The 112,176-nt window shown below is 43.6% G+C and overlaps 4 protein-coding genes and 1 long non-coding RNA gene across 8 annotated transcripts; 3 read left to right on the forward strand and 2 right to left on the reverse strand.

The window, feature by feature from the left end:
- The first annotated feature begins 4,038 nt into the window (after window positions 1–4,038).
- On the forward strand, window positions 4,039–33,237 carry Daglb (diacylglycerol lipase beta). Of its 2 annotated transcripts, XM_004840440.3 has the most exons (15): window positions 4,041–4,277; window positions 6,203–6,354; window positions 13,204–13,375; window positions 14,352–14,610; window positions 16,544–16,666; window positions 17,759–17,886; window positions 21,072–21,198; window positions 23,395–23,478; window positions 25,168–25,245; window positions 28,711–28,791; window positions 28,880–29,007; window positions 30,549–30,617; window positions 30,702–30,774; window positions 32,044–32,294; window positions 32,397–33,237. In XM_004840440.3, exons 1-15 carry the CDS (start codon window positions 4,183–4,185, stop codon window positions 32,593–32,595), a joined length of 2,019 nt encoding a protein of 672 aa, XP_004840497.2. In that variant the 5' UTR covers window positions 4,041–4,182; the 3' UTR covers window positions 32,596–33,237. The 2 variants fall into 2 exon arrangements, with proteins under 2 accessions (XP_012926083.2, XP_004840497.2); XM_013070629.3 differs by lacking the exon at window positions 16,544–16,666 and having other exon boundaries at window positions 4,039–4,277.
- Window positions 33,238–35,386: 2,149 nt separating this feature from the next.
- Window positions 35,387–57,840, reverse strand: Rac1 (Rac family small GTPase 1). 3 transcript variants are annotated; one of them, XM_021254729.2, is made up of 7 exons: window positions 57,508–57,778; window positions 48,804–48,875; window positions 44,722–44,839; window positions 39,848–39,904; window positions 38,375–38,437; window positions 37,315–37,474; window positions 35,387–37,034 (listed from the first exon to the last, which is right to left on the reverse strand). In XM_021254729.2, exons 1-7 carry the CDS (start codon window positions 57,540–57,542, stop codon window positions 36,904–36,906), a joined length of 636 nt encoding a protein of 211 aa, XP_021110388.1. In that variant the 5' UTR covers window positions 57,543–57,778; the 3' UTR covers window positions 35,387–36,903. The 3 variants fall into 3 exon arrangements, with proteins under 3 accessions (XP_021110388.1, XP_004840496.1, XP_021110389.1); XM_004840439.4 differs by lacking the exon at window positions 39,848–39,904 and having other exon boundaries at window positions 57,508–57,840; XM_021254730.2 differs by lacking the exon at window positions 39,848–39,904 and having other exon boundaries at window positions 35,387–37,038; window positions 57,508–57,787.
- Window positions 57,841–61,259: 3,419 nt separating this feature from the next.
- Window positions 61,260–92,206, reverse strand: LOC147822707 (uncharacterized). Its single transcript, XR_015445328.1, has 3 exons — window positions 92,129–92,206; window positions 85,216–85,354; window positions 61,260–61,402 (listed from the first exon to the last, which is right to left on the reverse strand). It is a non-coding gene; the product is annotated as an uncharacterized LOC147822707 (long non-coding RNA).
- Window positions 92,207–92,277: 71 nt separating this feature from the next.
- Smim10l3 (small integral membrane protein 10 like 3) lies at window positions 92,278–110,367 on the forward strand. The gene is made up of 2 exons (XM_004840572.4): window positions 92,278–92,654; window positions 108,448–110,367. The coding sequence occupies exons 1-2, from the start codon at window positions 92,328–92,330 to the stop codon at window positions 108,466–108,468; spliced, it is 348 nt and encodes a 115-aa protein (XP_004840629.3). The 5' UTR covers window positions 92,278–92,327; the 3' UTR covers window positions 108,469–110,367.
- On the forward strand, window positions 108,529–110,367 carry Fam220a (family with sequence similarity 220 member A). The gene has a single exon (XM_021254198.2). It carries the CDS (start codon window positions 108,529–108,531, stop codon window positions 109,288–109,290), a length of 762 nt encoding a protein of 253 aa, XP_021109857.1. The 3' UTR covers window positions 109,291–110,367.
- Window positions 110,368–112,176: the final 1,809 nt, after the last annotated feature.

Raw genomic sequence — 112,176 nt, forward strand, 5'->3', positions numbered from 1 at the left:
TGGCCCTTTGGTGCTTACAGACACTGACCCGTTCCTGTCCACTCCAGTCACAGTGTTTGAATCAAGTTTCCTACTGCCTCACTGGTCAAGAGGAGTAGACAGAAAAAGTTTTGATAGAAATCAGAGTGCTCTACGATAGGACCCAAAGAAAAGTGTGCAGGCTTTGGGCTCACAGTTGTGTTGTCTTGGTCGCTGCACTTGCAGCTGCCTGGCCTTGGATTTGATAGGAGCTTTGTGCCCCTCAGTGATACGAAGAAACTCCGTCTGCAGGTATTTATGAGCCTTAAATGAGCGCCTGTTAATGAAGCTCGACAACCGAGAGCTCAGCACACATTAATCACCCACATCCACTTTCCTGAGTGTGTGTGCACACTTGTGTGTACCACTGAGGCCTCCCTCCTGTTCTAGACAGCTGCCTGTAAAGCTGGCAGTGAATTGGTACTGACAGGAGCCTCTCCTCAGAGGTTTGATGAATGAATGGTGATGGTGGATTGGGGATCCTCTTGGGTTTTTACTGTGTGCTTTCTCCCTCTAGTGGCCAGCTGTGGAATTTTCATGGAACCCAAGCTCCCGGTAGGATGCAGTGTCTGGGTTTTAACCCTTGTGTGGAGTCTTGTGTATGTGTTTCTCCTCCAGGTCAGAAATAATTCCTGCTTTTTAATCTGCAGTTTAAAAGACAAGCTGCAGCATAACAGTGGTAGTCCTTTTAAACAATGACACCAAAATACTTCTTTACAATACTAAAGTATAACACTCCAAATCTCTGTCCTGCTTTCACCTAGAATACTTAAAAGGTGTGAGTCTTTGTCTAAAGACTCACACTACATTTTAAATCTACTGCCAAAATACAATGGAAATATAAAACCTATTTACTGTCAGACATTGTACCACATTCCTGTCATTTCAGCACTTAGGAGGCTGAGGCAGGAGGATTGTGAATTTGAGGTCACTCTGGACTACACAGTGAGACCTGTCTCAAAAAAAAAAAAAGAAAAGAAGAATCAAAACCGAAAAACAAAACAAAACCTTTTTTTATTCCTGTAATAACATTTCCATAACAGTGATGAGTCTGTAATAAGGAAACTGGTATGTCCTGAAATTTAAAAAGTGATTTATTTGCTTGAGGGTCAGAGAACAGCAGATCTCAGGATTTTAAAAAAATGCTTAGAAGGGCCAGGGATTTAGCTCTGGTTCTGCTGCCTGCCTCGAAAGCGCAAGGTCCTGAGTTTGATCCCCAGTACCAAAAAAAAAATTGCTTAGAAAAACTATCCAAATTTCTGATCAAGAGTCAGTGTGGTGGTACATTTGGGAGGCTGAGGCAGGAGGATTGTCATGTCAAGGCCAGCCTGAGCAGTCACCTGGCAAAAACTGCTCCTACTCAGCCAGTATAGGCAACAAAGGCAAATAATAAATCAAGGATATTAGTTTTATCTAGAGAATAAGATATTCACTCAGATCATAGAGAATCAAGTCCTAAATGGAAAAATAGAGGAAAGTATGAATTTAATTGTAAAAATGGAAGATTAATGATCAGCTTCTCAGTATGAAGATAGGATGAAATGCCAAGAAAGTCTGAAGAATACTTACTATAATTTTCAGGTAATGATGTTAACCTAAAAGAACAAGCAAAGGTTATCAAAGAGCTCATATTTTTCCAAAATTCATGATGAAGCAAATATGATAGGACATTATCTGTTGTCAAATCTGCATGGTGGGTCCTTAGGTGTCACCCAACTTCTCTATATGTGGGATATTTCCATCAGTTAACAAAAGTTATGATGGGTCATTTAGCTTCTCAAGAGCTATACATACTTGGACCTCAGTTCATTTTGGAAATCCTTTTTTTAAACATTCTAAAATAGCTAATTTAGAGTATTTTAATAACAAAACTCAAAGGATTGAATATGCTTAGTGTGTAATACCCACGTGATGGAAAATACACTGTTTTAAAATAAGCCTAATGCAATCAATGGGATAATGTTATGTGGAAATGGCAGAATATAGTGGTAGTGATTAGAACTACACAAAATACTTTTTAATTTTATTATTATTATTATTTTGGGTTTTTTGAGACAGGGTGGTGTGCAGGGATCTTCTTGTCTCAGCCTCCCAAGTACTGGGATTACAGGTGTGTACCACCGTGCCTGACTCTACCTTTAAGTCCCTTAATTTAATATCCGCTTGATAGATGAGGAAATAGGCTTAGTACAAAGTACCTTTCCAGAATCACACTGACTTTCAAAATCTTATTGGTATTTCAAGAACCAGCTTAAGTCTCACCCACAGCCAGATGTGTTAAGGTTAGTCCATCAGATGATTATCTGGCTTCTCAGCATCCAGCCCAAGCTTGGCAAACTTGGCAGAAGCCCAGTTGTGTGTATAAATACGTGTGCACGCTGTACTGGTGATTGAACCCAGGGAGTGCTAAGCTACATCCCCAGGCCTTTTTATTTATAGACAAGGTCTCAAGTTGCTCAGACTGGCCTCGAACTTTAGGTCCTCCTGCCTCAGCCTCCCAAGTAGCTGTAATTATAGGTGTATACCCATAATGGACCATGCCTGGCCAGAAGTCCAATTAATACTCGGTCTAATTCACAGACAATCAGAACATGTTGGAGGATCAGGACTGGCCAGAATGCTACATGGTAGCTCAATGATGACAGGACATTTGGAGGAGTTTATTGGTAGAAGGGCTCTGATTTTGAAAAGGAAGTGAAGGGCTGCTTGCCAAAGACCGGCTGAACTTGGGTGCAAGTGAAGTTTGGAAGAATGCACTTCTGTGTATGCAGAAAAACACCCAAGACACCCCACACCTGGGAGGTGTCCTCCATTTCCAGAATTTGCAACACCTAATGAGATACCCTCGCCTAAGAATACACAACAGACCTTGCAATCTTTACATTCATTTCGTGAGCTTCCCTGGGACTTAACCTCTTTTCTCCATCCCAACTCCTGCCATTACACTGCATAACTTCTATCCAACCCTTCGCCTCTCAGTCCCACCACCTACTTTTGATATTTGTTTAATAGTTATTCATTCATCAAGTGTTGAGCAAGTGCCTATAATATGCGGTATTACATGCACTGCAGCAAACAAGTGGACAGCTCATCTAACACATATATCTGGGCGGAGGATTTGCCCCAGTGGCGCCGACGCCTGCCTCACAAATGCAAGGTCCTGAGTTTGATCCCCGGTACCAATAATAATAATAATAACAACAACAACAACACATATAGTGATTAAGTGCAATACAGAAAACTAAAGCCATGTAAGGGACCGGACCTGGCTGTGCGTTTTCTGTAAGGCGGTGGGGAAAAGACTGAGGCAGGGATATGAACCAAGGCCTGAATGCAGAGACAGAAATACCTGAAGGGGTAATGTCCTTGGAAGAGGAGACAGTGTAAAAGTCCTGGGGTGGGAATGAGCTTGATGAAGGGGACAGGAGGCACTGGAGTGGAGGGAGAGTAGTGACTAACCCGGCGGGACAGATAAACACGCAAATACGAGCTTCTAACGTGTGACTGTCAGAGAAAGGCTTCTGAGAGGGGCTGGAAGATCAGCCCTGCAAGGTCCTAGGCAGGGAGGAGAACAGTTCAGGCAGGAAGTGAGAGCGGGTCAGATCAGGGCGGTTAAGGTGTGCAGAGAAGTGGTCGGACCCTATCCGGTCAAGGGTGGGGTGCAGTTTCAGACCCTTAACTTGAGGAGGATCCCAACGCGAGAATCCTACAGCCGAGACCACAGATGGCGGGAGGGAACGTGGGAATATTATCCCATGCTTGGAAGTCCCAGTAACCCAGGCATAAGTTCCAGACCCACCATTAGTAGCTGGGGTTCTCTGGGATAGCACTCCTTCTGGGCTTTTAGAATGAATTATTCTATAAAATATCCATAAAATAGAAATATTACTAGGGCCGAGTTTACAGAGCCACAAACAGGAAATAAAGCCAGCCAGCGGTTTCCGGGGAATCAGACTGTTTACGCAGGCGCACAGGGCGCTGGTGGCGGCGACCAGGGCGTCAATTAGGCAGGCCGCGGTTTTAGAATGCGCGTGCGCGCGGCTCCGCCGTCAGGCGCGCCTGCGCGGGGTCGCGGGTTCGTTTACGGGCGGAGTCCGGGGGCTTCAGGGTGTGGGTAGCAAGTGGCGAACGGGCTGCCTGAAGCCCCGCAGCGGGCCTTGCGCGATGCCGGGGATGGTGCTCTTCGGCCGGCGCTGGGCCATTGCCAGTGACGACTTAGTCTTCCCGGGGTTCTTCGAACTGTTCCTGAGAGTGCTTTGGTAAGGGGAGGGTCTGGACGGCGCCGAGGCGAGGCGGGGGTGAGGTGGGGTGGGGTGCTGTTGCTGCCCCCTGAGGCGCTGACAAAAGTTGCCAACCTCCGAGCGCCGCCGCAGTCCTGGCACTCGCTATACATTTCCGTGTTTAGTGCTCACCCCCGACCCAGGAGGTTGGGTGCTGTTCCTGTCTTCATTTTACAAATGGCAAACTGAGGCCTGAAGAGGGGAGGGAATGCCTGGGGTCACTCGGTGGCTGTGACGTCCGCAGTGCCTGGCACCGAGAGGCAAGGACCTCATTGCAGACCAAAAGCGGTCGCCTCGAGCTCGCCTTCCTCCGGCCGTGTTCAGCGTGGAAGAGCAAAGCACTTGCCTCAGCAAAAGTTGGGAAATGCCTATAATCCTTAGTACTGTGGGAGGCTGAGGCAGGAAGATTGGAAGTTCCAACCCTGCTGGGTAATTTAGCGCTAGACCCTCTTTCAGAAATAAATAGCTGGGTGTGTAGCTTAGTGCAAAGTCGCTGGGTTCAATACCTGCGCTGTTGTCTTTCAAAATGTGGAATTAGGGCCAGGGATTTAGCTCAGTGGTTTCGCCGCCTGCTGCGCAAGCGCAAGGACCCAAGTTCCATCCCCAGTACCAAAAAAAAAAAGTTGGAAAGCAGTACCCTTACTAACAATCGTGTTTGAAGCCAGTTCCCTGGGGGCTGGAGCAAGGGATAATATCCTTGTTATGCAAAAGTAGATTCTTGCTAGGAAAGGAATGTAAAGTTTTGAGCTGCTTCCTAGGAGTTTTCTTTGTCTTTAGGGCCACGATTTTAGAGATCATTTCCCTGTTATTTCTAGACTTAGAGTCCTGATATCACAAAATCGACAAAAATATTCACAAAAAATTTTTTCCTTTCCGGTGGTGTTAGGACTTGAGCCCTAGAGCCGCACACAAGTGCTCCACCACTGAGCTAAACTCCCCAGGACCCAGTGCCTCTGCTTAAGCTTCCGGGCTTGAATCCTTAATAAGGTGACCTTTCCATATCCAGCACTCTGTCCTCTGCTGAAATAAGGAAGAATCAGTCATTTTTGCTTTGTGTTGGACACTGTGCTTCATTGGTCTGCGCTGAATTGCAAAATGTAGTTTGAACGCCACAGGACTTCTTTCAACTTTATCTGCTCACCATGGAACATCTGTGTATCACTTCCCTCCCTCTTGGTTTTTAATTACAGACAGCAGATTACAGTGTGAGCTTATTAGTTTCTTTTAATCTACAGATGTAAAAATTTTCTAGTTAGTTGCATGTTTCTGAGTTGTACTGGGCTATTTTCCAGCAACTCACATTATATTTGCTTGTTTGCAGTTTTAGGTGGATTATAGCCAGCATAGAAAAAGAATGATAGAAGCATGGAAAGTATAAAACATTTAAAAAAAGAAAACCATACTCTTTACTTGACTTAGTATATCTTTTATTGAAAGAGTTATAAAAACATTTATATCAAATATAAGAATATAAAAATTACATTCATGCCAGGCATGGTGATGCATACTTGTAATCCCAACACTCTGGGAGGCTGAGGTCGGAGAGTTGCAGGTTCAAGCCCAGCCTGAGCAATCTAGCATGACAGCATCTCAAAATAAAAAATTTAAAAAAGGGCTGAGTGCTTAGCTTAGTGCCAAGGCCCTAGGTTCAATCCCTAGTAACATTAAGGAAGAACCATGTTTTTTTCCAGAATATATATATATTTACCTCATTTTGGAAGATATTAACTCTCTTTATGTCTTTATATCATGTTTTACAAAGCAGCACCTTGGATTTTTTTTTTTTTTTTTTAACGATGCTGGGGGTTGAACCCAGGGCTTCATGCATGCTAGGCAAGTGCTCTACCACTGTGCTGTACCCCAGCCCCTGGATTCCATTTCTGACCCTCCCTGTCTCTCCACAGGTGGATTGGCATTCTGACTTTGTATGTCATGCACAGAGGGAAGTTGGACTGTGCTGGTGGAGTCCTGCTCAGCAGTTACTTGATTGTTCTCATTGTACTCCTGGCAGTTGTTATATGTACTGTGTTAGCCATCGTGTGTGTCAGCATGAAAGGTAAACACTAACCTTTCTTTATTTGACATCTTTAAAAAATTTTTTTCAGAGCCTTATTGAGATATAATTTACATACCATACAATGCACCCATTTAAAGTGCACTATTCAGTGGTTTTTAGTATATCCAGAGTTGTGCACCTGTTACCGCAATCAGCTTTAGAACATTTTCATCACTGTTCTGGCTTAAATATGACATGTCTCCTAAAGATTCCTGTATTGATGGCTTAATTCCCAATGTAGTAGAGTTCAGCAGTAGGGCCAAGAATGATGAGTGGATTGTGAAGACACTAACCTCACTAATGGATTAATCTATTGTTTCTGAGCTGAATGGGCTATTAGAAAGTACAGCTAGTCAGGCATGGTGGCGCATGCCTGTAATCCCAGCACCCAGGAGGCTGAGGCAGGAGAATGACTACAAGTTCCAGGCTAGCCTTGACTACATAGTGAGTTCAAGGCCAGTCTGAACTACATAGCCAGACCCTGTCTCAAAAAAAAGGAAATAGAGCTGTTCCCTTCTCCATCTTGTTCTCTTGATCTCTCTCTGCTTCTTACCTGCCTTGAGCTGAACAGCTTTCCTCTGTCATTCCCTTCCACTATAAGGTTTCTGCGTTGGAGCCAACTAACCCTGGATTGAAACCTCTAAAATCGTGAGCTGATGTAAACCTCTCCTTCAAGTTGCAGGTGTCAAGTGCTTTGTTCCATCAGTGGAAAGCTGACCCCAAAAGAAATCCTATCTGCTCCCATTATGTGGCATTCCTCATTTTGCCCTGGTTTACACAGTTCTAGACATCCACTAGTCTGCTTTCTGTTTCTATAGATTTGTTTATTCTGAACATGATATAAGTGGTATTACCTGTTCTGTGGCATATTGGTCTGGCTTCTTACTTAAGCTTAGTGTAATATTTTCAAGGTTCATGTATGTTACATAGGTGTCAGTACTTTATTGGTTTCTTATGGCTAAACAGGATTGCAGTGGTTGGATATATTTTACATATTCATATATCATTTGGTGAACATTTGGGTTGTTTCTACTTTTTGGCTGTTACAGATCTGCTGCTATGAATATTTGCATTTGGTTTTGTGTAGACCTAGATCTTCATTTCTCTTGTGTGTTTACCTGGGAATGGAATTGCTAGGCCATATGTTCCTTTTGAGGAACTGTCAGACTTTTCCAAGAAGTTGTATCGATTTACTTTCTATCTCTTTTTTTTTTTTGATACTGGGGATTGAACTCAGGACCCTGCGCTTACAAGGCAGGCGGCAGAACCACTGAGCCAAACCACCAGCCCTTCGATTTACTTTCTTACCAGCAGTAAGAGATTATAAGGGTTCTAATCTCCCACTGTTCTCACCAACACAGTATTATCTGAGTTTTTGATTATAGTGTTCCTAGTGAGTATGATATGGTATCTTTTGGTTTTCATCTGCATTTCCTTGATAACTAGTGAGTCGACTATCTTTTCATGGCTTTTTAATGTCATTTTTGAAGAAAAATATCAGCTTCTCTGAAATTTTAAACTACATTATCCTTTTATCAGTGGTTTGTAAGAGTTACACCTGTCCTTTTTTTTTCTTTTTTTTAATGCAGTGTAGGCACTTGAACCCAGGGCTTTGTATGTGCTAGATAGCTCCCTACCACTGAGCTACACCACCAGGCCTACCCTATTCTTCTTTTTCTTTCTTTCTTTTCCTTTTTTTTTTCTTTTTGTGGTACTGGGGCTTGAACCCAGAGCATTCACACTGTACTACCTCCTCAGCCCTTTTTTATTTTGAGACAGGGATTGGTGAATTGCATAGGCTAGGCTCAAACTTGTTGTCCTGCTGCCTCAGCCTCCAGAGTGCTGGGATTACAGATGTGTGTCTCCATGTCCAGCTCCTACTCAGGTCCTTGGGCTTCCGAGGCAGGCGGCGGAACCACTGAGCTAAATCCCCAGCCTATACCTAGTCTTAATGATAATTTTTTCCCTACATGGTATGGTTTTCTGGAATCATTTCTCTGGAGATACTAGAAACCTTATTGCTCTGGTTTATAGAGTGAGCTAGCTGAGCACTCTGGTGACTGTAATTAAGAAATGCTTTGGGCCAGGAATGTAGCTGAGTGGCATAGTGCCTGCCTGGCAAGTTCAAGGCCCTGAGTTTGATTCCCAGTACCCGCCCCCCCAAAAAAGAAATGGTTAAAGACAGACTACACCCAGGGAATGAGAGCAAGTGAGCTGCCTCTGCTGAGTGGGGGTGGGGGAGGAGTGGGTGTGAACTTGGCAGTCCTCATGCCCAGTGGAATTGAAGACTCTATCACCCTCGCTGATTTTTCCCTGGTCTCTATGACCCCTGGGTCCCTCAGTGTTTCTACCCTGCCCCTCCCAGAGGTTCAGTGCTTCACGTTTAGTGTTAAGTACATGAATTGCATTTGGAACAGCAGATCTGAGCCCCAGCCCACTAACCCGGCTGCTCTATTGGTACAAAACCTGTGATGAAGTCCAGGAGTGTGGCCTCTTCTCTGTCATCAGAAAAAATGACCTGCCTGTCAGCCACGAAACCAGGAGCTCCGTCTCTGCCAAATGTTGCTGTTCGGCTCCAGGACCACAGGAGCCCAGGAGGCAGGCCACCTAGGTGCCGAAACCACAGAATCTAGTGACTCCCAGGCTCCAGAGAATCCTCACAAGCTGAGCGAATCCCAGCCAGAGCTGAGCTGGAACAACAGGCACTTGGAGCACTGTTTGCAGCATTTGGTTCAGTACCAGAGCAACCAGGGTCATAGTTGGACTACTAAAGGACCAGGAGATCACAGACATCGCTTCTCCATGCTCATGTGGATGGGCAGAACTCCGGGTTTGGAGCCACTCTGGAGCATCTCAGCATTGGAGTCAACAGAGCCACCCACTTCACTGGGGAAAAATAATTCAAAGAGAATACTTCATTATTTGCTTTGGAAGGTGTGCTGGACCATTGGCTCCATAAGATGGGTTGTTAACCTCATGTGCGTGTATTGGAGGCTGGAAAGGACAGTGTAGTGAATTCCCACCCTCAGGAACCTAGGAGGGCTGGGTGTGGCTATGCATGTGTGTAATCCCAGCACTTGGGAGGCTGAAGCAGGATCACCACAAGTTTGAAGCCAGCCTGGGCTATATAGTGAGTTCAAGACCAGCCTAAGCTACATAGCGAAACTTTGTCTCAACCCCCCAAAAAGACAGAAAAAGAAAAAAGCCAGGTGTTAGCATTATCTTAATTTATTTGCCTTTTTTTTATGTCGCATTCTGTTGGGACCACTGAGTTTGTAACTATTAAATTCAGATTTGTAACAATAAGTGTGAACTTTTCCCCCCTGAAATGGTTGCTTTTCTTCGTATGTTTTTGGTGGTGTCAGGGCACGTTCACATTCCTGTGAGGGATGCTCATATTCATCCCAGATACTCCCACCGTCCCTGCCCCAGCACATGCCCATGCTCAGAGCTAGGAGTCATCTACAGGTCATGGGCTGCCTGTCCCACAACTTTCTCCAAACAGAACCCCATCCCATACATACCAAGTATGTGTCAGAGGAGCTGACTAGAAGCTCTGGAATGATCCTCAGATCACTGGTTCAGGTGTGGATGTGGGACCTGATTTGGGCCAGGAGGGTTTTGCTGGAAGGTGCTGGGAAAGTACTTCCTTGCAGCTCTGAGAAAGTTTCAGAAGCCACATGTCACTTTCCTCCTGGATGATGCTGTATCTCCACTCAAAGCCCAAGATGAGCAGGCACAAAGGAGGTGACACTGTGAGAAGCCTCTATTCACCCATCCCTGAGTCAGTACAGGTCCGTCCTGCTTTTCAGCCAGTTGGTGTTGGATTTTATTTACTTGTGGTTAGAGGTATCTAGCTGAACTGAGAAAAGTATTCTATAGAAATATGGTAGGTCAATTGCCAATTTAAAGCCAGGCATGGTGACACATACCTATAATCCCAGCACTTGAGAGGCTGAGCCAGAAGGATGGCCACAAGTTTTCGGCCGGTCTGGGCTACATAATGAGTTCATGACCAGCCTGAACTACAGCAAGACCTTGTCTCAAAAAAACCCACAACAACAAAATTGCCAATTTAAAAAATAATTAGCATAAGATGCCTTATTAAAAAATATTTTAGGGCCAGAGATTTAGCTCAGTGTCACTTTGCCTGCCTTGTAAGTGCAAGGTCCTGAGTTTGATCCCCAGTACCAAAAAAAAAATTATTTTGGAACGGGGGATAATGGCATACTCCTGTAATCTCAGTACTCTGGAAGGCTGATGCAGGAGGGTCGAGAGTGAGAGCCCAGCTGGGTAATTGTTTTAATCATGAAGCATTTTTTATGTTGCTTAGATTAGTGTTTATCTTAGCTTTTTCCGAAAGGGAAATAAAGTGTTTTACACCAAGAATTAAAGCACCTAGGCTTCTACTGATACTTGGACTTGTTTTACAAATGCAGTAAAAATGTCATGGGGCACTGTACATGAGCGGGAGCCCAGCGAGTCTGTGAGAGGAGCCACTACTGCCACAGCTGTCATCCGTTTGCTGTGGAGCTGGGGAAGAAGTGGAGAGATCTGCAGGATGAAAATAAAATTGGAATATGTGGTGTCTAGCAATTCTGTGATGACCTGGCAGTTGATCCAGCCAGCATTAGTATTTGATTGTTGCATGGAAGAGAGCAGCAACGCTGAGTTCTCCAAGTAGGAATTCCTGCACAGCATGACAGAATTAGGATCTAGAAATGGCCATTGCCCACTGGAGCTTAGTGCTTAATGGAAGATTTAAATTCTTAGACCAGTGGAATAAATTTTTGTCAGAACATCATAAATGATCGGTACCAAAAGATACTTGGAGTCTTTTAGAATTCAGTACAGCAATTGCAAATGACGTATCTAATTATGGTGAAGAAGGAGCATGGCCTGTTCTCGTTGATGACTTTGTGGAATTTGTATGTACATCCTCAAATTGCTGGGACAAAAAAATACAACAGTGTAGCACTAAAGGAACATTCTAGAATGTACATAGTCTGTACAATAAATACAACAGAAAATCGCACAATTTCTGCTGGCCGGGCTGAAGTGAAGATCAAACTTCACTGTTCAAACAGGGTTGAGACAAAACTTTAAGGGTACATCTTTTACCGTATTACATTTCATTCTCCTGATGGTAGTCTGGACTTGTCTTCTAGTCTGGACTGCTCTAAACATTTATAATTCCAATGTTCTGGATTTCATCTTCATATCTGTGGACCATCCTACTTTATCCTCCCATGAGTCTTAAAAGCTTTCTGGTGATTATTCTGAGGTTTCCATTGCATAAAATACGATGCTGTCTTCACCAGAAAAGTTTGGTGTAAGAATTAAACATAATGAATATCACAAAAAATTTATAAAAACTTCTTAAATGCTTTGGGCTGGTTGCAAAGACTTTGTAACTGATAACCACTTCCAGTGAGAGTGATATATTTAAGTGTACCAAATCTATAATTGTGTTTTGGTTTGGGGGATTTCTTTTCCTGGCATATCACAGGTATTGTTGACTTAAGTGGAGTGTCTGATGAAAGAAATGTCAAAACAACCATTGTAAAAATTTTTTAGGGTAATTTGGTGCCTGTCTGAAAAATGTATTGAGTTTTAGACTCTCGGTTTCAAAAAGATTCCACAGAATTAATCTGCACTTCCCTTACCCTTGTTTATATGTAATGGTCCTACAGGGAGCTTTTATTTAGCAAACGTCTGCGTAATGTTAGAGTCTACTGTTGACTACATTATGCAGTACATAATTGGATTTCATTATGCTTTTGAAATGCTTATATGCCTATCACATATGTTAAACTTTAATTTGTTTAGGATGTCTTGAATTACTATATACTACAGTATTCTAAATTAAAAAAAAAAAAGTCTTGTGTATTAGTCTTCTTCAGGTGGTCTCGCCATCAGAATTGTTCATTTCCAGGCTTGGGGGTATAGCTCAGTGGTAGAATATGTGCTTAGGTACTAGGTTCAATCTCCAGCACCAAAATAAATAAATAAATAAATAAATAAATAAATAAATAAATAAATTCACTTCCCCAAAGTGTGAACCACTGGACAAAGAGCTTGAGTCATGCAGACTTGGGTTATATTTTAAAAAGTACCTATTGCGCTCTCTGAGCCCAGTTCCTCTTGTGTGGGCTTGTGTGTGCTCAGTACTTGTGTTTAAGCCCAGAACCTTCACACTGAGCTACATCCCCCCCAGCCCTTTTTTATTTTTGAGACAGGGTCTTGCTAAGTCACTAGTTGTTCAGGTTGGGCTTGAACTTGTGTGATTCTCTTGCTTGACCACCCAGTGTGCTGGGATTACAGGCGTTGTTTATCTGTTCACCAACACCCAGCCTCTGCCCCCGCCCCCCCATTCAGTTCGTTTATAAAATGGAATGGTGACTAACCCAGCATTCAGTGTTCAGGTACTTACTTGTTTGGGGTTTTTTTGGTGCTGGGGATCGAACTCGGGTCCTTGTGCTTGCGCAGCAGGCAGCGAAAACACTGAGCTAAATCCCCGGCCCTTCAGGTACTTATTAATATGCCTTCTTTGCTCTCAGAAGTGAGCCAGCCTGGACAGTGATTTTGTGGTCGTCTAGCCAGAACCCAGGAGTGGTGTTCATCCTTAGCAAGTCTCAGAAGTGCATCTGAGGCTTCTGTCCTATTTCCTTCCCATCCTTCACTTTGTCACTGGCTCTCACACTCGGGCGCTGGCCACCAAGTGCAAGCCAGCGGAGTCAGAGGGTGGGTGGATCATACAGAGCATGCGCTAGCACGTGTGTTTTGTGGGAAAGGGGCCTCTTCATCTCTGAGGAGGGGAGTAAGCCACTGATTATTTCTGTGTTTCAGGAACCATTTGTAACCCTGGACCTCGGAAGTCTATGTCTAAGCTGCTTTACCTCCGCCTAGCACTCTTTCTGCCAGAGATGGTCTGGGCATCCCTGGGGGCCGCCTGGGTAGCAGATGGTGTCACATGTGACAGAACAGTTGTGAATGGCATCATTGCAACTGTCATTGTCAGGTGAGGTCTTATCTTCTCTTTTAGTGTCTTCTCATTACAGTTGTATTTGAAATGTAGGTGAATGCATATCTCTGAGGAGTGTGACCAGAGAGCTTTCTTATTAGCTAGAATGAGACCTTACTGAATCACTTATGACAATTTACACACATTTGTTTAGGCCTGATATCCATTATCCATTTGTTGATGTTTTTTCTTTCTTCCTGGGTTCTCAGTTTCTTGAATTCCCTTTCTTATAAGAAGGAAAAAAACCAAAGACTAAAGCAAGGTCAAAAGCTAAAGATAAGATGAAAAGAAATGGAGTGTCAAAGAGCCCAGGATTTAGCTCAGTGGTGCTGCCACCTGCCTCGCAAGCGCAAGGTCCCGACTTCAATCCTTGGAACCCCCAAAAAAAGAAATGTAGTGTCAAGTATCATGACAGGCAATAGTGCTCTGATAAGCCTTATAATAAGGTTTTTGCATCTTCTGGAATAAAAATCTTAGAGATAATCTAGTTGCCTCTCTTAGAGTTATGAATAAGGAAACAGGCTCATGCTATTGCCAGCTTTCCTGAGCCACCTGGTAAGAGAGCAGCAGAACTGCCTCATGGAAGTGTCTTCCCACAGGACTTGTACATGTGGGCAAATCTGGGAATACTTAAGAGATATGAATAAAAGGCCTATCAGAGTATCCCACAATCTGGGCATTCTTTTAGTTTTACCAGAAGAACCCTGAGGCACTGAACTGAGGAGGAAGGGCCTAAGTCAGGCCACCACACAGCTCCATGTTTCCTTTGTGGCCCTTATTTTTTATAGGGCCTGGGTTGACTATGAAGAACTTTCTAGAAGGAACAGTTTGGTCACCTCAGCCAGACTCTGGGAGATCTTTCTTCCTGGGTCCCAAGCACTTCAGTAGAGACACAGAACTGAACATGAAGCAGGTGTGTCAGGCTCTGGATGGAGGCCCCTAGTCACCAAGCTCTTTCCCCTCTCTCTTGCAGTTGGATCATCATCGCTGCCACTGTTTTCACCATTATCATTGTCTTTGACCCACTGGGCGGGGAAATGGCTCCCTATACCTCTGCTGGTCCTGATCACCTGGATAGTCACGAATCAAGCCAGTTACTTAATGGCCTCAAGACAGCAGCTACAAGCGTGTGGGAAACGAGAATCAAGTTGTTGTGCTGTTGCGTGGGGAAAGATGATCACACTCGAATTGCTTTTTCGAGTACGGCAGAGCTTTTCTCAACCTACTTTTCAGTAAGCTGAAGGGATCTGATTTGGTCTCTTTCTGTTTCCATGAATCCCTCTTATGTGAAATTGAGCACTCTGGCTGCGCTTTGAGCTAATCTCCCTTTTCACATGAGTGGCTTTTGAGAATCTGGAACCTCTGGGTGTGGGGTTGGGGACGGACTGTGTCTGGGATGAGCGCCTTGGGGCAGTTAACTTCAAGGGCAATTCTTTTTCAGACCCTGTCTTGACTCTTAGGTGCATCTTCATTGACACCTGTTCATTACACATCCTTTTTTTTTGGTACTGGGGATCGAACTAAGGACCTTTCGCTTGCCAGGCAGGCACTGTGCCACTGAGCTACATCCCTGGCCCACTCCCTTTTTAAAGGAACTAGTGGAACCTCTACAGTTGGGGACTACCACACACAGCTGCACACACGCACGTGCGCGCACACGCACACACACACACAGACTTTATATTCTCTGTCAAGTTGATGCAGCAGATACATGTGAGCAGTGTTGTACATCCAGAGTAGTCTCAGATAGTGGTTTCTTAGCACTTATGTGGTAGAAATGATAGCTTTTTCAGCCAGGAGTGGTGATGCACTCCCAGCAACTCTGGGAGGCTGCCGCAGGAAGATCACAGTTTGACCCCAGCTTGTGTGAGTCAGTCCCTGTCTCAAAATTTAAAAGTTTTAAAAAGGAAGTAAGTGCATGCGAAGGGTTCAGTCCTCAGTTTGAGGGAAGGAAATCCTACTTATTGGAGTGTAAAAATGTGTTATCATTCTAAAGCAGTTTCCCAAGCGATTTGGGAATATTCGTTTTCTTTCATGTTCACTGTGTGATTTTTGTCTTTTCATGATAAACTGATAAACTGGTGTCATTTTCCATATTGAGGCCAGGTAAGGGGGACTGGTTCTGACAGTCTGCAACCCTTCCTGTCAGTTTCTTGCTTCTCTGTGGTGTCTGACTCTGTAGTGTTCTGGGCCAGCCCTACAGCTTGACACCAGGCTACAGAACCAGCTTCCACATAGGGATTAGAGAAATGTGTCCCCTAAACTGGAAAAGACTGCTTCAGCCTGGGCTGAGGAAAACAAGAAGCTGGCTATTCTCCGAATTCATTTCTCATTTCTTTTTTTTTTTTTTTTTTTTTGAGACAGGGTTTTAACAGGCTGTCCTTGAACTCACTATGTAGCCCAGGCTGGCATGAGACTATTGGTGTCCTGCCTCAGCCTCCCAACTGCTGGGATTACAGGCGTGTGCCACCACGCCCAGCTGAGAGGATTTCTTAATCTAGTCATAGGTCCAGTGGTTGGTACATAGTCTTTTCTGGTGAGCCGAAGTACCAGGGATCAAACTCAGGACTTTGCACTTGTGAGTCATGCCTTGTGAGTCATGCAGCGGAACCACTGAGCTAAACCCCTGGGCCCGCCTTTTGGTACTTCTGTCTGTTCCCTATTTCTGAAGGAAAAGGGTAAGGTCAGCTCCAGAACACTAAATGCTGCTTTGCCATCTTGAGGTTTGGAGCATGTGCTGTACCCAGGAACATATTCAGCCTCATACATCCCGGGTGTAGTCTGTTTTAATAAAACCGTTACAGCATTTTGAGAATCAAGAGTATAAACTTGAGCTGAAATTGTACATTACTAAAAATATGGATGATTTAGTCATTTGTTTTCCACATTTACAAAAGATTTGAAGTATATTAGAAATAGTTAACTCGAAGTGGAATTTTGAAATAGGGACCCATCTAAGTAGATTTGACTGAGGATAAGACCTGAGAAAATACTAAGCTCAAATATAGGAGGAGACCTGTAAAGAATGCCTTTAAAACTGCCTTTGTACATGTAAATGTTCCCAGTGTAACTGCATTGCGCCTGTAAACTGTGAAACTGAATCGTGAAGCATTCAGGGCAGCTCCTGCTAAGTTTCATGCCAGGCCATCACACTTCCCCACACAGGACACAGATCTGGTGCCCAGTGACATTGCAGTAGGCCTGGCCCTTCTCCATCAGCAGCAGGACAACATCAGCAGCAGCCAGGAGCCACAGGAGGTGATCAGCCACTCCCCAGGGCACCCCCAGGTAATCCCAGATTTCTCTTGGATGGTATAGTCTTGATGCTTACACTGGTGTAGATCTTCAAAACTAGACCACTCACCAAGAGCAATTTGGGTCACAGTTGGGCTGGAATCGGTTTGTCCTCTGTGACACACCTGTCTGGCAAGGCAGATCCTCAATGCTTGGGGCCCTGGTAGCAGAAGCCCATTCCCAGCAAGTGCATCATATTTTCAGACCTTTCTCCTTTGGGAAATTTCCTGCTGGGTTCTACACACCAGGAAAATTCCTTCTAAGTTGGGACCTCAAGCCCCCTGAGTGTGTTTCTTTTTTCTCTTCTCTCCATCTGGGAAGCGGGAAGCTTCACTGGATGATAAGTTTCCTCCTGTAGATTTTTGTGTTTTGTTTTGTTTTGGTTTTGGTTTTTTGAGACAGGGTCTCACTATGCAGTTCAGGCTGACCTTGAACTTGCCATGTAGTCCAGGTTGGCCTTGAACTTGTGATCCTGCTGCCTCAGCCTCCCAAGTGCTTGGATTACAGGCATGCACCACCTGGCAATTTTTATGTTTTTGAAAGAGAAAATTCCACACAGGATACATAGTTTTTTTATCTCTTGCAAAAGCACTGAGTTCTTGGCGGCATCTGTGTTACAGTGTGGAAATGTGCTAATGCTTCTGTTTCAGACACATGTTAGCAGGAGTCAGGAATCATTACAGAAGCAGGGAGTGGTGGCAGATGCCTATGATTCCAGCACTCTGAGGGGCTGAGGCAGGAGGATTATAAGTTGGAGCCTATCCTGGGCAATTTAGTGAGACCCTGTCTCAAAATGAAAAATACAAAAGGGCTGGAGATGTAGCTCTGTGCAGAGGCTCTGGGTTCAATCCTCAGTGCTGCAGAAGCAAAGAAAAAGAATCACTAGGGTCTTGTTGCTATTAATTTCCTTCTCACTGCATTCCTGGAGTCCACTTGAGTTTGTGTTTAAGGGCCAGTTTTCTAAGAATTCTGGTCAGTGAGAAAAGAGAGAGAATCAGGAGTTGGAGTTCAGGTTTAAGATCTTAGCATGTTCATCCTCCCCATAATGAGTTCCCTTAAATAAAAAACTTTTTTTTTCTCTTCCAGGAAGCTGAATTGGATGCAGAATTAGAAAATTGCCGTCATTATATGCAGTTTGCAGCAGCTGCCTATGGGTGGCCTCTCTATATTTATAGAAACCCATTTACCGGGCTGTGCAAGATTGGTGGTGACTGGTAGGTGTGCACCATGTGAGGCTTCCATGCCCACATGTCTCTCTCTTTTTTTTTTTTTTTGGTACTGAGGATCGAACACAGGACCTTGCGCTTGCAAGGCAGGCACAGTGCCACTGAGCTAAATCACCGATCCTCTACATTTCTCTTTTTAAAAATTCTATTTTAAAATATTTCAGAAGCTTGCAGGAACAGAACAGAGATGTCTAACCCATATCTTTTATCTGGAGTCCTCTTAATCTAGATTCCTTTATCTAGAGTCTGACTCATTTTGTCATGTGTGCAGTATCATATACTCTAGACAGATTTTCCCCCTGAAGGATTTGAGTTTAGTTGTAGACTCCTTGCTTCTTTGTTTCTAATTACTTTAGCCTAAATTTCTGAAGCATGATGTTCTTTTACGTAACTCCAGTAAAAATGTCAAACTCAGGAACTTTATCATTAATCTTTAATTTGCTTCTATTTTTGGTGGTGTAGAGCATGAACCCAGGGGCACCCTACCACTGAGCTACATCCCCAGCCCCTTTTTTTTGTTTTGGTACCGGGGATCAAACTTGGAACCTTGCGCTTACGTGGCAGGTGCCGAAACCACTGAGGTAAATCCCTGGCCCCCCTTTCATTTTTTGACACAGGGCCTCACTAAGTTGCCCAGGCAAGACTTGGATTTGTGATCCTTCTTCCTCAGCCTCCCAAATTGCTGGGATTACAGGTGTGCACCACTGGGCCTGGCATCTTTAACTAATTTGTAACTTATATTCTGATTCTTCCAATGCCCCAGTAAAGTCCTTTTTAGCAATTTTTCCTTGACCCAGGGCTACACTTTGCATTTGGTTGCCCTAGCTCCTTAATATCCTTCAATTTGGAGTCCTTTAGCAACCCCTCTGTCTTTCACAGTGTTAACATTTTGAGGAGGTCAGCGCAGGTATTTTGTAGACAGGTCTTCCATTTTCATCACCTGGAGGTTTCCTTGTGGCTGGATCCAGGTGTTGGGTTTTTGGCAGGAGGTGCTCTGTGAGGAGCTGTGTCCTTCCTGGTATGTCCGTCCCATCAGGAGCGTGAGAGAATGCTAGGTTGTTCCACTCTTGGCACTGTTAACATGATCGCTTGGCTGAGGTGACAGTAGCAGGTTCTGCACAGAGGTAGTCCCTTCCTTCTCCTTATAATGAGGTCCTCCAAGACCACCTAAACATTTGGTCCTCTCCAAACTCGCCCAGTCCTTTTGGTGTGCATGGATTGTCATGTGAATCAGTTATTAGGATGGTTACAAAATTATGATTTTTCTAAATTCACTATTTCTTCTGTATTAGTTGTCATTCTGCCTTAAAGCAGAGTTTCCCTTCCCTACTATTTATTTATTTTTGCTGCTGGGATTTGAATTCAGGGCCTCTTGCTTGCCAGGCAGGCACTGTGCCTCTGAGCTACATCCCCAGCCCTGCTAATTATCAATATGGATATATAGGTTCTGACCTTATTCAATGGGTTATAATGTATTACTGTTCTTTTGTTGTTGTTTTGTTTAGTGGGGGCTGCTCACTACATACCCCAAGCTATACTCCAGCTGGTGCTGATCCTCCTGCCTCCTCCTGGGGTTATATTACTGTTCATTTTATAATGAGTGTAGTATTTGGTGTTCAGAGTGTCTCAGATGAGGCATTGCAGCTGGCTCCTGGGGACCTTTTGCTATGTATTATTACTTTCTGAGCATGTCCTGAGGTTTTTTTTTTTTTCCCTTTTGTTTTTGGAGACAGGGTCTTGCTACATAGTTGGGGCTGCCTTGAACTCACTGCCATCCTCCTGCCTCCGCCTCCTGAGTCCTGGGATTACAGAAGTCACTACCATGCCCAGCCCATTTCCTGAGTTTCTGAGTTAAGAGTTTTTTTAGAGGGGGTGGAGGTGAGACACTGTCTGGCTATGTGGTTCAGGTTGGCCTTGAACTCACTGTGTAGCCTAGGCTGGCCTGAAACTTGCAGCAATTCTCCTGCCTCAGCCTCTCAAAGTACAGGGATTACAGGTGTAGATCACCACACCTAGCCTGACCTTAGATTCTACAGCCTCGTCTTGTCCTTTCCTAGACTTAATTTGCAGGGCTTCCGCTCCTTTTGGTGTGGCCATTGGTAATTAGAAAGCAAGAACTAGGGTCCAGGTGTGGGTATTATTCCCAGGGTGTTATTGGCCTTTTCAGAGGACAGGGTTGGGGGGAAAATAGCAATTCCGTGTGATTCAGCCCAATATATATTTATTTTAAAAATTGTAAGTTTGGTTGGGCACAATGGTGCACTCCTGTACAACTTGCTACGGGGAAACTCAGGGTGGGAGAAGAGTGAGGTTGAGCCCAACCTGGGCAATGTAGTGAGACCCCCATCTCGAAAAAAATGACAGTGAGAAGATGGTGGTGGCACAGGCCTGTAATCTCAGCACTCAGGAGGCTGAGGCAGAAAGATCACTGCTAGTTTGAGGCTAGCCTGGGCTACATGGTGAATTCAAAACCAGCCTGAACTGAATAATGAGACCTTGTCTCTAAATAAATAAATACAGTAAAAATCATGAGTGAAAGGGCTAGAGATGTAGCTTGGCAGTAGAACACTTGCCTAGCATATCCAAGACTGTGGGTTAGGTCCCCAGCACTACCAAAAAAAAATAGGGTTTATATTGATGCCTTTTGATTCTTCTTCAAAGCCACAAGTTTTCCTTCTTCCATATCCTGTTTATGTCCATTTTCACCCTTAGAGAGAACCCTGGCATCCGAAACATCAGTACCAAGTTGCTCACGCTTGGGCCCCTGTACTCCCAAAGTAGCTTGAGCATGGTCAGACTCGGCACTGCTGCCAAAAAGAAATGTCCAGAGTATAGTTTGTAGTGTTCAGAGTTTTTTGTTTTTAGATTTAGAGTACTATATTTGCAAGTTACTTAGATTAGTCCTTTTATTGTTGTTTCTTCAGAACACTGGTTGACCCCCTTCAGTAAGCATGTAGTTTCAGTTTCTCTCCACCCTTGTTGATTTAATTTATTTTTTAATATGTAAAGCACTGGCGCAATGCTGGAAGGCAAAGCCCTGGTAAGAGGTATATACACAGAGAAGTTTTTGTCTTCCCCTTCCTGGTACTTGCCATTGCTTGCCGGGAAAACACGGAGGTGTGGATTGATGTTCCTGGTGAGGGCTGTGCGCTGACACCTTCCCTCTTCTGCAGTTGTAGAAGCAGGACCACAGAATATGAGTTGGTGGGAGGTAATCAGCTCAACTGCCATTTCGGCTCCATCCTGCATACGACAGGCCTGCAGTACAGGGACTTCATTCACATAAGCTTTCACGACAAGGTATAGTATCAGACAGCAGCTCTTAAATAATCTTGGGTCCTGGGGTCCTTTGCAGTTCTGAGGGGAGTTCTAAATTATTCTTCATATAATTCAGAGATACACATATTTAACCCCAAATCTTTAGCACAGTTTCCGGGAATTTACAGACTCCCTTGAAGTCCACACCCATGGATCCAGTTAAAAATCCAGGTTTTGAGCCATGCATGGGGGCATGCACCTGTAATCTCTCTCAGCATTCAGGACCCCGAGGCAGGATTGTGATTTCAAGGCTTGCTTGGACTGTGTAGCAAGACTCTGTCTCACAATCTTACATAACCAAAAAAAAAAGAAGAAAAACAACTTGGGTTTCACATAAGATGGAGCAACAAGGTTTTCTTGGGGACACCACGCTGTTTCTTACACAATCCAATCTTTGCCAAGGTATAATGAACTGTGTCAGAATCATCCCCATGCAGGCTTCTGTTTTGGGTCTTGGGCTCTGTTAGCAGTGAGGTTTTGAATGGGTCTCATGTTCTGGAAGTACTGCAGTCCTCTGGAAATATGATGAGGCTGCAAAAGCCAGCTTTGCCTCAGCTTCCACGCCTATGCCCAGTGTTAGGCAGTAGCCCTCTAAGGCTGTTCTTGGCCCCAGGACCCAAGAGCCAGTGGTTTGGAGAAGTGATTCTCAGCTTCTGCTGCCTGATGGGATCTCCTGGGGAGCTCATAAGATAACCTGAAGACCACCTCTGGATCAGTTCTGTCAGTCTTGGAAAGTGGGACCCTGCTTTAAAAGCCCCCCACTGTAGCTGGGCATGGTGGCACATATCTGTAATCCCATCACTCTGGGAGCCTGAGACAGGAGGATCACAAGTTCAAGCCCAGCCTAGGCAACTTAGAGTCACTTAGGGAGACCCTGTCTCAAAAAGGGATGGGGATTTAGCTCAGTGGTTTCGCCGCCTGCTGTGCAAGTGCAAGGACCCGAGTTCGATCCCCGGTACCAAAAAAAAAAAAAAAGGATGGGGATGTAGCTCAGGACAAATCCCTGGATTCAGGCTCCAGTACTACAAAAAAAAAGTGAACCCTGGCGTTGGTTGTTTATAATCTCAGCCCTCTGGGAACCTGAGGCAGAAGGACTGTAAGTTTGAGTTCATCTGGGCAACCTAATGACTTGATGAGACTTTGTCTCAAAATAAAAGAAGGGCTGGGTGTAGAGCTGAGTTTATATAGCCTATAGCTAGGTTTAATTCCTAGAACTACCAAAAAAAAAAATGAGAAAGAGACTGAGAGAACTGGAACCACTTGCATGGGAGCACACAGCAGGAAGGTGTTGAGCTGAGTTTCTGCCAGACCTCAACCCTTTCTGTGTCTCTCAGGACCCTGGTTCTTAAAGCTGGAGCCCGAAATTGTGGCTTTAGCTTTGCTTGCTTCGAAATCAGAGTGCATGCTTACGAGACCCAAAGCCTTTTGCTCCTGCTCAGAGTCCCTTAAAGCAGAGGATGCTGGTCTTGTGTTGACTGCTGCGGGAGGCTGCTGAGCTAGGCCTGCCCCAACCCCAGTAGATGACAGTAGTGTGGTCCCTGAGTCTGGCAAACAGCGCCTGTTATGCTGGCGTCCCAGAGGGACCGCAGGTTGTCAGCAGAACTGCGTGTGTCCACTGAGCAGGCGCGGGTGCTCAGGCCTAGCTGTAGAGGTAGTGAGTGAGATTATATGTTGTGCAGCGGGATGTGAGATCTGACTTGGGGAGGCCAGAGAGGCTGGGAGGGATGACAGAGTTGTTTGTGTTCAGTAGCATGGCTTTTTGTTTGGGTGGTTTTCTTCTCTGTGGTGCTGGGGATTGACCCTGGGCCTTCTCACTAAGCTACATTCCCAGCCCTTTTTCAGTTTTTATTTTGAGACAAGTTCTCCCTAAGTTGCCCAGGCTGGGTTCAAACTTGTGATCCTCCTGTCTCTGATCCTCCTGTCTCGGCCTCCCAGAGCTCTGGGATTACAGGTGTGTGCCACCATGCCCAGCTCACAGTAGCACGTTATATGGAAGATTTTTGTGTATGGTGTCACAGTTGTCCCCTGGCTGGTGAAGATGAGTGGAAGGTCAAGCAGTGGATAGCCCCATCTCCAGGTCGTGGGAATCAGAGTTTCTTGGGAGTGACCATCTGCTCTCTCGCCGGTGACCCTAAGTGGCGTCTCCTGTACTCAGGCCTCATGCTTCCTCTCCTTCAGGTATACGAGCTGCCCTTCTTAGTGGCTCTGGATCACAGGAAGGAATCTGTGGTGGTTGCCGTGAGAGGGACAATGTCTCTGCAGGTAACTTGGGAGCTGGGGAGGGAGCAGGGAACAGGGATGAGTGGGCCTCGGCTTGGAGAAGGGAAGATGTTCACAGCCTGCAGCTTGGAACATGGAGGGAAACACAGAGTAGGGAGGCAGAAGTGAGCCCAAGGTTTGGAAATGTGCCCTCTGCAAAATCGGGGAAACTTGTTCCCTGTTCACTGACCAGTGTCAGGGGCTCAGAGGCCAGCAGGTCCTACCTCTTGGCCAGATCCCAGGGTCCCTTCCTGCCGACTCCCCGGGTCAGGTGACCCTCCCCAGAGCCGGGTGGAGCAGCACATTCAGCCTGGCTATGGAAAGTCATGGCTGTTGGCTGAGTTCCTGTCCTGGGTCCTGGCCACCCCACCCTTCTGCTGGTCTGCAAGGAGCAGTGGACCCCTTTGTTTCTCTGCAGCTGGTGAACACCCCCTTTACCTTCCCCATCCCTGACTTCTCAGCCTCCCGGAGACCCCAGATGATGCTGTGCCTCCTTTGCCTCTGTGTAGTGGGTCCTTCCTGGCTGCTTGCTCACTTCCTCACACTTCTCTGCTGACCCAGAACATGTCATTGGGCCCAGGCTTTTGTGGCCTAGGCCTTCTGCTTCAGACCAGTTCTGGGGTGGCCTCCACCTCAAGATCCTGTAGCTGCATCTTCCACAGCCTTCCAGGCCTCCCTCCCAGGTCTGTTCCTCCCTGTGGCCTCCTGTTCCTGTTCATTCCACCAGCCTTCCCCAGGTGCCTGCTCAAGGGACAGTGACACTGTCCTTGCTTTCTGTGTTCGATCACACCCTGTCAGGTGTGATCACACCAGGTCAGGGACCTACGCTCTCTGGCCACCTGCTCAGTGCCCAGCGCCATGGCCTAACTGCTGTCCAGGCCTCTTCCTGTGCCAGGCTCTCATCCTCCTGGCTGTGCCTTGACTGTCTTAGGGGTCAGCTCTTCCTTCTCAGACTCTCCAGTACTTTTCATTTTTCTTTTTTGGTAGTACTGGCATTTGAACCAAGAGTCTTTGCACTAAGCTACATCCCCAGCCCTTTTTCCATTTTTTATTTTGAGGCTGGCTAAGTTGCCCAGGCTGGGCTCAAACTTGGAATCCTCCTGCCTCAGCCACCAGAGTAGCTGGGATCACAGGCTTGCACCACCACATCCAGCTGAAATCTATGTTTCTCACTGCAGCCTAGTGGGCCCTATCACATGACCTTTTGCCTTTCCAGGCCCCACTCTGCACACAGTGCCCTCCACGCCCATCCCCTGGGGGTTTCTAAATAGTATGGGTTTGGAACCCACCCCCAGCCTGGGGCCTCCTGAGACCCAGGGCTGCCCTGGTGCTTAGCTTGCTGCCTCCTCAGTCAGCCTTTTCTGCAGGCCGTGCACAGCACCTCTCTCAGAAGGCCGCCACCCTGCTGGCCTTGTCCCACAGGTCCCCTCTGCCTAGGGCCGTGGGCTCTGAGGATGCCCCATGTGGGTCCTCCACAGTGGGCAGGTAGAGCTGTGTTGCAGTGGCCCCTGCCACATGGTTGCCCAGCCCCAAGCTCATAACACCTTCTTCATAGCCCTCAGAGCTCCCTGCCTGGCCTCATTTCTTGTCAGGCATCACAGGGTCATCAGGTGTCACTGCTGCCCACAAAGCAGGCCTGGGAGCAGTGCTTCTGCCCTGACTCATGCCACTTGTCCCTTGGTCCCTTTGTAGGACATCCTCACTGACCTGTCTGCCGAGAGCGAGAGCCTCCACCTGGACACCGACCTGCAGGACTGTTTGGCACATAAGGTACTCTGGGCGGTGGGGCTGCTGTCGCTGTGCCCGAGCTGCCCAGCTGTGAGGATGGTGGTTGTCCTTGCCATGTGGCTTCTCACAGCAGTCTTGAGGTGTGGGTTTGAGAGTCACCCATCTGAGGCCACCTGGTGACTGAGTAACTTAAGCTTGGGCGTTGGAGCCAGGCTGTGGCTTTTCTTCCCTCTTTGTTAAATAAAATTAACTTCACTACAAGCCAGGGATTGTGACACACACATGTAATCCCAGCACTCTGTGAGGCTGACAGGAAGACCAAAAGTTTGGGCCCAGTCTGGGTAATTTAGTGACTTCATGAGACCCTGTCTCAAAAAGTGTAAAGGGCTGGGGATGTGGCTCAGTGCGAAGGTCCAGGGTTCACTGCCCAGTAGCCGAAAAGAAAAGCTTTAGTGTAATACAGCTCAATGTAGCAGCAGCTCCACTCCTACTGGGGTGTAGGGTGGAGCCTGTGAACTCCTCCTGCCCTGGCACAGCTGGAGTGTTTTAAAGGTTTATTAAGATGGTGATAAACAATGTCATTTGACTGTAAACAGTGTCCAGTTCAGGGCTGTTAAACACTGTGTGCCCATCACCTCCCTCTGCATCCAGGATTTTTATCACTGCCAGCATGAGCTCTGTCCCTAATAAATACCTCCCCCTCTCCAACCCCAGGATTTGGCTTTTCCAGGGACGTCACGGAAGCAGTCTGTCTGTGACTGGTGTGGTGTTTTCAGGGTCCAGTGTGTTGAATCAGTTTCCTTCCTGCTGGAGGGTGACCAGTATGGCACTGGGTGGCTTCACTGCCCCTGCCGCTCATCCCCCGCTTGGCACTGGGGTTGTGTCCACCTCTGGTGCTCTAGGCCGCTGTGAGCATGGGTGTGCAGATGTCCATTCCAGTTCCGCCTTTTGCTTCTTTGGGTTGTGGACCTCGGAGTAGAGCTGCTGACTCACACGGCAATTCTGTGTTTAGCTTGAGGAACCACCGGACTGATTTCCATTGTGGCCACGCCATTGCCCCACTTCCACATACCTGCCAGCAGCGCCTGAGAGTTCCAGTTTGCCCACATCCTTCTCAACACTTGGTGATTTCCATTCTTGCCATTGCTGGGGTGCCTCATTCTCTGTGGCTTTGACCTACACTTTCCTGGGGACCAGGATGTTGCCGAGCAGTTTTTGAACAGTGAGGGAGTCTGGAGTGATTGCCTCCTGGAGGTTCCAGAGGCTGCCCCAGGGAGGAGGCCTTGGGCACTTGGAGTGGAGGGCAGTGGCTTGCCTTGGCTGTTGTATGCCTTATGTGTTTTTGTTTTGTTTTGTTTTGTTGAGACAGGGTCTCACTGTATGGTTCAGGCTGGCCTTGAACTCACTATATACCCAGGCTAGCCTCAAACTCACGGCAATCCTCTTGCCTCTGCCTCCCCAGTGCTGGGATTACAGTTATGTGGCACCATGCCCAGCTTGCCTCCTGTGTTTTCATGACCAAAAGAAGTGCTACTTCTGTAATAGTCTTTTATTTTTTATTTTTGTGGTGCTGGGGGTTGAACCCAGGCCCTGGAGCATGCTAGGGAGGTAGGCTCTTTGCCTCTGAGCTACACCTTAGCCCTTTTTATTTTTTATTTTGAGACAGAGTCATTAAGTTGATCAGGCTGGGCTCAAACTTGGGTTCTTCCAGAGTAGTTGTGATAATAGGAATGTGCCATTGCACTGGCCCAACATGTTTATTTTCATTTTTTAAAAAGTGTTACAGTAAGAGACTCTCGGGGTAACTGAAATGGAGTGAGGGCTTCTGCTGTCACCAGTTAGAAGCTTGACAGTGCTAGGAATGATCCCCTGCCCCATGTTGGGACCAGACCTGGGCCTTGAGTGTGCTAGCCAACCGCTCTGCTTAAGCTACTCCCCCAGCAGGATTTTTTTTTTTTCCTCTTGGTACCAGGGATCGAACTCAGGACCTTGCACTGGCAAGGCAGGCACGGCACCACTGAGCTAAGGATTTCTTTTTCTTTAACCTTTAGCTGCCTTTTTGTTCAGTTCACAGACGACCCCAGTTCAACTGTGTGTGTGTGTCTATCTGTTTGTCTGTGTGTGTCTGTGTGTGTGAGAGAGACAGGGACAGAGACAGAGAGAGCGACCTTCTAACCAGTTCTGATAGGAAAGGGCTTTCTGTGGCCAGGAGCTGTGGCCTCCCTTGAGCCCAGTGCCTGTGCTCCCAGTTTGACTGCTCGTCCCTCGGGCTGGGAAGGCAGCTGCTCAAAGCTTATTCTCAGCTCTTGGCTCCAATGCTGTCTGAGTAGCCAGGAGCCCCCTCAGCATTCCCCAGTGAGTGCAAGTGCTGGGGTGGCTCTCAGCAGCAGGGGCAGGTTCTGCCTGACTCTGAGTGTGCATCACTGGCCACGTAACAGGTGCCTAAGAAATGTGACTGTTGCAGTTGCAGGACAGTGAAAGGAAGTTAGGTGTTTGTCAGGAAGTGCTGTGCAGACGGGCACAGAATGACAGCCCTTCCTTTGGTATTCTGTCTCATGGTGCCAGGTTCAGTATTCTGGTGCAGGATAATCAAAATAATGAATCTTAGATTTTGCTTGTTTTTGTAGTACTGGGGATTGAACCTAGGGACACTCTACCACTAAGCTACATCCCCATCCCTAGTTGCCCTGGCTGGCCTTGAAATTGGGATCTTCCTGCCTCAGTTTCTTGAGTAGCTGGGATTATCGGCATGCACCATTGTGCCCAGCTGCACTGTTTGAGAGATAATTAAGAACAGTCTCTTGTGTTATACCGAATCTCCTCTACCTCTTCTCTCTGAATATAAGCCCGAAGGGGATGGGATCAGGCCTGGGAAGTGGCTGCCGAGCTGTCATGAGGAGTTGTTCCAGGAGGAGCTTCAATCAACAGGGTTGACTTGCCTCTGTTGGAACTGCTTGCTTTTCAAGGAGCCCATGACTGAGGACAGCTGTATTCATTTATGTAGAAGTTTTAAATTTTATTTTTTGAAATCAGACTAAAACCTGGCCTCCCTAAAATTCACTTTTTTTTTTTTCTGGTACCGAGTATTGTACTCAGTAAAATTCACTTCTGATAGACTCATTTTGCTTTTTGGGGTCCATAGTTGACGCCTGGTCAGTGTCTTTGATTTAGGACTGCACGCTCTCACATTGTTTAGAAAGGTTGGTCTTGTATGCTCTGAGTTTTTGCAGTCACCCATCTGTGCATGTACCGTGAGGAAAGATGCAGAAAGGGACCTGCCGATGGGGGTGGGGATGTCCCTGTTGTCACCCACTCATTCATGAATGTCGTGAACACCTGCCTTGTGCCAGTGTCGGGGCCAGGAACAAGAAAGCAGCTGTGCAGCAGGGCCACTGACCCAGGTGGTGCCCTGTCTAGGAGTGGGTTGGAGTCCCACAGAAGCATGTGTGTGCCTGTTCTTATCTGCTGAGCTGTGCTGAGCCTCATGCCTGCCTACCTGTCTTTTAGGGGATTTCTCAGGCCTCAAGATACGTTTACCGACAACTGGTCGATGATGGGATTCTGAGCCAAGCGTTCAGCATCGCTCCCGTGAGATTGCCTTTCATTTTATTTCCTTGTCCTGTTACTGGCCATCGTTATTTTTAGCTTGGAGCTCACTCTGCTCTCTGTCCCCCAGGAGTACCGGCTGGTTGTGGTGGGGCACAGCCTGGGAGCGGGGGTTGCCGCCCTGCTGGCCATCATGCTGCGGAGCTCCTACCCACAGGTCCGAGCCTACACCTTCTCCCCGCCCCGGGGGCTCTTAAGGTAAAGCCTGTCATTCCTGCATGGAACCGGGGACTGCTCACAAGCTATGTGGCCCACTGGTCTTTCATTTGTAATTTAATTACAATATATCATTTTCAGGAGAAGTTCACACTTTGAAGCACTGTTTAGTTGAAGAAAGACTATGTATAGCCTTCCATACATTGCTCTGACCATAGCTTTAATTTCCTAAATGATTACTGCTAAGGTTTTTGTTTTGCAGTACTAGGGATTGAATCCAGGGCCGTCACACTAAGCTACAGCTTCAGCCCTTCGTTTTTTATTTTGAGACAGGGTCTAAGTTTCTCAGTAAGACTCACATGTGGGATTCTCCTGCCTCAGCCTCTCACAGTGCTGGGATTACAGATGTGCACCACCACACCCAGCCTAAGATTCATTTTTTAAATAAATTTTACTTTTTAAGTTCAGAGCAGAATTCAGCTGAAGATAGAGAGAATTCCCATATGCTACTTGCCCTACATACCCACTGCTACCACCCATGGCAGAACTGAACCTGCATTGACACGTGGGTATCACTCAGTAGTCAGAGCTTACACCAGAGTTCACTTTTGGTGGGTTTGGACAAATGTGTAATGGCTTTTTTGAAAAGTATGGATGTTGTTGATTCAACATACTGTTCTATGTGACCTTTTGCCCTGATTATAAAAAATTGTACCACAGTACAAAAAAAATGAAGTAAATTAAGAATCAAAAAATAAGAGGAGCTGGGGATGGTGACACGTGCTTGTTTTCCTAGCACTTGGAAGACTGAGGCAGGAGGGTTACAAGTTTGGGGCCAGCAATTTAGTGAGACCTTGTCTCTAAAACAAAATAAAAAAGGGATGGGGATGTAACTCCGTGGTAGAGCACTTGGCAGTCATGTGCAAGGCCCTGGGTTTAATCCCCAGCACACTCCAAAAAGAAAAAAAACCCTTTTCTCCCTGGAAATAGCCATTTGTGGTGATCTTTTTTACTTACCTTTTTATTGGTTTCATATACGTATATAAATAGGTGTGTATGTGTCTGTATTCTCTTGGATGAGAGGCAGTGTATCACACCGACTCTTCTGCCTCTTCCTGCTGTTACTTTTGCTTTTGTAACGCTGTTGCTTTTACTTTTATAACGGTGCACTCTGGAAGAGTACAGAGAATCCTCACTCTGTCTTCAGCTTCACTGGCCAGTTACAGACTGAACCCTAGATGCCGGGGTGTGTCCAGCCTGTGCTCACACGCTGCAAATGGCCTTTGCCTCTGCCCGAGCGTGCTTTTGCATCCCAGGCAGATTCTGCCAGCGGGGCTGCTGGGCCAGCGGGTAAATGTGCATGCATGGTTTGAGTCTGGTTCAGTTGGTGTGTTAGCTGTGGAGTCTTCTGAGTGTCTTTGTTGCAGCTTCATAAAATCTGAACAATGAGTTGCTCTGGCTGAAATCTCTGCCATTTCTTCTCCCCAGAAAGGGTATGGAACAGTGATGCCAATGTCCCACAGACCTGGCAGTGCTGCTCGATTCCCTGCAGACAACTTAGTTTCTCCTGTTTGAAATTTCAGCAAATCTCTACATGAGTACTCCAAGGGCTTCATCGTGTCGCTTGTCCTAGGAAAGGATGTGATTCCCAGGTCAGTCTGTTGGGTGGTAGTTGTGGGGGTTGGGGCCAGTGAACATACTAAGTACTGAGCGCAGTCTGATTTGCTGCTGAACAGGTTAAGTGTGACCAGCTTGGAAGATCTGAAGAAAAGAATATTGCGAGTGATCGCCCAGTGTAATAAGCCGAAGGTAATCTGGGTGCCTGTGTTCAGAGCATCTGCAGGAAGAGACTGTGTGGAGCGTTGAGCTTGTGAATGCAGCCTCGGAACAGGTTTCTAAGACTCCTGTATGATGCGCGGAGAGCAAGAGGCCAAAGCCATGAAGTGCCACGATTAGGGTAGACTGCCAGCATTCCCATTCAGTTACATGGTCTGCCTCCGCTGGACCTTAGTCCTGTCTTGTGACTGACAGTATTCTGATGCCCTTGGTTATACTTTCCCCAAGCTTAGAAAATAAGGCCGCCAAATACAGATTGTAAGAGGTACTAGTATATCCACACCGTATCTAATGGTTGTTAACAGAGGCCAGTGGCCTGGACTATATAGCTCAATGTAGAGCGCTTGCCTAGCGTGCCTAAGGACCTGGTTCTCTCCCTGGGCTACTTAGCAAGACCCTGTCTCAAAACCCTTAGTAACAGTTTTAAAAGATAGGAGGAGATACAGCTCCATGGTAGAGTGATTGCCTAGCGTGTGTGAGGCCCTGAGTTTGATCCTTGGTGCCACAAAAAAAATAAGTAGGTTTAAAAATGGTTCTTGAAAATATGAGCCCAGGCAGGAGGGAGGGAGAAAGAGATACAGGTATGTATGGATATACAGTGAGTCTTGACAAAAAGTCTGAAAACATGTGTATCAGAGTGTAGTTTTATTTGGATAATGGGATGACCAGTGACTTTTACTTCTTTAACCTGTTATCTGAGTTGATTGTTTTTGTTGCTAATCAGGAAAAAAATTAAAACTGTTTTGTCAGCCATCCTCTGGAACTCCTTAGAAAGTGGTGTCTGGTGGCTGGGGATGTAGCTTAGTGGCAGAGCACGTGCTTGATTCCCCTGTACCTCCTTCCCCCCAAAAAGAAAGAAAAAGACAGTACTTAGTTTCTAATGTCCTTAATGACAGATAAAACTGATTTGCAAAATTGCCTAAAAAGAAGGGTAATTTGGGCTGGGGATGTAGCTCAGTGGTAGTGTTTGCCTAGCATGTGCAAGGTCTTGGATTCCATCTCTAGCACCACAATACACAATAATTAAGGGCAGTTTTTCATCAGACTGCATATTTGGTTTTTAAGTATGGCTGCAAGTATAATGGCTTCATCTCCAAGAGGCACCCCTCACTTGTGATCCACTGTTTGTGGTGGGAGGATGACCAAAGTCCTGAGGGTTGCTGCCACCTAGCACAGTCCCACCCAAGGTCCTGTGGTCACTTGCCGAAGACCAACATCCCGTTGTCTTGGTCTCACCTTCAGTACAAGATCTTGCTGCAAGGCTGCTGGTATGAACTGTTTGGAGGGAGCCCTGATAACTTTCCCACTGAACTGGATGGAGACGACCAGGGACACCTGACACAGCCTCTTCTGGGGGAGCAGAGTTTGCTGACACATTGGTCCCCAGCATACAGCTTCTCCAGTGACTCCCCACTGGACTCTCCCACCAAGTACCCTCCTTTGTACCCCCCCGGCAGGATCATCCACCTAGAGGAAGAAGGAGCTTCTGGGAGGTGAGTGCAAGGGTGTGTGGGCTCCTGGGCCTCCACTGGCCACCAGGGAAAAGCTGAGCTCCTGCCGAGCTTCACTAGGTGCTGTTCTCTTTTCTGTTGAAGGTTTGGGTGCTGTTCTGCTGCTCAGTATAGGGCGAGGTGGGCACATGAAGCGGAATTCAGCAGAATTCTCATAGGCCCAAAGATGCTGACTGACCACATGCCGGACATCCTAATGAGAGCCCTGGACAGCGTGGTGGCCAACAGAGCAGCCTGTCTCTCCTGTCCAGGGCAAGGTATCTCTAACGTGGATGTGGCATGACCAGACCTACTGGAAACTGCCCCAGAACAATGCACACACATTTGCTCTTGAACTGACTGAGTGACTTCCATGAGGCCAGTACCTGGATGTCTGTGGACAGGAATCTGATTGGCCTTCAATTCAATAGGCTGTGGAATGACTGCAATAAATGGGAGCTACCTTTTTTTATTTTTTATTTTTGGTACCGAGGATTGAACTCGGGACCTTGCACTTGCAAGGCAGGCGGGAGAACCACTGAGCTAAATCCCTGGGCCAGTGGGAGCTACTTTTGATCACAGTATTAGTGGGATCAGGAGCGAAGAGCGCCAAGACATGGGATTCCTGTACAGTGTGGAGGAACCCCTCCCCACAATGGCCACTTGAGAGCTGCCTCAGAGAGAATGAAGAGTGTCTGGAGACCCTAACTGACCTGTATCCTCTCTTGTCAGGGTCTTGTCCTACCACAGCTTAGAAGTCTGAACTTGGATGGCAGGTGTGTGGTTTACTTGGAAGACTATACCCTGCTCCCTACGGCTCCCCAGTTACTGTCTAGGTGTTTCAAACCACAAGAGTTGAATACTAATTCTTGTGTGTCATTCTGCCTCTGGGGCCTGCCAGTGGGTTCAGAGTGAGTTAAAAAAATAAAGCATATTCATAACTTAAGAGTGTCTACACAGTAACGTTTCAGGTAGGTCCCTTTACTGAGTGGTTTCACAGCCATCATGTGGTGTTTTCTTTGTACTGAACAACAAAAATGAAGTCTGGTGTTCTGGCTAATGACTTAAGATGGCACAAGCATCAGAATTACCCACCAGGAGCCTAATAAAAGGAGTTGAGGATTCCTGTCCAAACGGTGGCTTGAGAATGAATCCCAAGGGGGAAGGAAAGCCAGGAGCTCCCAAGATCACCACAGGACTGGGAGGCCTACTGGGAAGGGTCTGTTGGGGAGCTGGGAGAAACCAGGTCCTCTGCTCTGGAGGGTGGGGACTGGACACCAGCACTGGAGGAAAGGGAATGACCTTCCTCAGACCCCCACTCCTGCAACCTTCAGGGAGAAGTCTCCAGAGAAATCTGACCTCAGGAAGCCTTGCTTGGAGCCCTCAGCTGCAGCAGCTACACCTCAGAGCTTTGGAAAACCTGCAAAGGGCCGTTTTTAAAAACTTCAGTTGCAGTATCATGGTACAGCCCAGACCTGCCTCTCCCTAGACGCAGAAAGATAAGGCTAAGGCGACTTGCACTAGAGGTGCCACCCAGTCTGCTCCATTTACCACCAACCTAAAGCATAAGCCAAAGAGCACCAAGATAGGACAAAGGGACAGGAGACCAAAAGTAACAGTGCAGGCAGCTGCTCCAAACAACTCCAGCTGCAGCTGGGGACAGAGAAAGTGCTGGAACCACCAAACTGACCCAGGAGGCTTAAAAGTAGGTATTCAGAAGGTGAGCAAGAACACTGGAAAACAAAGTGGAAATGAAAGGAAGCATTCTAGAAGGTAATAGTTCTAGAAGAGTAGAAAACCAAAACAGGTGTTTCCAAATGGATAAAGCTCATCAAGCACAGGGGACAATAACCATAGGACAAAGAAGACAAAGGAATTCTCACAATATCCATATAACAGTATATCCCAGTGTAATGGAAATGGAAAAAAAAAAAGTGTAAGAGCTTAGTAGCACTGCGCCTGCCTTGCAAGTGCAAGGTTGTGAGTTTGATCCCAGGTTCCACAAAAACCCCCAAAACTAGCTATCACTAACCTAGAATTGTAGATGTGGCCCAAAGTACAGTATCAGTGGAATGGCCATTTTTCAAAGATGCCAGGACTCAATAATACATATTTCCTCAGGAAGCTCTTGGAGAAGCTTTTCATTAGGATGAAGAAGTAAAAGGTGGAGCTGACATGGACAAGAGGTGGTCAGATGACTGAGACTTAGGAAAAATATAATACATCTTGAGCAATTAAACAGATGCAAGCTCACAGTTGAATTACTGAGCACAGAAAACTAAGCACTAATTAGGAAAGGCAAAGTTCAGCTGTTACTAATGATAAGGCTATAAGCAGCTTATGAGGTAATAATCACACAATAAATCATGCAATAAGTCATGGTACTGAGAATAGGATAGCTGTTGGAGGGTAAAGCAGGCCTTTAGCTTTCCGTGACAGGAATGTCAACAGCAAGGGCTAAATCTGAGGTTCAGTTAGCAGGAAAAGCAGGTAATTTAGACATACGGAGTAAATATCAAAAACTACAGCTTAGTATTGCCTCTGGCAAGGGTACAAAGGGGTAAGACTGCTTTTGCAACAAGACTTGAGTGTTTTGTTTTTATGGTGTTAGGCACCATACTGGTGAGCTACACATTCCCCAGATCCTGCAAGTTTTAGAACTAAGAGTTTATGCTTTTAAACTCCTTATTTAGCTCTGGTTAAAAAAGAAAAGCTTTCAGTAAAAACTGATTATAAACCTTGTGGTCTAAGTTCAGGCTCTGGCAAAGATCCCGTTTGTGTAGTCCACCCAGCATCCAGGATAAGCTTTGCCTGACTCACCATGGGGAATCTCAGCCTTCAGCTCTGGCCCATGGTATGTGCACATAAGCCTGCCCGCCTGCCCCACATGGGTCTTTCCACAGCACGATCTAGCAAATCCCACCTGCCACCCCCGCTGCGTTCTTCAGCTGTGGACTTGCTCACCTCTTCCCCTGGAGGTGGCACTCCCTGCGTCCCTCCAGTGTGAAATGAACACATCCAGCAACCCTGGATCTTAAAGACACACACCGAAAGCTTGTTCATCAAGTTCTCAAAAATTCAAGTATTACCAGTCATATGATTCAAGGATTTATTAAGTCATACATGCAAAATATACTGCTAATTGCATTAGCAAAAGATCAATGTAAAAACACTCCACAATTCCGCAACCGTCAATTAAAAAATTCTGTTCTAGTGGTTGAAAGGTCTGACATTGTGTCGCCAGTGAGTTAAGTTGTACAGAACATCGTTAGCACTAGCAGTTTACAGAACCTCACAAACCCAAAGGAGCATCATTAGGCAAAGCCACAACAGGAAGTGTGTGTCCGTGTGGGTGAGGTAAAGAGGGTCCAGTCAGTGTTAGTCACGTGACAGTGTTGGTAATCTGGCAAGACAGTGATGTTAAGAAGGTTCAGGTTCAAGAATATCTAAAATATTTTAAAAATTGTAAAGCAGCAACACATGATTTTTACACCTAGTTACTAGAAGACTAAAGCAAGCACTTAATTAGCTTTGAATAAAGTAACATGAAAACAGGAATGCACTTTTATTAATCTACAAAAAAACTTCTAATGCATTATCAGAAAGATTTTATAGTACAAATAGGTATATTGCTCATTAAGAAGGGGTTCTATTAGAAAAGCACTTACTAAGTTAGCAACTATGGGAATGACCAGTTCAAAGATGAATTAAACACCCAATTCTGGGAAGGATGGCAAGTGTAGGAAAAAGAAAAAGCTTAAGACACGCTGTAATACCAACCTTTCTTCATCTACTGCACTTGACAGAAATTAACCTTAAAATCTTCACCTGTGACACTTTCTATTCAGTTGAGTTATTCCATGTACAATGTAGTGTAAATTAATCTCCACTTCATATTTTGTCAAAATACTGTCTTCATCCTTTGATCTCGTCGTGTTTCACACACTCCACCCATCACACCCATGACTAGGAACAGAATACTTCATTAGAGCAAACACAGGAATGAGAGTTCTGTTCCAAGTCTCAGCAAAATCTAGTAAACTGATTTAAAAAGAAAAACCTCACTATGAAACCAAAAAGATTGATCCAAAGAGTGAGATGTTACACCCATCCCATTATGACATACAGTACAGAGGTACAGAATGAACATGGGCTGAGAAGTTACTGACGCATTACACAGCAACATGTCATTAAGGAGGCTGTTCTGCTTCACTCGATCTGAAAGCTACTTGGACAGTATCTGCGCCTCCTGATTTCAGAAGCTGCAGTCTTCTTACAAGGTCTTTCAAGTTTAGTGCTTAGGGTTCTTAGCACAACACCACAACTTAGTTCAGAAGGTATTTTGGCAACTTTTAATCTGAGCAAGGATAGGGGCTTTTGAAAAATAAGGCTTTAAGAAGGCTTGTCATTTTAGGGCTAAATTTTAATATGACGTGAGTTTGAACTCTTACATTTAAAACAAAACCTTAAAATTACTGATTGGTTCAAAATGGTTTTATGGTAAAATTAATCTGTAACAAAAACTTGGCATTGAGTGCGAAGGCTCCACCGTTTTTTTGAGCAAAGCGTACAAAGGTTCCAAGGGACAGGACCAAGAACTAGACTCGGACATTTACAACAGCAGGCATTTTCTCTTCCTCTTCTTGACAGGAGGTGGGCAGAGAACTGCTCGGATAGCTTCGTCAAACACTGTCTTGAGGCCCCGTTGGGTGAGAGCTGAGCACTCCAGGTATTTTACAGCACCTGCAAGAAACACGGCCAGATGGTACTGTACCACAGGACACGACTTCTGAGCAGCCCAGCAGTGAGGCAGCTCACCTGGGGCCAGGCTTGGCATAGTGTGGCAGGACCAACCACTACCCCTATATTGCCCCCCAGTACCCCAAGGACCAGATGGCCTTGTTTAGCTGTTTCCCCAAAAGTAAACCAGACCCTGAGAAGGAGAAACACTCTCTGCTTTCCCAAACTGGAGTCTCATCTATCAACAGACAAAAGCAGGGACAAAAAAGGCAGGATTTCATACCTATCTCCTTAGCCATGGCCAAGCCCTGCGGATAGGTGATGGGAGTCAGCTTCTTCTCCTTCAGTTTCTCAATTGTGTCTTTATCATCCCTAAGATCAAGTTTTGTTCCCACTAAGATGATGGGAGTGTTGGGACAATGGTGTCGCACTTCCGGGTACCACTGTATGGGAAGAAAGAACAAAAGCTGTACTACTGTCCTCCTTTACAGATGACCTTCACCAAGACCACATTCAACAGATGCCCAACTGGGCCAAGCATCCCAGCTCAGCCACCACTGCTCCAGTCTCCTTGTACTTCACAGCTTCCCCACAGTCCCTAAAGAGCGCAAAGGAAGATCCAGCCAGGACGCCCCAGATTTAGGATCTGGAGAACAGGCACTGCCTGTCAAGGGACTGAAGGAAGAAAAGGGAATAGCAGAAAGGAGAGAAAGGAAGGTACCCTAAAAGGAAAGCACTCTGTTTTGGGGGAAACAAGTCAATTCTTAGAGCCATCTCAAAAAAAAAAAAAAGAATCATCATCTCTTCAGAGAAAACACAAACTACCCAGGGGAGTGTGCATCTCTGCTCCACTGTCTTCACTGAAAAATACTCCTGACTGCTGTAACAAAAGCATCTTTCACTTGGTAAAAGATGTCTGAGTAGAAAGAAATGGTGTTAGCACAACTCCAAAGTTCTTTGTTACTTTATTGAGGGACTCCTACCTTCTGAATAATACCTAAAGCTTTAAGAAAGCTGTATCCTAAAGCCATATGCTTCAAAACTGATGATGTACCTAAGAACTAATCTAAATAATGAGAATTCCTAACAGTAAATGACATTTTACTTTTTTTTCTTTTTGGTACCGGTGATCGAACTCGGGTCCTTGTGCTTGCGCAGCAGGGTGGCGAAACCACTGAGCTAAATCCCCGGCCCTGACATTTTACTTTTAAATACTATTCTTCTCGAAAGTGATATTTGTAATTTTAAAAATTTTTGTGGTGCTGGGGCTCAAGCCCAGGGCCACTACCACTGAGCTACATCCCCATCCTTCTAAAAATTTATTTTAAAAAACCCCCACTTACCTTTGCACGGACATTTTCAAATGATGCAGGACTCACAAGAGAAAAGCAAATTAAGAACACATCCTATAAAAAGGAAACACAGGTAAACTTTCAGAAAACAATCTTAAAATGATGATTGCACTTTGCTTTCAAAATGCTGCTGAACTAACTGATCATGGGACATGGTGCATGCCTACTGGTACCAGCAGCTAAGGTCAGACACCCGCTCCCCGTGCACCCCTGTAATGTCAGCTCCAAGACCAGAACCAGCACCTCAAGCAACCAATGACCTGGGAGAAAGGGAGAAGAAGTAAAGGTAGAAATATGCCAGCCAAGCCAGACCCATGGGAGGCCTCTTCTACCACTCCCAACTCTTGATTGGGCATCTAATTATCTGTTATAAATAGACAAAAAAATTGGGATGGAACTATACCAAATGTGATTTGTTTCCCAAAAGCAGAGTCAATATAAAAGAAAATTATTTACAAAAGTATGTGTTCATTAAGCTCTCCATTTGCATGTGAAGTACAAACATTTTTAGATCATCACTAGCTCCAATTAACCGCTTGTCACAGTCCCTGGGACAGCTGCTGCCTGGGCCCTTCCCTCCCTGGGGAAGAGTTTCAGAAGTGACATCCTCCCTGCTGACAGCCACCCTCACATGTCACAGCTTCTGAGGCTCAACCTGGGGCTCAGGAGAACTGGCCCCCAGGGAGCTGTGACTAAAATAGAGATGGAAAGGAAAAGCAGTGTGGAATACATGCTTGGACAGTGTTTCTAGATAAATATGAAATACTGAGTTTTTCTTCCCACTGGGTATTCTACATAAAGTAAAATTCAAATATTTACCTTTATAAAAAATGCTTAAGAGTTTGTAAAATGCTAGGCTTATAAAACATCCCTAGAAAAAGGCAATTACGCTACTTTGTGAAATGATACAATTCCCAAGCTGGCACTTTAAACCATCCCAGCTGGTTATCTTGTACCTGAAAAGGAAAGAAACATCCCACAACAGCTTTTTATAAATTACATTGTGTAAATGCTGGCACATGCACAAGCTTGCCCCAGAATCACCACGGCCTCCAAGATGATTGCAAACCATCTCAAAGCATGGGCAGGTTAGCTCACCAGCGCCGCTCAGCTGCCCAGACAGCCCACCAAACAGGACAACACAGTAGAAAAGGCCCTGGCAGCAAGGTTAGTCCTGCTCTGGGTCAGCGCTCAGCCACCCTCTTGAGCGCCCAGGTGGGTTGTCCCAGCTAGAGAGGCCCCCTCCCTAAGCCCTCCTCCATCTGGGAGGAGGGAAGCAAGCAGCTCACACACTGCTTCAATCCAGCTCCAATCCAGCTTATTTCATCAAGCAAACCCCACCTTGAGTGAATTAAATATAAAACACTCAAGGAACTTGAGGCTCAGTAAGAATTCCTAGGAAAACTAAGTGAAATGAGAGAACAGATAAGCTTGAGACTGAAGTCGATTGAAAGTCTTACATACGGCAATCGGCTTGTCTTTGCCCCTGGAGGTTATATCCTTACCATACGTGTCTCCAACCTAGTAATGCACGAGAACTTGGTTTGAGTTCAGGAAAAGTGAGGAAAATAAAAATCAATATAACCTTTTGTCTTTATCAGAATTTTGTATCAATGTTCCCAAGGGATCTAAAAGCATATGATGACCTAACACATCTTTAATGGCAAACCCCACCAAATCCCTCCATGAAACCTGGCAAAGATGGTATGTCCCACATGCAGCGACAGTGGGGAAGTCGGGAAACACTGGGGTTGCAGAAAAGGTGCTCCTTCTATCTGCAGCAGCTCACGGCAGAATGTGTCACATTCCCATGAAGCTGGAAATGTGAAAAAGGTCCCTCAGCATAAAGCCTTTGTCTGTTGCTGGCATCCACTAGCAACAGGTGCTCCGTGCAAGTTCTCAAGATCCAAGCCCCGCTAAAGCCTCCGAAAACAGGAAAGGACTGGCCTGTGAGCCAGACCAAGGGCTCTCCCAGGACAGGCTGTGGGAGCTGACAGCCTGATGCTGTCTGAACGTCAAGGCTCCCGTACAGAACCTGTGTACCTGTCTCCTTCTTCTGAGCAAGGTTTGGATTTATGGACTTGTGTTACTGAAATGAATGGTGTTGCTCAAACCAAGACCTTCAATTCCAGAAGCCTTTGCAGAAGTTTTAGAAATGTATCATCTTGTGGTTTGCGTTTGTTTGATACAGGGTCTGGCTATATAGATGTGGCTGTCCTTGAACTCACTATGTAGCCCAGGCTGGCCTTGAGCTCTAGGCGATCCCCCCACCTCAGCCTCCCACTGCTGGATTACAGCCACAGCCATGCACCACCATGCCCAGCTTGTCTTTATCACAATGCTTTCAAATTCATTTCTTTGTTCCAATAAAACTCAACAGACAACGCTTTCAACACAGAACCTTGGAACTCTACTAAGAAAAGAGCACACAAGAGAACTGTTTTAATTTCATCTCACTAAGCCTTGATTTATAATTCAAACAGAATACTTCTGTAACTATTCCACTTTAATCTGTGGGCTATTTTTGAAGATCCCCCCTGCAAGGACTTTGCATGATACCAAATCTTTACCGTGACAGACTCATGAGAATCAGTCACAGAAACAGAAGTTCCAAAATATCCTCTAACTGCACTTGTGCCCTTTTCAATTTTTATTTATTTATTTTTTTGCCCTTTTCAATTGTTAAGAACACATTTTTCAATGAAGAAGAGACATGCAGAACAGGAGCCTAGCAGTTCCACTTCCCACCCATGTGAACGTCGGCGCCATCTGCCTGTTCCTCCCTTGTTCCTTCTTCCCTCCACCTAAATATAGCTTTTAGAAAACCCATCTGCTGCTTCTGATACTGACTTTCTACCACTGGTTCCTTCCAACTGGGGTTTCTTGCTGCTGCAACACAGAAATTATGCTAACTGACCTTGGCCGCGTCTCTTCTTCCCTGTCCCGGTCACACTCACGGAGCAGCCTCAGGAGCACCTCTTGCTTTCAGTCTCTCCCTGTGCTTCCTCACAGGTGACTTCTGTCACAGTGACACTAGTCACTGGCCTACCTTCCTGTGCACTTGAAAGCTGCTTTCCTCAAATCACCAGAACACTTCTGACTATGCCACATGCATAGTCAGTGGTTTCATTACTTCCTTCTCCCTCACAGGTCAAAAACTACCTTGGCCCCTCTGCCACAGAGCTGCAATCCCCCCAAGACAGGCTAGCTCAGCTCATGGCAGTAGGAAACTGGGGCGAATATTTGGATGAGCTGAAATCTCACTAAGCCAAAAGCAGTATCATTTCCTTCATTTTAGTTTCTTGCAAATACTTTCCACCTGGACTTTGCTTTTAGGCATGGAATTTTTCTTTTTTAAAGACAGGGTCTTGCTATGTAGCCTAAGCTGGCACTGAACTTGCTATGTAGCTGGCCTTGCGCTCTTGATCCTCCTGCCTCAGCCTCCCAAGTGCTGGGATTACAGGCATGTGTATCACACCAGACTAAATTAGTTTGTTTTAAATATAGGCACTTTTATGCACACAAAAAAGGACCCGGATATATACACATGGCAGAGAAATGGCAGAACTAAAAAAAAGGTGGACATGTGTCATCAGTGAGGATTTTCTAAAAAAAAAAAAACCAGCTCAGAAAAAGAACAGCAGCCCGACACACGGGAAGCAGCCTGGCCCCACAGCTTCACCACAGCCAAGGTACCCTCCAGAACACCCACTGCAGAAGTGACTGTGGTGAGATGACACCCAAACTAACCAGAACCCAAAAGACCACTCATAACCTTGACTAAGGGCAGACAGACCCACAGCCACTGGGTAAACTACAGAGCCATGCCACCCTGAGGATCGATCTACTTTACCAATCACAGCTTTAGCCTTGCTTTATTCCCCACCTTCTAAAGATTTATTAAAATACATGACCTGAATTACTCTGCAACTGACAGCTTTCAGCCAGAGCAAATGCCTCCTTTCTGAAGCCCTGCTCCCCTTGGTCACACAACCCAGATCCAGATCCAGACTCCACCCCACAGCCCCTAAGTGTGGCCCCTGGGGCAAACAGTAAGAAATCCCATTCCATGTGTTCCTAATGACCTTTGGCTGGAGGACTTGGACACCTGTAACAGCCAACTTAACAAAAGCTTTGAAAATCAGGCCTTTGAAAATCAAAACTGCCCAGCCAGTGTGGTTTTTCTTTTTAATCAACATTACAGCAGTTGAGCCCAGCACTAAAAAGCCTTCCTCAAAGCAGAGCACACAAAGAAACTGCAAACACCCCACTGAAGGAACAGAGTCCCAGCATCTCAGCAAACAGGCCACATGCCTGAGTGAGACACCCACAGGGAACAGCCCTGTGACACTGACACACCCTCCTGTTCCCACTCACATCACTAAATTCTGGTGCATGTAGGGAAACATATATGACTGACACCATATGAGATGTGGAGATTCTAGCATACCAACTGAAGATGAGCATGCTGAATTGACAAAAGAGTTAAGAGAAAGTAAAGCTAACTTACTGAAGAATAGAAAAGCTGTAGGGATTGCTTAATTTGGAAAAATAAAAACTGGAAGGGAATTTCACCTGAAAATGATACTGCCTGTTCTCAATATCTTTTGGAGAACAAATCAGAAACTAGTAGTTTAAAGAGATTTAACTTAGTTACACAGGACTGCCCAACATAAGCAACACTAAATGACCACAGGAAGCATAAATCTCTTCTCAAGACTCCCTTAAGTAAGAAATCTTCCACCTGATCCTTCAGCAGTGAATCTGAGCAGCCTGCGGTGAGCCACAAAGGACTGCAGCCCAAAGAGCCAAAACTGGACACCAGATTCATTCATCACAAAGGTTAGAGGTTCCCCTTTATCAACGAGAGACTGAGGTGCCAGCCTGTAGCTCCCAAGCCTTCCCCTCAGAAAGACAAAGTGGCCTGAGAAATGAGCCCTGCCAGGCACCAGTGTGTGAGCATCCCAGGCCTGCTCCTAGTGGTCAAGACTGTCTCCTCGTCTCCAAGGAGCCCAGGGAGACAGGTGCATTCTCCAAGGAGCCCGTGGGTGGGGTGCATTCTGCCCCTTAAGCACCCCACTCACCACCAGCCATGCTTCCAGGTGGTGGGTTATGTAGCAATTAGTTTACTTTCTACACTACTGGAGAGAAAGAATGGCTTACTTCCTTTTGCTGCTCAAGTATTTAATAGGGAAACCATATACCTCTATACAAAGATGGGACATAGTTTAAATCTTAGCCCCAAAAGGACGACACCCACTTTGATTTCAGCCCTCACAAACTACAGCTTTATTCAGCCTGAGAAGAGTCCACTTTCCTTATCTGGGTTCCTCAAGGCAGAGTGGGACTCTTGCCAAGTGTCCTTTGACTGGCTAGAAGTAATTCCCGTAGAAGAAAAGGCCTCGCCCTATCATCTACCATACCTCTTGAGTCACAGAGGGTTGGTTCTCATTTCTCCAAAGTGATGCCACACCCTTCCAGATATATCCAGGGGGTAGAGACTCCTACTCTACCACTCATTGAGTTTTTAAGCACACTTAAAAATCTGGACTTTTCAGGGCCCGGATTTAGCCCAGCAGCATAGCGCCTGCCTGGCAAGCATGAGGTCCTGAGTTCGATCCCCAGTACCAAAAAAACCCAACCCCCCCCCAAAAAAACCCCAAATTCTGGACTTTTCAAATTCAAAGCCCACTGAATATAAAATAATTTCCCAAGACACTGAAGAATTTGACTCATTTGATGATTATGAGCTGATTTTTAATCCTTAACCATAGTTAAGTATCTTTCTATAGATTTTTGTGAGAAACCATCCAATTCAAAACTTCTACATTCTATTACTGGTCTTTATGTAGCACTATTAACTAAAATTCAGCTAAAGGACAATTAAATCTACAAAAATCTACAGCTCAAGTAAGACTATATTTGGCAATACTTCCAGGAGGAAACAAAATGTACAAGATGACTGGAGGGGAAAACCTGTATATAAAAGTTCAGAACTGACGGGCCTGGTAGCACATGCCTGGAACCCTAGCTAATAAGAGGCTGACACCGGATTCAAGCCCAGTGAAACCCTGTTCAAAATTTTAAAAGGACTGGACAAATCACTTGCCAAGCATAAGCAACACTCTGGGTTCACTTCTCAGTACTACAATCAATTGATCAATACTTAAAAATCTGGCTGGGGGACATTTATTACTGAACTAATTTACTTGCTATTACTCAATGTATCCAAATCATGGCAACGTAAGTAAATATGTACACAGGTGATATGTATTAATTAAATACTGAAGTGTTACATACTCTACGGGACGCATTAAAAAATCAGTTGTGATTCTTACTGTTTGCGGATAGGAGAGGGGACGTAATCTGTCATAATCTTCTTGTCCAGCTGTATCCCATAAGCCCAGATTCACTGGTTTTCCATCTACCATAACATTGGCAGAATAGTTGTCAAAGCTGTAGAATGGATAAAAACTGTTAGTCACAGACAGTGGATCCCAGTCACAGTCCTAGCAGCAACCCAGAGATGTGCTGACAAGCAGGGAACGGACTTCAGTCTGCCAAGCAGAAAATGCCCCTGAGGCATGAGAAGGCAGAGCCTGGAGGGCAGGGGGCAGGAAGGTCCTAGGAATCAACCACACACACTGAGAAAAAAATGCCTGAAAAACAAAGGACCACCTACTAAATTTAAGTGAGAAAACTGTCCCAATTAAAGAAAACCCCAGGCATAGTTGTACACATTGTAATCATAGGCACTCAGGAGGCCAACACAGGAAGGTTTTAATTTCAAATCAGAGGCCTGCCGGGGCAACTTAGCAAGACCCTGTCTCAAAAAATAAAAATAAAAAGGGGCAAGCGTGGTGGTGCATGCCTGTAATCCCAGAGTTCTGGAGGCTGAGGCAGCAGGACTGCAGCAAGTCTGAGGCCAGCCTAGGCTACACAGTGAGTTCAAGGCCAGCCTGAACTACATAGTAAGCCCGTGTCTCAAAAAACAAAAAAAAAGAGCTGAGGATATAGGTCAGGGCTCCCTGGGTTCAATCCCTAGAACTAACAAAACAAAGAAAAAAACCTGCCTTTTTATTATTATTTTTTTTGGAACCGGGGATCGAACTCAGTTCCTTCCACTTGTGAGGCAGGCGGCGGAACCACTGAGCTAAATCCCTGGCCCAAAACCTGCCTTTTTAATAGAAAGTGAAGATTTTTCTCCCCAGGGAAAAATAAAGTGTAGAATCAGTCAACTCTTTGAAATCCCACCTGATGAGTTTTTCATGTACATATTTTTCTCATTTTTCAACAAGCATTTCCAAAGTGTATGCATGAGTGTAAGGTGGTAGCTGGTAGTCTTGGTCATCTGTGCCAGAGTGAAATGGTAACCCAAAACATAGCTCAATTTACAACCCATCCAAAACGTTTTCAAAGTGAGTGGACCTGATCACATAAATGTTTAAATTAGCTTAAAGTTGTTATGCACAGTTAACTATAAGAGGCAACCCAGAAGTCATTAATTAGATACAGGCTGTCAAGAGAGAAATAAGACTGATTTAAAAAGTGCTGCTGGAGGGCTGGGGGTTTAACTCAGTGGTTCCAGCGCCTGCCTCGCAAGTGCAAGGTCCCGAGTTCAATCCCCGGTACCAAAAAAAAAGTGCTAGAATAAAGAGGGAAACATTTTAAAAACAGGTATTTTAATTTAAACCAAGGTAAGTACCTTACACATCAACTTTAAAAGACAAGGCTTTATCTTTATGTACTAATACCAAAATTGTATGGTTCCAACATAATGCAAGATCAGAGTCAAAGTCTAAAAGGTTTCAATGTGATTTACAGAATTTAATTACACCACTATCTTTCTTTTTCTATTTTTTAAAAATTAATTTTACTGGTATATTTTAGGTATACAATACAATGACATTCATCATTGGAAATCTGCATCAACTAGCTTTCATAAAAAAGTTTGAGGAATGTGGTAACTCTGCTTCCACAAGAAAAATTATTCAATAAATGGTCCTATTGTATTTTCCAACAAACCAAAAAATGCCACCAAAACCAAAACCAAACTACTCAGATGCTTAAGCCAGGTGTGGTGGCACACAGCTATAATCCCACCACTCAGGAGGCTGAGGCAGGAGGGTCACTGTGAGTTCAAGGCCGGCCTAAACTACACAGGAAGACCCTATCTCAAAAACACAAAACAACAAAAAAAGCAGATGCTTACCTTGTATTATACAAAAAATGAAATCTGAATGAACTAAAGACAAAAACTTTAGTCACAAAAATCCTAAAAATAGTAGACAGTATTCACACATCACTGAAATAGGAATGGCCTTCCTAAGCATGAGGTAACACTTTATGAAATGGTAGAGATACCATTATTTACATAAAATTTTAAATATCTAGATAGCAGAAAAAAAACATAATGAAGTTCAGAGACAAATGACTGACAGTATTTATAAGATGTTCTATCAGTAAGAAAAAATTTCACTGGAAAATTAGCGAAAGATTTCAATAGACAATTCTTCAACTACAAATAGACTGGGAATACTCTCAAGATTTTAATTTCACTAATGATCAGATATGCAAATGATGAGATAATTTTCTTTCAACCCGTATTAGTCAGAGTATGTATGACAAGGCCATTTTCAGTCACATCAAGCAATGACAAGCCTTTTGGACAGCCATTTAGGAAGAAAAGCTGAGTATTCCTTATCTAAAATGATTTGGACCAGAAACATTTAAAATTTTGGATTTTTAGCCAGGCACAATGGCACATGCCTGTAATCCTAGGACTAAGGAGGCTGAGGCAGAAGAATGACTGCAAGTTCGAGGCCAGCCTGGGCTACATAGGGAGTTTAAGCCCAGCCTGAACTACACAGTGAGAGCCAGCCTCAAAAAATATAAATAAATAAAATTAAATTTTGGGTATTTAGATTTTGAAATCTCTGTTATCTTGGGGATGGGATCTAATACAGAATTCATTTGTTTCACATACACCTTAGACACATAGTCTGGGAAGTAGTTTTATATAATATTTTTAATAATTTTGTACATGAAACAAAGTTTCATGATACAGAATTTTCCCCTTGTGGTATCATGTCAGTACTCAATAAATTTTGGATTTGGGGGCATTTTGGATTCCAAATTTTCACATTAGGGATACTTAACCTCTATCAACATTTAAAATACCAATTCCCCTTTGAGGTGACAATTCTACTTCTAATAATCTGACAGATGTGTACAAAGATAGATGCAATGACATTTAACACAGTACTGTCTGTAATGCTAAAAGAAGGGGGGGACACGCAGGGGGGCAGGGATTTAGCTCAGTGGTGTCACTGCCCGCTGCGCAAGCGCAAGGTCCTGAGTTCGATCCCTGGTACCAAAAAAAAAAAGACCCAGGGAGCAGTGGTATAATCACAGCACATAATTGTTAAGGAAGCTCTACCTACACAAGTGGAGAAGGAAAATGCCCACCATAAATTTGGGACAATCAAAACACAAGGTTTCCACTCCTATTTTTAAAATGTACACAACACTACCCATGGCCCCCAAGTAGTGTGTTGTACTTGGGGAGGGCAGATGTGAGACTTCTCCCCCACTGTGCCTGCTTAACCAGGAGGCAAAGGACAGGGACATGCAGCTCACTGCAGCCACAGGGCGGTGCACTCTGAGGCCTGGCTACTTGAGGTCTCTGGCAGCCCATCATCAGAAAAGCACTTTTCCTTCTCCACCCAATTCTGCAGCCCATGGGGGATAAGCAGCCCAACAGCCAACTGCATCCTCCTTTATCCCCACCCTGGATTCAATTCTACAGCCCTGTAACTGACAGTGACATGGAACCAATGGGTCAATTGCCAGAAAAGGCTAATTAAAACCTAACAGAATACTTTGTATTCCAGTTCCCACCGAGCCAAATTTATCTGACATTCTTAAACTCACAAGAACTGTCTCTAACCAAACTTTGGTCAGATTTTCTTGGTGTGTGTGTGTGTGTGTGTGTGTGTGTGTGTGTGTGTGTGTGTGTGTGTTTAAACAGGGTTTCACTCTGTAGTTCATGCTGGCCTCCAACTCTTAAAAGAGATCCTCCTGCCTCAGTCTCCCAAGTGCTGAAATTAGAGCTACCACACCCAACATGATTTTCTTTACCAAACTTATCCAGTCTCCATAACATCATACTCAGCTTAACTTTGTTTCTGAGTATCTAAAAACCAATTGGGAAAGCTGTGTTCGTTCTATAATATGAGAAAACTATAAATTGACTAAGTATTTTTTAAAGCCCAAAATATGATTAGATTCTACTCAAGGTATGAGAGGAAAACAAGTATCAGATAATATAAAGGTTAAGAAAGACTTTATAGCAAAACAAATGGCCAAAGGAACTGGATAAACAGACAAGTAAATTCCCAATTTAACTGAAGATACTTACACAGTGGGGATATATTCTCCGGGAAATGCATTGGTTGTATAACTGATCAGTAGGCAAGTTTTACCTACAGCTCTAAAGAGAGAGAAAAAAAAGCTTAGTCAACATCAGTGTGATTCCCAGCTTTTATTATTATTATTCTGTTAAAATAATTTCTAGAAAAATCAAGGAGTTTACATACCACATTCTTAGCATTAAACGATCAGTTTCTATAACCTTTACTTTAACACTATGCAGACATTTTTATCCTGAAACTCAAAGTAAACAACCTAGAATTTTTCAGCAAGGTAGATCTGGGAGCCATCTGGTTCTATTAAGGTATGTGACATTAACACCAGTAGTCAAGAAATAGTTGTTAAATAAGAACAAGATTCAAGAGGAGCAACAGTTTAAAGTCTAAAATCTCTTCTGTGAACATCTGTAGAAGGCCAAGCATTTTAAGTTCTATCCCCAGAGTATGCAGATTAACACTAACATGTAAACACAGCTTGCCTGTGCAATACATACATTTTGTTCCTTGTATGCATACTAACTTATTTTGCTGTCTCTAAGTGGCACAGCTCAAACTCCTGTCACTTTCCAAAAGCCTTTCCCTTGACAACCAGTTGAGTGTTCTCTTAATAAGAGTGCTTAGATAACAAACCACCACACACAACTGTTCTTGCATTGATTCATCTGTATGCATTGCCACAAGCTTCCTTCACCAAAGCTTTTTTTTGGTACCGGGGATCAAACGCAGGACCGTGCACCTGCAAGGCAGGCGGTGGAACCACTGAGCCAAACCCCTGGCCCTCACCAAAGCTTTTAAAGCAGGGGCTAACACAACATGTCCCAGACACATGAGTTAATGGCTCTAGGAAGAGGGAGTAACTTACCAAACAGCTGCAAAGAGAAACTACAAGAGAAGGATGCAGAAATACTCCGGTCAGAAGCAATGCCTGCACAACTACGAAGGGGTACACACTATATCAGTATTACCGGTGTGCCATCAGGCACAAGTCAGGGTAGTGGATCAAAGTCCCCAACTACCTCAACTTTTTTTTTCAAGAAAATATTCCTAAAAATTAAGATCACTGGACCATTTGCAAAACAATTTTAAAAATTTAAAACTTTTAAATCCAGGGCTGGGGATTTAGCTCAGTGGTTCTGCTGCCTGCCTCACAAGCACAAGGTCCTGAGTTAGATCCCCGGTACCAAAAAAAAAAAAAATTTTGAATCCACATACAACATTCACAGGTAAACTAGAGGGGCTTCAAGTCCCAGGCATTCCAAGGGCTCATTTCACTAAATGCTGTTCACAATGAGCCCAGTTCCCTGCTATTGTTGGTTTGCCAAGGTCAAGATAACACAATGGTATTAAGATTTTTTTTTTCCTTTTTCTTTCTTTTTTGTCTCATGGTCTCATTATGTAGTTCAGGCTGGTCTTGAACTCACTATGAAGCCCAGGCTGGCTTCAAACTTACAGTGATCCTTTTGCCTCAGCCTCTTGAGTACTGAGATCACAGGTGTGAGCCACCACACCTGGCAGTGTTAAGATTTTGTTGTTCAACTTCAACTACTATAAATCAGGATTCACCATAAAGAAGGTACGTGCTTTTCTATTTTCCCCTCACACTCCAGCTTAAAGGAAAAAATGCCTCAACAAGGGCAGATTATATTAATGGCCCATTCAGTCTTGCCAATACTTGTTTTACTCCTAACACTATTAAGTGCTTAACAAAACTTAGAACTTCCCACCCCAAAGACCTCACAAACATTACTTCATCAGGAGGTAACCTCCAACTCTTATTAGTCTTTCTAAACAGAAATGACTCATTGGATACACATTCTGTAAAAGGATTAGAATGTCAAAATAAACCTAAAGAGCAAAAGCCTAAGATGGAGAGTCAAAAGCCTGGATATGACATAGAGCCAACTCTACCACTTAGTAGCTGTCATTTTTTGACAAGTTCCAACTTCCTCATATGCCTCAGTTTTCTTGCCCATAAAATGGATGCAAAACTACCAATCCTTCACCAAACTATTGTGAGCTTTAATTCAGTTTCAATTTAGACTAAGTATGTGCTTTGCCAGGAAGTATACTAAGTGTTAAAGATAATGCAATGGAGACTTCTTGCAGTATATGCAGTTATTAAATAAAAACTAAGAATAAAAACTAAAAGTATGAGAGTGTTATTAAAGATGCTCTGGAAGTATATAGCCAAAGATCTAACCTAGTCCTGGGGAAAGCAGAGAAGACTGTGATATACATTAAGTCTACCATGAATGGGAATTCGAAGGTAGAACAAAAGCAACAGCCTATGAGGAGGCCCAGAGCTAAAAGAAGCCTAGTATAATAGAAGAACAAAGAAATACGGGGGAAGGGATAGAGGAAAATTTGAAGAGGTTGTCATTTCTTGTGGAGGATGTGGGATTGAGCCTACTTGGGAAGGCACAGGAGGGTCTGAGGTTGCCAAGAACACATTAGATTTTAGAAGAAACCTCTCAGTGCACCATGGAAAGGGGCCTGAAGAAGCTAGGACTGGAGGCAGGAAATAAGGAAGCAGGTGCTGTGTTCCACTCCCCGACCCACTCCACCCCTCTGCAGTGGTCTGGACCAAGCAGGGGACTGAAGGTGGAGATGAGCAGTTTCAGGAGCTCCTCAGTTTCGAGGCAGTGCACTGGATGTGGTAGTTGAGGAAGCAAGTAGATGGCAAGGCCATGACAAGTGAACCCTTTTTCAAAATGATAAATGTTGTATAGAAAACATTAACAACCTTTGCCACTTTTAATGTCAAAGATAAGCACTTCTTTTTTTTTTTTGGTACCGGGGTTTGAACTTGGGACCTTGCACTTGTGAGGCAGGCGGTGGAACCACTAAGCTAAATTCCCAGCCCTAGCACTTCTTTTAAGATCCAATTCTGGGTCAGGGATTTAGCTCAGTGGTTCTGCCGCCTGCCTCGTAAGTGCAAGGTCCTGAGTTCAATGCCCGGTGCCAAAAAACAAAAAAAAAACCCAAAACCAATCCTGAGTCTTTTTTATGTATATGAAGATAAAAGCTATTACTGTAGATATGTTGTTTTTGTTTTGTTTTTTGGTGACCTTGCACCAAAAGGCAAGGCAGGCGGTGTATTACTATAGATATGATCAACCGTGTCATTTTAGAATGATCTAAAATTTCCTTTCTTGAAATTTATCTTCAACTGAGGGATCATCTTTTGCAAGGCTTAACCGTGGAGAAATTCAAGGTATTGACATAATATGATATTGGCTGAAAATTTATTACAAGTCATTACTTGCTATAATTCTATGTTCTAAGAACATGACTAAATTATAGAATTGACTTTTAAAGTAAGTACATGCTCTATCTTTAATTTTTACTTGATTCTTAGAAATTGATAACAAAAATAAATGGTTATTTCCCTTTTGTTACTGCATTTATTCATCTCTTGTTAAACACATAGCATGAATCAATTCTAGAGGCCAAAACCAACATCTGCACTAGGCAAAGTAACAGGAAGCATGTATACACACAAAGAATGAAAGCTGTATCGGTCACATCCCTGACATGCTGCTGAAGAACTTCTGGAAGTTACTACGGGGGGAGGTCCTCAATTTCACGTATTTAAGAGTCTAGAAAGGCCCTGGGTCCAATCCTCAGTAGGGGTGGGTGTTGGGGTGTGGTTCAACCTCTTTTTAATCTTGAATCTACTGGAAGAAAGTTCACGTCAGTTCTATATTGGACTTTCCCCTAGCGCATGACATTTCTTTTTTTGTTACCCTATCCTATCTGTTTCGCCTGGTGTCCTGTAGAAATAATATGAAAGCCAGTGACTTATGCTCTATTATGTTTTTCATTTGGCAATTAAAAGAATTTTTTCTTTACTTTAAGATAATTTGCTTTTAGGACAGAAAAACCACACTGTTCCAATGACAAATGTAAATACAGAGCATGTAATGTTGCCTCAAAGTATAAGGATTTAAGGATTAAGAGGGTAGTAGAAACATGAATTATAAAGTACCAAATATACACTCATACTCATCGAATAAATGAAAGACCTTGAATGAAGGACTTCAATTTACCCTGACAAATAAGGTATGGAGATTCTGTAACAGTAAGCCTTCCACCAATGTATACCTATGAAGAGATTCTGTTCAGAAAAATACGTGAACTAGTAAGAGTAGTTCAGTGATACAAAACAAACAAAAAGCCCTGAAATACTGAGGCTATACAACCAACATACAAAGACCTAGCTATTATCATTACAGGCTTCAAAACATTAAGGATCTGCATAAAGCTAGAACATTCAAGGCTGAAGATGCTACATGTAACAGCTGAAGTCTGAAGCAGGCCTTATTCTAGACCACCTGTCTACAATCAAGTCCAACTGTGGTGCAGTGAACAGGACTCAGCTGAAGTTAAGAGTTCAAAAGAATTTAGCTGGGTGTGCGGGGGGTTCACACTTGTGATCCCCGCACTCTGAGAGGCTGAGTTTAAGCCCAGCCAAGGCAATTTAAGAGACTGAGACCAAGTCTCAACACAGAAAAAAAAAAAAGCCTGAAGGTGTAGCTCAATGAAAAGATCTGTGTTCAATCCCCAGGACAGAAAAAATTTGTAATTGCACACCACCTTGTTCTTCAACATCCACTCCCCTATTAAGTCCTCTGATAATGGGAGGTCATGTGATAAAGCAAATAGAACAAAATGCTGGTCATGGATTCTAGGTAGTGGGTATACAGGTACTGACTACACAGTTCTTTAGCTTCTCCATATTTGAAATTTTTCATATGAAGATGTTGGTGGAGCCAGTTGTGGTGTGCACCTGTCATCCCTGTATTCTGGGAGGCTAAGACAAAAGGATTGCAAGTTCAAGCCCAGCCTGGGCAACTTAAGAGAGATCCTGCCTCAAAATAAAAAAATATAAAAAGGGCTGGGGATGTAGCTCAATGTGAAGTCCCTGGGTTCAATCCCTAGTACTGAAAAAGGAAAAAAAAAAGTTGGTGGAAAACAATTTCTTTTGATGACAGGTAGTAACTGCACTAGTAGCAAAATTCCTGATAAAACATTTCCTTTCTAGGAAAACTGCAATTAGAAGATAGAGCTAAAAAAAAAAAAGAAGAAGAAGAAGAAGAAGAAGGTAGAGCTGCCTGATGATATAGAGGTGAAAAAGTAGGAAGTACTATTAGGCCACTAGGTTATATAAAAGAACCTTGTACAGGGTGGACTAAAGGTTTCAAGATTGGCATTCTAATACTCTTCCATGTAACTCAATCCCAAACTTTTACTAGTATTATCGTTTTAATTTTATTTATTTATGAATGGTGCTGGGGATCTAATCCAGGACTTTGCACGTTAGGCCAGTGTTCTACCACTGAGCTAGATTTCTCGGGCTTATCATTTAAAATTTTAAGAGCATTGTGTATAATTTTACCAACCAAGATCAGAGTTATACATTAAATTTGGAAGCCAGCTCAGAATTCAAATGCCTTTATAACATGTTAGAAATAAACACAGGTTCTGGCCAGGGATGCAGCTCAGTGGTGCCTCACCTGCCTGCCAAGAGTAAGGTCCTGAGTTTGATGGGGGGGGGGGGGACACAGGCAAGCATGCTGGTGCACACTTATAATTCCTGCACACTGGAGGCTGAGTCAAGAAGATGGAGACATTGAAGTCCAGCCTGGACAACTAAGTGACCCTATCTCAAAAAAAAAAAGAAAAAAGGAGGCTGAGGCAGGAGAAATGCAAATTCGAGACTAAATGGGGCAACTCAGTGAATTAGCAAGACCTTGTCTCAAAATAACTGTTTGGTTTTTTTTTTTTTTTTAAAGGGCCAGGCCCATAGCTCAGTGTGAAGGCCCTGGTTCCAATTCCCAGTACCAGGAAAAAGAAAAAATTGTTGGCTGGGGATAAAGCACAATGATAAAAGCATACGCCATTCTCAGCACCAATAATAATATATAAAAAGTTGTTTATAAATATTTGAATGGGAGACACTGTGCTAAGTAAAGAGACCATCTCAAAGCAGAGCTTCCTGGAAAAGTTACAGGCCCTGTGGTTCAGTCCCATAGTTTCTGAATAAAACAGTATTCCAACTATAGCTTCAGGAATATAGTTTACTGAATTAAAAGCAGAAAAATATTTTTGGTATGAAAAATTATATATACAGATTTTCACTACAGTACTGTTCGCTGTCATCCCTTTAAAAGACAGTTTAAATTTTCTGTAAAGGTATATTGCACTTAACGCTCACTCCTCGTCAACATCAATGTCAAATACAGTACTAAAAACCAGACTGAAAACTCAAGGCCAGGAACTGCGTTTCTATGTCTAGTACTCCTTCACCGAGCCTCACAGTAGTAGAAATGGTGACAGAGAACTTGCCTAACGTGTGTGATGCTGAGTTTGACCTCCAGCAATGCAAAAAAAAAAAAAAAAGAAACCAATAAGAATTCTAAGGCACTTTCTAAGCTCTCAGCAAAAGGCCAGCCACTTATAAAAGTCCAGCATGTTGTTTAATCTTGATTAACTTCCCCTTGAGGCACCTCACTTGGGGAATGAGTGAGATGGCCAGGGTTACCCTAAAGTAAGTGGTGCAGAGGGAATGTGAAAGGAGGGTCCAGGTGCCATGCAGGCATTCAACTAGTGTTTGACCAGGTACAAACACCAATCCAAGGCTAAGGACACACTCCCTGTGTGAGGCCCTGGATTGGATCCCCAGCTCTGCAAGAAAAAAGGAGAGGGTGCAAAACTAAATCTATCTCTTGTGTTTGCACATTTTAGTCTTAAAAATTTTCAAATGACATTACATACTGCAGTTGGATACTGAATTAGCGATTTAACTTAAAAAACAAAACAAAACAAAACACGAGTGCCAGGTGTGGTGGCCCATGCCAGTGATACCAGCACTTGGGAGGGGAGGCTGAGGCAGGAGGACTGCCGAGAGTTTGAGGCCAACCTGGGCTACACAGTGAGTCCAAGGCCAACCTGGACGGCATAGCAAGACCCTGTCTCAAAAATAAATAAAAATTAAAAAGTGAATATGTAGTACTTCACATCCCAAGTATTGCTGATTCCAAATATTTAACTTTCAGAGGAAACTCAGATAACTTTAAATGTTTTTAAAATTAGTGCTTAGCTAATTTAGTACACAAAAAGATCAAAACTTTATTTAAACCAATTTACTGACTGACTACCGAACCAAATAACCATTTTCTCCAAGTGATAGTTTGCCTTTACAAGGTTAAAGTAGTAGTATACATACATATTCCTAAGTGAAACAATTTTTAGTTATGTAGAGCCACAAAGTTATTAATTTTTCACATTTGAGAAACGTGAAATGCTAACAAATGAGCATTTTACAAAAACCAGTTGTCTGTCTATATCTTTCTTGTATTTATGTTCACTACAGAAACTTTTTTTTCCCTTTTTTTCCTTTTTGTGGTACTGGGGACTGAAACCATGGAATTTTTATTTTGAGACAAGAGTCTCCCTAAATTGTCCACAGTGCTCAAACTGGCAATCCTTCTGCCTCGGCCTCCCAGCGTTTCCCAGATGTTTCCCAAAGAATTATCTAAATAAACTGAAAATCTATAAATGCATTTATAAGCATAAAAGCAAAATCTGTACTAATGACAAGTTTAAAAAAAATTAACCACAAATTAAGCTGTGCCAGAACTAACTCTTCCTTCAACTCTACTGAACTTGAAAATGTACCAGTTGCATTCTGAGTTTGCTAAAACTGATAATTCTCCCAGCTTCCCTGTTAACACTAACCTACACAAGCAATGGTAAAACGCTTAATTTTGCTCGGATTACAGTGAGATTCTTGTTTCTACGGGAGAAAAAAACTACATAAAACCAGTCTTGTCTTCCTCAAGGGCCTGTAACCATCATGGACAGGAATGAAAAGTCTTGAGTCACAAGGAGCCAGTTCGCCTACATTCATACCTAATGCGTTAAGCGAAGACGAATTTTGGGTTTTTGTTGTTTTTTAAATAACCACACCAAAGTAAAGAACAGCCACCGTCACACCGGGATCTTCACAGTTAGCATATCAAAAAGCTTCTCCACGCAAAGAGAAAATAATCACTTTTTAAAAACCTCAAAATCGCCGGGTGTGGTGGCGAAAACCTGAAATTCCAGCACTCTGGGAGGCTGAGGCAGGATCACAAATTCAACCCTAGGCCGGGCAACTTAACTTTGCGAGATTCTGCCTCAAAAAATAAAAAACTAGGGATGTTGGGTCAGTGCGAAGGTCGTGGGTTCAATCCCAGTACTACGGAGGGGGTGGGGTGAGGCCAAAGGGGCGAAGTGTAAGTCGAAGTAGCCTGGTCCTCCCATAAGTTTCGGGTCACCGAAGTGTCCCGTCCCAAACCCGCGTCCAATAGGATGGACTGGCCGCCCTGACCCTTGCAGCTCTCGGCGTGGGGCACTCAAGAGGCTTACTGCAGAAATTAAGAAGGGCCCCTTGTTCAAAATAACGGCAAAAACACCGGACACCCGCCTCCAGGACGTGCCAGCCAGCGCAGGGAGGCGGGCGGCGTCCGTCCAGGGAAGAAAGCGGGAGGGTGGAGTTCACTTTTCCCTCCGGCCGCGAGCGCCGAGCCTCCCCCACCCGAAGGCCAGAGCCAGCCCGCGCCGGCCCGAAGCGGGGAGCCCGGGCCCCCGAGGAGGAGGCCGGCGCGGGGCCTACGAGCCCGGGTCCCGCCCGCCCGGGCCCGCACTTACCCGTCTCCCACCACCACACACTTGATGGCCTGCATCTCGGCCGCTCGCTACGCCGCGGGCGGCCGGGCGCTGGGGTGAAAGTGGCGGGCTCGGGAAGCGGCGGGCGGGCGGGGCGCGGGGTGCCGGGACCGCTGTCCACGCCGCCTGGCCCTCCGCGGACTAGAAACCGAAGCCGGGCAGCGGCCACCACCCAAAGCTGGGGAAAACTGCAGAGAAACAGGAAATGGCCGCTCCACTCACATCCGGCCTCCCCCCCTCCCCAACCCGCGCGCCGGCGCTGCGTCTCCCAGGCTCCGGGCGGGGCAGCTCCCGCCCTCCAGGTTTCCCGAGGTTCCGCTGGGTTTCCGGAGCGCTCGGGAGCACTCGGCTCGAGCCGCGGGGCGGGGCGGGGCGGCCGCCATCTTGGCGCGCTAAAGCGGCCTGGGCGTGGCCGGGCTCCGAGGTCCCCAGTCTCGGGGTCGGGGTTTGGCCATGGAGGAGAGCGAGGGTTTCTGGCAGTCCAATCCTTTTATCAGACTCACCGGGCTCGGCTGGAATTTGCAGTATTCCTGCTTCAGCCTTCCGGAGTGCTGAGATTATGCCTCGCTACCATCTTTTTTAAAAAATAATTTTTATGTAATAACTGTAGTTCATGCTATGACGTAAAATGCTCTTAGAAAATTCGAATTATAAAACTATAAGGAAGAAAAATGCCCATACAGCATAAATAAATGAAAATAGGCCGGCTGTGGTGCCCCACCGCCTGTAATCCCAGCACCTGGGAAGCTCAGGCAGGGGGATGACAAATTGAAGCCCAGCCTGGGCAATTTAGTAATTTAGAGAGATCTGTCTCAAAATTTAAAAATACTTTAAAAGGACTGGGGGTGTGAAGACTTTGGATTCTAGCCTCCGTACCAAAAGAAAAAAAAAAAGAAGGAAACGTGTCCAACCATCCTAATGATAACCATATAATAGAAGAGGAAAACATCCATGAAAATGTGCAAAGAAAATTTCCTAAACCTGAAGGACAGTTTACGGATGGAAAGTGCTTGCCCAGTGAATGGAACTAGAACCCAGGACAATGCAAACAGGTAAGATCCTACCAGCTTCTAAGGAGAAAACGCAAATCTTCAGGAAACAGGAAGTACAAACATCCCCGCTCTGGGCTCTGCTTACACTGGTAGGCAGTACCTTTAATGTTCTGAAGGAAAGTGATGTTCAGGCTAGAATGCTACACATAGCCAAACCGTTCATCAAGTAGGCGGGTAAAATAAGAACATTTTCAGACAAACAAGTTCTCAAAAGTTTTACCTCCCACATACCATATCCCAGAAAGCTTTTGGGACATATGTTCCTCCCGCAAGAGGAAATAAACCCAAAGAAGCTAGGAGAGGCGAAAACTGGAGATCCTGCAGAACACAAGAGAGAAAGAGGCCCCACTCATGGTGACTGTTGGGTGGGACCACACTGCAGGAGGGCAGCTTGGCAGCCTCAGCCACACAGGCCACTTCCTTCAAGATGGACAGCTGCGAATGAGGAAAGACGTACCAGCACTTTGACCCGTTCTGCTCTGGTGACCCGAGGTGAGAGAAAATAAGGATGAGACTGGTAAAGGCTTGTGTTCAGGATGTGACTGCTTATAGCAATGTCTCACCTTTCTTTTCCCCTCCATCTCCCCAGCATTTTATTATAAAAACCTTTGAAGTGGGATGTGGTACACACCTGTAATCCCAGCTACTCAGGAGAATGGCAGGTTCCAGGCCATCCTCAGCAATTTAGTGAGATGGTATTGCAAATTTTTTTTTAATGTTTAAAAAGGGGCTGGAGGCCTTGGGTTTAATTTGCAGTACAAAAAAAGGGAGCAGGGCTGGGAATGTAGCTTAGTGCAAGGTCCTGGGTTCCATCTCTAAAATGAAATAAACACAATTTTTGAATACACAGAAAAGTTGAAAGAAATATACAATAAATACCCAATATATCCGCCTGAATTCTGCAATGAACATTTTACTACTCTTTATCACAAACCTGTCCATGTATCCATTCAACAATTCATCTCATTTTTTGATCCTTTTCCAAAATTCAGGAAACCTGTACATTTCATCCTTAAATACTTCAGCATGCATATCATTCATTGTACTTCAGTTTTTACAGTTTCTTGTGCTTTTTTAAAGGTAAAAATAGACGATGAAATGTACAAATCTGAAGTTTACCATTCATTGAGTTTTCACAAATCTGCAATGCAAAACCCCTGGAGAGGTAAAGACATGACCTTCCCTCAGCTTGTCCCTTCTCAATCTCTGACCCAGCCCTGGGGGAAACTGTTGTTGTGATCTTTCTCATAAGTTAGCTTGTCCTGTTCTAGAACTAAATATAAATGGGATTGTATAGACTCTTCAGTGTCTGACTTTGTCCTCTCAGCAGAGGGTCCTGCTAAATTGCTCAGCCTGGCCTTGAACTCATGATCCTCCTGCCTCAACCTCCAGAGTAGCTGGGATACAGGCATGTGTCACCATCCCTAACACATAAAGCTTTTGAGATTCATTCGTGTTGGGTGTATTCCTTTTTTTAATCAATGAGAAATAATCCATTGTAACAGATAGATCATGGTTTATTGATCTCTTGGTGACACCTATAGAATTTTTCAAACTTCTGCTATGATAAAAGTAAAACTCAAGAACAAATCTTTTTTTAGACAAATGAGTTCTTTTTTTTTTAGTACCAGGGATCGAACTCGGGTCCTTGCGCTTGCGAAGCAGGTGTCGAAACCACTGAGCTAAATCCCCGGCCCTGACAAATGAGTTCATGTATCTATTGGGTAGGACCCTAGGAATGGAATGCCAGGTCATACAGTAGGTATGTAAAACTTTTTTCTCAAATGTCTATCCAGCTATAATCCCAACATTCCAGGAGGCTGAGGCAGGAGGATCGCAAATTCAACCAGTCTGGGAAATGTAACACAAATTTTTTTAAATATTTAAAAAATTTCAAAATTAAAAAAAAAAAGGCCAAGAATGTAGCTCAGTGGCGCTGCACCTGCCTGCCAAGCACACGGTCCTGAGTTCAATCCCCAGTACCAAAAGAAAAATAATAATAAATAATAAAAGACTGAGATTGTAGCTCAGTGTCAAGGTCCTGGGTTCAATCATCAGTACCACCAAAAAAAAAAAAAAAAAAAAAAGAGGAAGAGGAAGAAGAAGAAAGCTCTTGCTGGCCCAAGGAAACTGACTACCTTCTCTTAATCACATGGGCCTTGTTGGTATTTGATACTGGAGACACAGCACAATGGATGGGGAACTGGAAAAGACCTGCTGCTACCAGCTGGCCCCAGCTCTCCACCATTGCTCTCTATAGCTTTGCTAAGTCACTAAGTCTTTTTGCTCATCTGTGCAGCAAAGAGAATGAACTTTGTGCTGTCAACTCTGTGGGTTCACAAGTCTAGCAAAGGCTATAAAGATGGTGAGGAAGCTGGATCTAGTGGCACATGCCTGTAATCCCAGCACTCTGATAAGCTGAGGGTTGCAAATTTGAGCCCAGCCTGGGCAGCTTAGTGATTTAGTGAGACCCTATCTCAAAATAAAAAATTAAAAAATGATTTATGGATGTAGCTCAGTTGAAGGCCTTGGGTTCAATCCCCACAACTGGGGGTAGGGGGGGAGATAAACCACTCTCAATGACTTATTACTTTGTTTTTTGACTTTTGAATTAAGGTCCTACATACAGATTGTTAAAATATTAGCCAATAGAACAGAGCTTATAGAGAGACTTCAACCCCCTGCCCAGCCTCTCATTGAGTCTCCCTATCTCTAGGTCCTCCCTCAAGGGGCAACCACTTTTCAAACAGTGGTGAGGGACTGGTGTAGCTTAGTGGTAAAGCACTTACTTAGTAAATGGGAATCCCTGGGTTTCATCTCCAGCACTGAAAAATAAACATAATTTCAATTGTGAAATGTAACCAAAATAAAGGAGTATAAACAAAATGTACAGTTTAGGGGCAACCACTTTTGGGTTGAAGTTTGTTTTGTTTTGTTTTTGAGACGGGGGTCTCACAGTGTAGTTCAGGCTGGCCTTGGACTCACTATGTAGACCAGGCTGGCCTCAAACTCAAGGCGATCCTCCTGCCCCAGCCTCCAGAGTGCTGGGATTACAGGTGTGCGCCACAACGCCCGACTCGGGGGCAACCACTTTTCAACATGTCAGTTTTCTTATAGTGGTCTATCTTTATGCCTCCAAATAACAATCTTATACCATGATTTCTTTTACCCCCACCCCCACCCCCAGTAATGGGGATTGAATCCAGGGCCTTCACACTGAGCTACATCCTCAGCCTTTTATTTTGTTTTTTTGAAACAGGTCTCAGTAAATCACTAAATTTCCCAGGCTGGGCTTTAACTTGTGATTCTCCTGCTTGAACTCATGATCCTTCTGGCTCAGTCTCCTGAGTGCTAGGATTACAGGCATGTGCCACCATGCCTGGCTAATATGCCCCTATTTTTTCCTTGAGCAACTAGAAACTACCTCTTGGCTTTCTGTTGCAATAAAGGAAAATTTAAGTCACTGATACCACCATTCTTTTCTATTTGTTGTTTTGTTTTATTTTGAGACAATCTCTCAATAGTTCAGGCTGGCTTTGAACTCACTATGTAGTCTGGGCTGGCTTTGAACTCATGGTGATCCTCCTGCTTCAGCCTCCCAACTGCCGGGAGAACAGGCATGCACCACCATGCCTAGCAACCATTCTTTTTTATAGATCTCATTATTTGAGTTCTCAGTTACCGTTGAAACTTAAATAACATAATATTCCTCTCTTTAGCCACTGTCTCCCAAGTGAGATGAGGATAACTGCACAGGTTCAGCCAGGCTGAACTCCCCCTATGAACCAGTTCAGAAGACTTCTGAACCACATGTACATGCTTAGTACAGTCACAGCAGTGAACCTACTCCTGGTACAAATTTTCTGTCTTATCCACTTTCCCATTTCTAAATATTGACACCCACAAATTAAAGGAAGAGAAGTTATGTGCCTTCTTAGCACAGGTAGCAGTACATCAGCCTCATAAAGGAAGAGAAGTTTATGGCTGGGGGTTTAGCTCAGTGGAGAAGTTTATTTGGTTCATGGTTTCCCATGGGTTTAGGCCATGGTTGGCTGACTGCAAGGCAGAAATGGCACGGCAGATAACAGCTGCTTGCTGCATGGTAGCTGGGAAGTAGAGAAGGGAGAAACTGCGAATGGGAATACACCCTTCTAAGTCATGCCCCTAGTGTCCTGCCTCTTCCAATCAGGCCCCACCTCCAAATGGGAGACTTGTAGGGGACGTTAATTCTTTTTTTTTTTTTTTTTTTTTGTACCAGGGATCGAACTCACGACCTCATGGTTGCAAGGCAGGTGTGGTGCCGCTGAACTAAATCCCTGGCCCATGGGACATTAATTCTAAACCATCACTCTCCCCAAGGTTCCTGAGTATGCTGTCTCAAACCAGCTTCTTTCTTTAGGAATGATTAGTAGAAATAAAGTACAAGTCACACACATGAGTGTTCTAGGATACACATTAAAAAAGTAAGAGGAAGCTGGATATTGTTGAGGACTAGCCATGATACGTATAAATTGGTGGGGCTGGCCAGGCTGCAGGCTCCACAGTCCAGAGGCTGGTGTGACTTGCTTTAGGAATAGGGAAATACGCAGAAGGCTGCATGTTTCCTGGCAATGTGGGGAAAGTTTGTAATCACACCACTCCTAAGGCAAGGTAACATCTGCTGAGGACTACATGAAAAATGCAGGAATCCAGGTATGGGGACAGACTTAATCCTCATTAACCTCTTTCCTTTGAGGCTTAACTAGTTCTTTTTTTTTTGAGGTTAAGAGTAGGAAAATTTGCACCGGGGATTTAGCTCAGTGGTTCCGGCACCTGCCTCGCAAGTGCAAGGACCTAAGTTCGATCCCCAGTACCCTCCCCCCCAAAAAAGATAAGAGTAGGAAAATTCATTGGGGAATAGGAAAGGGTGATAAGAATAGCTCCTGAGAGATAGGAGGGGTCCCAAATGGGTTGCCAATGAGCCCACTTCTCAAGGTAGTTTTAGAGAGCTAAGCCAGAAGGGGTGGGTACAAAATGAGTAAAAAACTATAATGAATAAGATTACAAGTATAGTTGCTTAGGTAATATTGACCCAATAGTAACAAGGGTATACAGATGACATCACTAACTTTGGTTGATAATCTGTAGTCTTAGTCTTCTTAGTCTTAGTAGTCTTAGTCATAGTGGTCTTAGTCTTAGTGGATGGAAGAGGATGGCGCACCCCCAGTGATATAATGGTCTATCTATACAGGAAAGCCCAAGAGGGTAGTACCAATAATCTCAAGCTTCTGTTCATCTCTTAGGGAAGTATGCATATCTGGCCATTGTGACTTTAACCTTCTGCAGATGCACCTCCAGCCACAGCTTCGATGTGTTCTCATCCTCTGCTCTGACTTTGTGGGCCCAGCCTTGTCTGACTGCCTATAATAATTTCTACCTTAGCTGTCTATATCATTCCTCTCTCTGAAGAAGCATCCCTAACTGTGGTTAGGGGAGAAGGGTCATAGTTTCCTTCTAACTGCTCCAAGCTGAGAAGGGCTGATGTAGGGTAGACTGCAGTCAGGGCCCCTCTCCAGAGAGCTAATCTAATGGGCCTCAGATAGAAGTCATGTTGTAGGTTAGCTGTTATAAACTTTCTTTCCAAGGTCAAGCTGGTGGGTCCTGGTAAAGGAGTCTAGCACATTTGTCATTGATTCCATCATCTGCATGATCACTTGGAGTTTGGCAGCTTTTCCATCAAATGATCTCCGTGAAACCTCCGAAATGATATAGAGGAATAGATGTAACTCCCAACCTGCTAGATGTCAGATATACTGAGTTAATGTTCCCCGAAATTGAAGAATGCTAAGGAACAATGCAGGTTAACAGTAGGAAAATTTATTGGGGAATAAGAATAGCTACTGAGAGACAAGAGGGGTCCTGAATGGGTTGCCTGTTCCTCATTTTTTTTTTGGTACCATAGGTCAAACTCGGGACCTTGCGCGTGCAAGGCAGGTGGTGGTACCACTGAGCTAAATCCCTGGCCATCCTCATTTTTTATTGTCCAATTCTTACTGCAGTCACTGTTCTGGGAAAAGTACACTGCATTCATTTTATTTTGTTTTATTTAACCCAGTTTAGCTGAAATATCTTTTTAACATGTAATCAATATGAAAATCATTGAGATGTTTTAACATTCTTTTTAAAATACTGTCTTTTTTTGAGACAAGGCCTTTCCTTGTAGCCCAGGTGGCCTTGAACTTTCAATGATCCTCCTGCCTTAGCCTCCCAAATGCTTGGATCACAGATGTGCATGCCATGCCCAGCTCAAGGAATTCCTTAATCAGATAGGCAGAATTGATGGCCTGTGTGTATAGCAGGCTACACCATTTAGGATTGTCTGAGTACATTCCATTTCTGTGACAAATTTGCCTACAGGTGTGGTGAAGCACACTTGTAATCCTAGCACTTGGGAGACTGAGGCAGGAAGATCACCATGAGTTCAAGATCAGCCTGGACTACATTCAGAGACCTTGTCTCAAAAAGAAAAGATTGCCTAACATTTTTCATAATGAATCCCTATCATTAAGTGATCCATGATCAGAACTGAATTGAGTATTGGATCATAAATTTAAATGAAGTTAAATTTAAAATGAGTCTGTGTTTCCTTACTTCCTCTTTCCCTCCCTCCCTCCCTTCCTTCCATCTTTTCTTTCTCCAAGATGGGAGGTCTTGCTCTGTTCCCTGGAGTGGGCTCAAGTGATCGTCTTGGCTCAGCCTCCTGAATACCTGAGACTGTAGTACACACTACCAAACATGGCTAAAGTTCAGTTGTTTAGTTGTAATTGCCACACTGTATTGAACAAAGCAGGTGTAGTGATGCTGGTGCTGGTGCTACACAGAAGCCCTGCTTGTGCAGATGTTAGAAATGTCTATGAAAGGGGAGAGAGGCGGAAGGGGATGAAAAAGGAATTAAGATATGTTATGTGCATGTACCAACTCTGCACAGGGACTGTAAACAGCATATATTCCAAACATACTGATAAAAATTTTTAAAAATTAATAAAAGAGGAAGTTCCGGGCCAGGGATTTAGCTCAGTGGTTCCAGCGCCTGCCTCGCAAGCACAAGGCCCCGAGTTCGATCCCCAGTACCAAACAAAAAAGAAGTTCCTTCTATTTGTTTTTCTCTCCATTGGGGAATGTTATGACCACCTTACCCGCTACTCACCTTCGTTAGGATTTTCTTTTAGGTCTAGGCAAAACTGAAAGCTCTATTTCTGAAATATGTATTATGTATTGTACTGTGTGTGTTGTGTGTGTGTGTGCGCGTTTAGGTACACTGATAAATACTGTGAAGAATAATCTTGCAAGCAAAGAGCAGCCCTCAGCATACACCAGTTTTACCCACGCCTTGATCTTGGACTTCCCAGCCTCCAAGGTGAGCAATAAATTTCTGTTATGTATAAACTAGCCTGCAGTATGTTGTTTCTGGGACCCTCAAGGATTTTGTGGGATTCTGAGGCAGAATTAAGAGTTTGAGACCAGTCTAGGCTACAAGCAAATTCAAGGCTAGCCTGGACCACGTAGTAACACCCTATGGGGAAAAAAAAAAAAAAAAGGAGAGGAAGGAAGGGAAAAAAGAGAAGAGGAAAACAAGGCTAGGCATAGTGACACACACCTGTAGTCCTAGCACACTGGGAGGCCAAGGCAGGAGGATTTAAGTTTGAGCACAGTTTGGGAAACTCAATGACTTAGCAAGACTCTGTCTCAAAATAAAAAAGGGCCGGGGATGTAGCTCAGTGCAAAAGCCCTGGGTTCAATTCCCAGTACTTAAAAAAATCTTATTTTGCTAGCACATACATCACAGTAACTTAGACCCATCTGCCTGGTGTTCCTGTGCCCCTCACCCAGGATTCCATCCTGTTGAGAGGGAGAGGGAAGTCTGGTCTGGTCACCTGCCCAGCCGCTGGGGAAAAAAGAGGCTCAGTGACTCACAGAACCACAAGGAAATGGATAGAGGAAGTCTCTCAGGAATGGGAAGTTGGGCGGGACAGGCCAAAACAAAAGAGAGCATGAGTGTTAGGTTCAGTGCCATTGACAGAGACCCAAAGCAACAATGGCTTAAACAAGGTCAAAGTTTACTCCTCTCCCGTGTAAAATTCTAGTGGTAATTGAAGCTGGTATATGGCTCCTCTGATGCAGTCACAGGACCCAGCCCAGCATATCTACATTACAAGCAGAGAATGAAGAAATGGGGAGGAAGGGGAGAGTGTGGCGAGCATCTCTTGAGGATGGTTCTGGGAAGCCCACACTACCTCCTACGTCCCACTGGCCAGACCGTACGTAGTCACATTGCCACGCCAGTCTGCAGAGCAGGACGGAAAATTTAGGCCCTACTAAAATTCCTTTGGTCCTAATGAAAACAAGAATGGATCTTAGAGGACAATGACATTATTTGCCACTTAGCTGCCCACTATTCATACGCATATGGTTTTCCACACTTTTTTTTCTTTTCCTTTTTTTTTTTTGGTGTGGTACTGAGGATTGAACCCAGGGACTTTATTCTGAGCTACATCCCCAGCCCTTTAAAAAAAAATTTTGAGGGGGCTGGGGATGTAGCTCAGTGGTCACGGCGCCTGCCTTGCAAGCACAAGGTCCCGAGTTTGATTCACAGTACCCCAAAAAAAAAATTTTTTTTTAAATTTTCTTTATTGAGAGAGGGTCTTGCTATGTAGTTCAAGCTGGCCTTAAACTCACTATGGACCCCAGGCTGGCTTGTGGTGATCCTCCAGCCTCAGGCGTGCGCCACCATGCAGGCTACTCTACTTTTTATCTTGAGACAGGGTCTCACTAAGTCATTAAATTGCTCAGGCTGGGCTCATATTTTCAGTCCTCCTGCCTCTGCCTCTGAGGATGCTGGGATACAGGTGTGCACCACTATGCCTGGCTCGTGTTTAATATTTTTAAATTCTCCTTCCCATCTCAATGTGACATCACAGTCTCACCTTCACACTCCCTCCCTTCTCAAAAGCAACAACACAGAGAACCAGAGTCAGGCACAGGTACCAGAACAGCTGCAAGTCCAGGACTTCTGGGAAATGTCTTCTTCCTTTTATCCTATATCAACATTGTGCAACTAGGCTGGGCATGGTGGCCATGCCTGTAATTCTAGCTCTTGGAAAGCAGAAGCAGGATGGCTGTGAGTTCAAGGCCAGCCTAGACTACATAGCCAAACCTTGGCTCAAAAAAGAAAACAAAAGAAAAAAAAACATTGTGCAACCAAATACAGAAGTCCACCAAACAAGTTTAACCAGCATCAGCCTACCCTGTATAGAATAATGAGCAAAACAAAGTGGAAAAAACGGGAACTGTTTTTAGTACCATGGATGGAACCCAGGGCCATCGCACTGAGCTGCAGTCCCCAGCCATTTTTTTTTTTTTTTTTTTCTTGGGTGCCGGGGATCAAACTCAGATCCTTCTGCTTGCACAGCAGGTGGCAAAACCACTGAGCCAAATTCCAGGGCCTATTTGTTTTATTTTTTACTTCAAGACAAGCTTTATTTTTAATTTTTAAAATTTTTTATATATTTTATTTTATCTCATTTTTTGTTTTTATAAACAAATTTTATTTTACCTCATTTCACTTCCCCTTGAGCCCCCTCCCCTTCCTATATACAAAAGCTTTGTTTCCATTTTTTCCTTCTACTTTCACTTTTTGTTTTTGGTTTTTTAACTTTAACTATTAACTTTATTCACTTTGAAGCTAATCTTTTTTATCCCATTCCCCCCTCAAGCCCCCTCTCCTCCCCATTTACAAAAGATTTGTTTCCATTTTTTCCTTCTGTTTTCACTTTTTTTCTTGTCCCTTCCTTCCTCCCTCCTCCCTTTTTCCCCTTCCCATTTGAACATTCTCTTCCCATCTCCCAATCTCTATTATATATTTTAGTCCTTATTTCCACTTCTGGTTTCTCACAGCAGAGAAACAATGCAGTATTTAAACATGTATGTCCGATTTATACCACTTAACAGTATGGTCCCAAGGTCCATCCATTTAGCTATAAATGTCTGAAGCTCATCCTTTGTGGCAAAGTGGTACTCCATTGTATAAAAAACCCCAAATCTGTATTTACTCATTGGTTGATGGGCATTGGGGCTGTTTCCAAGATTTAGCTATTGCAAACTGTGTTGCTGTAAACATGGGTGTGCATCTATCGTATGATGCTTTTAATTCTTTTTTTTTTTTTTTTTTTTTGGTACCAGGGATCGAACTCGGGTCCTTGCGCTTGCGAGGCAGGTGGCGGAACCACTGAGCTAAATCCCTGGCCCTGATGCTTTTAATTCTTTTGGGAAGAAAAAGGACTAGCTGGGTCAAATGGAACTTCTAATTTTAGTACCCCCTCCCACTCCATACTGGGGATAGAACTCAGGACCTTGCACTTCCCAAGCAGGCGTGGCACCAGTGAGCTACATCCCTGGCCCTTATTCCTAGTTTTTTGAGAAATCTCCACAGTGATTTCCACAGTGGTTGCACCAGTCTACACTCCCACCAACAGTGGGGAACGGTTCTTTTTTCCCCACAGCCCCTCCAGCATTTGTTATTGATTTCTTGATAGGAGCCATTCTTCCTGGGCTGAGATGGAATCTCAGCATTATTTTCTTTCTTTCTTTTTTCTTTTGGTACAAGGGCTTAAACTCAGGACCTTGGTCTTGCCAGGCAGGCGTGGTGCCACTGAGCTATATCCCCAGGCCCTTTAACATTATTTTAATTTGCACCTCTGGAATGACCAGTGGTGTTGAACATTTTTCATGTATTTATTTGCTGTTTCTTTTTTTATTTGCTTCATCTGAGAAGTGTCTTTTCATTTCAGATGCCCATTTTTAGACTGGGTCTTTAAACTTGAGGGGTCTGATTTTTTAGTTCTTTATATATTCTAGATAATAGTCCTTTATCTGATGAATAGCTGGTAAAAATTTTTTCCTATGCTATGGGTTGACTCTTCATTCTGTTGGTAGTTGCTTCTTTTTTTTTAATTTTTTTAATTTTTAGTTTTTTGGTAGTTGCTTCTTGCTGTGCAAAGGCTTTTTAATAAGATGAGGTTCCAGTTGTGGATTCTTTGTAGTATTTCCTGTGCAAACTGGGTTCTGTTCATGAAGTCTTTGCCTACTCTATGTCCTCAGGTGTTCTACCTGTTCGCTCTTCCAGCAGATTTAGTGTTTCCATTTTAATATTTAGATCTTTGATCCATTTGGATTTGAGTTTAGCGCATGGTGAAAGATATGGGTCTAGTTTCAATCTTTGGCATGTGGAAAGTCAATTTTTTCAGTACCATTTATTAGAGAGTCTTTCTTCCAGTGAAGGTGTTTGGCTCCTTTGTCAAAGACTGTGTGGCTGAGTATGTCTTGAGTTGTTTCTGCATCTTCTAATCTGTTCCATTGATCCTCAGATCTGTTCTTTTGCCAGTACCATGCTGTTTTTATCACAATAGTTTTGTAGTATAATTTCAGTAAATCTTTTTTTTTTTTTTTTTTGTACCAGGGATTGAACTTGGGACCTTGCAGTTGTGAGGCAGGCAGTGGCACCTCTGAGCTAAATCCCTGGCCCTTTGTAATATAATTTAAAGTCAGGATTGTGATTCCCCCTACCTTGCCTTTGTTGCCCAGAATTGATTTTGGTATTCTAGGTCTCTTCTGGTTCCAAATGAATTTCAGGACTGTTTTTCTTTTTTTTAATTCTGTGGGATATGCTGTTGGAATTTTGATTGGGATTGCATTAAATCTTTATAACAATTTTGGAAGTATGTTCATTTTCACTAAATTGGTTCTTTCTATCCAATAACAAGGGATATCTTTCCATTTTCTGATATCCTCTTTGATCTCCTTTTCCAGAGTACTGTAGTCATTTATTTCCTTCGTTAGATTGATTCCTAGGTATTTCATTTTTTTGGATGCTATAGCAAAAGAGATTGTTTCTCTAATTCCTCTCTCCATGAGTCTGTTATTTGTGTACAGGAAAGCTAGTGATTGTTGAGTGTTGACTTTGTATCCAGCTATGCCACTAAATTTGGTTATCAAACCTAGAAGTCTAGAGTTTTTGGGATCTTCTATGTAGAGTATCATGTCATCTGCAAATAATGGTAATTTAAATTCTTCCTTTCCTGTCCTTATTTCTTTTATTTCTTTCTCTTGTCTCATTGCTTTGCCTAGTGTTTCCAGAGCTATATTGAACAAGAATGGTGACAGTGGATAGATATCCTTGTCTTGTTCCTGATTTTAGAGTGAAAGCTTTCAGTTTTTGTCTTTAGTATGATGTTGGCTGTTGGTTTGTCATAGATGGCTTTTATCATATTGAGATAGAGACCATCTATTCCAATTTTTCTGTAGGATTTTTATTACGAATGGGTGTTGGACTTTGTCAGATGTTTTTCTGCATCTATTGAGAGGATCGTATCATTTTTGTCCTTGACTCTGTTAATATGGTGTATTACATTTATTGATGTGGATATGCTGAACCATTTCTGCATCCCTTGGATGAATCTTACTTGGTCATGGTGTATAATCTTCTTGATGATTTGCTGTATTCTGTTTTCCAGTCTCTTATTGATGATTTTTGCATCTATGACCATTAGGGAGATTGGCCTTTAGTTCTCTTTTTTGGGTGAATTCTTCTCTGGTTTGGGTATCAAAGTAATGCTTGCTTCCAGGAATGAATTTGGGAGTATTGCTTCCCTTTCAGTTTTATTAAAGAGTTTGAGAAGTAGCAGGATTAGGCCTTCTCTAAATTTCTTATAGAACTCAGCACTGACTCTGTCAGGGCCTGGGCTTTTCTTTGCTGGCAAGTTTTTACATCTTCAATTACATCTGTAATTTCACTGGCTGATAATTGTTTTATTTAGAATTTCTATATCTTCTTGATTCAGTTTTGGTAATTCATGTGTATCTAGGAATCTGTCAATCTCTTCTGTATTTTTCATCTTATTAGAATACAGGTTCTCGAAGTAGGTATTGATGATCTTCTGGATTTCTTAAATATCTGCTGTGATTTCACCTTTTTCATTCCTAATTACATGAATTTGAGTCTTTTTATACCTTTTTTTTAAAGTTGGCTAAGGATTTGTCAATTTTATTTAATCTTTCAAAGAAGCAAATCTTTGATTCATTGATTCTTTGTATTTTTTTTTTAGTCTCCATTGTATTAATTTCTGGTCTGATTTTTTTTTTTTTTTTTTTTTTTTTTTTGGTACTGGGGATTGAACTCGGGACCTTGTGCTTGCAAGGCAGGCGGCAGAACCACTGAGCTAAATCCCCAGCTCTCTGCTCTGATTTTTATAGTTTGTTCCCTTGTATGAGCTTTGGGCTTGACTTGCTCTTCTTTTTTCTAGAAGCTTGAGGTTTAACTTTAGGTTAATTGTGCCCACTCTGTTTTCCTGATACTGAGATTCATCACTATAAATTTCCCTCATAGGACTGCTTTCATTGCATCCCATAAGTTCCAGTATGTTGTACTGGCATTGTTATTTAATTGTACAGACTGTCTGATTTCTTTAATTTTATCTGTGACCCACTGGTTGTTCAGGAGGGTGTTATTTAATTTCCCTGTGTTTATGAAGTTCTGGGTCTTTTGGCCATTGATTTCCAATTTCATTGCACCACGGTCTGATAATATGCATGGGATAATTTCAGTTCCTTTGCATTTACTTAAGCATGTTCTATGAGCTAGTATGTGATCTGTTTTGGAGAACATCCCATGTGCAGTTAAGAAGAATGTGTATTCTGATGTGGGGTGGAACACTCTGTAGATATCCACTAAGTCTATTTGTTCAAAAGTTTGGTTCAGTTCTGAAATTTCTTTGTTGATTTTTTTGTCTAGTTGATCTGTCTATTTGTGACAGTGGGATATTGAGGTTCCCCATTACAATTATATTAGTACTGGGCCTGGGATTTAGCTCAGTGGTTCTGCCACCTGCCTCCCAAGCACAAGGTCCCAAGTTCAATCCCTGGTACCAAAAAAACCAAAAAAAAAATTATATTAGTGCTTATATGATTTTTCACATCTGTTAATATTTGTTTTATATAGTTGAATGAACTGCTGTTTGGTACATATGTATTTATGATTGTTATCTCTTCCTCTTGAATTGTTCCCTTTAAAAGGATGTAGTGACCTTCTTTGTCTCTCTCAATCAGTCTTGACTTGAAATACACTTTGTATGCAAATAGAATAGCCACCCCTGCTTTTTTCCAGGTTTCTATAGCATGGAATATTGTTTTCCATCCCTTGACTTCCAGTCTGTGAATTTCTTTTTGAATTAAATGTGTTTCTTGTATGCAGCATATTGTTGGATCTTGCTTCTTGATTTATTCTTCCTGTCTTTTTCTTTTGATTGGTGAATAGAGACCATTAACATTGATAGTTATAACTGATGTGTATTGTTTTATCTTTGTCATGTTATTATCCTGTTGTTGGCTACTTTTTTTTTGTTTAATTTCTTGCCTTGACTGGTGGATTCATTCTGTTGGGGTTCGTGGAGTTGTAATTCTTGTTGTCTCTTTCTAGAATATCCTTCAGAACACTTTGGAGTGCTGGTTTAGCGGTCATGAATTTCTTCAGGTGTTCTTTGTCATGGAAGTATCTTCTTCATTAATATTGAAAGATAATATTGCAGGGTACATCAATCTGGGTTGGAGGTTGTTTTCCTATAGGGCTTGAAATACTTCATTTCAAGCTCTCCTTGAGAGTTTGTATTGAGAAGTCTGATGTGATTCTGATGGGCTTTCCTTTATAGGTGATTTGTTTCTTTTCTCTAACAGCTTTTAATATTCTGTCCTTGTGTTGAATTTCTGGAATCTTAACTATAATATGCCTTGGGGAAAACTTTTTTTTGATCATGGCTGATAGGAGTCCTACAGGTCTCACTTATCTGTATGTCAAATTCTTTTTCCCTGTTTGGGAATTTTTCTGCCACTACTTCTGAGAACAGATTTTTGATAGGTCTCCCACCACCTCAGCAGCTATTATGTATAGTGGCGGCCCTCTTCCTATGGTGCCTTGCCCCCTCCCCTGTGTGACATCATGCCAAGATGGTTGCTCCCACCAAAGAATAAACCCTTCTTCCCAGTATGCCCCTGTTCCCGCGTAGAGAGTAACCTAATACTCACTCACCTCCTACCACCTAGTGACATCACCGGCTCCTCCATTCCCTAGTCACAACCTCACTCAACCCCACCTCAGCCCCTACAAACCCCACCCCAGTCTCTATAAAAGAATCTCCCTGCCCCAGCCATATTGCTTTTGTCTCTCCTTTGTTCAGAGACAGCCCAGCAGATCTATTTCCCTAATAAAGGCTTGTTGTGGCCTGGTCTGGTCTTGGTCTTCGGCCCTTTTACCTGACAATTTTTTATGTCATTTATGGTATCTCCTGCTTTTTTATGGACTTTGATCAATCTCATGTTATTCTTCTTTGCATCATCTAGCAGCTGCTGGATTGATTTCTCATGGTCCCTTTCTATTTTTAAGAAATCTCCCTTTTCATGATTGCTAACTGCAATCCTGTCTTCTATATCTGATATTCTACCCTCACATTGGCTCATTCTGCTGTGTATACGTTCCTTTTTTTTTTTTTTTTTTTTTCTGGTATGGGCATCGAACTCAGTACCTTGTGTTTACAAGGCAGGCTCAGTGCTACTGAGCTAAATCCCTGGCTCCCTGCTGTGTATACTTTCAATGGAGTTTTTTTTTTTGTACTGGGATGGACCTTTCACTTGAGAAGCAGGCAGCAGAACCACTTAGCTAAATCTCTGGCCCTCAATGGAGTTTTTGTTTTGCTTTGTTTTGTTTTTGGTATCGCGTCCTTGAGCTTGCAAGGCAGGCAGTGGAACCACTGAGCTAAATCCCCAGCCCCAAGGGCATTCCTCAATGGAGTTTTTAATCTCCTGGATATCAGAATCTGCTTCATGGAGTCCATTTCTTTCCTATACTGGGTGTTCATGGTTTCCATCATGCTTCTGAGCGCCTCTCTATTTTTTTTTTTTTTTTACCTGTATCTGCTCTAGAGTCACTAAGCAAGATTTTCATTCTGATCATTATCTCTGTAGTTATCTGAGAAATTATTTCTGCTTTTAATTTTGGTAGAGCCCCATTCAACTGCTTTGTTACTTCTGCTGTTACCACTTCAGAGAGTCCAGGTGGGTGGCTTTTGGATTGTACCATGTCATTGCCCCCAGGGTTTGGCTTTGGTAAGCTGAAAGTCTGATGGCAGGGTTACATCTTGTTTAAGTGTCTTCTCATTTTCTATTTTTTAAAAGTGTGATTCCTGAGTTGATGCTTGTAAATTCCTTATGGCAAGTAGCTTTATTGCCAATATTCAGAACCCTTAGGAAATGAGTACTTCTCAGAAGCGTCTTCCAGGTTTATCTTGCTTTTGGGTTTTGAGTCTGTTGCAGGATCCTACTTTTTCAATTTACTGGGTATGAGAAGTTCCTGCCTACTTGACCCAACTGCCAGTTCTTTGGTACTGGCCTATAGGTTTTGCTTTGTTTTGTTTTGTTTTTAAGACCCTTAGGCAATCTCAGTCTTGGTATACCAGGAGAAACAACTCATCAGAACAATTATGTCACCTTGGCTAAAGTACTACAATCAACAATAACAATAACATCAAATACAGCCTAAAAAAACGACAAATTGTGATAACTATTAATTTGCTACCTTTAACCTATGAACTAGATTTGTGGTTATATAACAAAATCTAGAACACACCTAAAAATTGTATGCAATAAATACGGCCTTATATGACAATTTTACCCTTAGGGCAGAAGATTTAAAAGGGGCTGGGGGTAAAAAAACAAGAAGAGGAAGAGATCAGAAGCAAGGTTGGAGAACAAACTTTAGGAGACTGGTGAAGATGACAGATGGGAAAGAAAAAAGGAAAAAATAAAAACAAAAACAGAACAGAACAACAACAAACTGGAAACCATGTTCAAGCAATCAGGAAAAAACAAAACAAAACAAGAACCAGAAAGGAAAAAAGAAAAGGGCAAAGAAAACAAAAGAACACCCCCCCCCAAAAAAAAACCCCATCAAATTCAAGGAGTGTCTCTGCTGTCACTGGTAGGCAATTCAGGCAAACAGAGTCCAGAGCCAAATTGATTATTCCCAGCAAGCCAGCCACAGCTTCACGGTGGGATAGTGGGTAATCCCAGGCAGCCTGGCCCTTAAATTCCTCTGAAGTTCAGGTTGGTTTCAGGATATGAGGCTGGAACCAGATTCCTTGAGCCCACAACAGTCTATGTGTCTCCTGCTGGCTTGAACTCAACACCTGCACTGAGGCACCTGGAGCCATGAGATGGAGTCAGCCTCAGCTGCTCTTGAGTTCTGAGCTCTGCAAGATGGCTACCAGCCAGTCGCCCTCTCCAAAGTGAGATCTGAACCCCAGCTGCTGCAGTCCAGTGTGTCTACTGCTCCATTATACTGGTGCATTTCTCTGTGCAGGCCACCAGGGTTGCCAGTAGTCACCATGTGTCAGCACCACCATTCCTTCACCGAGTATTGGGCCAGCACTGCTGTATGGAGTGACATGAAAGCTTCTGGTGAATGTATCGGCAGAGGAAGGGAGCTTAGGGTCCATAGGTCAACGCATGGAAACCCAACCTCACCTTCCATTCCCACAAGGCCTTGCTTGAGACAGGCTCTTACTAAATTGCTAAATTGCTCAGGCTGGGCTCAAACTTGTGATCCACCTGCCTCAGCCTCCCAGAGTACTGGATCATAGGCATGCTCCACCATCTCTGGCTCTCCCCTACTTCACCTGCCAGTTCCCAGCCCCAGGTTTCAACTTGTGCTTCTGACCAGTTGACTATAAATTGAGATTCCTATAACCCTCATTAGGTTCACCACCTTCCTAAACCTCAATTCGGCAATTGTTCTAAATTTCCCTCGCCATGTCCTTGGGGTCTGGATGGAGACTTCAAGGCATGGGCATGAGTCCAACCCAGACCAGTCCAGTAGAAATGGATTAGACACAAAGAACATGGTCCATTGTAGGAGTCCAGGTAGAGCCCTAGGTACAGGGCAGGATCCCTCTGCAAAGAGGGTGTTATGACCTGTGATTGGGCAAGGGTAGGTCAAGAAATTTCTTTATGATCAGTTTAAGAAAAAGGCGGGGAGGAGTCAGAATTAATATCTTTTTTCTTTTTTACTTTTCTTTCTTTTTTTAAAGAATTCTTTTATTGGTACATATTAGGTATACAATACGTTTACATTTATCATTGGGTACCCCCATTACCTGTGCGCCCTTCCCTATTTACATAGATTTTGTTTCCATTTTCTTTTTTCTTTTCTCATGACTTTTCCTTTCCCTTCTTTCTTTTCCCCTTCCCCTTGACCACCCCTACACCTTTGGACCTTTACCTATTTCAAATTATCAATTATTCATTTTAATCATTATTTACACTTTCAGTTTCTCACACTAGAGAAACTATTTGGTATTTACACATGTGTGTCCTATTAATTTCACTTGAGAGGATGGCCTCAATGTGCATCCATTTAGCTATAAATGTCTCTAGTTTCTTGTTCTTTATGGCTGAGTAGTACTCCATTTTATTAAAAAAAAAACCACATCTTTATCCATTTTCCAGTTGATGGGCACTTGGGCTGTTTCCAACATTTAGCTATTACAAACTGTGCCACTAAAAACATGGGTACACATATATCACTGTGGTATGATTCTTTTAATTCTTTGGGGAAGATACCCAGCAGGGGAATGGCTGGGTCAAATGGGACCTCTAGTCCTAGTTCTTTGAGGTGTCTGCATACTGATTTCCACAGTAGTTGCACCAGCCTGCACTCCCACCAACAATGGAGAAGGGTTCCTTTCTCCCCACACCCTCGCCAGCATTTGTAATTGGTTGATTTCTTGAGAGCAGTCATTCTTTCTGGGGTGAGGTGGAATCTCAGTGTTGTTTTCATCTGCATCTCTCCAATGACTAGTCATGTTGAATATTTTTTCATATATTTATTTGCTGCTTTTACTTCTTTGTCTGAGAAATGCCTGTTCATTTCAGATGCGCATTTTTGAATTGGGTCTTTGAATTTGGGGGGTCTGATTTTTTTCAATTCTTTATATATTCTAGGTAGTAGACCTTTGTCTGAGGTACAGTTGCTAAAATTTTTTTCCCACATTGTAGGTTGTCTCTTAGCTCTGTTGGTGGTTTCTCTTGCAGTGCAGAAGCTTTTTAATAAGATGAGATCCCAGTTGTTGATTCTTTGTGCTAGTTTCCATGCTACTGAGGTTTTGTTCATAAAGTCTTTTCCTATGCCAGTGTCTTCAAGAGTTCTACCTAACTTATCTTCCAGCAAGTTTAGTGTTTCTGTCTTTTTTTTTTTTTGGTACTGGGGATCAAACTCGGGACCTTGCACTTGTGAGGCAGGGGGTGGAACCACTGAGCTAAATCCCCGGTCCTGTTTCTGTCTTAATATTTAGATCTTTAATCCACTATGATCTTAGTTTAGTGCATGGTGAAGATATGGATCTAGTTTTAATCTTTGGCAGGTTGAAATCCAGTTTTTCCAACACCATTTATTAAATAGGCTATCTTTCCTCCAATGAGGGTGGTTGGCTCCTTTGTCAAAGAAGAGGTGGCTGAGTATGTCTGGAGTTGTTTCTGCATCTTCTGATCTCTTCCACTGATCCTCAGGTCTGTTTCTATGCCAGTACCATGCTGTTTTTATCACAGTAGCTTTGTAGTATAGTTTCAAGTTGGGGATTGTGATACCCCCTGCCATGTCTCTGTTGGCTAGAATTGCTTTTGCTATTCTAGGTCTCTTCTTGTTCCAAATGAATTTTTGGATTGTTTTCTATAGTTCTGTGAAGTATATTGGAATTTCAATCAGCATTGCATTAAATCTATATAGCAGTTTTGGAAGTATGGCCATTTTCACTATATTGCTTCTTCCTACCCAGGAACAAGGGATGTCTTTCCATTTTCTTATATCCTCCTCGATCTCCTTTTTCAGAGTGCTGTAGTTTTCAGTGTAGAGGTCTTTTGCTTCCTTTGTTGGGTTGATTCCTAGATATTTCATTTTTTTGGATACTATTGTAAAAGGAATTGTTTCCCAAATTTCTCTCTCAATGAGTTTGCTATTTGTGTGTAAGAAGGCTATTGTGTTTTGAGTGTTCACCTTATATCCAGTTACTCTACTGAGTCTGTCAATTAGGTCTAGAAGACTTTTGACCGTGTTTTTTGGGGTCTTCTATGTAAAGTATCATATCATCAGCAAATAATGAGAGTTTAACTTCTTCCTTTCCTATCTTTATTCCTTTTATTTCTTTCTCTTTTCTAATTGCTGTGGCTGATGTTTCCAGAACTATATTGAACAGGAGTGGTGATAGTGGACGTTCTTGTCTTGTTCCTGATTTTAGCATGAGAGTTTTCAGTTTTTGACCATTTAGCATGATGTTGGCTGTTGGTTTTTCATAAATAGCCTTAATCAGGTTGAGATAAAGACCTTCTATTCCAATTTTCTGTAGGGTTTTTATCACGAATGGGTGTTGGATTTTTGTTGAATCCTTTTTTTGCATCTATTGAGATGATCATATGGTTTTTGTCCTTGACTCTGTTAATATAGTGTATTACATTTATTTATTTATGAATGTTGAACCATCCTTGCATCCCTGGGATAAATCTGACTTGGTCAGGGTGTATGATCTTCTTGTGACCCTCTGTATTCTGTTTGCTAGTATCTTGTTGAGGATTTTTGCATCTATGTTCATTAGGGAGATTGGTCTGTAGTTCTTTTTTTGGGTTGGGTCTTTCCCTGGTTTTGGAATCAAAGTAACACTTGCTTCCAGGAATGAATTTGGAAGCCTTGCTTCCTTTTCAATTTCCTTGATGAGTTTAAAGAGTAATGGTGATGGTTCTTCTTTAAATGTCTTGTAGAATTCAGCAGTGAGGCCATCAGGACCTGGGCTTTTCTTTGTTTGTAAATTTTTTATTACATTTTCAATTTCACTCATTGTAATAGGGATGTTTAGAATTTCTATATTTTCTTCATTTAACTTTGGCAATTTGTATTTATCTAGGAATCTGTCCATTTCTTCTGTGTTTTCCATTTTATTAGAGTACAGTTTCTTGAAGTAAGTATTGATGATCCTCTGGATTTCTTCTGGGTCTGTTGTGTCTTCACCTTTTTTGTTCTTAATTGCATGGATTTGAGCCTTTTCTTTCCTTTTTTTGATAAAGTTGGCTAAAGGTTTATCAATTTTATTTATTCTTTCAAAAAACCAACTCTTTGATTCATTAATTTTTTGTATTGTTCTCTTAGTCTCCATTGCATTGATTTCTGCTCTTATCTTTATAATTTCCTTTCTTGTGCGAGCTTTTGGTTTGTGATGCTCTTCTTTTTGTAGGAGCTTGAGGTCCTGCATTAGGTTATTTAACTGAGTTCTCTCTGTTTTCCTAATATGAGCATTGACTGCTATGAATTTCCCCTGTAGAACTGCTTTCATTGTGTCCCATAGATTCCTGTATGGTGTACTGGCATTATCATTTACTTGTAGAAACTGTCTAATTTCTTCTTTAATTTCCTCTGTCACCCATTGGTTGTTCAGGAGGGTGTTATTCAGTTGCCATGTGTTTGTGGTGGCCTCCAATTTTGCTGCACTATGGTCTGATAATATACAGGGGGTAACTTCAGTTCTTTTACATTTACTTAGACATGTCCTATGAGCTACCATGTGGTCTATTTTGGAGAATGACCATGTGCAGCTGAAAAGAATGTGTATTCTGACTTTGTGGGGTAGAACACTCTAACCCTAAGTCCATTTGTTCAATAGCTTGGTTGAGTTCTAGAATTCCATTGTTAATTTTTTGTCTAGATGATCTGTCTATTTGTGATAGTGGGATATTGAGGTCCCCCACTACAATTGTTATTAGTGCTTATTTGGTTTTTCATGTCCATTAATATTTGTTTTGTATAGTTGGGGACATTCGTATTTGGTGCATAAATATTTAGGATTGTCATCTCTTCCTCTTGGATTGTTCCCTTCACAAGGATGTAGTGACCATCTTTGTCTCTCTTAATTAGTTTTGGTTTGAAACCTACTTTGTCTGTAAATAAGATTGCTAACCCTGCTTTTTTCTGGGTTCCTGTCGCATGGAGAACTGTTTTTTATCTTTTTTTTTTTTTTTTTGGTACCGGGGATTGAACTCAGGTCCTTGAGCTTGTGAGGCAGGTGGCAGAACTACTGAGCTAAATCCCCAGCCCTGTTTTCCATCCTTTTACTTTCAGTCTATGAATTTCCTTTTGAGTTTGGTGTGTTTCTTGTATACAGCATATTGCTGGATTTTGCTTCTTAATCCATTCTGTCAGTCTATTTCTTTTGATTGGTGAATTGAGGCCATTAACATTGAGGGTTATAATTGATAGATATTGACTCATCCTTGTCATGCTCTTTTACTGTTGTTGGCTCTTTTATTTCTTATTTTTTCCCCCTTTCCCTTAAATGCCTTACCTTGCCTGGTGGCTTCCCTCTGTTGGGCCTCATGGAGTTGTGCCCTTCATTGACTTTTTCTAGGATATTGCTTAGAATTGTTTGGAGTGTTGGTTGGTGTTCATGAAATTTCTCAGGTGTTCTTTGTCATGGAAGTATCTAATTTCCCCATTGATTTTGAAAGATAATTTTGCAGGATACAACAGTCTAGGTTGGAAGTTATTTTCTTTTAGGGCTTGAAATACTTCACTCCAGGCTCTCCTTGATTTGAGGGTTTGTGTTGAGAAGTCTGCTGTGATTCTGATGGGCTTTCCTTTGTAGGTGATTTGTTTCTTTTCTGTAACTTCCTGTAGGATTTTGTTCTTCTGTTGGGTTTCTGGGATCTTGACTATTATATGTCTAAGTGTAAATTTTTTTTTTATCATGGCTAGTTGGAGTTCTATATGCCTCACTTATCTGTATGTCCAATTCTCGACCTCTGTCTGGGAAGTTTTCTGCTATTACTTCTGTGAACAGTTTTTTTTATGTCAACTGTACTTTCTCCTGTTTTTTCATGGACTCCTATCAGTCTTATGTTATTCTTCTTTGCATCATCTAGCAGCTGCTGGATTGATTTCTGGTGGTCCCTTACTATTTTTAAGAAATCTGTTTTCATGGTCCTTAACCGCAATCCTGTCTTCTATATCTGATATTCTATCTTCAGATTCCCTTAGTCTGCTGTGCATGCTTTCAATGGAGTTTTTAATCTCCTGAATATCTGTTTGAATCTGTTTCATGGATTTCATTTCTTTCTTATGTTGTGCGATCATGGTTTCCATTTCTTTCTTATGCTGGGCATTCATGGCTTCCAGCATATTTCTGAGCTCATCTATTTTTTTTTTCTATCTGTTTCTGTTCTAGAGCCTCTAATCTTGTCTTTCACTCTGCTCACCATCTCTGTAGTTATCTAGGAGATTATTTTTGTTTTGAATTTTTCTAGAGCCTCATTCATCTGTTTTGTTACTTCCTGTGCTATCAGTTCAGGGTGTCCAGGTGGTTGATTATAAGACTTTTCCACCTTGTTTCCCTCAGAATTTACCCTTGGTGGGGTGGAAGTCTGAGTTTCTGCCTTGCTTAAATGTCTTCTCATTTTTGTTTTTGGTACTGTCCTTGGTTTAATTCCTGGGTTGATACTTTGAAATTGCTTACTGTAAGTATCTTTGTTGATGTATTTAGAACCCTTATGGAATGATTGCTTCTCAGAGGTGTCTTCCAGGTATAGCTGGTCTTTAGGTTTTGAGTCTCTAATGGTTCTGAGGCTGTCTCATTTTCATTATACCAGGAAGGACAACTGATTAGATCAATCACAACACCTTACCCCAAGTGATACAATCAGCAACACAGTAGCATCAAGTACCTCTTAGAAAATGACAATTTGTGGTAGTTATTCATCTATCACCTTTAACTGTGTGAATTAAATCAAAATCAAGGACCAACCCAACATATGTTTATAGTGAATAAACTTCAATATAGCAACTTTACCCTTTGAGATGGGGAGTTAGAAGGTGCTGGGGAGGGAGGGATAGGTAGGTAGAAGGATAGGGGAAGGTTAGCAGTGAGGCCAGAGGACACAGTTGAGAGAAGGAAAGAGAAGAAAAGAAAAATAAGATAGGCCAGGGATTTAGCCCAGTGGTTCCATCCCCTTCCTTGCAGCTACAAGGTCCTGAGTTCAATCCCCAGTACCAAAAAAGAAAGAAAGAAAGAAAGAAAGAAAGAAGAAATATGAATTGGGGCCAGAACAGGAACACAAAGGGAGATGAAGAACAATGTGGGACAGCAAGGGAGCGAGGGGGAGAGAGAGAGAGAAAGAAAAGAGAAAAGAAAGAAAAAGAAAAAAATAAAAATTTAAAAAGAGGAAAAAAATTAAAAATAAGAGCAAAAACAATAGTGGTAATTTTGAAAATAACAAATAAAAGATAAAAATGAAGGGCCTCCTTCAGGGTTTCTCTCTGCTGTTACAATAGACACCGTGGGCAGCATTGTGCAGTTATAAGTCAATGAGTCTCAGTAAGCCAGTCCCAGACTCGTGAGATTTAGGCAGATTTCTGGCTGCAAGTCCCAAGTTGAGCTCCCTGTCCTCCTGCAGGGTTGAAAAAGTATGGTGGTTTGGTGTGCCTTTATTTCAGAGAATCTCTTCACTTTTGCAGTGGGCTTCACTTATCAGGGAGCCTGAGAGAGGCCCTCTCTCTCTTGTTCACTTCTGCAGCTCAGGACAATGGCCTTTATGTCCCCCTGTGCCTCTGTAGTGTGGAACCAGGCAGCTGCACAGCCAAGAGGCCAGAGGCAGTGTGTGTGGGGGGCTCTGTTGTTGCAGGTGCCCACACGGCTCCAAGGGCAGCTGTTGGATGTGCCTCGGGGTCCTTAGCAGCTCCTGGTCGTAAGGAGGTGTAGCCAGACAGACAGAGCTGGGCTCAGTCAGTCCTGGGGGTTCTGCCCACATGGCTCCATGGGTGGCTGGTGGGCATGCCTGGGGCCGGGGGGGGCTGTCCTTCTTTTTTTCTTTTTTTTTTTGAGACAAAGTCTTGTTATGTAGCCCAGGCTGGCCTCAAACTCATGGCAATCCTCTTCCCTCAGCCTCCCAAATGGTGGGATTACAGGCTGTGCTGGCTGGGATGGTGGTGGAAGACTAGAATTTCTACAACCCACTTTGGAGAAGAGAAATGTTAGTTTCTATGACTGCCATGGAAAGGGATTTTATGAGCCCCGAACTGTGGATGAAAACTATTCTATATATATCATCATTTCAATTTTTTTGGTGGTTCTGGGAACTGAGCCCAGAGCCTTTGCACTGAGCTACATCTTCAAGCCTTTTTTCATTTTTTATTTTGAGGCAAGATCTCCCCATGTCATTAAATTGTCCAGAGTTGGCTTGACTTGTGATCCTCCTGCTTCAGCCTCACAGAGAACTGGGATTAAAAGTATGTGCCTCCACATTCAACTATAATTTCAATTTTTTATGGTTGACTTTTTTATTATTCAGTGTTTTGCTATGTTGGCTAGGTTGGTCTTGAACGCTGGGCTCAAATGTTCCTCCTGCCTCAGCCTCCCAACTAGCTCAGACTATGGGTACATGTCACTAAGCCTGGCTCACATAACTTTTATTTTACTTTTTGTTGGTTTCGGGTTTTTTTGTCATGTAACTTTTAAAAGACCACACACTAGATTTGATAGAGAAATCTCTCATGTGTTGTCTGTTTCTTTTCTTTTCTTTTTTTTTTTTTTTTTTTGGTACCGGGGATAGAACTCGGGTCCTTGTGCTTGCACAGCAGGCGGGAAAACCACTGACCTAAATCCCCAGCCCTGATTCTTTTCTTAAACTCAAGTCTCATAGTTTTGGGGTTCCCTTCCACCTTTTCTCTTTCTTTTTTAAGAGTCCCTCCCACCCTAGTTCTAAAGGTTGAAACTTGAGCCTTTGCACTGAGCTATATCCCCAGCCCTTTTGCATTTTTTTTATTTTGAGACAACTCTAAGTTACTCAGGCTAGACTCAAACTTGTGATCCTCCTGGCTCAGCCTCCCAGAATCCTGGGATTAGAGATGTATATTACCACACCTGGTTTAAATACTGCTTTTAAATGCTGTACTCTTGATTTTGCTGACTTCTTCATTATAATAATAATAATAAGATGTATAAATTTGATAGATTTGGGTTCAGTTGTTGTTTTATTTCCAGCACAGGGAATCAAACTTAGGACCTTGCACTTGCCAGGCAGGCACAGTGCCACTGAGCTAAATCCCCCGCCCTTGGGTTCAGTTGTTTTTCCTAATAGTATTTCACTGAGATTCCTCACTAGACTAGGAGGATCACAAGTTTAAGTCTGGCTTGGGGAATTTAGTGAGAACTTGTCTCAGAAAAAAAATAAAAATGGTCTAGGGATGTAGCTCGGTGTGAAGGTTGATTGGAGGCAGACTCTTAACTAGGTTGCTAAATTGCCCAGGCTGAGCTAGAATTGGGAATCCTCCTACCTCTGCCTCCTAGAGTGCTGGGATTACAGGCATGTACCACCACACTGGGCTCCATAAGGAATATTGTATTTATGGAGCCACTAAACTGGCATTCCAAGACTCCAGAGCTCTGAGCATGAAAATGCCTACCACCTTCTGGGTGGCCTCTATCTGTCTGGAGCTGTGCCCAGTGCTACATTTACTTGTTACAAATACCTGGAGAATTGGTGCCCTCTTCCTCAGTTTACAGAACCAGGTCACAGGAACTGAAAGATATTGCTGAATCTGGAACTGGTTTCTCTGGTTTTCTTGTCAGGTCATCATTTGAGACACATCTCCGCTAGCAAGAGGGATGCTGAAGGCAAAACAGAAGGGCTTGTTGCTCATAAAATTATTTTCCTATCACTCTCTTCTCATAGTGCTTGTGGCTTTTTGAAAGTATTTTTTCACCAGGCTTGGTGGCACATGCCTATAAGCCCAGCACTTGGGAGGCTGAGGCAGAAGGATAGCTGTGAATTTGAAGCCAGCCCGAACTACATAGTAAGACCCTGTCTCAAAAAAAAAAAAAAAAGTTTTACACTTCTGTCTCATTTCTCTAACTATAGGCAACAGTGTCTTCCTAGAGATGGCCCATGAACTAGGACTGAGTTGAATGTTGTCGTGAGCCTAGACTAAATTTTTGTTTGTTTTGGCAGTAGTGGGGATTGACCCCAAGGCCTTTGCACTGAGCTACATCCCCAGCCCTTTTTATTTTGAGACAGTCTCACCAAGTTACCCAGGCTGGGCTCCAAATTGGGATCCTCCTGCTTCAGCCACCCAAAGTGCTGGGATTACAGGTACAAGCCACAGTGCCTGGCTTAGCCTAGACTAATTTATCAGCTACACTGTAGCTTTGACCTAGTTAAATACTTCTTCTTTCTTCTTCTTCTTCTTCTTCTTCTTCTTCTTCTTCTTCTTCTTCTTATTATTATTATTATTATTATTATTATTATTATTTTGCAGTACTGGGGATTGAACTCAGGACCTTGCACTTTCAAGGCAGCCACAGTGCCACTGAGCTAAATCCCCAGTCCAACTCTATTATCTTTTTTCCCCCTTGTAGTGAGGATGGGCTAGCGCCTCACACATGTAAAGTGTAAATTTTGTGTGTAGTCGTGTGACTGGCTTGTTAAAATGCCTTATGGCCTCAACAGCACTTATAGACAAAGGAAGGAGTAGCTGAGGAGGAAATATGGGTACATGCCTGTCTCTCAGTGCCACAACCCTTCTGGTCTTATAGGAGTACAAATACACAGGTCTGCCAATTTCCCACCAGTAAGAAATCTTTACAAGCCTGAGAATAAATTCAGCTGATCTCAGTGGACCCTGTTAACTCATTGCCAAGTTGATTCTGCATCTTCTGGAAAATTTTTCACTGAAGACTCTGGCCTTTAAAATCTTTAAGTTATTTTCCCAAATACACCATAAAGACTCTTCCATTTTGCTGCTTTTAAGGGGATAGCTTGAGGGCCAGAGATTTAGCTCAGTGGTTCAGCCACCTGCCTCACAAGCGCAAGGTCCTGAGTTCAATCCCCTGTACCAAAAAAAAAAAAGATTACATTAAGGGGATAGCTTGAAAAACAATGATAATTCAGCAGCCTGTGTTCTGCAGTGCTCAAGGATGGCATCCCATATACACTGAAAGGAAAAAATAGCTTACAAAAACAGAAAGTGAGCTTTTTAATGTCAACCATAAATGTAGCAAAAATAAAGGAAACTAAAGGCTTGTGAGAATTCTATGAAAAATATCACTTTAATAATAATAAAGCTAGCCAAAAGTTAAAACCCTGAAATACCTATTAAATATGATCTTGTCCTGAAACACAATGGGTAGTAAATATATTACTAAACACCAAAAGGAATGGTTATTTTTATAGAGTAGACATTTAAAGAAAATTATGAAATTAAGTCATCATTATGATAGTAGAAACATCTGTGATTAATTGAATAAAGATTTTTTATGAAGGATTTCAAAATGATTTTTTATTTTATTTTGTAGTACTAAGAATTTGGGGGTGGGGGGCAGTTCTGAGGATTGAATCCAGAGCCTTTGTACCAAGCGGTGTCCCCAGCATTTTATTTTTTATTTTGAGACAAGTCCTCGCTAAGTCACTTCGTTGTCTAGGCCATCCTGCCCCAGACTTCCACAATGCTGGGATTACAGGCATGCACTACCATGTCAGGCTTCAAAAAATGATTTTTAAAAAAATGATTATTACTGTAAATCCATTTGGGGGTCAAAGATTTCACCATTTTTTATATCCTTGCTTTCTGCTGTCAATTTCTTAGGGGACAATTATCAATGAAATTCTATCACCTGTACCAAATTCCTAGACCTTCTCATTGATAGGCCGAAGTAATAAGACATGAAATATTTTGTCTGAAACTAGAAGGAAGTGAGGTATCTCCATATCATGGCAAATCTTTAATAGAAACGTAGATCCAAGTAGCAATGTAAAAACTATTAAAAAAAAAAAAGCTGGGTCTGGTGGTGCACATTCATACATCCCAGCATCCTGGGAGGCTGAGGCAGGAGGATTGCAGATTCAAGCCCAGCTGGGCCAATTCAGCAACTTAGGAAGACCCTGTCTCAAATTTTAAAAGGCTGGGATGTACATCAATGTGAAAGCCCTCGGTTCAATCTCCTGTACTACAAATGTCAAAGAACTAAATATTAAGCCAGAAACATTTAACCTGCTGGAAGACAAGATAGATAAAACTTTTGAAATCATAGGCATAGGAAAAGACTTTTTGAACAGAACCCCAGTTGCACAGGAAATAGTTCTGAGAATGAAGAAATGGGATCATGCCCAAAGCAGAGAAAGACCCAACTGAAAAAGAGAACTATAGGCCAATCTCACAATGAACATAGATGCAAAAATCCTTAATAAGATAATGGCAAATAGAATGCAGAAGATCATCAAGAAGATCATACACCCTGATCAAGTGGGATTCATCCCAGGGATGCAGGGATGGTTCAATATACGCAAATCAATCAATGTAATACACTATATCAATAGAGCCAGGGACAAAAACCATATGATTATCTCCATAGACGCAGAAAAAGCATTTGACAAAATCCAACATGCATTTATGATAAAAACCCTACAAAAAATTGGAATAGATGGTCTCTACGTCAAACTGATAGAAGCCATCTATGAAAAACCAACAGCCAATATCATACTAAATGGTCAAAAACTGAAATCCTTCACACTCAAATCAGGAACAAGACAAGGATGTCCACTATCACCACTCTTGTTCAATATAGTTCTGGAAACATTAGCCACAGCAATTAGACAAGAGAAAGAAATAAAAGGAATAAAGATAGGAAATGAAGAAGTCAAATTGTCATTATTTGCAGATGACATGATACTCTGTATAGAAGACCCCAAGAACTCCACCAAAAGTCTCCTAGACTTAATAACCAAATTCAGTCAAGTAGCTGGTTAAAGGTCAACACACAAAAATCAATAGCTTTCTTCTACACAAATGACAGACTCACTGAGAGAGAAATAGCGCAAATAATTCCTTTCACAGTAGCATCCAAAAAACTGAAATACCTAGGAATCATCCTAACGAAAGAAATCAAAGACCTCTTCTCTGAAAACTATGGCACTCTGAAAAGAGAGATTGAAGATGATATCAGAAAATGGACAGACATCCCCTGCTCCTGGGTAGGAAGGATTAATATAGTCAAAATGGCCATACTTCCAAAACTGCTATATAGATTTAATGCAATTCCAATTGAGATCCCAGCAGCATACTTCATTTACCTTGAGAAACCAATCCAAAAATTCATTTGGAACAAGAAGAGACCCAGAATAGCAAAAGCAACTCTAGGTAACACAGACATGGCAGGGGGTATCACAATCCCCAACCTGCAACTCTACTACAAAGCTACTGTGATAAAAACAGCATGGTACTGGCAAAGAAACAGACCTGAGGACCAGTGGAACAGATTAGAAGATGCAGAAACAATGCCAGACACACTCAGCCATCTCATCTTCAACAAAGGAGCCAAACACCCTCACTGGAGGAAAGATAGCCTCTTTAATAAATGGTACTGGAAAAATTGGGCTTCAACTTGCCAAAGATTAAAACTAGACCTGTATCTCTCACCATGCACTAAACTAAAATCAAAATGGATTAAGGATCTAAATATTAAAATAGAAACTCTGAACCAGTTGGAACAGAGGTTAGGTAGAACCCTTGAAGACATCGGTGTAGGAAAAGATTTTATGAACAAAACCTCAGTTGCCCATGAACTAGCACAAACAATCAACAAGTGGGATCTCTTCTTATTAAAAGGCTTCTACACAGCAAGAGAAACCACCAGCAGTGTGAAGAGACAACCTACAATGTGGGAAAAAATCTTCACCTGCTCTTCCTCAGACAAAGGTCTACTATCTCGAATCTATGAAGAACTTAAAAAGATCAGACCTCCCAAATTTAAAGACCCAGCCAAAAAATGGGCATCTGAAATGAACAGACATTTCTCAGACAAAAAGTAGAAATAGCAAATAAATACATGAAAAAATGTTCAACATCACTGGTCATTCGAGAGATGCAAATGAAAACAACGCTGAGATTCCACTTCACTCCAGAAAGAATGGCTGCTATCGTGAAATCAACCAATAACCAATGCTGGCGGGGCTGTGGGGAAAGAGGAACCCTGCTCCACTGCTGGTGGGAGTGTATACTGGTGCAACCACTGTGGAAATCAGTATGGAGATACCTCAAAGAGCTAGGACTGGAAGTCCCATTTGACCCCGCTATTCCCCTTCTGGGGATCTTCCCCAAAGAATTAAAAGACTCATACCACAGTGATATATGTGCGCCCATGTTCATAGCAGCACAGTTTGTAATAGCTAAAACTTGGAAACAGCCCAAATGCCCATCAACTGGAGACTGGATAAAGAAAATGTGGGGTTTTTTTATAAAATGGAGTACTACTCAGCCATAAAAAATGAGAAATTAGAGACATTTATAGCTAAGTGGATGCACACTGAGACGATACTCTTAAGTGGAATAAATAGGACACAGATGTGTAAATACCGAATAGTTTCTCTGGTGTGAGAAACTGAAAGTGTAAATAAGGACTAAATGTATAATAGGTCATGTGAAATAGGAAGAAAAGGGGCAAAGGGGAAGGAAGTGGGAGGGCTAGGGGAAAGGAGAGAAGGGAATGGGATTAATATGAGAAAATGGAAAAATAGGAACAAAATCTTTGTAAATAGGAATGGAGGGGTTGAAGGGAGGGCTGGGCAAGGGTGAAAAATAAGAACCAAGGGAGACTATGTAAAGGTGCAAATTTCCAATGATGAATGTCATTATATTGTATACCTAAAATATACCAATGATTAGAATGAATAATCGATAATGTAAAACAGGAAGAAAAGGTCCAAAGGGGTAGGGGTAGTGGGAGGGGCAGGGGAAAGGAAAGAAGGGAAAGGAAAAATGATGAGAAATGGAAAAAATGGAAATAAAGTCTTTGTAAATAGGGAAGGGTGGAGGGCATGAAAGGAGGGCTAGGAATGGGGAAAAAATAAGAACCCAGATGCATTATGTAAAGGTACAATTCCCAATGAGAAATGCAATTGTGTTGTATACCTACAATGTCCCAATAAAAGAATTTAATACAAAAAAAAAAAAAAGGAAATGGGATCATAGGCTGGGAGTTTAGCTCAGTGGTTCCACCTCCTGCATCGCAAGTGCAAGGTCCTGAGTTCTATCCCTGGTACCAAAAGAAAAAAGAAATGGGATCATATTACATTAAAAAGCTTCTTCATAGCAAAAGAAATGACCCACAGAATAAAGAGATAACCTAAAGAATGGGAAAATTTTTTCCCAGCTATTCCCCAGAGGAGTCATATCTAAAATATATAAAGAACTAAAACCCCCCTCCAACTAAAAGACCCAGTCAAAAAATGGGCAACTGAAATAGACACCACAGAAGAAGTACAAATGGCCAATAAATACATGATAAAATGTTCAACATCACTGACTATTTGAGAGATGCAAATTAAAACAATGCTGATGGGCCGGGATTTAGCTCAGTGGCACTGCGCCTGCTTTGCAAGGGCAAGGTCCTGAGTTGGATCCCTGGTACCAAAACAAAACAGCCCTGAGATTCCATTTTACCCCAGAAAGAATAGCCACTATCAAGAAATGAAATAAAACAATAAATCAAATAATAACAAATCCTGGAGAGGCTGTGGGCGAGAGGGGGAAGGAAAACTTTTACACTGTTGGTGGGAATGTAAACTACTATAACCATTACAGAAATCAGTATGGAGATTCCTTAAAAACTAGAAATTCCATTTGATCCAGCGATTCCTCTTATAGGTATCTTTCCAAAAGATTTAAATGCATCATAATTACAGTGACACATGCACACCCATGTTTATAGCAACTTGGAAGTGGCCTATATGTGCATCAACAGATGAATGGACAAAGAAAATGTGGTATTTACACACAGTGGAGAGCTACTTTGCCATAAAGATAAACTCGAGTCATTTGTAGGAAAATGGATGCACCTTGAGAGCAGAATCAAAGATAGATAATAGGAAGTAGGGAGATAAATCTTCCTCAAATAAGGGGATCAAGAGATGGAGGGAGGAGAAGGGAAGGAACGGAAAGGGGATGAAAAAAGGAATCAAGATGTGTTATGTGCATGTATCAACTCCACACAAGGAGTGCAAGCATTATGTATGTGCTACACACATGTACTAATAAACTAAACTTTAAAAAAAGTTTTTAAAAAACCCCTATACCAGAACACCAGAAGTTTGTGAAATGTAATTACTTTTAAATGAAGGGTTTTAGTTAATATAATTATTAAAAGATTAAACTATGTATAATGACACTGAACAAGAACTCCTTGGACCCCAAGCAATCCACGTGGGGAGAATGGATTACCCATTGTCTCCAAAAGCCTCCTTTCGTTTTTTGAAATTGTAGTAAAATACACTATAAAGTTTACCACTGTAACCATTTTAAGCTTACAATTCAGTGGCACAAAGCACATTCACATTGTCCTGCGGCCGCGCTTCTGATCCCCTCCTTCCTTTGTTCCTATTTTCAGGCTCACCAGTAGGGGGCATCCAGAGATAGTGCACCAGTCTCTTTCCCACGCCTTCTCTGCGCGTCCTCGCGTACTTTCCCTGCGGGAATGCAGAGGGGGCGGGGCTTAGGGCCCGCGCAGGCGCGGGGCGGGCTTTTGTGACGTCAGGGCGCGCGCCCGAGCTGAGGAGCGGGCCGCGGCTCGAGGAGGACCTTCCTCGAATCTGATGCGCAGACTCGGCTTCCCCGCCCGCCCGCCGGCCTCGCCGCCGCCTCCCTCGCTCCCTGAGCTCGCAGAGCGCGGGCCAGCGGCCGGGGGCGGAGGCCCGGGGCGACGCGGAGAGGGCGGGCACGGAGATCGTCTCTATATGGCGGCAGTTCTGTCGGGCCTGGCTGTCCGGCTCTCGCGCTCAGCCGCCGCCCGCTCTTATGGGGTCTTCTGCAAGGGGCTGACCCGCACGCTGCTCATCTTCTTCGACCTGGCCTGGCGGCTGCGCATCAACTTCCCGTACCTCTATATCGTGGCTTCCATGATGCTCAACGTGCGCCTCCAGGTGGGTGAACGGGGACCCCGAACCCCTCGTCCCTCATCCCCCCCTCACTGCCCGAAGGGCAGGGCGGCCCTGGCCACCTCGCCGAGCGGGGTGCAGATGCCTGCGGTGGCTGCCACTGGTCGGAGGCCGAGTGTGTGCCAGGGACTGTGTGTGTATTTGCGCATGCAGCTCCTCTCAGGAGAACTCACTGAGGTGTTACCCGCTTTCTGCAAAGGAGCCTTGGGGAACAGGTTCCACACCTGGTGTGGAAAAGATGGAAAGGTCCCGAAGATGACACTGTGTTGAGTGCTGGTAATCGATTTATGGGTGAATTTTCTGGTTCCTGAACTTTGCAGATTCCTTGCATCTTATCGTTGAAGCGTAAAATAGATTGGAAGTTAATGGTGTTTTGATCAGTGTATCTCTCCAGTGAGGTGGGGATGAAAATGGGGTGAGAGAAAATGAGGGTGGAGGAAGTAGAGACGGAAGAGGTTTCCGAGACCCTGAACAGTGCAGATGTGAAATAGTAGCTCACATAATACTGGCACCCTAGAGACCCCCTTTGGTGTAAATGACAGACATTTCTACTTCTCTTGAATTCCTTATACCTCTAGTGGAAGGGAATTGGTCAGGTTAAGAATTCTTACAGATGGCCAGCTACTGAGCTGCTGTTGGATTCTGTTTACATGTCTTGGAATGTCACAGGGACAGTATGTGTCCTTGGGGAGTTTACAGTCTGACAGTACTTACCTTGCTCCCTGGTGTGCACAATGAGCCAATCTGAGCGGTGGAACCAGATTTTTCTCTGGTTTGGTGGTACCTGAGTGTAGTTGTCCCAGTGCATTTATCTTCAGGTTTTGGGTCCCTGGCACAGGATGGTAAACCACATGAACCCTAAAGCCATCTGTTGATCAAAATTGTGTTAAAGTGAGTTGAGTTGAACCTGTCTGCTTTAAGGTTCAAATTGAGATGCTTTTATGTGAGTAAGGGTTTGTGACATCCTTAAAGAGAACCAGGCTAGAGGACTGGGCAACTCAAATATATTTGCAGCAGGTGGTACAAATGAGTAAAAGGTGCTGGGTGTGGGGGTTGCGGTAAACTAGAAAGCCTATGCTCTAATTAATCACTTACACCCTGTGGAGGCAAGAGCCAGTGTTTGCCAGATCTAGTGATCTCCAAGAGAAATGAGACATCCTGCTTTTTAGGTATCGAATTAACTCAAAATTTCAAAAGAGAACGTTAGCAGCCAAAATTTAAAAAGTGTCTGGAGACTATGTTTGACCCCCAAGGTTCCACTTTGGAATCTTGTGTCTAGAATTACATATAATTTGTAGTCATTTATAAAATCACAAGAAGACCTGGGCGTGGCGACACATGCCTGTATTCTCAGCACTTAGGAGGCTGAGGCAGGAGGATTGCTGAAGTTTGAGGTTAGCCTGGGCTACGTAGTGAGACCCTGTCTCAAAAACAAAACTACACCTTCCTCATTATTTCCATTTGTGGCCGCCTCTCTAGTCTAAGCTGCTCTAATCATTCACTTGAATGCTTTGCAGTACCCTCCATCTGTTCTCTGAGCAGTTAGAAAAGTCCTTTAAAGCACACAAATCAGGTCACGTTATTCCTGTAACAAAACAAAATGGCTCCTCTGGCACACACAGTGTAGTTGACATTTTCTGCCCTGCAGATCTGGGTTCCACACCTCTCTCAACTCTCACCTGGCTCACATCTTGCTTACTGCACTTGATCAGGGTTTCTTATCTACTCCGTGTGCACCAAGCCCCTTCCTGCCCCTGGACATTGACACAGGCTGTTATTTCCACCTGAATGCTCTCCCCTAGCTCTTTGGATGCCACCTTTTTGTGATCAGCATATATCTCTGTGATCTTGCACCTGCTTTCTCCATTGCCAGGAGTGCTGAAGGCTCATTTATTTTATAAGCAATAAACAGTAAATAACTCCATTTCCAGTGTGATGCTTCACGTTTCCAAATTGCTCATTTGTTTGTAGGACAGTGAGATCATCCCTGGAAAGATTATTCAGATCCAAATCTCATAACAAGGAGTGTGCTGCAGTGATTGAAAGCAACTGCATTTTGGAGGAGGGAAGCTGGATCTATAATAAGAGAGGTGTGGGCAGTTAGTGAGTGCAGATGCATCAGTACCAAAAGCCCACAATGGGTGACATGGTGGGCTTGATATCAGGTGATAGTCCACACAGCTTCTGAGGATCTGGGGAGCTGAATGGGCTTTTAGTTCAGGGGCAAGTGGGTGCAGGTGGAGGATGGTGCATTCATAAGGTAGTCACCAGGTACCTCAGGGAAGGGCTTCCTAAGAACTGCCTGAGGGTTTCAGGCTTAATCTTGGGCTCCAGCAAGTGTAACAAGCAGCCTTGAACATCCCAGGGGTAAGGCAGCACTGTGTCTTATCTTAGCTGCAGTACTTTATCTGCTACCTTAAGCTCCCCTGAAGATTTTAGAGTTTTTTGTTCATTTGTGAAAAACCGCAAACTTACCTGGTTTTTTTTTTTTTGGTACTGGGGATCGAACTCAGGACCTTGTGCTTGTGAGGCAGGTGCAGTGCCACTGAGCTAAATCCCTGGCCTGACTTACCTGGTTTTGAGGTTTATTGTTCTGCCCCTCTGGTAAAGGGAAGTGCAATGGGAAATAGAATAGGAGTAAGGGGAACAGCCCCAGCTCATGACCTTTTCTCAAACATGCTGCTTCTTTCATTGCAGGAAATCTGTTTACAAAGTTATAAATCCTTTTTTTTTTTTTTTTTTGGTTTTGTTTTGTTTTAGAGACAGGGTTTCACTGTGTAGTACAGGGTGGCCTTGGCCTGTGTAGTCCGGCTGGCCTCAAACTTGTGGCCATCCTCCTGCCTCAGCCTCTCCAGTGCTGGGACTACAGGTGTGTGCCACCACACCCGGTGCAAAATAGTAAATCTTAAAGGATTCCATATTCCATGTCTACTTACATCCTCAACTCTCTTGTAGGGCAGTGAGGTTTTTTGTTTTTTTGAATACAGTACTGGAGTTTGAACACGGGAAGCATAGAGCCCTTAAATTTTTATTTTGAGATGGAGTTTCCATTAGTTACTCAGGCTGGCCTTGAATTTGCAACCTCCTGCCTCACCCTCTGGTGTGGTTGAGATATCAGGTGTGCGCCACTGTGCTGAGTTTTATCCAGATGGTCTTTTTTTTGTTGGTATTGGGGAACCTAGGGCCTTGAGCATGCTAGGTTACCAATCCAGTCCCGAGCTGCAGCGCAGCACCAGTGAAGCACTGTAAGGTTAATACCTTTTTAGTATGAAAGATTGTTGAAGGGTTATGATTCAAAAGTGTTGTTTGCAAGCTGGGGACAGTGGCATGTGCCTGTAATAGCTATCCTGGAGGATGAGGGAGGAGGATTGCAATTTGGCAGGCAGCCTGGGCAGCGTAGTGAGATCAGGTCTAAAAAAAACAAAAAACCACAAAACTAGTGTTTGCAAATAAGCCTTTATCTCCTGGAGTTGTTAACGTCATACTTATTTATGCAGAATCTGAAATACAAGGCAATAAGACAGCGAGGAAACAGACCAAGTGCCCAATGTAGGAAAGGCAAGATTTAAAATTAGTACCCTGCACCTGCTATAATTTAACAAGTCATTCCTAAAACTTTTCGTTATTGCCTATGGGAAGGATCAAGTACCTTTCTCCCCGTCACCTAGACTCTTATAGTCACCAAAAGAGAAAGCCTGTAAAAAGAACAGAGAAAAGAAGACATTGTGAAGGTTGATGATAGCTGTCAAACCAGGGAATGTTCTTGTTTCACCTGCAGCCTCTGTCGTGCTGCTTTGTGCTCACTGGGCCTGTGAACTGTTCTTTGGCTGCAGACTCTCTTGGTTCTGTAGTCCCAGCTACTCCCCCACCTCCCCCTGCTTTGGTATTGGGGATTGAACTGAGGATTTTTGCGCTGAGCTGCATCCCCAGCCATTTACAATTTTTTTTGTTGTTTCTTTGTTGAGATGGGGTCTCACTTTGCAGTTTAGGCTGGGCTTGAGCTCACTGTGTATCCAGGCTGGCCTTGAATTTATGGTGATCCTCCTGCCTCAGCCTCCCAAGTGCTGGGATGTGGTGGTATGCACCATATCCTCAAACATGTTTGGGCAGTTTTTAAATTTTGAGACAGGGTCTTGCTAAATCACTAAATTGTCCAGGTTGGGCTAGAATTTGCAGTCTTCTTGCCTCAGCTGCTGAAGGTGCTGGGATTACAGGCATGTTCCCTAACTGCTCTTTCTTAATCTTCTGCTGAATAATTTTCTAAATCCATAGCTCCACAGGTTTCAGTCACCATCTGTTACCTGAAAGTCTTTCTTGCGTCCCAAGCAGGGGAGGTTGGAGAACTGGTTGGATTTTCAGTAGAGCAGACAGAGGGGCCCTCATTGGCTAGGTGAGGGTGTTCACCCTGGAGATGTCTGGGTTGAGGAGGGCTGAGGTCGGCAAAGGAACAGCTGTGGCCGGTGCCCCACCCCTGAGGTAAGGCCAACAGGGAGGGCTGAAGGGAGACTGGTGGAGCTAAAGCAGTCAGGAAGAAGGTGGTCCGGATGGGTAAGATGGAGAGCATTGAAGGACTTCGTCTAAAGATCTCCAGTGCCCCTCCCAGGGTTGATTGCAGCTAGATCAGGCTCCTCAAAGAAAATTGGGGGAAATTCCAGCCTCCCAGGAAACCCCATAAAAGCTCGTTCATGTCTATGGAAGCCTAGTAGGCCAGGTGAAGAGCATGAGCCCAGTTAAGATTAGGGGTTTGTCCTGGCTTCTAAGATACAGAACAGCTGTGTACTTGAGATGGTAAGTACTTCAAGTGAATGCTTTAATCGTATATATTTGTGGGTGGGTGGTGGTGGTGGTTACTGGGGATTGAACTCAGGGCCTTCTGGCTGAGCTACGTCTACAACCTTAACCCGTTATTTTGGAGACAGGGTCTTGCTAAATTGCCAAGGCTGTGCTCAAACTTGAGATTCTCTTGGCTCAGCTTCTCCGAGTGCTGGGATTACAGGTGTGCACCATCACATCTGGCTCAAACTTTAACTTTTGTTTTGAAAGCAAAATTTGAAAGAATAGTATAGTAGATACCTGTACCTTTTTTCTCATTTTCAAAGAGTCCCACAGATAATTGTCTAATGGTTCAAGCAGATATTAAAGTATATGGAATCAATCTCTATGTACTAAATGTTAAAAGATATCTACTGTATGTAAAGTGAAGAAAAAAAAATCGTTAACCATTTATGAAGCTGGGCATGGTGGTGCATGCCTGTAGTCCTAGCACTTGGGAGGCTGAGACAGGATTGCCCCGAGTTTGAGGCCAGCCTAGGCTACATAAAGAGATCAAGGCCACCCTGAACTACATAGCAAGACCCTGTCTCAAAAAAAAACCCCCCAGGGGGTGGAGATTTAGCTCAGTGGTTCTGTCGCCTGCCTTGTAAGCGAAAGGACCCAAGTTCGATCCCTGGTACAAAAAAAAAAAAACCCCCAAAACAAAACACCATTTATCAGTCTCTTTTTTTTTTGGTGCTGAGGATCAAACTCGGGTCCTTGCGCTTGCGCAGCAGGTGGCGAAACCACTGAGCTAAATCCCCGGCCCTCATTTATCAATCTTGACATGTTTGAGGATATGGATTCAATCCCCATCATGAAAAGAGAGAATGAAAAAGACAACTCACAAAATGGAAAAAAGTATTTGCAAATCATATATTTGGTAAAGGATTAATGTCCTGAATGTATAAAGAGTTCTTATAAGTAAAAAAAACTCCCAATCCAATAATTAGCAAAGGATTTGAATAGAGATTTCTCCAAAGAAGTGACACAGATGACTAGTAAATTCATGAAAGTATACTGAACTCTAAGGAAAATGCAAATCATTTAACCAAAATGAGATACCACTTCATTGGTACTAGGATAGCTTTTTGGGGGTTAATACTGGGGTTTGAACCCAGGGCCTTTTCACTGAGCTATAGCCCTAGTTCATTCTTGTTTTTTATTTTGAGACAAGGTCTTGCTAAGTTGCTGAGTTGCCCAGACTGGGCTTGAACTTGCAGTCCTCCTGCTTCAGCCTCCTGTGAGCTGGGATTACAGCCACGTGTGTGCCACCATGCCTATAGGATGGCTATTACTTTTTTGTTGTTGTTAAAAAAGCGGGGGATAAGGATAGCAAGTGTTGGTGAGGATATAGAGAAATTGGAACCCTCATGCCTTGCTAGTGGGAATGTAGTAGTGCAAGCTTCCCAGAAGAGAGAGTTTGATGGATCTTCAAAAAGTTGGGTGTACACTTACCATATGACATAAGAGTTCTTCTTCTGGCTAGATACCCTCAAGATTTGCAAACAAACACTCCAGTGATACTTGTATTTCAAAATTCATAGCAGCATTACTCCATTAGCCAAAGGGTGGAAATAATTCAAGAGTCCATCAGCAGGTGAATGGATTGAGGAAATATCGCCTGTCCGCATAGTGGAATATTATTCAGCTTTTAAAAAAGAATCTGTGACACACGCTGTAACATAGATGAGCCTTGAAGACATTCCGCCAAATTAAGTGGCCACAAAAGGACAAATACTGTAGGGTTCCACTTACGTGAGTCTGTAGAGCAGTCAGACTCAGAGAGAGGGACAGTAAAATGGGGGAGCCTTGAGCTGGGGCAGGGATGGGGAGTTAGTTTAAGGGGTGTAGCATTTCAGTTTGAGAAGATAAAAAAGTTCTCGTGTGGATGCTAGAGGTGGCTGCACAACAGTGTGAGTGGGGTTGATTCCACAGAACTGTCCACTTATTGCAGCTCTTAAGACAGTGATTAGAAAAGCCCATGATGCTGTGGCAGTGTTGAGTCGTACTGCCTTAGAGAAATAGTGGCAGGAAAGCCACTGGGCAGATGAGGAGGAAGGGCCCGGGAGGAGCAAGAGGCCCCTAAGTCTGGGGTGGGTTGGAAGGGAGTACGTTGCTTCGTTCCTTCGTGCCTTCTTTCCTTCTTTCCAAGGACTTTGGCTTTCACCCTGGGCACAGTGGGAAGAAGGCTGTTGAGCTGGGTGTGTGACATCATCTGATGTATTGCTTTTTGGAAAAAGCTTTATTGTGGGCCCTGAGGATATGTAGCTCAATTGGTAGAGCGCTTGCCCAACAGGTAGGAGGCTCTAGGTTTAATCTCCAGCGCCAAAAAAAAAAAAAAGAATAAAAGCTTTAATATGGAAATGTTTGAATAAAGAGTGGACCAGTGTGGGAAGCCCCATGTTCAATTAAAATCAACGCTTTGCTAATCTTCCCTCCAACCTTGCACATTCTCCATCCTCCCACCTCTACGCTGAAGTATTTAGTCGTCATTGTTTTGCTTTTTTACTTTGAAATAACTTGGCTTATGGGAAATTTGCAGACGTAGTACAGAGAGCTCTCGTGGACCCCTGAGCCACCTTCCCCTGCTGTGAGCTGTGAGCATCACACCTGACTACAGTGTTATATGCACTGCTGAGACATCAACATTGGTGCAGTTCTGTTGGGATGTCACCAGCTTCTCCCACTCATGTTCTTTTCCGTTGCTGGATTGCTTTGCAGTCAGTTGTCATGTCTCTGATAATCTCCTGGCGACATTTCCTTAGCCTTTTTTTGTCTCTGTCCATCAGCTAAACATTTGAGATGTTTTCATCTTTTTTTTTTTTTTTGGTACCAGGGATCGAACTCTGGTCCTTGCGCTTGCGCAGCAGGCAGTGAAACCACTGAGCTAAGTCCCCAGCCCTTTTGTGTGTGTGTGTGTGTGTGTGTGTGTGTGTGTGTGTGTGTGTGTGTGTGTTTGCAATACTGTGGATTGAACTCGAGGCCTTTACACTTGAGCCCTTTCTATTTATTTTGAGACAAGGTCTACCTAAGTTGCCAAGTTGCCCTGGGTAGTGATGGAACTTGGGATCCTCTTGCCTCAGCCTCCCAGAGTGCTGGGATCACAGGCATGCGCCATCGAGCCCAGCTTGTTTTTCCGTTGTTTGACTCTTAACAAATAATGCTGTTGTGAACATTTGTGTACATTTTGTTTGGAGATGTTTCCATTTCTCTTGGATGTGTACCTAGAAGTGGGATTGCTGGATTGCATGTACCTCTTCAGCTTTCACCCTTTCAGGAGAACCATGGGGCACGCTCTCTGAGAGCTGAGGGAAGCAGGGAGGTCTTGCAGAAGTCTAGGTGAGCCAGGGCGGGGTCTTTGGGTGGCAGCAATGGGTGTGGTGGCAGCCATGGTTTTTGTTTAATTTCTTGGAGGTGTTTTTAAAAAGAGTTATCTGGTAAGAGTTGAATTTTTCCTAGTTTATGTTTTATCTTTGTGGTGTGTTTTCGACATCCTGAAGGTTATTTTTAGGAAGTCAAAGTTTGACAGTTTTTTCTGACTTTAAGGTTTCATTATCACCAAAAAGACCTTCCCAATTCTCGGTGAATATTGCTTCTATTGCTTCCTTTTTTATCTTTTTTTTTTTTTTCAGTGCTGGGAATTGAACCTAGAACCTTCCCCCTGAGCTGTTTATTGTTTTAAGGCAGGATCTAGCTAAGTCACTGAATTGCTCAGGCTGAGCTTGAACTTGCAGTCCTCCTGCTTCTGCCTCCCAGAGGGCAGGGTTACAGGCATGTACATACCACTGTGCCCAGTGTTCATTTTTTACTTTTTAACAGGATGGATTTGAAGTTCATCCTGGTACATGGTGGGTGATGTGGGTACAGATTGACCCTTCTCCAGGCAGCACAGCACTGAACCTTGTGCATGTTGCATTTTTATCCTTTTACATTGGTTTACTAGAAAATAAACTTGGAGAAAATAGTTGGTTTTTTCTGCTTGGTATCCTGCCCTAAAATCAGCACCCAAGAATAGCAACTGGCTTACTTAGAAAAGGGGCTCAGCAAATATTTGCTGATAAAATCAACAGCAAATAATCTTGATGGGGGCAGGGAAAGTAGCTCAGTGGCACCACACCTGCCTGCCAAGCACAAGGTCCTGAGTTCATTCCCTAGTACTGGAAGAAAAAAGCCCTTGAGTGAATCTCAGGTCAAAGTTTCTAAGCATTTGTAACTTCTAAAGTTATCAGGTTGCCCTCCATGGAGGCTGTTGCAGGCTGTGCCCTCACCAGGAAGGCAGGGGGTGCCATGGGCGACTCTATTCACTCTTCAGTCCACTCCAGCCTAGGCTGAGGCCCCTGTTGCTTCACAAAATGTGCTTGTCCTTGCTAAGGTCAGTTCCATGTTGCCACATTCAGTAGTCACTTCTCTGCCTGCCACTTTACTGAACCTCTCAGCGGACTTTTATCTTTTGTACTTTGAAACATTCCTGTTGCAGTTGATAATAGCAGCTGTTATTTATCAGGTGCCCATGGGATGCTGGTCAGAGAGGATGGTTGATGATTTCACACCGTCTGGGCCACTTTCCCATCACTGGGACAAAATTCCCAGTACCCACAACTTAAAGGAGGAGAGATTTATCCTGGCTCACAGTTTCAGAGGGTTCAGTCCATGGTTAGTTGACCGGCTCCAAGGCAGGAATGGCATGATAGGAAGGACATGGCAGAGGAAAGCTGCTCAACTCAAGGCTGTTTGGAAACGGAGAAGGGAGGAGCCAGGGAGGGAGCGAGGCACCCTTCTAGGTCACACTCCAGTGACGGTCTCCAGCCAGCCCCACCTCCTAGCAGCACATTCAACTAGAACTCCTGAGTAGATTAATCCACTGATGATGAACATAGGGCCCATGATCCAGTCACCTTCCAAAGCCCCGCTTCTGGGGTTTTTTGTTTGTTTGCTTTTTTGGTACCGGGAATCGAACTCGGGACCTGGCGCTTGTGAGGCAGGCAGCAGAACCACTGAGCTAAATCCCCAGCCCCTAAGCCCTGCTTCTGAACACATGAAACTTTGGGGGACATTTTAGGTCTAAACCCTAATGCATGCTCCTGAGTTCTCAGAGCGCCCTCGGAGGAAGCGGGGCTCTCTCCAGGGACAGTAAATGGCCCTGGCCCTGCTGCTGGGCATGGTGCCTCTCCGCCTGAACATACGTTTTTGGGCAATGAGGTGAGTAGGAAACAGGGTCGTGGCTCTCCAGTGGGGCACAGTTGGTTTGGTAAGAGCAGGTGAGATTCAGATGTGCTGTGTGATCAGGAGCAGGAGCTCAGTGCTGTGAATGCTCTCCAGGCTTAGGAGTCAGCTTAGTTTAGAAATAGAGCCGTTCCTATTTCTCATCCTGGAAGCTGTGTAGAAATGTCAGGGGGTTTGTTTCAGCCACCTGCAGCCTGATCCTCTTAGTCAGGCGCACAGTGATACTCAGGTAAACACACCAGTGGTTACACCCACAGGCCGGGTGAAGTCAGGATCATGGCTGAGCATGCGTGTGAGCCATCCACACACTGGACCCTGCTCAGGGCCCATTGTCAACCTGCTCGTTTTAGGCTTCTGCTGTCCCCTTTAGGATTAGCCTTGCCAGCTTGCTTGTGGAAGCATCGGGGCCAGGCTATTTTCAGCTCACAAAGCAGTGGTAGTTGGGACAGACAGGTATCGGAATCCATTAATGGCCTGGTTGGGGAGGTAAGGGAAGGCATCCAAGAGGCAGCAGCTGCCTAAGTGGGTCAGGCCTATTGTCACCCAGCAGGCTGGCCACCTCTGAAGGCAGGGATTTGTGCAGAAGACACTTTCTCGTCCTGGCCTGGCAGTTGTGGACACACCTGGACGGTGTCCTTTGCTGGAGCACACCGCCCTGTCCCCTAACAAGCCCATGCACAACCCTGACCATCTTTGATGGGGGCAGCAGGGGTGGGGATAGGTTCAGGAATTTACTCCCCTAAATTGTATTTTATTTCTCCTTTGAAATTTAAAGTAGACTTCTTCCCTCACTATGGTGGTCTCAACTTTGGGGGACAAGTTTGTTTGCTATAATTTATGCTGTTTTATTATTGTAGATTTAACATAGAGGGTAGCAAGGCCTGGAACCAAGGGGAATTAGATATATTTTATTTATACTTTATTTGCTGCAGTATATGTCTAGTATAGTGATAATAAACTATCAAAATAATTTACAAATGACTATTAAATATGTCTAGAAATTATTTGAAAGTTATCTCTGGCTTTGAAAATATAATATTTGTAACAGGTGAGTTGAGGGCTGACTCAAAATGTCAGTAACCTGCTAAGGTATTTCTGGTAAGAAAATTAAATGCATAACTTATTACTGAATTTACCAAAGAACGAGAAGAACTTCAGGGACTAGAGACAGGGTCTCACTGTGAAATTCAGGCTGGCTTTGAACTCACTGTAGCCCAGGCTGGCTTCAAACTCATGGCGATCCTCCTGCCTCAGCCTTCCTAGTGCTGGGATTACAAGCATGCACCACCATACCCAGCCAAGGGAATAATTTATTTCATCATAATTAAATACTTAATGTTATTAATACTTACGTTATAATTAAATGATTATTTTAACGGCACCTTATTTGAAATATTTAACACAATTCTGGATATACTTTATCTCTCTGAACTATACTGTCTTTGTACAAGGACATAGTACAAGTGGTAATAAATTAATTTTTCTGAGAGCTGCCGCATATTAAATGGCCTGGTTTTCTTAAGAATTAAGGGAAAAGGGCCAGGGAATTAGCTCAGTAGTGCCACCACCTGCCTTACAAGTGCAAGGTCCTGAGTTCGATCCCCAGAACCAAAAAAAGAAAAGGCAGGACATGGTGGCACATGCTTATAATCCTAGCACTCTGGGAGGCTGAGGCAGGAGGATTGCAAGTTCAAACCCAGCCTATGACAATTTAGCTACCAAATCCCTCTCCCAAAATTAAGAAAAAAAAAAAAAGAGCTGGAGATGTAGCTCAGTGCAAAGGCCTGGATTCAATCCCAGTGCCTTTAAAAAAAAAACAAAACTTACATGTATTAAAAATATACTTAGGAAGGGGCCAGGGATTTAGCTCAGTGGTTCCTCCACCTGCCTCACAAGCACAAGGACCCGAGTTCGATCCCCAGTACCAAAAAAAAAAAATTTTATCACAGGACCTTGCTAAGTTACTAAATTGTCCATGCCAGCTTTAAATTTGCAGCCCTTCCTCAGTCTCCCAGTGTGCTGGGATGACAGGTGTGTGCCACGATGACAGGTGTGTGCCACCACGCCTGGTTTACACCTTGTATTTCTATATCACTTTTTGGCGGAGGAGGTGTCCTGGAGATGAACCCAGGGCCTTCACACTGAGCTCTAACCTCAGCCCTGTTTTTTACTTCTTATTTTTGAGACAAAGTTTTGCTAAGCTGCCATGTTGCCCAGTCTGGGCTTAAATTTATCCTCCTGCTCACCCTCCCATAGTGCTGGGATTACAGGTGTGCACCACCAAGCTCAGCATTACAGTATTTAAATATATTTTTTATCAGTTAGGGTTATTGGTCACACATCTGTCTTTAAAACTTTTGAGCATGCCCCGCAAATGTACACCTTCATAAACTATTTTGTTTTTGGGTTTCTGTTGTTTTTGTGGTACTGGGAATCAAACCCAGGGCCTTCTACCTGCTAGGCAAGTGTTCTACCTCTGAGCCACACCGTAACCCTATATATTTTGCTGTTTGCTGTCTCAAAATTTGGTGCTGGAGCTGGTGGTGGTGCACACCTGTAATCCCAGCACTATGGGAGGCTGAGGCAAGTATCAAAAGTCCGACCCCAGCCTGGCAAAGTTAGCAGCTTACCAGGACTGTCACACATGTAAAAGCAAGTAAGGATAAAAATAAATAAAACATAGAAAAAGTTAAAAAGTAAACAAGATAAAGATGCAGTAGGCAAAGATGTATTTTCTTGCATGTTTCTTGGAGTTGTTTCCCCATTTTAATGACTGCTGGACTAGAAGATTGAAGAGTTTTTTTCAGAATTTACTTGTAGCTAACATTGTTCGAAAAACATGCCCACCACTGTCTTGGTTTTGAAACCTTCCACTTAGCTGGCTTCTCCCACCCTGATTTTTCCTGATGTGCTTTGAGTCTTCCTCCTTGGGGCCTTTAGGGGGCCCCTCTCCTCTCTAGTCAGCATCTTGGGGTTCCTGCCCTTCAGTACCTTCTTTCTGGCTTCTCTCTGATGTGCTGTACCAGGGTCCCAAAGGGTGGTGACTGCAGGATCTCAGGCCACAGCGCTGAGCCCTCTCTTGAGCTAGACTGTTAGTCCTACAGGCAGACCCCACGTGCCAGTGCAAACTCATTGTGCCCTCTTCCAGGCCTGCTCCTTCTCCACTGTTGGTCCATCACACCTCCATTGGCCCAAACAGGAAATCAGAAGAAAACTGTGGAGCATCACCTTCGGCTACAAGCACCAACTTTCAATAAAACAAAAAACCCAAAAAACCCCCAAAAAACCCCTTAGTCCATCTTTCCTCTTGCCCCTCTGCTGTTTCTCCACTAGCCCTGTACTGTTAGAGTCACCTCTGAATGGCCTTCCTATTGTGGGTCTTTTCAGTCTGTCAGCCATAATGCAGCCATGGTAATTCATGCATAGAGCAAAGCTGGCTGTCATTTCCTTGCTAAGAGTTATGCATTTGCCTGTCAGTCCCCCCGCACCCCGGCCTTGAGACAGGGTGGTGGTGGTGGTGGTGGTGGTGGTGGTGGTGGTGGTGGTGGTAGTAGTAGTTGTATGTAGTTCAGGCTGGCCTTCAACTCACCATGTAGTCCAGGCTGGCTTTGAACTCATGGCCATCCTCCTGCCTCAGCCTTCCAAGTGCTGGGATCACAGGTGTGCGCCACCACGTCATTCCCATCCCTTCTTGAGTAATCCACGCTCCTTATGCAGAGATCATTGCCTCTGCTCTGGCCTCATGTGGTTCTGTAGCACCATTCCTCACCTGCCCTTGCTTCTAATTTACCTCCAGTATTGCTTTATTTTCTCCCCAGTGCACTCAAATTTTAAATAACGAAACTCAGTTATATATTCATTTAATTTGTCTCCTAGTTCCCTAAGATTGACCTTCTTACCTGCCATTTCTCCATCCTTGTAGCCAGCTACTTTCAGCTGTAGCTGCGTCTCTCACTGTTTGCTTCTGTATCTCTAAATTTCATTTCGTATTGTGTTGCCTTTTTTTCTTTTTTTTTTTTTTTGTGGTGGTGGTATTAGGGATTACAACCATAGACCTTTTTAAACTTTTATTTTAGACAGGGTCTCACTAAGTTTTCTAGGCTGGCCTAAAACTTGTGATATTCCTGCCTCAGCCTCCCTAGTAGCTGGATTATAGGCAAACCTCACCACAATTGACTTGTGTAAATCTTTTCTTTTTTTGTTTTTGTTTTTGGTACCGGGGATTGAACTCAGGTCCTTGCGCTGTGCAGCAGGCGGCAAAACTACTGAGCTAAATCTCCAGCCCTTCATTTTATTTTAAAAAAACACATCTTTATCCAGTCACCAGTTGATGGGCATTTGGGCAGTTTCCAACATTTAGCTATTACAGACTGTGCCGCTATAAACATGGGTATGCATATATCACTGTGGTATGATATTTTTAATTCTTTTGAGAAGATACCCAATGGGAATAGCTGGGTCAAATGGGACTTCTAATCCTAGTTTGTTTGTTTTTCCAATACTGGGGAATGAACTCAGGACCTTGCACTTGTGAGGCCGGCTGAGCTAAATCCCCAGCCCTAATCCTAGTTTTTTGAGGACTCTCCACACTGATTTCAACAATGGTTGCACCAGTCTACACTCCCACCAACAGTGGAGAAGGAATCTCATCTTATTAAAAAGCTTCTGCACAGCAAGAGAAACCACCAGCAGAATGAAGAGACAACCTACAATGTGGGAAAATTTTTTTTGCCAGCTGTTCCTCAGACAGAGGTCTACTATCTGGAACATACAAAGAACTAAAAAAAAATCGGATCTCCCAAATTTAAAGACCCAGTCCAAAAATAGCCTTCTGAAATGAATAGATATTTCTCTGATGAAGTAGAAGCAGCAGATAGACATACGAAAAAATGTTCAACATCACTGGTCATTGGAGAGATGCAGATGAAAATAACACTGAGAGTCCACCTCACCCCAGAAAGAATGGCTGCTATCAAGAAATCAACCAATTACAAATGCTGGCAAGAATCATTTCTAAATAGGACAATTTGGTTAAGGCCCTCTGATTATGTTCCATTTAAAGGGAAGACACCCCCCCACACGCACACACATACTGGGAATTGAACCTAGGGCCTTCTCACTGAGCTACATCCCCAACCCTTTTTTTTTAATTTTATTTTGGGACAGGCTTTTGCTAAGCCCAGGTTGGGCTTAAATTTGTAATCCTCCTGTCTTAGCTTCCCAGAGAGCTGGAATTACAGACATGTGCCACCATGCCAGGCTTAAAGTCAGATCGGTGTGAAAAGTGTGAGTTCTCAGAATTTGTGCCGTGTGTGTGTGTGTGTGTGTGTGTGTGTGTGTGTGTGTGTGTGTGTGTGTGTGTGTGTGTGTGTGTGTGTGTGTGTGTGTGTGTGTGTGGTTCTGGTTAGAAATGAACTCAGGACCCCTCACATGCTGGGCAGGCCCTGTATCGCAGAGCTACAACCTCTAGTCTGCTTTTATTTTTAGGAAATACTGCATTACTAGCACACTGTTCTTTTTCGAGGCAGGCAGCACAACCACTGAGCTAAATCCCCGGCCCAAGCACGCTGTTCTTTTTGTTACCATCTCTAATAAGTAGAGATGATTCGGGTTGTCCGCTATCCCGTCCTCTATGCTAACCTAGGAACCCTTGGTAGAGATTCCCTTAGAGAAATCTTTGGCGCGTCCAGTCTTACAACACCTCTCTTTGCTGTGGAGTTTAATGTGTTCTCTTTTCCAGGTTCATATTGAGATCCACTGAAGGCCGTCCCCTCCTGACAGAGGTGTTACCCTGGGCTCACCACCGCAAAGGACACAAAGCATGAGGGACAGAAGAAGGACGTTCGGCACCTGCACAGCCAAAGCAACGGGAGAGGGAGGAGAGGACCCGGATAGACTGCCACACAGCCTCGAGCGGAGTGCGCTGAAGGGGAGCCCTTGCCCCACAGATTCCCCTTCCGACGGAGATGGAGATGGAGATAGGCAGAGCGAGGCGCTATCCTGGGAAGCGGAAGCCAATCTGAAGAAGGCTGGGCTCTTGCTTCCTCCCAGCAACAGGGCCTTTCTGTACTGGAAGGGATCCATGGGAAGAAAGTCAGCTGTGGCAGCAGTTCCCAGCAAGGCTGTGGGTCTGTCCCCGGTCCCTGCATCTGTCCCCATAGGAGAGTGCCCTGCTGCACTGTCCCGAGGTGCCAGGGCAGCTCAGCAGAGGGACTGGCCAGGAGGAGGTCCCAGAGACCCGGACAGCCGCGGAGGACAGTGCTGCAGGGGAGAGCCCTGTGCTTCAGCGTGGCCGGGCCACATGCAGCTTCGGGAAGCAGGAGTTTCCAAGAGTGACCCGCTAAGGGCTCCTCTCGAGGGGCCAGGCTCTGCCCTGGAACTGTCCTGCGTGTGTCCCCTGCTGCTACCCGAAACACCGCACGCCCATCCTCAAGGCCTCCTGAGGGATGCTACAAGATGTGACCACCTTGACCAGCTAAAGCCTGTGCCCTCAGAGCAGACAAGAGAATACAGGAACATGCTTTCAAGTATAAACTGTACCTCCAGTGGTCTGCGGGTAACACTGGGGTTGTTGCCTCTATGACCTTTGAAATTAGCAAATCCCATAGGCCATGGTTAAGGTACAAGCAGAACAATAAAAATAGTAGCTTAATTTTAAACGTTGTCTTAGAATGATTGTTTTGCATTAAGTCTGTATCCAAACAAAGCAGCCATTCAGTTCCTGCTTTGGTTTGTACTGCTTGACAAACTTTATAAAGTACAAGTCTAGTATAAACTCGCTAAAAGCTAGGTAATGCAGAAAGAAATTGTTGAGCATGTTTTAAATTGTACTTGAAAGACAAAGAATCAGGAACCCTTTCAGGAGATTAATATGTTCAGTATAATATCAGCTGGGAATTTGGCTTATCGTGAAGTTCTTTGTCTCTAATACCCAATCCAAAGGGCTACTGTTCCAGACACTGTCTGTCTCTTTAGCTGTCCTGTCACCAAATGGAAGTGGATATTTGTAAAGTTTACCTGCTGTACTTTTATGAAGCCTTGTTGAGTTCACGGTGAGCTGTTACTATTTCTGCATTTTATAGAATAATTTCGGTCTGCAGCAAATTTGACTTCTCACGCTCCTTTCTGCTTGAAATGCAGTTTCAGTGGAGGCCCTATGGTGAAAGTTGCAATATTAAATTTAAAATAATCTTCTCAAGGGGGCTGGGGATTTAGCTCAGTGGTTCTGCCGCCTGCCTCAAAAGCGCAAGGACCCGAGTTCGATCTCCAGTACCAAAAAAGGTAAAATAATCTTCTCAAACTAGGATTCCTAGCAGTGTTACCCTAAGAAAAAGGAGCTTGACTGTGCTGTAGCTCAGATATAGAGGCAGATCAAGTATTTTCCCTTACAAAAGTTCCCAGACCCAAGGAGTTGAGGTCTCTTTCACACTAAGACTTTTCTGAAGTAACTTGTTTGTTGATAACTTTAATAAAGATCATTTAAGAGTGTAAGTTTTTAAGGACTCCCAAAGTGAAGCTTAAAATAGTCGTTTTGGGAATGAGTGCATATATCACTTTGTATTGTGTGTTAAATTACTATGCTGTGTGTGCTATTTTAGTGTTTTGGGAAAATGGAGGATAAAATCTGTTTAGCATAATAAATGTCTTATTTTAACATGTATACTCTTGCTTCTTGTCTTTTTATTAATGTCATCATCTTCCCAGTACTTACTTTGTGTGGGGGGGGGGATACTGAGGAGTGAATCCAGGGTCTTCACACTCAGCTACATCCCCGGGCTTTTTTTTGAGTCAGAGTCTTGCTGTGTTCCCCAGGTAGGACTTGAACTTTTGATCCTCCTTCCCCAGTTTCCCAGAGTACTGGGATTATAGTCGTGTGCCACTGTGCCTGGCTTACTCATACATCCTTTAGCACCAGGCAAAGTGGGTTGCTGACACAAGACCAGAAGCAGTGCTTGAAAAACAATGTGCCAGGCTACCTAAGCTACACTGTGAGTTCAAGGCCAGCCTGGAGTACAGATGAGACCCTGTCTTGAAAAACCAAACCAAGCCAAATGGAAGGTAGATTGGAAAGCGCTGGCTTTCCCCCCGGGTTGAAGTCAAGGCCTGTGCTGTGCTCCTGCGGGAGGGTGTGTGGTGCCCTTGCTAAACAGCTGCCTCCAGCGCTGCCCGATGACGCCATCCGGACTGAGCACCCTCCCTTCCGGGATCACTGGGGGGTTATGCAATGAGATGGAGACACCAGTGTTTCAAAATGGGACCTGGTTTCTTGTCAAGCACTCCTTTTACTTCCTTTTTTTCCCCTTTTGGGATGGAAGTTTCCGTGACTTGTGAACTGTTTTATTTCTTTTGTAAATTGCAAGTATAGTATATAAATGTTCAACTCATAGCTAAGAAAAAGTAAAGAATTCCCTGTTGTACCAAATGTTGGGAAATGTAAAACGTTTTCATATGGTTATTTTAGAAGAATGTGCTTTCTACAGGTGATCTTGAGGGAGAGTCCACACTTTTTTCTTCACAATTGTTTTAGGCAGATAGAGTTCAAGACAGATTTTCCCTTTGTTGTTGGTCTGGTTTCCTGTCTGAAGATGCCCTCTCTTGTGGAAAGTTCTAGGGAGAAACTGATGATAAATGTGCCTATAGTTTTATGACTGTAAAGGCACATTTTTATTTTTGAAATGATTAGTACAGAAAGATATTTTAAACTGGGCGAAGTGGCGCACCCCTGTAGTCTCAGCACTTGGGAGGCTGAGGCAGGATTGCAGCAAGTCTGAGGGCAGCCTGGGCTACAGAGCAAGACCCTGGGTGATTAAAAACAAAAAAACCCCTCCAGATAAATATCCATAATTGAATTATAAAAGAAGTCACTCAAAGAGAACGAGTTCTTAAGTTTATATGCTTTCCACCATTCTTCCCTTAAAAGGTTGAACAGCACACTCATTTTAAATTTAGAAACAATGCATAATGCAAAGTATTGATTATCACATTTGGAAATCATAGTATCTTTTTCTTTTTTATTGGACATTGTACTGAATGATGAAGTCTTGAAATTGTTATGGAAGTTACAAACCTGTGGTGAATAAAAAGTAAATTAAGAAACTTGTATTTAAATAGAACATTCTTATATGACCATTGATTTTATAAATAGTGTGAAACATTTTAGTGTAAATTCCTGTGTATTCTGAAGTTCAGATGGACTCTGCCATAATGAAGGATGAACTTGAGTCATTTGTAGGTAAATGGATGCACCTTGAGGCCATAATGTTAAGTGAAATAAATCAGAGACACGGCTTAAGTATCACATGGTTTCTCTTATATCAGAAACTCATAATTTAAAGAACAAAATAAAAGATAATAGGAAACAGATATATAAGTGGTAGAAGGTTGGGATTCCCCTTTCAGACCTGATCTCCATCACTTGTGAATCCAGCTCTTTGCTACTGTGCCTTGTAATAGATGGTGACTTTGGTTT

The sequence above is a fragment of the Heterocephalus glaber genome, unplaced genomic scaffold (genome assembly GCF_053883595.1).
Source record: "Heterocephalus glaber isolate CG9 unplaced genomic scaffold, H.glaber_assembly_v1.0 deba00001610, whole genome shotgun sequence".
Lineage (NCBI taxonomy): Eukaryota > Metazoa > Chordata > Mammalia > Rodentia > Bathyergidae > Heterocephalus > Heterocephalus glaber.

Coding starts and splice junctions, on each gene's coding strand:
- Fam220a (XM_021254198.2), top strand. CDS start 108,529: ATGAGGGACAGAAGAAGGACGTTCGGCACCTGCACAGCCAAAGCAACG.
- Daglb (XM_004840440.3), top strand. CDS start 4,183: ATGCCGGGGATGGTGCTCTTCGGCCGGCGCTGGGCCATTGCCAGTGAC. Junction 14,611..16,543: donor TTTTCTCAACCTACTTTTCA/GTAAGCTGAAGG, acceptor TTCCCCACACAG/GACACAGATCTGGTGCCCAG. Junction 30,775..32,043: donor CCCAGTGTAATAAGCCGAAG/GTAATCTGGGTG, acceptor TCTCACCTTCAG/TACAAGATCTTGCTGCAAGG.
- Rac1 (XM_021254729.2), bottom strand. CDS start 57,542: ATGCAGGCCATCAAGTGTGTGGTGGTGGGAGACGG. Junction 39,905..44,721: donor CCCTCTCCTATCCGCAAACA/GTAAGAATCACA, acceptor GTGCATTACTAG/GTTGGAGACACGTATGGTAA. Junction 37,035..37,314: donor GGCCATGGCTAAGGAGATAG/GTATGAAATCCT, acceptor TGTTTCTTGCAG/GTGCTGTAAAATACCTGGAG.
- Smim10l3 (XM_004840572.4), top strand. CDS start 92,328: ATGCGCAGACTCGGCTTCCCCGCCCGCCCGCCGGCCTCGCCGCCGCCT. Junction 92,655..108,447: donor TGCTCAACGTGCGCCTCCAG/GTGGGTGAACGG, acceptor TCTCTTTTCCAG/GTTCATATTGAGATCCACTG.